General features: G+C 36.3%; 1 protein-coding gene across 1 annotated transcript; it reads right to left on the reverse strand.

The window, feature by feature from the left end:
* Positions 1-4,530: 4,530 nt before the first annotated feature.
* On the reverse strand, positions 4,531-109,608 carry EXPH5 (exophilin 5). Its single transcript, XM_051986939.1, has 6 exons — positions 109,354-109,608; positions 51,252-51,406; positions 49,209-49,368; positions 26,558-26,606; positions 17,210-17,342; positions 4,531-13,631 (listed from the first exon to the last, which is right to left on the reverse strand). The coding sequence occupies exons 1-6, from the start codon at positions 109,470-109,472 to the stop codon at positions 7,981-7,983; spliced, it is 6,267 nt and encodes a 2,088-aa protein (XP_051842899.1). The 5' UTR covers positions 109,473-109,608; the 3' UTR covers positions 4,531-7,980.
* Between the last annotated feature and the right edge of the window lie 34,571 nt (positions 109,609-144,179).

Consider the following 144,179-nt stretch of genomic DNA (forward strand, 5'->3'; position numbering starts at 1 on the left):
GCAAGTTGCCTTATCAAAATGTCTGTTACTGCATTTTCCCCATTTGTTCTTGAGATAGCTGTCTGCAAACGTCCCACAAAGTCAGCAAAGGGTTCATTTGGCCCTTGTGTTATTTTTGTGAAGGCCTCACCCTTGTCATCTTTATTGTGGAGAGAAGCTCATGCTTTGATAGCATTAACAGCAATTTGCTCATATGCTGCTATAGAATAATTACTCTGTACTGCGACATCTGTTAGTAGGTCACACATGATTGCAGCATGAACTCCACTTTGACTATTTTGTTGGGCTTGTATCCTACAGAGCTCACTATATTCAGAAAGCCATAAGTGGTTTTGTCCAGGTTCTAGGCATATCCTTGCTATAGATTTCCAGTCATTAAGGGTCAAGATTTCAAAAGCCAAATTCTATAATAACATCTGATATAGCCCCATAAAGAGTGCAAGCCTTTTTCAGGTCTTTGCGGATTTCTATATCAAAAGGAGCGGATTTTCTACTTTCTTGACCTGAAGAATTAAACTTTTGAATTACGGGAAAAATGTGGTGTTGAAATTCTGATACATTTCTCCCTTCCTCTTTGGCCTTAATTAGTCCCTTTTGCAATCTAGTCATAGGCGTGGCTGGATGCCGGGGTGGGGGGGTGGGGGGAGGTGCTGGTGCTGTCACTGCCCCTTTCCCCTCCCCCCCTACTATCCCTCTTCCCTCCATCCTGGAGGGTGGAGTTGATGGAGGAGAGTCAATTATCTGCTCCTTAGGTGGGACTGAAGCTGCCTCAGATTCATCCCACCCTTGAGCCTCAGTTAAGTCTCCATGCCCTGTCAGGATATGGTCATTAATCTGTTCTTTGTCTTCCTCCTTTATCTCAGGCTTCCCCATTTGGCTATTCCTAGAGTTTTTTTCCTTTTCTTCTAGAACTTATACGGTATCTTAAGGCCAACTGTATTATATTGTATAAATAGAATGCCTCAATGGAAATTGAATGAGGACCATTTTCATTGTAATATGTGGAGAGCTGTTGCCCAATTAATGTCCAATTTTCTGGAGAGATTTGCTCTTCCTCTAAGAACCAAGGGGAGGTGCGTTTTAATGTACCCAGAAGTCTAGTTGTCTGTTACCAAATTATAAGTAGCCCTTGATCTTCTATCAGCTTAAGCAGGCTTTCTATAGCGCCACTCGTGGGTGGGGGTGGAGGGGTTGGCATGGGGGATGGAGACTCTTTAGCTAGCATCTGTCCCATTTCAGCCAAAAAAGGTTACTAGTTTGGTCTTTAAGAAAATAAGTTCCCTGTTTGTCTATTATACTCGCCTAAGTTGCTGGTCACTGAAGATTTCTTCAGTGAAAGTAGGGTCCTTGGTTCCCATGCTTGGGCGCCAAATGTGATGACTGCATATTTAAAATCAGCCAGAGTCAGGAATTCAGGTTAAGGGAAAAATCTTCAATCTTTATTCTCAGTACAGGTAAAGAAGGATTGCGATAGCAATATGGGCAGCTGCAATAGGAAGCCAGCTAGGAGAGGGGGATCAGAGGTGAAGGGCGGTTGCGATAGCAATGTGAGCAGCTGTGTCAAGACGCCAGCCAGCAGTCTCTCTTCCCACTCCCCTGCCTCCACCCACCAAAATCGTCATTTCCTATACAACACATCAGGACTTGCACAAAGAGTGGGCTGGGGCCATTCTTTCTCCAAGTATATATATTAATAGAGTATAGTCCAATTACTATTTAGCCTCATGTGTTTGGGACCTCAGTGCATCAACTCAAGCCTCAGCCCATTACAAGTGCTTACACTCATTAAAAAAATGCACTGGCAAAGAAGAAAGAATCCCACCATAGAAACATACTGAAAACAGGAAAGATTGGGTTTCATTTTCAGAGGACACTGGAGTAAAAAAAAAGAGTCTACTCCAAAGTATAATGTGAAATAGTTCTCTGTTCAGAAAGAATTTATAGAAGAACTCAAAAAAGAATTTTAAAAAGCAAATGAGAAACATTGAGGAAAAACTAAAAAAAAAAAAAAAAGATTAAAATCATCCAAGAAAAACAAAATTTTGAAAAAAAAAACTAACTAGAAAAGGAGGTACAGTCTCAAAAATGAAAATAACTTTTTGAGAATTAGAATTGGGCAAGCCAGTGAAGCTATGAGAGACCCCCCAAAAAAATTAGGTTATAAAGAATGAAAAAATAGAACAGAATGTGAAACATAAGAAAAATGACAGATTTGGAGAACAGATTAAGAGAAAATATAAGAATAATTGGATTGCCTGAAAGTTGTGACCAAAAAAAGGATCTTGACACAATAATGCAAGAAATAATCCAAAAAATTTGTCCTGGAATGATAGAATATGAGGGGAGAATAGAAACAGAAAATACCCACCAATCACCATCTCAAAGAAATTCTTTGTGGAAAACAAATAGGAACAATATTGTTAAATTTTGAAATTCCCAGATCAAAGAGAACATTTTGCAAGAAACCAGAAAAAAAACACACTGGAGCTACACTTAGAATTGTATAGGATTTAATAGCAGACACAATAAAAGACCGCAGATCCTGGAATCATATCTATTGACAATCAAAAAAACTAGGCCTGCAGCCAGAAATATCACATCTAGCAAAATTATCTATAATATTGAATGAGAAAAAATGAACATTCAACAAACTTGCAGGTTATCATCCAAACTCAAAATTAATAGAAAATTTAACTTATTAGAGCTAATATCAAAGATCATTTTCAAGGATCTCAATATGGATTGTTTGTTTTACATGGGAAATTTAGGTTTAAGATTGATAACAATACGACAGCTCAAAAAAAAGATTGGGGTAAAAATAATTTTGTGTTACAAATGAAGTGCAGAGGAAGAACAGACACAGAGGCATTAGAGAAGTTCTGAAAACCTACTCAAATCAGGAATGGGTTAAATTGCAACACTCTATATCAAATATATACTATGAAGGGTATAGAACCCTCCAAAATCTATAAAGAAATAAAAGGAAGAAATGGGTGAATGGGGAAGCAAAGAATGAGAAAAGAAGACAAAGAAGAGATCTGGGAAAGGAGAAGTTAAATAATAGCAAAGTTAGGAGCAGAATTAAACTAAGGGTCATCAAGGATAGGAAAGATATGTGGGTGTATGTAGGATGTGTATGTGTATGTATGTGCATATATATATATCTTTTCTTAACTGTAGCTTGCTTAGGGGTTATGAAAGGGGGAAAAAAGAATAAAATAAAGTGCACAGCAAAGAACTAAAGAACAATTTACAAGAAAGTAAAGAAAAAAATGGACATTCGTGAATATAATTTCTTCTACTAATTATACACTTTCTTGATCTGGTAATTTGTTATATATTTTGAATCCTCCCAGATATTCTGCTGGGCACTTGACAATGTTCTCTTTTGTTTTGTATTCCTTTTCTGTTTTCCTTTTTTTTCCCCTTACTGTTTTTTCCCCAAATAAAATGAATTAAAAATAAAAACAAAATAGAGAAAGATACTAAGTTGTTTGAGATAAAAATGTTTGTTGACTAAAGCCAAAGTATTCATCTTTTACTTTTCCCTAGAATTTTTGGCTGGATATGAATCCAGAAGTAGCTTTCACAGAAGTAGCTGAGTAATTCTTTTTGAATTAGAAATGGCAACTTCATAGGCATGCACATAAACTTTGTCTTGAATTACCATATTGGTTTCCAAAAAAAATTATTTGTAAGCACAATAAAGTTCTATCCTAACAGGGCCCTATATAGACTCTAGATAGTGTAGTGAGAGAATAAAACTTCAAAAAAAATTCTAATTCCAGAGGTAATTAATTTTATAGCAGAGTTGTCTAGGAACTGACTGATAGCAAAATTTAATTCCATATATTTTTATTCTCAAGAAACCAAAAGCCACATATTTCAAAAGCACTCCATGCAAGTGAAAAAACTTCATCTAAATGCCCCCTTATTTAAAAATAACTAGAAATATGATTCAACCTTTTTCTTCCCATCTCTTAATAATCTTTTCTGGTGTTTTCCTTCATTTTGCATGAATATCATCAAATGGATTAGTTCATTGTAGTAAATCAAATTTCAATAATCTCCACTTGTGATCATCTCCATTTTGCATAATTATAGATTGAGAGTCAGCCAATCCATTTGTTAAATGCTTATTATGTACTGTCATGGTCAGTATTAGAATTATATATGTTAATTTGGAAGACAAATGAAGCAAAGTACAATTTCACCACTTTTTTTCTTTATTTTAAGAGTTCTAGGATCCTTTGATTCTATATAATATTTATTAAGCACCTATTATGTGCCAGACAGTTTCAGGTGCTGGACTAGCTAACTTAAACTTGTCAAATTACTCACTGGGTTGAAATAAGCAGGTCATTCTTTTTGAAATTACCCATACTGTACCTCTTCTTATTTGAAAACTATAAGATATGTAGTTACTAGGAACATTTATTTGAATAATATTACCTATTTTGAGGTTTTTCTGAAGTTCATTCAAATTTTATTAATTCTGAATAGAAATAAAAGCCAAATGAAACACTCAAATCTTTTAGACCATTTATTTGAAAACAGGAATTTATTTAATATTACATTATTTTGGAGGGCATTGACATATTCAGGGAAAAGGTTTAGAGGCAATGGCATGTAAATGACCACTAGAAAAAGTTTCAGAAAAAGTGCATTAAGGCTTATTTGTTTCAGAAGTTATACAAGTCATTCTGAGATACCTCAGTGACTATGTAAATTTACAAAGCTGGAGAAAACAAAATATCTGTACAAACATGCATATATACAAACACACACACACACACACACACACACACACACACACACACATATATATATATGTACATGATATAGCTTAGGGCATAATTAGTGGAATAATGAATTCTCTAAGTGGTCTCACATATTCAAATTTACACTATTCAAAGTTAAAATTGTATAAAACATCGTAATTGCTTCCAGCCCAGTGAGAATTTTAATGTGAACACTTCAAGAGATTCATTATTTGCACTAATTGGGACCTGGCTATAGATTCAAATAAAATTATTATTCTGAAACAATAATGCTACTATTCTTAATAAGATTTCTTTGCCTTATCCTATGGTATGACCAAAAAAAAAAATTACTTCATTTGAGAATTTTACTTCTAAGTAGCTTTCTTCACCATTGTATAAGTTTGACTTCCTCCCACTACTAGCTTCAGTGCAGGTATGTGTTGAATTTCTACTGACTATTCTATTTGCTTGTCATATCAGACAATCTAATAGAATTATGGGTTTATTAACAACCAATAGCCTCATAATACTGAATGACCCATTTAAAGTAGTTTCTCTAAAATGTGATCAAATGAAGTCTGCATTAAATCAGCCACATGCTCTATGACTCATGACAAGAGTCCATTGTCCACATACATAAAATAATTGTTTTATAACTGTGCACATTAGTGTTCCCTTTTGATTGGTCCATCTGTACACAGGTATTATTTTGACATGGAATATTTCTTAGAAAACAAGTTTGGAATATAAAAAGGACTAATATATATTATATACACCAAAAAGGATCATAGTTTAAAAGAGCAGCAATTTGTATGTTAAAATACATATAAAATAACTATACTTCTTTAACGAAGTATTTTATATAAAATACAAAGAGAGAAGGAGAATAATACCTTCTATAAATCTGTTTTTATGACTTCTGAACCAGGTTTAACAGTAAGTAATAAAGTTGAAAACTATTATTACTGGCAAGATTTAGACCATAGATAGCCAATGCAAAGAATTCAGGCCCAAGAATAACTGTTAAACCCCAAATCTACTACTTTGGTTACACTCTAGACTTCAAAATCTTTAACTTCATTTCATGTGATGTGACAGAGATACAGCCTCATTTATAGTGATAGAATTTGTAAGGCAGAGAAGACTTGTTTTTCAACTTTAGAGTATTAGGCTTCTTTTGCATTTCAAAAAATCTATTCTTAATGATCTATATGGATTTGTAACAAGAAAATGAGCAGGAGTAGGGCAGACAAAGGACAACTGAAAAATATATGAATTTTAATAAATATATGTTTAGCTTTGTGTTACTAGAACACTTGAATTTAAATTAAGAACAGAATTTGTGGTAATTGCTCTATTTTATTACAGTTGAGACTCCTGGGAATATAATAGGCAAAACAGCCTGTACTGTACTTACAGGCAAGATGAAGATGAAGACATAACAATAATAATACACTTCCTTCTCATAATCATACATTCCTAGAATCTTTAAGTATTATACCAACAAGTATCATTAGCTGAAGATAAGAGAATAAAAAGACAAGAAAATATTTTCGGAGAAAAGAGAAATGGATAAAGAATATAAATTCATATCAGTCAGACTATAAAAGGAATTTAGAAACAGGGTGAAAAGATTTTCATATATGTTCCTATGAAATGGTTTCCTATTAAACAGGAACCAATACAACTTTGGATTAAGGAAGCAAGAGATAGACTTTCTTAGATAGCTCTATCAAGATATCTCAACCACAATATTTTTTACCTTGGCCATCCTTACCTTAGCATTGCCTTTCATAACTGTTTGAAGCTATCTGCTATCTATCCTACTCCAGTCTAAGCAAATAATTAGAAAGAAACCAAAGTGTCAGGATTTTGAAAGTCCTGGAGTAAAAGAATCTGATGGTTCAGCACCAGTTAGATGTATACAGAATTTTGAAAGTCCTGGAGTAAAAGAATCTGATGGTTCAGCACCAGTTAGATATATAGAGATGTAGGAATCTTGAAATTTTACTTAGGATGGGCAGCATTTTAAGAATGTAGCTAATTCTCTGTCTCAATACTTATGAACTGAAATTTGGCCCCTTGGAAGTTTTAACTTCACAAATACGGAAAGTTGGAAATAAATTTGGAAAATTTAAAAAAAGTTACCGAGGTTATAGCAAAGTTAAATCAGTTTTAGGATAGAAATACTTGCTTGCCATGGTGCTATAGTAATGGTGTTTTTCATAGACAAAGATGACGCAACTAATTCACTATCATACATCATATCTAGCTGGCCCACATCCTGGATCTGTTTAATTAACTCACCTGGTTCACTCAGTTAACTCACTCTTAGATGGCTTTTCATGATAATTGACATTTCTACAGTAACTTTAACATTTGAAAACCACTCCCCAGACATTATTTCATTTGAGTTTCACAACAGCTTTGGGAGGTGAGTACTACAAGTAATATTATCTTCATTTTACAGATGGGGAAGTTGAGACTCAGAGAGATTGACTAACTTGCCCATAGATATACACCTAGTTAGAATCAGGGACAGAACTTGAACATAGATCTGCATGGCTTCAAGTTGAGTACAGTACCTGATCTAGCATGCTGTACCTAAATTAATTTAGTTTCTTATATATAAGTCACCAGCTTTATCATCTCCTATTCTTCTAGCCTCCAACTCTATAATAACACATCAGGTTAATTTAAAAAAAAAGAATCTAGTCTTATATTTTCCCCCTCCCCAAAACATAAAAATAAAGTCCTCAAATGATGATGAAATACTCATCTTCTTTTATGAGGGAAATAATAACTTATCATTATCATAATTTCTATCATTTTAAATAATATTAAGAGAATAGAACATGAGTGTGCTAGATGATTAGTGATATTAATCTTTTGGGGAAGAAACTAGAAGCTGAATTGGAGATGAAAAGATAGAGAAGATGAAATAATCTAATGATGACAGTCAGGGAAGTGTGAAATCTCCTGAAGAAACATTTGTCTTATCTGTAAGCAGAAAAACCCCCAAAACAAGCCAAAGTTGTTTATTTGAATCCAGGTGTATTGGGAAAATGAGGAATTAGATTGTTTTGGAATAAGGACTTTTGTCTCTTAAGTTCTCATGGTCAAAATGCTATTTACAAAGACGCTTAACCTGAATTCCAGGGAATAATAATTGGCTATTAAAAAAAAAAAAAGTTTTTCTCTTTATTGAAAAGAGACCTTAGAGTTCTGATTCCTTGTCGGCTTCATCCAAGTAGTACTCGTCATCTGTAGTAGTATCAGTGTCAGATTCTGAATGCACCTCAAGTTCATCCTGATAGATGTTAAGCAGCCCCTTGGGAGACAAACTGTCTTTTGGTATTTTGCTGTCAGGAGAACTGGAGGTTAGTGACTCAGGTCTATTAGCAGGCTGACTTACATCATTTGTTAGGAAACCAGGATTCTTAAGGAAATTTGGCCTCCACAACCTCCCTTCTGTGAGTGATCTCTTTACATTTTCCAAAAAAGCCAGCTGCTGTTCCTTCCCAAAAATCCCATAGTCAATTGGTCTGGAGATGGAACTTGTAGACCTGGGACCAGGAGCTCTGGTCCTATCACTTCCCAGACCCCAGCTGTCATTTTCATCACAGCCAGAAAGCTCAGAAAAAGATCGGAACCGTCTTCCATACCCACTTTGGACTTCATTCCCAAGTTTATATCTGTCCTGAGCATTGTCAGAAAAAGTACGTGCAGAAAAATGGCGCTCACGGATTTTCTGAGGTTGACTTTTTTCTTGCTGATTACTAAGTACATTTATGTTTTTTAAACTCTTGGAACGATAGAGATTTGAGTCAGGCTCCCATTCTTGGTGTGAATTTTTTTTTCTCTGTGACAAAGAGCTAGGTGGCAGGATTCTTTCTTCAGAAATTTTGGTCTCAAATGGGAACCGAAGGCTCAGCCTTTTTAGATCATCAGAAAAATCTTCTCTCCCCATGTTGGAAAGCCTAGATTGGGCTATAGTTTCATATCCTGTCTCCAAAGTTTGAGGGCATTTGCCTTTTTCTGCTAGTATTTCATCTTCAGAGTTTGTGGTGCTCAGTGATGATTTGATTACATTCTCAACCTGGTTCTTACTTGGTTTGGAATTGTTGATCTTTGTTTTTTGCTCACTCTCATATGTGACAAGTTTCTGGGTGGAATCTAAATGAGACTGAGGAGGGGTCTCAGTCTTACTCACTTTAGCTGTTTGAAATGCAAAGTTATCAGTTTCTCTAGGGCCTAATTTCTTATATTCCTCTATGGATTCTGGGATCCTGAGGGTGGAGTCAGCTGACAGTGGAGACATTTCTGGTTTACTAATAGATAAATCACTGATATTAGAATTGACTTCCTCTTGTGGGAAAATAGTAGCAATGTGCCTTCTGGAGCTCATATCTTTTGTTGAAAACTTTCTACTGACTTTGGACAAAGCTGCCAATTTTTGTTTAACAGAAGTTCTATTTTTCCTTTTCTCTAAATTGATTTTTTCTTTGGTGCAACCCAAATCATTTTTAATTTCATTTGCTATCTTGGGAGGTGAATATTGATCACAGGCCAGCCCCTGCATTTTCTCTTTAGCCTTTGTGTTCTGGGCATCTCCTACTTTATCCAACATAATTAAATCCTTATCTGCAACACTTCCTTGAGATATTTCCTTTGGTTCCCTCAATGATCTTTCTAAGTCAGATTGACTCTTACAGTAAAACTCCTCAGGCTGAAGTTTGAGAGAGTTGGAAGGGAGGGATAAATCTTTGCTTTGCAAAGCAGAATATGTTTTTTCAATTATTTTCTGGTCATCTGTTTTAAGTTTCCCATTAGCAGCTTCTGGCTGTAATTCTCTCAGATCATCATAGAAGGATATAGCTGCAGGTAATGAATGTATTTTGTCATTAACTTCTTCACGAGGACAATTTCCACTTCCAATAGACATAATGTTTATGTGAAGCCCATGTTTCCCTAAGATTTCTCCTATGCAAGGTCTGTCACTAGCATCATCTTCCAAATGGCTATGGATGACAGGACTCTCTCTTTCATAAACTTTAATGGATTTTTCAGGATTTTCAAGTTTTCCTTCTTTAATGAGTTTATCACAAAGCATTGTTGGTGAGTCAGAGGTATGTCTGGTGTGCTTCTGCCATTTTTCTTGTTCCTTTTGATGGCTAGGAATGAAAGAAAAGGTATCCATACTTTTACTTTGTAAATCATCTGAGACTGTTTTAGCTGAATCATTCTTTGTAGTATTAAATTCTTCTTTACAAAGAGAAATACCTTCAACCAGTTGAGAAAACCTAAAGTCCATTCCCTGTAATGTCTCTGCTGAGGGCTTCTCTGCCTCAGTATATGGACTATGTGGTGACTGTAAAGCAGATGCTGTTTCAATGTCATATGAGAAGGAATGCTTTCTCCATTGAATGCTGCTAACAGATGCATGTGGAGATTTAGGTGTTCCTGGTAATGATTTTGAAGAAGAATTGACTTTCTTCTTTCCCGGAGAAATAGGCAATGTTGCATCCCCCACTGTAGTTGATTCTGGGGAGAAACATATACTTTGTGGGTCACTTTTAAGGAGATCACATAATTTTTTGTTGGATTTCCGTGGTAAAGTGTAATAGATTGAAACCACCTCAAGACATTTTACATTGTCTTCATCACCAGAAACAGTAACTGTGCTTGTTGTCTTATATTTATGTAGGTGTTTTCCACTTTCCTTTACTGACACATCTGTTGGAAAAGATGAATGTTTTTCATCAGGGAGGGAAAATGTATTTACAAAATTATCTGTCTGGGAAGAAGCTATTTTGCTCTGATTTTCAGAGTGGACTTGAAAACTTTCTGCGTGAGGATGATCTTTGGCTAGTTGTAAAGAACAATCTTTAATTGATGGGCTATTTTCCTGGGTGGTAGAGATCAGCTCCTCAGGCCTTGGTGTTAAAATAGAAGGCTCTGTCTCTAGGCCATATATATCTCTTCTATCTACTCTACCTGAGGAACATGTAATGAAGGGCCTGGACAGAGTCCTTTTGATTTCAAATGGAGGGGGTCCTTTCCTAATAGTAGTAGGTACATTTCTAATGTTTGTCATCATCTCTACAGGTGCGGGCCTTAAAGGGGAAGAGTCCAGAGAGCATTGCCTATCTGGTTCAGAAGAATTGGAATTGTTTTTATTTGAGAAACATTTCTCTAGTGAATCTTCCATGTTCTTTATTTGGAATGGAGGGGGTCCTTTCCTAAATGAGGTGGACATTATCTTCTTTTCTGACTTTATATTGTCATTTATTAGAAAACTGGTCAATTTTCTTGGGAAGGTACAATAAATGTCAACGGGCTCAAAAGACTGGGAATTGCTCTGATCAGGGACTATGTCACTACTGTCATTATTCTCTTGTCTCAAGAAACTTCCTGATTTGCTTAACTCCTCAATACATGATACCCGGCGCCTTATTTTCCCCTTTCCTCTCCCAAGACTGAAAGGATGGTCTGGATAGCATTTATCAGCATTCTTCACTTTATGATGATCAAGTCCTTGTATATCCTCAGTAGCCTGATTTTCTGAAGAGCTGAGTGATAATTGATTGTATTGATTCTTGTTACCAGAAGATTTATTTTTTTCACTTTCCCCTTGAGATGGATCTTTTCCCAGAAGACTCTTTTTTGAGAACATTTCCTCTTCTACTAATGTATTACATGTGGAATTTAATGAAGTAGCTGAGGGAGTTACTAAAGAAGCCAAGGAAGGGCTATTGGGAGAAAAAGATGATGGGGGACCTTGACCATCATCTGGTGATGATTCTAGGGAATGGTCTGATAGGACTTGATTTTCAGCAATCTTGATGCAGTTGACAGGAGGGACTGGAGCATTTTTCAATTTAATATCTTCAGAATCTAAAAGAAATGACTCTCTAGGATACTCTAGGGTTTGATCATTGGCAGTTCCCAGTTTCCACTCTTCCTTTTCTATGCCAGCATTGTTTATCCCAGGTTCTTGCTGACAACTTTGATTTTGTTTGGGAAAAGATAATGATGTTCTGTTTTCCTGAGAGAAAGGAAATGAAGTTCCCAAATCTGGTTTTCTTTCTGTGATAGAATCTTCTTCTTTTTTAAGTGCATTTGCTTTATCTCTGTTTGATATGTAAATTTTGGAAATATCCCTTTTGCCAAAGACTCCAGTTGACTTTTTTGAACCCCTAGAGACAGATGCATTAAAAACAAATTTATTGCTGGTAAAGGTGGCTGAATCCGTAGAAAGACACTGTCGATAATCAGGTGTAGTCTCAGTAATTATTGATTGAGAAATAACTGGCAACATTTTGTCTGCCTGGCCTGTCTCATGCACCTTGTTTACTTGCCTCACTTTTTCTGTCAAGTCTTTCTCAGGATTCAACTCAGGGATCCCAGTGTTTGCTTGGTTTCTGGCAACAGAGACAGAGTCACCATTGGTTTCAATAAGTTCTATTTGGCTTCTTAAAGGAAGAGAGGCAGATTCATCAGGAATAACCCCTTTGATGTCCCATAGTCTAGTGGCAGTATTCTGGATGTTAGAACTTTGAGGGATTTCTGTTTTCTGTAGAATTAAGGGTGGGGAAGTCTGGGCTGAGGATGACAAATTCTGAGTGGTTTTAGGTAAGTTAGGTTCTGAATCGGCATTTGCTTCCATTGGAGGCCACTTTGGTTGAGTTACTAGCATACCAGGTCTGACTTGACTCTGGGAGTAAATATCTGGGGCAACCCAGAATTTGTTTTCTGTTGTATCCATGGAGGATGTGTGCAAATGTTCATATCTTTTGTTAAAGACTGCTTGGTTACTATTATCTTGTGATAGGACTTTCATATCTTTTGAAACACATGTTTGCAAATTAAGCTCTCTGTGAATTGACTCTTCTTGATTTCTGAAGAAATTTGCTCTCCAAGATTGATATGGTACAGGAGTGTTATTATTATGGACAGCTGACCCCTCATTTACATCGGTCAAAATCATTTCAATGTCTCTGTCAGAAGATATGAATTCTTTGTTTCTCTGGTAAAAGTTGGACAAGAATGGAGACTCTTCTTTTTTGCTCTGAAAAGGACTTCCTCCAAATTTTTTTGGTCCTCTAGGACCAACGGTATTCCAGTAGTATAACCTTGAGAATTTGTTTTCATGTTGGTGGAGGGGCATATTTTCAGAATTCTCAAGTGACTCAGGACTGGCTGCTCTATCCCTGGGAGCACGTAGCCTAATGCTTTGGTATGAATTACTGGAACGATAAAATTCATATCGCCCACTGTCTTGAGGTCTTGTATCCTGATGGATGGGGTCAACTTCCATTGGGGACTGTGCCCTCGGAAACTCTTCCTGGTCCTGAATATCTCCAGGAGAATGTGGCCTGTTCCATACAATGGATGACAGAGGAGTTCTTCTTGGACTTTGCTGATGGCTCCTTGGTACAAAAACACTCTTTTTTTGAGCGTGGGATGGCAGATGTAGACTATTTGCTGTGAAATGTCCTAAAGTAGGAGAGACTGAGGGTCGTATTCTATCAGAACACAGAGATGAACTGCCAAAAGTCTTGTGCACATATTTCTCTTGTGAGACTGTGTGTTCTCTTGTACCATATATATCATAAATGGTTTTTGTTCTATAGGAGAAAGTTTTAAAACCTTCTCTAGGAGTTGATGGTCTTAGGATGTCATAGATGGATGAAGTTGAAGTTTCACCATAGTTATTCCTATGTCCCACCATGAGACTGCCATTTCTGCTCCCAGTGGTATAAAAAGGACGGATCTGTGCTCTGAGTCCACAGTGGATTGGTGTTCTTGTATTTGCTGAACTTAGGGCTTGTTCCTGAGCTAGTTTGTTGTCCAAGTCATCTAAAACTAAAAGGATAAAAGTAATTAAAACTTCCTTTTGTAAAGTGATTACATAATCTAATTTTAATTTCTATTTATACAAATACCTTTATTTATAGGCATTTATACAATGCCTTTTCCAACAAAGCATGCTCATTTAGGATTCAACCTGCAATGTATCATCTTAAATGTAATAATAATTGAATGAGTTACATTTCATTGTGTTTTCAAGGTATTTTGCTTTAAAAAAATATAATAACAGTAATAGAGTGATAGAGTATATATACATAAATACACACACACACACACACACACACACATATATATATATATATATAAAAAGAGATAGAGAGACAGAGAGAGATACACACCCACATGAACAGAGAGAGAGAGAAAGAGAGTAATAGAGTGATAGAGTACCTGAGTAGAATATATCAGAAGAATATCCATCTCCCCCCACTCCCCACCCCCATCAAAGATTCTGTAATAGTTTTAGTAAGTACTGAGAGTTGTGTTATTCAAAGGATGAAGTAGGCTGTAGGTCATGGTTTCTTAGTTTTCTAATTGAGCCTGAATTTTGTACATTACCTTTTATGTCATACCTTGGAAAAAGAGTCTCATTAGCCTGGCTCTGTTCTCTAACTGGATGACTTTAGTCAAAAAACTTTATCTTTTAGAATCTATTGTTCTATCCTGTTAGGCTCTTAAGAACTTGGTCCTGTCATCTGATAAATTGTCCATCCCTCCACACTTTATGTCAACTGTAAATATGATGAACTTGGCAACAGTGGGGAAGAGTTCTATGTATAGACTTAAGAGAAACTGGGTTCAAATCTGGTATTTGTCAGTTTACTATTTGTATAGTCTAGAACAAGTCTTTAACCTCTCTAAATTAAATTGTCATTTACTCCAAAAAAAAGGAATTAGGTTAGGTAACTTCAAAGGCTCCATAGTCTATAATCCCTTTGATCCTAATAAATAATCCTAATAAATCCTAATAAATAAATAAAATAATCCTAATAAGTCATCACTAAAAATGTATGACAGAATAAAATTGAGCCCTGACATGAGGCAATCCATTAGAGATTTCCTTCCAGACTGGTACATTGATTTATTCATGAAAATTCTTGGTTTAATCACTTGTAAATCCAAATAACAACTATCCTTCCATGTGATTCAAGTTTTTCTCTTTTCTATAGAATATCAAGAGAGGCTTGGTTAAATGCCTTGCTGAAATCAGGATAAAGCATTCCTCTGATCTAACAGTTAGGAACAAATACAGTTTGTTCTAATTTATAAATGGAAATTGCATCTGTAGTTGAGTTTGTGGAGAGATTACTGTCACTTTTAATGCATTAAGGAAAATCCTGATATGACTTGTCAGCAGTTCCCTGAACTTTGCCCTTGAGGCTGCTTGGAGTGCCTCAGCTGGCAGAAGGGAACAAGAAGAATCTTAGAAAAGGCAACTAAGAAGTCTTCAAGGGATCATCATTATCATCATCACCGTGGGTCAACATTTAAAAACCTCTTTAAGGTTCTCAAAGCACTTTTTTTTTTTTACATGTATCATATCATTTACCTTGAAATTACAGATCTATAAATGTAGAAATGTCATGTAATAAAATATGCTGTAAATAATTATTTCAAGTCACTGAAAACCAGTTTTAGGCTGACCTTCTGGATATAGGGAACTCCTTCCATTGACACAGATCTATAACTTGTAAGTCTTAGAAGTTTCCCTGAGTTACACTGAGAAGTCAAGGATCACACAGTTAGTTTGGATCAGAGATAAAACTTAAACCCACATCATCCTACCTGCAAGCTTGCTCTATATCTATTATCCCAGTGATGCTCCTCATCCAAGTCCATAAAATTGTTTTTCTTTATTAGTTAAATGGAATAAACAACACTAAAATATGCAGCAAAAGAAAAAAAAAACCCACTTGTGTGCTGGCAAGACACTGGCTATTAAAACTGGCAGCAGATTCCTTCTAGTACTTCAGACAGACAGTTCAGATGTTTCTCCATAGAATTCTAAATTCATAAAGATTTTTTACTCACGACTCTGTGTTTTCAAAATAGCCTGAAACAGCCGTCTTCCATTAATGAAGCTGGCCTTCCACAAGCAGGCCTGGTTCTCTGACTTCCTCTGGGTGAGTTTGATCTTGTTGGATTCTTGCTAGAGCTCCGCAGGTTTACTGTCAGACCTCTCTGAACTTTTTATGCTAGAGGCTTGAAATGACATCATGAACTGAAGTGATGTCACTCTCTTGATCTCAGGTCATTTCAGTTATTTCTTCAAGTTGAAGGTGAATGACTGTACAATTACTTTTCAAAGGACCCAATTGTTTGGAAACAAAAATGTTTTATATATAAAAGATAATGTTTTGTGGACTTATGGAACTAGTCTCAGAACTTTAAAGTTATACCGCTTAGAGGTTAATCATTTAATGATTATAAACAAATTATTTCTTCAAATGGTTACAGATAATAGTCTGGCAATAAAAATAAATTTAGAATGCTACTTGAATAGAGTTCTAGGATTGTAGATTTAGATCCAGAAAGGATTAAACATTAAACATTATTACTACCTCATATAATTTGAAAGGAATATTAGAGGATCTCATCTGGGAATATTGACTCAATAGTTATTACTCACAAGAAGCTTGTCATTTTGATGCTTTGCTTTTTGGGTTTTGATCACTGGCAGAATGAGCTCTCAAGGAATAAATTCCTTTTGCATTGAAGATCAATATCCTCTCTAAAATTTTTAGTTTTAGAATTGCCTAAAGCATTGAAAGGTTCTCAGGTAGGACTTGAGTCCAGAAAACCAGAGTTTTCTTACTTAGGTCAACTTTTCTATCATTGTGCCATACTGCTTCCCTACTCTCCTTTTTTTCATAAACCTGTGAACAAACATTTTAGGTAAAAAGCATCAGAACAACACACCAGAGACTTTTAGGACTGGAAAGGACCATAGGCTATTTCATTTAGTTCAATATTTTACAGGTCCCCATTTTGCAGGCGAGGAAACTGAGTCTGAGAGATGTTAAATGATTTGCCTAGGATCACAACAGGAGTGTGCTGAAAAATATGTAACAACTGAATCTCTAAGGGAAAAAAAACAAATTGAACAGATGACATGCTTTCAAGTTCAATTTACATTATTAATACCCTTTCCATCACTTTTTAAAACAATAAATTTAATCAATAAAACAAAAAAAATCAACTCCTGATTAGCATTTAATGACATAAGTAAATTAGTATTCGCCAATTTTGGAAGTATAAATGCTGTCAATGAAAACTGAACAATCGGTTGAAAGAGCCAATAGGAGCTGATACCAGCATATGGTAGCCACACATTTGGTAAGTGTCTGGTTGAGGACTTGAACTCAGGTCTTCCTAAATCTAACATTGTTTCATATAACCACCTACTGAAGGGTCAAACTAAAAGTCATAAATAGGTCCAAAACAGGGGTCTGCTGATTCCTAGTCCAGAGGATTTTCTATCATAATATATTTAGCTATTCACCATGCACAGTACCTTAGAATTTACTTTTTTTTTTTTTTTCCAGAAAGGTTTATGAAGCAGTTCACAAACTTACCATTAAAGAATTCATTCTCTAGCTGGGAAGCTTCCCATGGAGACAGACCACTTCCTTCCCTCATTCTTACAGGCTGTGAGGGAAACACTTTATTTGATGATTCACTGTTTAATGATGAATTGTATATTCCTGCCTGTGAATTTTAAAGTGAAAAGCAGAAATTGATTTTAGGTATTTTACAAACATATCATTCCATGACAAAGCCTACAGACTTAATTTCTATGTTAAATGTTTTCAACATAGAATATTCCCAAAAATATCATTTTGGGGAAATTTTGGAACATTCAAAAAATTAGCCTTCCATCTACAAAGTAATTTCCCTGATACATCTTCCCCATATACCATGTATGATGCTTTTTTTCTCTAAATTGCTAATGAGTCTCACTATATCACCATTTACTTTTTAGAATTCAATCATAATAAAAATACCATTATTCTTCATCAACAAATATAACAGCCTTAGTCTGGGTCCTTGGGCAGACCATTCAATTTCTAGGAATAAAATTTTTCTTACTCTAGGATTGAACATAATTTGATTCACTGAAAACAGATGCAAAAGTCAGCAAGCATTTATTAAGTACTCCTTACATACCCAGCACTGTGCTAAATGGAAGGGACACTAAGAAAGTAAAAAAAAAAAAAAAAAAAAAAAAGACTCTTGCCTTCAAGGAGCATAATAATAGGAGAGACAACATGCAAAAAGCTGCATACATACAAAATATTTATGTAATTGGGAGGTAATCTCAAAAGGAAACTAGATGTAGGAATTGGAATTGTGTTTGTTGACTCACTGGCTATAGCAGGCTTAACCCTTGTCCAAAAGTCCATTGATAATGACTCTCTTTATTGACAGAGATGAAGGCCCTGCCCAGTGTATGGGGTGGACAGAATTGGTGTTTAGGACTAGTCAAGATTTCTTTGAACATTGAATTTCCTTCCAGCTTTAAGACAGAAGATAGAAGAGGCCAGTCCTCCACTTCATTCAAATTTTAAGTTTGCCTTTGGTATTTATCTTCCAAGGACATGACAATAGACCTACAGGGCTATTAACACCCTATTACTAAGGAATATTTTAATATAAATAAAATCCCATTAGACTGTGAACTCCTAGAGAGTAAGGATTAAGTTGGAGCTTTTTTGTTTGTTTATTTGTTTTGCTTTTCTTTGTATTCCCATTGTTTAACACAATGGTACATAGAAGACATGTAGTAAAAGTCCTTATTAAATACCCAAAATTTTTTTAAAAACACGGTTTAGCCCTATTTAACTTAATTCATTAAGCATTAAAAGAAAGTGAAAACTTGAGTTGAAAGTTCAGCAACTCCTTTGGAAAAAATGCTGAAATTTTTGGTCTTGGTGTTGGCTTTATTTCATGTAGAATGATAGGAATAATATGCCATAACAAAGATCCAAAAAAGAGCCTACAAAGTGCTTTAATGTGTAAGTACTCAATTTATTGTAAATAACAAGAGAAAATACAAAGACAGCACTAGTTAAGAATATAATTTTGTTCATAAAATCTCAAGTTAGGAAAATAGTGAAAAATTATGAGCAGTGTCACCTCAAAAAATAGACAGCAGAGAGAAAAAAAGTTTAAAGAAAGGTTAGCAAGAGCAAAAACTAACCAGAGTCATCCTGAGAGCATTTAAGGATAAAACTCAAAAGAACAAAAAGATGAACAATTGAGAAGACCTACAAAGATTTTTATGACAAATTCTATTTACCATCAAGAATAATAGGAACCACTACATTTGAATTTTCACAGTACATTTCTGGATACACTTATTGAAAAGGAAGAAATGTCACTTAATAGAATAAAAACAGTAGAAACACTTGAATTGGGTGAAGTATACAGAAAGGAAATTTGTGTTGGTGATACATTGAAGAATTGATTACAATGTACATAAAACAGATGAAGATACCAAAATTCTGGGGAGAAATCTTGCATCTTATTAATACCAAAAAAGGGAACAGTAAGACCATTAACAACTATTGATTTATATGCCTACTTTCCCATCTATATGTAATTTTTATGGGAATAATCTGTACATACAATTGTCTGAATCCTTGATGAAGACATTAATAGGAAACATGAGTTATTTTCCACACCTTGGAAGAGAATTTTCAAAGCAATTTTTGTCCCAAATCAAAAGCTTTTTGTTTACATTTTCAGTCAATTGTATGATATGCTATCATATCATATCATTGACTGAAAAATGTAAACAAAGCTTTTGATTTGAAAATTCTCTTCCAAGGTGTCTTCCAAGCATCCATCAAAAATATGTCAAATTCTTTGAAAGATTTGACAATATTTGTTCAATAAATGCTCTGATCAATGTTATGAAACAAGGCATATATACTCTGATAAGATATTCACCACTGTTATGGGAAAAGATCCAAGAAAGATTTCAAGTTCAATAAGGAATCTTTAGATAATATTCTTCAAAATGATACTGTTTGCAGATGATATTATATGGGTTATATTAAGCCCTAGATACCTTTAAAGTCTCCTAGAGATTCAAAATCATTCAAAAGAGTTGATCTTTTGATCATCTACATCTATATCTACATAGGAAAAGTAGAGACCAGGGTCTTAATAAAGATGATGGGCATGTGAATAGAAAGGGATGACGCAAAACATTGTCAAGGCAGATTAATTTGATTGAGTAACTGATTGGATATCTAGTAGGGAAAGGGATATGGAAAAATAAAAGATGATGTGTAATGGAGGTAAATTAGAAGCATTCCCAATAATTCCCAGGGATGAAACAAGTTTGCCCACTGTCATCACTGTTCAATATTGTATTATAAATGTTGGCTTTAGCAATAAGGGAAGAAAAAAAAAAAGAAAAAGAAATTGAAGGAATAAGAGTAGGTAAGAAGGAAATAAAAATATCATTTTTTGCAGGTTATATGATGATATATATGGAGAATCAATTTTTTAAAAATTTTATTTAATAATAACTTTATATTGACAGAATCCATGCCAGGGTAATTTTTTTTACAACATTATCCCATGCACTCACTTCTGTTCCGATTTTTCCCCTCCCTCCCTTCACCCCCTCCCCTAGATGACAAGCAGTCCTATATATGTTAGATATGTTGCAGTATATCCTAGATACAATATATGTTTGCAGAACCGAACAGTTCTCTTGTTGCACAGGGAGAATTGGATTCAGAAGGTAAAAATAACCCGGGAAGAAAAACAAAAATGCAAATAGTTCACATTCATTTTCCAGTGTTCTTTCTTTGGGTGTAGCTGCTTCTGTCCATCATTTATCAATTGAAACTCAGTTAGGTCTCTTTGTCAAAGAAATCCACTTTCATCATAATACATCCTCATACAATATCGTTGTCGAAGTGTATAATGATCTCCTGGTTCTACTCATTTCACTTAGCATCAGTTCATATAAGTCTCATGGAGAATCAATTTTAAAAACTACTAGAAACAATTAACAACTTTGGCAAAGTTGCAGGATATAAAATAAAACCACACAAATTATTGGCATTTCTTTGTTACCAACCAAATTGATATTTCTTTATTGGTAATAGCAATAAGAGATAGAAAGAGAAATTTCATTTAAAATAACTGTAGGTAATATAGAATATTTGGGAGTTTACCCGATTTAGACAAAATGAAGTGATACTATAAGCAAATTAGGAGAACAAGGGACAGTCTATCTGTTAGGATTTGAGGAAAAAGAAGGAAGTTATGGTCAAAGAAGAAATAGAAAACATGAAATGCAAAGTGGATAATTTTGATTATATTAAATTAAAACGTTTTTGTACAAATAAAACCAATGCAACCAAGATTAGAAGGGAAGCAGAAAACTGGGGGGGGAAACTTTTACATTCATGGTTTGGGCCTTATTTCTAAAATATATAGAGAATTGACTCAAATTTATAAGAATACAAGTCATTTCCCAATTGATAAATGGTCAAAGGATATGAATAGACAATTTTCAGATGAAGAAATTAAAGCTATTTCTAGTCATATGAAAAAAATGCTCTAAATCACCATTGACTACAATTTTGTTCCTAGTCCACAAGCAACACCTGTGTCAGTAAAGGCTGCCCTGCAACTCCTTCAGATGTTATGATTCATAACTGTGGAAGCTCTAGGAGAATTGATCTGCCTCGTCACCTAGGCATGGTCCTTAACAGACTTAGTTCTTTTCAAGAAAGATGATTCAACATAATTCCAATAAAGTTGTGATAGAAAGATCCAGAGAGAGGACTATGGAGAGTGAATGTGGATCAAAGCATAATATTTTCACCTTTTTTTTTTTTTTTTTTTTTTTGCTGTTGTTTGTTTGGTTGTTTTTTTTTTTCTCATTTTTTCCCTTTTGGTCTGATTTTTCTTGTGCAGCATGGTAAATATGGGAATATAGTTAGAAGAATTGCACATGTTTAACTATAATATATTGGACTGCCTGTTGTTTAGGGGAGGGAGAGGTGAGGAGGAAGGGAGAAAACTTGGAAACACAGGTTTTGCAAAGGTGAATGTTGAAAATTAACTTTGCATGTTTTTTGAAAATAAAAAGCTATTATTCTTTTTAAAAAAAGAAAAGAAAAAAATGACAGATTTTGAGCTGGTAGTTACTAGAAGAATGAAAAAAACAGGCAAGTAGAGAGGAGGGACAAGGATGAGAAAGATAAATAATGATTAATTCACTTCGGGACATGTTGGTTTTTAATTCCTATTGTTGCATGTAGGTAAAGATGTCCAAGAGACTTTTAGAAATGCAGGACTAGAGGTCAGAGGAGAGCTCAGGTCTAAACATATATCATACATATGGAGGTGAAAGCCAAGGTAATGGATTAAATGAAGGAAGGACTGAATATAAAGAAAAGGGGAGTATGGACTGTCTTGGGAATATATCTTAAACTTTAAAGGACTTCAAAGTTTACTTTATACAAATCTCTCATTTGACAGAAAAGGAACCTGAGTCATAAAGACATTAAATGACTTAACCAGGGATATTCAGTAAGTGTCAGGACTAAAATTTGAAGTAGAAGGAATACCTCCAACAATATCCCTTCTCCCAGAAAGTCTCTTATCGGTTCTAAGATTTTATGATTCTATCAACCCAGACATGACTGGTCAAACATCTTACTATGAAGTAACCCTGGATTCTTTGAGAACTTCTTTGGCAGCTGCTGAATAGATATCAGAGTTCAAATTTACTGATAATATCTTGGCTTTAGGAAAAGCCAAGAAGTTAATTTTAGAAGAATTATTGTAGTTTCCCTCTATCTTCTCTATGGAAAAGTTCCATTTATTAAACTACCTTATGCGTCCTAAAAAATGGTATAAAATCATACTACTAGGGTGATGAACTCAGGCACCTTGTCTCAAAGCCTTGGAGTAGTTTTCAGCCAGTGATAGAGAGCAGTGTCTGGCAGGAGTTGTTTTTAGCACTTTAAAAACATGCTTTTTATACAGCATGCACTTAACAAAATAATTGTTGAATTGGAATGTTGGTCATCTTTCGGGTGTTTTCTCATGAAGACAGTGATTATAATAATCTGGTAGCATTTTCTTTTTTGGCCACATTTTATTTTGAATAGAAATTTTTTGGGAGACTTGAGATGTGAAATCATATGAAATCATAACTAGATAAAGAAAATCCCTTTACCAATGCAAATTGACACTTTCTCTATGACTAAAAGTCAGAAAGTTGCCTAGATTAGTATTGTCAAATTCAAATAGAAGTCCAAGTATCCCTGTGGTCCACATATTGATAATTTAAAAATATAATAATATCTGCTTTATGGTATTTTTTATTTATCTTATTCAACATTTCCTTATTACATTTAATCTGGTTCACGCTGCAGTTGGGAGTACTGGGGTGCAGCCCAGACTGTTTTAGACCTCTGGACTAGAGCATCCAAAACTGAAGTGACTTCAGGAGGAAAGGATCATACCAGGGTCACACAGTAAATACATGTCAATCATAGGACTTGGACCCAAATCTCCCTAGTTTTGAGTTTATTCTCCTCTTTTCCTCTGAAATGCTCCCCTCTTTCAGTTTCTTCAATTCTGGAGCCAAGATATAATCATTTGCCATTGTACTAAATCTATTGCCTGTGGACCCACTCAATCCATTTCACTTTCTGAACCCAAATTGACCACCACTCTTTGGCTATGACTTTCCTATGCTTGTTGTTTTCCTCTCTTAGAATATAAGCTCCTTGAGGATAGAGAATCTATTTGCTTTTGTATAAGAAATTCCCTACAATTTATCCCAGAGCTTATCACATAGTAAGCACTTAAATGATTTTCCAATCATTTTTCTTCTTCCTGCTAATGCTCTGATACATGTACATATGAAAAGACTTAAAGAAAAGCACCAATTGGAAGAGACACAAAAATAAGCCTGAATAATCTATTCCAAATATTCAGCTCCTAACTTACTTTATGGTTGACCAGACTGTTTATTATCACTTCCCCAGTATTTACATTTTCTCTTGCATTCTCCAAATACATTAGGCTTCTTTGGCCTAATCCTTGAATAGTAGTAGACCTAACTGAAGATAACCTTAAGCATTTTTCCGGAGAAGAAGAAAAGGAAATGAAAACTTCTGAGGAATTCATAAGATACCCAATCCATTTTCAGCTTAAGAACTATGGTTAAAGAGAGGTAGCACTTTTCCCCTAGACAGCCTTCCAGCAAAAGGGAGTGTCCATGAAGACAACAAGAAGATATAGATTACCATGGAGTTTCATTTGGTGGGACTAAAGGCCGTGTAGGGATAGATAAAGAGAAAGCAGACTGTTGAAGGACACTAGCCTAAAAGGAAGTAATATGGTTGTCTAAGATCTGATGAGAGAGGTCTCATTTCTTAATTTTTTTATTTCCCTTCATTTTCATTTCAGACTCCTGGGGGAAAAAAATCACCATCTTGACTTTCTTACCTTATATTCTCTTTCTAACCTCTTGCAATCTTATTTCTGACTTCATCCCTCAACTGAAATTGCTTCCCTAGGGTATCAGTTATCTATTCATTGACAAATTAGATGCCCTGTTGTCTGTCCTTATTGATCTCTCAATACTGAAAACTGACTATCGAATCTTCCCAAATATTCTTTCCTCTCTGTTTTCATGATACCCGACTCCCCTGATTCTTCTACTATTGGGTTCTTTCTTTATAGTTTTGTTTGCTGAAGAAATCCTTGTTTTATCTCCTATATGGGGGGGAGGGGAAGTGTACCTTAGAGCAATGTGTTCTAGGCCTTCTCACTAAGTTTTTTCTTGGTAATTTCACAAATTCCCATAATTCAGCTATCATTTCAATGCAGATGATTCCCAGTCCATTCATCCATCCATCTCTCTCTCTCTCTCTCTCTCTCTCTCTCTCTCTCTTTGTCTCTCTCTCTCTCTCTCTCTCTCTCTCTCTCTCTCTCTCTCTCTCTGTAATACCTTGTTTATCTCTTGAATTCTAGTGCTGTACCATTAACTGTCCTTTAATCTATAACTGAATGTCCAATAGGAAACTCTTAATTCAATATGTCTGAAACATAATTCAATATATTTATTCTCCAAATCCTTTCCTCTTCCTTCGATATTTCTGTAACTTCTCACCACTACCCTTCTAGTCACTCATGTTAGAAAACTTGGAGTCATCCTTGATTAATATCAACTGTAAAATGGGTATTAAAATAGCACTTACCTCATAGGATTCTTAGAATCAAAAGAGATAAAATTTGTAAAGCACCTAGCATAATGCCTGACACATATTAGGTGATTAATTAATGTATATTACTTCTCTTTCTCTTTGATTCTTTCCTCCCCATTACTCCTGTAATCAGTTGCCAAGTTTTGAAGATTTTACCTCCTTTCCACTTATACAACCACTACCCAAGTTATAAGCTTTCATTGTCTCCCTCTCACATTATTGACATAGTTTCCGAATTTGTCCCCCCCCAGCTTCTAGTTTTTCCCTTCTACACTCTTTCCTTAATACTTCTAAAATAATATTCTTAAAGGCCCAAACTATGTCACTCTTTTGCTCAAGATCATATGATTCCTTCTTACTGCTAGAATGATACATGAACTAGTCCTCTAGTTGGCTTTTAAAACCATTCACAGATTGGCTCCTCCCTACCTTTCCAGTTTTATTGCACATTACTCTCTTTTATGCACTATCTAATCCAGTCAAACTGGTCTATGTTGTTCCTAGAACCCCACATTCTTTTTTTTCCCATCTTTATGCTTTTGCATATACATTCTATACCCATCCCCAAACCCATAATGCACTCCTTTTTCACCTCTTATAGACTTCTCAGATTCCCCCAAAGGTCAATTAGAATACTTCATACAAGAAATCTATTCTGATTTCCTTCTCCTCAGCCCCAGTATATGACTAGTTGCTAGGGTCTTTCCTTAGAAATTACTATCTATATTTTATATTTAATTTTATTTGCATATGCCATTTTCCCACATTAGAATGTAAAGTGATTTAAGATATAGACTTTTTTTTTGTCTGCATTTGTATTTCTAGAGCATAGTAGAGTTTATGGCCTATAGCAGGCACTTAATAAATGTTTTTTGAATTCAATTCAATTGAGATCACAATATCACAAAGTAGTAAGAAGAGACAACATAATATAGTGAAAGAAACTTGAATTAGTGAGCAGCCGTAGCTTTGACTCTCCTATATACTATGTGACCTTTGGCTTTACTTCTTTGGGTGTGTTTGTTCAATTGTAAAATGAGAAAATGGGAGCTTGTTATTTTCTAATAGCTTTTCCTGTGCTATCTATGGATGAATCTATTTGAGTAGGAGCCCAACTCTTACACTAAGATGGGAAAAAACTTCTGTTTATCCTTACTAATAAAAATTACACTTATCTATGGCTTTGAATTTTAATAAAAATGATAATCAGGGAGACAGAGTATTCACATTGGAAATAATGGGATATATCTCTAAAAGCTGAAGATTTTTCTCCTTTCCCAGGAAGCCTTGTTGGGATGCCAGGAACCAAAAAATCTCAGCTCTTTTAGAGATCACCAGTAGTTTAAAAAAATTCCAGTGGCCACAGGTGATAACTAATATAAACATGTCAGTTTAATTGCTAAGGCTGAGCTTTCTCCCTTTTACACTCTATTAACTGTGCATTCATTATTATGGCTAAAAGAGAAACCTATTGCAGCAGGGACTCATTAGGAAGAACTGTGGTTGGTAGAGTAAATGTTTTTCAACTGAGCTGTGGGGAATCTTATTTGAATAAGTACTTGCCCAGGAATAACATCAATTCTGGATAGCATTACACCACAGCCCTGAAAATAACCTTTACTTTCTGGATTTAAGACAACTCAACATAAAAGCCAGCCAACAACTTACCTCTGGGGTTCCTTTCACAGCAACAGATGTTCTGGGGAAGCCATCATATCTGTGGAAAGAATTTGAAATTGTTTCTTTAAAGATGAATCTAGAGAGGAGGGCAGGTATTAAAAAGAAGGACCTCACAGATACCAAAATATTCATAGAAGCACTTTTTTGTAGTAGCAAAGAACTGGAAACAAATTAGATATCTATCAGCTAGAGAATAGTTAAATTGTGATATATGAATATAATTAAATGTCACAGAGCTATAAGAAATAAGGACTGAAGAACAGAGAGGCATGTAAAGACATATGAATTCATACAAAGTGAAAAAAGTAGATCCAGGAAAACATCATACAAAATGGCTATAACAATAGCTTATATGGGAAACTTGGAATTATTACATCACCATGCTAAGTACTAAGTATGTGTAAACTAGATAACCATTGTCTCATCAATCCCACTGAGTTAATACGTTTTGCTTCCAGTATACTTCTTTCAAGTATACTTCTCCAAAGTTCCACCCTCTACATCTTATCTAGTTTACATATACTTAGTACTTAGTATGGTAATGTAATAAATAGCAATAAATAATAAAGAACAATAAAAACTCCATCTCCCCCCCTCCAAAAAAAAGTGAATGCCTTAGAATTATAATGATTGAAGAGGAGATATAAGAATGCAGCTCCTTTGTTTCTTTAAAGAAATAAGGAACTTTGCTTATGATATTAGGTTTGATATGTTGCTTAATTTTGCTAAATTCTCTTTTTTCTCTCTTTAAAAAAATGTTTTTCTTTTTCTTCTGAGACTATTTCATCTAGGCCAGAAGGGGAGCAGACATTCAGAAGCCAGCCCCACTACTAATCACCATGGAATCTTTGAACTGTTCTGTTTCCAATTTGGGCTGGTTTGCTCTTTCTTAGGTAGCCAGGTGACTTCAAATTCCCAAGGACTCATCTTATTGGTACCTGACTTAGTACAGATACCTGATCAACTTTTGCTCTCCTGCAGCTCAGAAATCCTAGACTCAAACAATCCACTTACTTTAGCCTAACCAGCACCACCAAGCTCAGATTGTTTACTCTTTGTTATAAGCAAAGACTCTCTGAAAAAAGGGAAAGAAGAGGTTTATGTTGAGTAATGAAGGTAATGTAAAAAGAAAAGATAGCAATTAAAATTTAATTCAAAGTAAGATGAACCTAGGATTAACAAGAAGCAAAATAGCATTTCATTTGCCTCCATCAATAAATATTTTCCCGAAGTTGTATTCTAGAAAGATATTACATGACTTAGTACATAATAATATTAATAATATACTAATAATTAGCATTTATATAGCATCTATTATGTGCCAGGCACTATGCTAAGAATTTGTGGGCCTTAGTTAAATAATTTATGAATATTATCTCATTTGATCCTCACAGCAGTCTTGGGAGGTAGGTGTTTTATTATCTTTATCTACAGTTTAAAAAACTAGGATAAACAGGTTAAATGACTTACCCAGAGTCACACAACTAGTAAGCATCTTAAGTTGAGTTTGAAATCAGGTCTTCCTGAATTTAGGCCCACCATTCTATCCTCTGTGTCACCTAATGGCCTATTACATGCCTTTAAAAAAGGCCAAAAAACCCCAACTAAAACATTTTGGACAGTTTCCCCATATTTATTGAGAATGAATAAGATGGATGGGTTATCAAGTGTGTAGCAAAGAATAAATGCACAATAGAACAAATCAACAAGAAGAGTTACTATGGTGGAAATTAAGGGGAAATACTGTAGATGAAATTTACCTGTATTTTAGCAACACATTTGACAAAGTTTGTCATGATATTCTTTTGGACAAGATGGAGAGATGTGGTCTAGATGACTGCACAGTTTTGTCCTTTGGAGACCAAAGATAATATAGGAGGATTCAAAATTGCTCAAATGACTGATTTCAAAGACTAGATATTAAAAGTATAATTCCAGCTGGAAAGGAAATCTCCAGTTGAGTGTCTCAGGGATCTGTGCTTAGGATTGTACTGTGTAATGTACTCATCAATGACTTGAAGAAAGGCCCAGATGGTATGCTTGCTTATTAGATTTTTAGAGAATGAAAAGCTGGAAAGGGCAGCTAATATTACTGAAAGGTTTCAAAAAGATCCAAATCTAACAAGAAATTTAATAAGGATAAATGTAAAATTCTATACTTGAGTTAGTCAAGTATAATATGGTTAGTATTTTGAAAAAGATCTTAGGGTGTTAGCAGGTGGCAAACTTAATAAGAATCAAGAGTGGGGCTGTTTTGTTTTGAACCAGACTGATTTCATTGGTATGGGGAATTTCTGACAAGGAAACCTGTCTACCAAGGCAAATTGGTACCTGCTCTGCCACTTGTAGTCTTAGACATTGCTTGGGGCACCGAGAGGTTATGTGAAATGTCCAATGAGGATATGAGACAGCCCGGCTTAGTGGGAGGAATGATTGACTTGGTATCAGGAAGATATAATTTAAAGCTCAGTCTTAGATACTTAGCAGTGGTTCTCAAACTTTTGTTTTCAGTATCTTTATTCTATTAAAAATTATTGAGGATCTCTCCAAAGTGTTTTTGTTTATCTGGATTATATTTATAGACATTTACCATGTTGGAAATAAAAACTATTTTTGAATTTGTAGACCCTCTAAAAGGGTTTCACAGATCCCCAGGATTCTCTAGACCATACTTTGAGAACCACTGCTTAAAAGCTTTGTGATCCTAAGCAAATCACTTAACCTCTCTGGGTCTCAGTTTGTTCATATATAAAAATGTGGGGATTGAGTAGTTGACCTTCAAGGTCATCTCTTTTACCTCTAAGTCTATAATGGTGATTGTCTTCTAGTAATGTATGGATTCCATAAGGAAGAGTGATTAGACTTTTTTTGGTGATCAAGAAGACAAAATGAGGAGCAATGAGGGAAAGTTACAAAGAAGCAAATTGAAATTTGATATAATTTCTTAGAAATTAGAGCTATTCAAAGGTGGCCTGGGCTTCCTTGAAAAGTAGAGGGTTCCCCATTTACAAGAATGTGGTTCTAGATTTTCTTTCTTCTTCACAACATTTTGTTTGAAACATTTTATCTGCAGTTCCCTATCCCAAGAAATATTATTTTAGAAAGATGAGATGGTAAAGTTGAAAGAAGATAAGGAAGGAAATGACACCTTGTTAAAAGCTACCGGAAATAGTTAAGTGATACTAATATTAAACATATATGCCAACAGCTATGTCATCCCCAGTGGAAATCTTAGAGCAAAAAAAGATTTGTTAGAATGTAAGTAAGCTTGTGAATAGGAATTTTTCATTCTTCGTATTTTATCTCCAGCACTTACCATGGTATCTGAATAGATACTTAATAAGTCCTTATTGATTGATTGATTGATAATCATTTGTAAAGAATGTACAGAGAGATTTTTTTTTTCAGGTTTGGAGTTGCATTAGATGGGCCTGGTGGACCCTTCCAATTCCTGGATTTTGAATGACAAGTGTCAGAACCCAGCATATGTTTTTCTATTGGTATATGTATTTTTACACAGAAGGATGGATTATCTACCGTCTTTTTTTTTTTTTTTTTTTTTTTCCAAAAGAGATGAGACAGGAGTATATTTTACAATTAGGAATAAGATTTTTTTGAAATAAATTCTTTTGTGAAATCCCTCAGGATAATATATTTTTTACAAAAATAACATATTTATTCCCCACTACAATCTTCTCATGTAGCCTGGAAATGACTTGGAAACCTGCCAGATACCAACCTTGTGGCTATCAAATGCAGATAGTTTATTTTTATATAGTGTATGTCATCTACCCAATTAGCTTGTAAGTTCCTTGAGGTTAAGGAATGTCTTTTGCTTCTTTTTGTATTCCTGGCACTTAGCACAATGTTTAGCACATAGTAGGACCATAAGAAATGATTGCTCATTGATTGATGTGAAGTCCAGTTTAGCTATTCTTGAAGAGGCCCATTACTAGTAGGCAACAATCAAAGATAAATATTTTCAATCACAGATATTCAGTATTTCTGCTAAGGCACAGAAGAATTTCAGTCTGGCTCTTTGAAGAGAATACTCCAGAATGATGAGATCACAAATCTTTGGGTTATTGAAGATAAAATATAATTTATGTTTATTATGAAAACTTTCTTCGTGAAGGCTCATGATGTTTTATTTACTCAGCTTTGAAAATTGAGAAATTTTGAAAATGCAAACTGGTGCTAAATCTAATGCAATTTGAGAGTTTGTGGGTCTTAATTACTCAGCACTCTCTACAGAACTCTAATACATGTATAGTAAAGGAAATAGGAAACAAACTAATTAAATCAGGATGCTAAAACAGAATTCAGTCATAAGATAATAGATGTAGAACTGAGAAAGACTTTAGAGATCACACATAGTCCAGCTCTCTCCTTTCTTATAGATGAGGAAACTGAGGCACAGAAAAGTTCAATAGCTTGCTCAAATCTCAGCTCTCTTTCTGCTATAGATTGCTACCTCCTGATGTTACTTGAATTCACATCACCAGCTACTTAGCAGTTTTAGTTACACCAATTATGAACATTGACTGTGAATCTATATACATCATGACCTTAAGTTTTTCCATTTAAAACGCCTGTTATTTCTTACATAACAGGATTAGAGTAGTCACTGTTAAACTTGTTTTTATAGAGTTCAAATTCAAAAGCATCAGTAGAATGAATATTGTGGTTTCTACCATTACTCTCTTTGAAATTCTAATGATGTTGTTAACTATATCTAGAACTTCTATACTGCCTTTATGGTCATTAATTTACTACTCATTCAACAGTTATAAGACCTTGAGTCATAATACCTGAGTCCAGTCTCTGTTCACTGTGCCACCTAGCTGATCCAAACATTTATTAAGCAAGTGCTAAAGATAGGAATAAGAAAAAAAGAAAAGCTATTCCTGTCCTCAAGGAGTTTACAGTCTAATGGAGGAATATATTATGTGAATGGAAACAGAATGAGGAAAATATACTGGGCAATGGTAGAAGGGATTATTTTAAGTTAGGGACTAAAATGGCAGAAAAACAAAAGGGAGGCAAAAAAATTGTAGGGACTACTAAGAGAAAATGAAAACAGAAAGTAATTCTTTAAATACTTTAGCCCAAAGCTTCTTAAATTGTGTGGGCTACAATTCTGTAACTGAGTGTGGGGTCATGAAAAGATTTATCAGTAAATGTTTGATTTGCATATTTATTTATGCAATATTTGCATATTGTATATTCCTATAAATCTGGGATCACAAGTGAAAAAAGTTTAAGAAACCCTCCTTTAGTTTACTCTTTGTTCAGGAGCCTTTTTTTACCATCTGGATCCATCAGTATTTAAGGATGCAAAATTAGAGAAGGGACGACATCAACAGACAGATCCAGAGACTCTGATGAAATTCTGGGTTGTTCTAGGCAATGTAAGCTGCTTCTTCATATTAGTCCAGGGCTTGACTAGAATGAGGATGCTCCAAGGGAACAGTTACAGGAAAGCCTTCATAAACCTTTTGCTTGGACACAGGTGGACATGACCTTATCTTGAAGCATCAAAGTTCAGTTACCACAGTGCTTGGATATAACACAAACCTATAGTAAAGGTGCTGTGATAAGATATGATGTTATTGCAATCCATTTATGTGATTTGGATAAAAGGTGGAAGAGAATACTGGGAACAAGCCTCAGGGAATTGTAACAAAGGGACACATGAAGAGTATTTCAGAATGTCCCAAAATGTGGATGGTGAGAGAAATGATTATTTTTCTCTTCTATTAACAAATTGAGAAACAAATCTTTGTAGATTAGTCAAGCCAGTTTCTGAAGGCCATGCTGATAGATGAGATTGCCCAAATCTCAAGGTCCATGCTTTGTGGTCTTGGGTGAGAGACCCTACCCAACTAGAAGATCTTACAAGGAGAATCTAGTCTAGACAAAAATATTGCCCTTAGAAAATAATATCCCAAGGGCAGCTAGACGATGCAGTGATTAGAGAACCGGCCCTGAAGGCTTTTTTTCAGCCCTGAAGTCAAGAAGACCTGACCTCAGACACTTAATAATGCCTAGCTATGTGACTCTGGGCAAGTCACTTAACTCCAAATGTCTCAGCAAAAAAAAATAATAATAATATCCTGTTCTTGAGACCTTCCATTAGAATTTAGGGTGAGCCAGCTTACGAAGGGGAAAGTCAGCCATAGTAGTCTGGGTAGACTTGGATTTTTTGTGTGTGTGTGTTCAGATTTCTAAATGCAGCTGAGTCTCAAAATTGAGTCATGTTCTCAGCAGGAGGAACTGAAGACTGACCACCTCCTCATTGATTGTTAACCAATTAGATCTGATTACCAATCTCAACCTTGCTCAAAGGCTTTCTGAGCATTCACTGTTTGTTCTCCAGGGGCAGGTTGGGTCTATGAGCCAAAGCTAGGACTATCCTTGTGTTAAATATTTGCTAGCTATAATTAATAAATTGATGTTAATCACTGAGAAATTATATCTTTTAGACTTTTCATTTGTCACAAGGGAATTAAAGATGGAAACAACTGGAATAAAAATGAGCCTTCCCTCTGAGGAGGTTGAGACAATTTCCTTCAGCTTTGCCATGATGAATGGAAGAAAAAAGCTATCTAATAATTTTTTCTCTGAGAACATTCAAATTACTCTGCTGCCTTGAAAGTGACCAGTGAAAAGGCAATTTCTAACATATAAATGCTGAATCAGAAGATCTCATCCTTATTGTGTATCCTTTATTCTATTGTCCTACCAGTGATCATGCCTTCCATATTCCAATCCTAGTTCACTTCCACCATTTGTCCCCATTCAGTCCTACTCAATGAGTAATTTTACTCAATGGTTCTGCAAGAAATCCTGAAACCATGCTTATTGCATTTACTACACATTTCTATTACTTAATTGCAAATGGACCCTCACAGAAAGAAGACAATCCTTCTAATGCTCCCTAATATATTTTCCGTGATGGCCAAGCAGAGAAATAGTTCCAAAACTTCTTTTTCCTCTTCCAGACTGCCATAACACAGGATATCCTACTCCCCTCCAAGCTGAGGACCTCTCCCTTATATTTCATTAAAAAAAAAAACTAAGGTCACTCACTGAAAGCTTCTTTTCTCTCCTTCTCCTTTCTAACATCCCTCTGACATCAACCCTTCCCTCTCCCCCATATATACTATATCCTCACTGTATCTTCCTTTACTCCAGTTTCTGATGAAGAGGTGACCATTTCCATGCTATGGAAAACTCCTCCATCATATATCTATACCATGTATCTTTGGGCCTTTCCCCTCTTATCTTCTTCAGTAGACTGCTCTCATTCTTATTATTCCTTTTCTCTAGTAATTAATCTTTCCTTATCTACCAGTTTCTTCCTTGTAACAATGATCTACCCTCTGTGCTTCTCATTTTCTCCTAATTGCTCTGAAATCTGGCTTGGTACAGAATAACCCAACTAAAATTGTTTATAGATTTGCCAACAATTTCATAATTACCAGGTCTCATGATATCTTCTTAATCTTTATCCTTCTTGACCTTTCTGCAACATTTGATTCTACTGATCACCTTCTCTTTCTGGATACTTTCTTTTTGGTTTTTCTACCATCAAAATGCACCCTTTCAGTCTCTTTTGCTGTATCTTCATGTCATGTTCAATAATTATTAGTTCACCAAGACTCTTTCTGTGTTCCCTTTTGTTTTCTCTCTAAATTATCTCACTTGGTGACATCACCATCTCCCATTAGTTCAAATATTACTTCCACATAAATGATTCTCAAATCTTTACATATAATCTTAGTTTTTATCCTCAGCTCCATCACTAATTGCCTTTTGCACCTCACAAATTGGATATTACATAAACATCTCAAATTCAATGAGTCTAAAGCATAGCTTAATATCTTCCCTTTCAACCCTTCCCCTCTTCCAAACTACTCTCTCATTGTTGATGTACAACCATCGTTCTGTTCTCTCAGGTTCATAGCTTTAACCATATTTTCAACTCCTCACTCTTTCACCGCACATATCCAATCATTGGCTAACTGTTGTCATTTCTCTCTCTGACATCAAACCCTCTCACTTCTCTTGGGCTATTTATTGCAACAGCCTCCTAATTGTTCATGCTGTCTCAAGTTTTTCCCTAAACTAATTTATCCTCCACATAGCTGCCAAAGCAGTTTCTGTAAAGGGCACACATAACCAGGTCACCACCTTGCCCAACATATACTCAGATAATTCCAGAGGCTTTCTATTACTTTCAGGATAAACTATAAATTAACTCCTCTCTGTAGAAATAAAGCTATTTATGATATGGCTCCTTCCTACATTTTCAGTCTTACATGTTACTCCTTTTTTTTTCCCCCTGAGATTCATCTTAAGCTCTCACTTCTGCAGGAAATCTTTTCCAGTCCCTCCATTGTTAGGGGCCTCCTTTATGTAGTTACCCTCTATCTACTCTTTAGAATTTTTAAATATACCTACTTATTCATATTTCTAAACTTGCACTTTAAGGTGCAATTTTAGTTAAATTTTATTTAATTTTTAATTAATTTAATTATTAATTAAGTTTTAATAAAAATTGTTTTTTCTTAATATTTGCTTGCTTGATTGATTATATTGTAGGCAAGTGTGATACTATGATAATGATAATAACAATAATTGGCATACATATAACACTTTAAGGTTTGCAAAATGCTTTACAAATATTTCATTTCATTTTCACATCCCTGGGAGACAGGTGCTATTATTAAAACCATTTTACAGAATGAATGAGTAGAAGTAGACACGGGAAAAGTGATTTGCTCAAGGTCACAAAGTTATTTATGAGGCTGGAATTGAACTCAGGTTTTCCTGACTCTAAGTCTATCATGTGGATCCTTTTTTCACCAAGCATTCCAAGTACTTCTTGGTACAAACTTGATCACCCCATTTATTAAAGGATTTCCCACCACCCTACCATAAGTACTGCTCACATTATAAACCTTTAGAAATCAAAACTCATTCATCAAATTACTCCTTTCCTCTTAACCCTGTCTATCCCTAAAGCTGTTGAAGCTATAACAACTGTTCTTTAGTCTTAGATACGGTTATTCCTAAACCTGAGCCCATTGATACTTATTTCCATTATGAGAGCATCACTCTTCACAGAAATAATAGAAAACATTTGAAAAATAAGGTTAATAAAGTAATTCCCCTACAAGAAATCAGTGAGAGAGGTCATGCAAGTACAATTATCCCATTTCATATATGATGAAACTAAGCTTCTAGGAGATGAATATCGTTAGTAAGAATCTGAACTAGAATTCAAATCTAGGCAAGTGTGTGCTGGAGCCCTTTTGGGGCTAGAAACAATTGTTAAATATTCTTCGTGAGCATTTACACCTTGGAAATTAGTACATGCTACAAATCAGGGCTTGGTTTATTATTTTGTTGTCTATACTTAAAAAAAAAAGTGATGAGGAAAATGATAGTGCTGCAGATTAAACTTAAAACTTTGTTCTGCTTTTTGGGAAAGCTACTTGTTAAAACCAGCACCCTGCTAAACCTCTGTGTCCTGGTTTCAAGTCCTACATCTCTCCACTGTACCACGCTACTTCTCTTGATATTATTTGGTCCCTCTTTCCCGCTATAATTCAATGAGTGGGCCAGTATACTTCAGATATACCACTATACTCGGTACAGCAATGGTGTAAATTTTATTTCTGAGCACTGTTGCTCAGACTGTCTGCAGCCCTCGTGGGCAGTACACAATACCATCTAGCGTCTGTTTTAACTTGAACATGGGCTTCCACACTTGGAGAGAATGAGTAGAAGCAGCGGTAACAGTTGAGGAGGTTATGTGAAGAGAGCTCTATCCCCTTTCAAAGTTAAACTTAAAAAACAAACAAACAAACATCACCAAGCATAACAAACTGCTGTAGTATTTTTGTGCTCCAGGGACCCGCATTTGAGTTTTGACTACATAGATCTCCTTTGATTTACCTACTTTCCAGTTTTACTTAATTATCAGTCAATCATTTACTTACTTGGACTTTAGCTCTAACTGCCTTCAGGTCTCCTTGCTGCCTCATTGCTTCATTCTGATACAAGGGTGTCCCCTTGCCTCAGGCTCTTTCAGGCAGTTTTGATTGACCTGTTGCCATCCCCTTCACTACAAAAAGAACCGGCTCCTGCCCTTCCCCGTATAACAAGACTTCCTCACCCAAAGTACCACACCCCCGGAGTATTAGATGCCCCATGCACAGCCCTCACCCCACCCTTTGCTCTATTCCTGAACTGGGTCAGGCTAGGAGGGACTGTACATGTGAAGGGTTATACCAGCACAGCCTTCCCGAGACTACCATGAATTATAAGACTTATTCAGACCCCCAGATCTGGGACCTCAACACCTCTTTCTCTCTACCCTAACCCTCCCAAAACACGCATCGCACTATAGTGTTCATGTCTAAGTCTCCATTTTCTAGGGACACTTTTATTTTTTATTAGAATCAAAGAGGACCTTCTAGTGGCTCATTGAAACCAGCCCTCAGCAAGATTTCAACTACTACCTACTTCTCTTCCTGGACTTCTCAGGAGAGAGAATTGTAACTATGTGCCAGATAGAGTGCATGGTGGAGTAGATAAAGAGCTGACTCTAACCCATGTCATCCTGGATAAATCACCTATTCTCATATGGTCTCAAGCAGTTCTATAATAATAATAATTGTAAGTTGTAGAACAGATGCCACTTTCCACAGGCTCACGTTCTTTAACTAATGAATTCAAAGTTACAATGCCTCAGCCCTTAATAATAATTATCATCTATAACCTGTCGATTCTTCATCTATTAGACCAGTGGTACAAACTCAAATAGAAACAGGAGCCACTAAATAACAAATAAGCATCCCTGAGGGCTGTATATTGATTTAGAAAATCATATATCAATATTGTATATGTTTTGTTGTGGGTTTATGTGTTATGTTAAAAATTTCACAATTACCTTTTAATTTGATTTAGGCTGGATCTGGGAGTGCTGTGGGCTGCATCTTTGGCCATGTATTTGATACCTTTGAACTAGATTAACTCTGGGGGAGATCAGGATATGCTGTGATTTATACTAAGTTGGCCCTATAAGGAGTATACAACTTGGTTCACATATGGAAGAAGGATGAATTGAAGGACATATTATAAACCTGATATAGTCACTGTGAATGATGTTATCTGGACCTTCTAATGTCCTCAGTATCACACCGCAGTCATTTTTGAGTAGTACATCTACTTTGTTCATCTAAATGACACTTTTATAAAGAATTTTTTGACCAGACTTATGATTTCACAGTTATGCAAATCTCTCAGCAAATAAATTCCTGTTTCCAAATCAGATCTGCACTTGCCCTGTGACTTATACTCTTAGAGAGGTATCTATCTCAGAAGTGCCAGGTACACAGTTGGCAGGCTTTATATTCTGTGAGCTATATGTCATAATGAAGTGGGAGGGAACTGTTTCCTTTACTAAAGTTGTGTTCCCTTTAAGAAACTGTATTTCCTTTTGATCTGTGATCCTTTTCAGAGTCTCAGCCCCTCCTGGGGAATGCATCTTCTCCCAGATAAGTTATCTTTTTGGGTGGCCAGAGCCTTTGATTCAATTAGAAATCCTGGTCAAAAAGCACCCTTTTGAAGTGTTGTTAATTCCAATAGGAGATCCGGGCTGATAACTGATAAGAATCTAAGCCTGGGAACCTCAGCTCCAGAAGCCCTGACCTGGTCTGATCAGCTCGGGCTGTCCCAGCCCCCACCAAGATACCCAATATAATAGCTTCCCTCAACTAAGGTCTTTGCAGATAGCCCTAGGTAGCTTGCTCAGCTGCCATGACCATTCTGTCCACCAAGAAAGTATTCTCAGTGCCAAAACTCCATTTCCTTAATAGAACTCTGCCACTATAGAAGTCAGTCCCTTAGCAAACTGATTTCTATCCAACAATAAATTTTCATTTTGCAACTAACAACTTAGGGCCACAAGATTAAGAAAAGCAGTGACCTTGACAACATCCTTCCCTAGTCACAAGTCAGAAGGTAGAGGACCCTGATACTCAGTGACCAAGAGATCTCAAAAACTTTACTCAACTAGACAGTCCTAAAATTTAATCAACAAGCATGTGGCAGGCTTATATCAGACCTTGGGGATGCAAAGCCAAAAGTTCCCGCTCTTAAGTACCTTATACTCTAACTGGGAAAAACTATATGGACATAGTAAGGGGAACAATTTTGTAGAGAAGGCATTAGGAGCTGAGAGCATCAGGAAAGGCTTCATGGAGGAGAAAGCATCTAAGCTGACTGAGCCTTGAAGAGGCAGAGACAGAAGAGTGTAGTCTCATAGTGAGGAATAGCCAAAGCAGGGGAATGAAAGGGGAATGTAATGCCCTACGTGAGGAACGAGAGAAAAAAAGCCAGTTTGGTTGGACCAAAGTGTGTGTGAAAAACTATAAGAAATGTGTAATTTGGCTGGAAATGTAAAATGGTAAAGCACAAGGGCTTTAAATGTCAAACAGAGGAATTTTTATTCGATCCCTGGCATATAGGAAGCCCCTGAAGTTTACTGGTTGACATGGCCAGATGTACACTTTAGAAACATGACTTAGAAAATTGTGGAAAGGATGGATTGGAGCAAGGACTTGAGGCAGGAAAGCTGATTAGGAGGCCATTTCAATACTTCAGATGAGAATTAAGAGGGCTTAATCTTGGTAAGTGGCTGGCTATGTGAGGAGAAAGAGAGAGATGGATCAAAATGCTACAATTATAGAAACAGAGATATGGCAATGGATTACATATGTGAAGTGGGTGAGAAGAGACACTGAGGTTACCTATCTGGGTGACAAGAAGGATGATAGTACATTTACCAGTGTTGAGGAAATTTGTAGGAGGAGTGAGTTTTAAGAAGGAAAAATAACTTCCATTTTGGACATGCTAAGTTTGAGAACTGTACATAAAGTTATACATATAAATTTGATTGTGAGGAGCCTTGAATGATGAAGTCATACACTCTTTTGCCCCTAAAAGATTCATGGAGGCAATGTGGTACAAAAGGAAAAGCACTGAATATGGAGCCAGAGGATTCAAATCTCAGCTTTGCAGCTGACTACCTATATGACCTTGGAAAAATGATTTTATCTGCTTGGGTCTCAGTTTCCTTATTTGTAAAATGAGGATGTCAGACTCAATGACTTTTAAGATCCCTCTTACCTCTAAATCGGAGATCCAATGACTTGAGTCCCTCTTGGGATAAAATAAGTTTTAGGCTAATAGTCCTTCATAGGATTGTCTATAAGCGACCCAGCACTAAGACACCATTTGCACAGACCATGAAAACCTAAAGCAATTCTATACAGCCCACCACTCAATCAGTACAATATATATTGGTCATTCTTCTTTTCTTTCATTAAGAGTGCATACATTCCTAGGCCATAGAACTAATAATCTTATACTAAAGGGACATAATTAAGTGAACAGTCTGGGGAAGGCAGTTCTTTTATTCAATCTTTCTCAACATATTCTTGCCCCATAGAAAGCACTAACTATATCTTAGAAATGTTACTGTGACTTGATATCAACTGGACTTTGTTACTCTCATTCACAGGAGTAATTGTACCCAGACTTTAAAAGTTAATTCCATTATTAGTCTCTCTGAATTGGCAAAGAACTCTGAGGTTAGCAGGTCCAATTCTTACCAAGAGCACAGTTCCTTTCTATAACAATCCCAATAAAGTTCAACCAACAACTTCTTGAATTTCTTAAGTGAGAGGGAACTTATTACTTCACGAGGCAGACTATTCCATTTTTGGACAGCTCTAATTGTTAGGAGCATTATTATTATATGGAGACATCTGCCTCCTTGTCAAGGCAACTTACCCAGGCCATACTGGGAACTAACTCCCACAGCCAACATTTCAAACATCATCCAGAAATATACCATCGGAGCAAGTGGCTTATTTCACTAAGCCTTGATATTGTTTGCAGCTTCTATCACTTTCCAGATCTCTGACATCTCAGTTTTGGATGTGGCTTTTGTTTTCCTGCTTGTATATTATATATTATACTATTATTCTCTCTGAATTGTGACTTTCTGCATGCATTGGGCCTCCTAGTATGGATGAGAGAGCTCTTCAATCATTAAAAATCTTAAACTTACTTTGGTCAACTTCTGAGTCAATTAGCAAACCTAAGACAACCTAACTAGCTGTTACCACTGCAGGAAGGCATCCTGAATAGTACCCTACAAAGCTACCCCTCCTCACTTGCTATCAGCTCAGTCCCTGTAAAAAAAAGATGAGAACTATACATGAAAAACTCCAGAACAAAGCACTGCTCTTGTGATAAGTGCCATGAGAAGAGTTCAAGAAAGCAGTCTAAAATTTCAGAGGGAGAGACCATTTCTAGCTCAGGCTATGAAGGAATACTTCATGAAGTAGGTAACTGAGCAGAGCTAGGAAGAATGGATAGCATTTTGAGGTTCAGAGATTGGAGTGGAGGAGTTTTCCAGATAGAAAGGAAGGAAACAAATATTTGTTAAATTCCTACTATGTGCTCAGCACTGTGCTAAGCACTTTATGAATATTATCTCATGTGATCTTCAAAATAACTCTTAGCAGTAGGTACAGTTATTAATTCCATTTTTTACAGTGGAAGAGTGTTGGAATACACAGGAGAGCTCCTGACACAGGAGCCACCTGACAGTGGCTGCTGGAGATCCAACCCAGAATGGATCTTCTCTTATGAGAGGATGATACAAGGAGACCGAGAGGCCGTTGTGTTGTCTGACCTCTTTCCTCTACTGTCCAACTTATCTCATTCCGAATCTGAAACACCTGTGTCAATAAAGGCTGCCCTGCACCTCCTTCAGACGCTTCCACAGCTGTGGAGGCTCCCGGAGAATTGACCTGTCCCTTAACAGAAGAGCCTGAGACAAACAAATTAAGTAACTTGTCCAGTATCATAAAGCCAGGAAATGTCTAAGGCCTACTGATCTATCTGTCTATTGCACTACCCAGCCTCCTCTAAGTGGATATTAGAGCAAAGTTAAGAGAAACAGGGAAGAATGAAATCCCTCCAGTGAATGACAATGAATCCACTTTGGTTAAGAGAGAATCAGGAGCTAGGGATAAAAGGCAGAGAATTGATGTGTGGTGGAGGAAGGAAGAGTGCTCTAGAAATGACAGGCTTAGCTTAGAGCAGTGTTTCCCTAAGTGTGGTACACGTACCCCAAGGGGTACAGGAAGAGCTTGATGGGGGTACCTGTTGCACTGGATTTGGTGGGGATATGCACAGCACTGTGCTTAGCTGTGCCTAATTCTACGTTCTCATAAGTTAAGTCAAGACAATCTTGTGAAGCATGAGATGATCCGGTATGACATAGTGTGAATATACCGCACTTGGTTACAGAGACAACTTACTATGTTAATAGTTAGTGGCTTCTCCAGAAGCCTGTGTATTTTTAGCTTTTGTGCGATTTTTCTTATAGGAAAGGTTTGTTATATGCCTTAGTAAGTCCTATTGATTTTGATTATTTTTTATATAGAAGAATGAAATTGTTTGTGCTGAGATAACAGATTGTCATAATTTGGTTCCCTGGTTGTTAATTTTAATTTGAGATGCGGCTCCCCATCCAATAGTCAGTTCCTTTTTTCGACTTAATGTCTACAAATGTTGAAAAAGCAACTTCGCATAAATATGAAGTTGGAAAAGGCAAGATGTATTTCAGAACTTTTTCTGTTACAACAGGATACACATGTTGCATTTGTAACCAAAATGATGTTAAAGTATATTCCTTATGTTTATTTTTCAAGAATCCATCTGAAGCCAATTCCAACAATTGCTTTTCTTCCTCATGCGACAAACCTTCTGGCATGGATTTATATTTTATTATGAATAATTTTATTTTTCATTTATTATTATTTTGTGTATGTACCAAAAAAATATTTTGATTGTTATTAAAATACATCCTTTTTTTGATGAGGGGTACTCAGCATTATGAAAATTATAGAAGGGGTACACATATGTCAAAAGTTTGAGAAACACTGGCTTAGAGAGTAGTAGGAAAAATTGTGTTTGACTAGCTACACCAGGGAACCTTTATATTATGAATGAATGAATGAAAAAGAATTTATTAAGCATTAATATAAGCCAGGCACTGTACTAAGTGCTGTGACACCCTATAATGACAACTCCTCTTTATATGGTGATTTGAAGTTTACTTTCCTCCTAGTGATTCACTAGTTAATCAACAAGCATTTATTATTTACTACATGCCGTGCACTGTGCTAAGATACAAAGAAAACAAGGAATTTATTCTAATGGAGGAAATAGCATGCCAAAAAACGAGACATTGCCAAATATACAATGTAAATGGAAGAAAATATCACAGAGAAGGTACTTTGTATATTGGTGGGGAGTTGGGGTGAGAGTTGGGAGACTAGGAAAGATCTGCAGAAAGTAGAATTTAAGCTAAGTTTTTAATGAAGCCTTGGAAGCTAGGAGGCAGAGGACGTTTTAAGTGTGAGGAATAGCCAGTAAAAACTATGGAGAATCATGTGTGAGGAGCAGCAAGCCAGGAGAGCGGGATCACAGATCAGGGTGGGCAGAAAAATAATCAGACTAGAAAGGTGAGAAGTATCCAGATCATTAAGTACCAAACAGAGAGTTTCATATTTCATCCTAGAGGAAGTAGGGAACCATTAGAGTTTATATGGGGGTGGGAAGGAGTGACGTGGATGTGCTGCAGCACTTAGGAAGGATGTAGTAATAACTCTGAGGCTACTTGGCTTTGGGAGTGATAGAGATAGAAATGACATATTTCTTCCCTTTGGCTATCCTGCCTCAGTTTACTCTATATGACCAGGATGCTAAGGCCACAAATATTGCTGGTTGTCAGATAACAGCCTGTTGGTCAGTGATAACAGCATTTCTGAAATTAATGAGCAACAATAATGAGGTGCTTAAAGTTAATGCAAGTGCAGAACAAAATTGGGGGTCCACCATTTAACTTAGTGATGTTTCAAGCCTAAAAACACATCTCCCGAAGGTTCTTGAGTCCTGCCCCTTCCCAGGCCCCCAGCTATGCACAGAGAACTATGGGTACAGTACCTGCTGACAACACTGTCAGACCTGATGTTAAGGTAAATCCCTTTGGCAGCCTAGGAGAGGATGGTTTGGAAAGGGGAGGGAGGGAGTTCAGTTATAAGGCAATCACAATAGCTAAGACTGAGATGATGGGGGCCTATACCAGCTGAGCTGATATAGTGGATAGAAGGGACCTTATATGGGAGATGTTATGAAGGTGAAAAAGACAAGATTTGACGACAGATTGGGCATGTGGGGTGAGTGAGAGAATGGAATATTTAGATTTGGGAATTGCCTGTGTAGATTTGGTCATTGAACTTCGAGAGCTGATAAGCTCACCAATCAAGAAATTATAGAGGGGAAAGAGCATAGAGCCCACAAGAGAGCCCACCATTAGTGGGTTACCTCGATGAAGATCCTGCAAAGGAGGCTGAGCAGCAGTCAGTGAGGAGAAGAGTCAGAAGAAAGTCAGGATCAAGGCGATGTTGGAAAAAGGTTTTGTCAAGAAGAGTCATTTCAATGTGAGATGGGGGTGAAAGTGTTGGAGCATAGTAGGGGACAGATACTGGGGGAAGATAGCTGAGTGATATGAGGAGAAAAAGATGAAGGAGTTTTTGCTAAATGGCTTCATTTTTTTTTCCAGTTAAATAGTAGGTGAGGTCTTCACCTGAGGGAGTAGGATGAAAAAACATAATGAGGGGTAGGGATTGAGGAAGGATGAAAAGGTTTTACTTAACCTTTGTTGTGAGAGAATCAATTAGAGAGGTTCGATACTATTTAGCATTTATTTGGAAATAAGTAGGGAAAATATTATTATCTTCAGTTTATGTTTGGAAAAAAAAACCTGAGAATAGGAGAACTTAAGTGACTTGCTCATATAATTACTATCATAGCATAGATCTAAGTTCAAATATCTTTACTCCAGATCCAGTACTTTCACTATGTCATGTTCCTTCCTTCCAAAACTACTGCCATGTCTCATATTATTTATGAGGGGATGTTAGACTTGGGACAAAGAGCAACTCCAAGGAAAAATGCTACCTATTGATAGACTTCTTTCTAAGTGTGCCAGATTCTTTTTAATGCTTATATAAGAACTTCTAATATGTTGCAAGGAGAGAAGTCAGGACACCCCTAGAGAATCAAAAAGATTTCAGGAGGATCTTTTCTCTTCCCAGATTAAGATTGAAGGTATGAATAGTTTCTAGCCTTTCCCCTTTTTAGTTCCTTTTTAAAAATTTTAATAATAATAATCTTTAAGTAAGGCTTTCTAAAAAGCTTAACTTTATTTCAACTATATTCTAAGAAGAGTAGCATAAAAAAGCCTAAGAAAGTCACATATAGCCCTTTTTGAACTTCAGTCTCCTGAATAAGATTAAGTTCAAAGTGTAAAGCACTTTTCAAACCTTAAAACAAAATCATGATCATTATCATCATTATCAACAACAGCAAACAGAGGAAGGCAGCACAGTGCAATAAATCCAGCATACAGATCTTTGATTCAAATCTGTCCTCAGTATTTCACTATGTTTATGACTCAACATAAGTCCCTTATCAAGAATTTGATGTGATAGAAACAGCTCCAGATTTAGAGTAAGAGGCCGTGGGTACAAATCCCAACTCTGCCACTTATGCTGAGTACAAGTTGGGCAAAGTCCCTTCTCTTTGAGCTTAAAATTTCTTCATCTATAAAATGAGAATCAGGTTAAATGGCTTCTGAAATTTCTTCCAGGTTTAAGTCTAAGATTTTGCAATCCCTGGGCCTTGGCTTTCTCAGCTGGAAGATGAAAGGGTTGGACTATATAACCTCTGATTTTCCTTCCCATTCTAAACCAACAATCCTATTAAAACAACTTTTGTATAGGCTGCACTAAATTCAATATACATCTAATTTACCTGGGCTAAGAAAACGGTGAAAGCAAGCTAAGTGAAATGTAAACAATGTATTTTCTTTTCTGTAGAATCAAGAACTAATATTTGGGTATCGTTTAATGGATTAAGTGAAGGATTAAAAATAAAGATGAAATAATTTTGGGAGGAGCTTGTGAAACAAAAAAAAGGAACTTGGACCTTTTTGCAAACAAACATATTCCCTAACCACCCTCAATGTTGGCTTACAAATATTGGGATATCAAAACCATAGATAATATGCTGGAGATGACTTCTGTAGCTCTGGAAAAGTGATTTGAAGAGCTCATGGATGTAATGAGTCAACAGTCTCTGAAAAGGCGATACTTTTAGTCAACTCCCTGAGTTAACAAACAGATGAAGGACAGAAGGAAAAGACATTTTTTGGCTAATTTAGTTCAGGATGGGAATGGTTTCTTTGATTTGGGATAATTTATATATTTTTTCTAGCAAGGTAATTTTACAATAAGGCTTCTTCCATATTTTGTTCCTTTATTTCTCAGAATCTGGCACGTAATAATGTAGCATATTTTCTTCCACTTCAGCAAGTATAAACCTGACTGCTCCCTTGTTCAGGGTGACTGTTTTCCTGAGTGCTTTGTCAGTTCTTCCTAATGTGCTGGGAGGCAGGGAAGACCTCCTCTACTGGATTTTACAGTTGTAGTTTGAGATTAATGATCAGAATGACTAATAAAAAGCAGGTTTAGTTCAAGTTTTGAGTGACCCATAGAGCCAGTGATGCACAGTTCATATTATCCAATGTGGTATAAAAGAACTGGAAAGAGGGAATACTTTCAGATTCATATTCATTTAAGCCGCATTCATATATTTTTAAAATATAAAATGAGTATGTGGGACTGGTCATGGATTGTTCATCTGTATCTTAGCACATGAGTTGGTTTGTTTGTCTGGTTTTTTTGCTGAGACAATTGGGGTTAAGTGACTTGCCCAGGGTCACAAAGCTAGGAAGTATTACTTGTCTGAGGCCAGATTTGAACTCAGGTCCTCCTGACTTCAGGGCTGGTGCTCTACTCATTGCGTGACCTAGCTGCTCCAGCACGTGAGTTTTAAGGGACTGGAAGCATGGCTTCCTTAAGTATGAGTCCAGGACATTATTAAAATCAACAGATATTTATTAATGATGAGTCAATTCAACAAATATTCATCAAGCACCTACCATGTATAAACTACTGAGCTAAAAGCTAGATCAAATAAACACTCATATTTAGCTTTTGAAAATGAAATGCATTTAAAACAAGACAATTTTTAAAAATTATCAAAATTTAAAGTTAAACATATATTGAATTGCTTGCCATGGCAGGGCATGGGGGGTGGGGGTGAGGGTGGAGGGAAGAGGAGAAAATCTGAAACACAAAGCTATGCAAGGGTCAATGTTGTCAAATTATCCATGCATATGTTTTGAAAATAAAAAGCTTTACAAAAAATAAATAAAAATAAAAAAATTAAAGTTAAAAATACACATACTTAAATGACTCCATTTGACAGGTTTTTTTCTAGCTAACAATGTTTTTTCTTTTTAATGCATGCATAATTAGCAACACCTTGAAATCATGGATCTAGTTGAAAAATGTATGCTATTTTTATTGAATAAGATTATATAGAGCTAAATGTCTATGCAGCTTTTATGAAAGATAGCTGCCAGACTAGAAAGTTGAAAGTCTTTTGTATGCCTCATCCATAGCACATGAATTGCAAATGATAAAGAGATAATCAAAGAGACTTTTAAAGTTTTCGGGTTCACATTTTCTAAAACAACCTAAAAACATTTGTAGAGATCAATGTGATAAGCTACAGGTTTCCCTCAAACTTCACCTCAGCTTTCCTTAACTTGAACTATCTTATTTTTAATAACAGTAACTAATGAAAATCAGATAAAATCCAGCCACGTGCAAAAAGTCTAACCTGTATCACATATAAAAACATTCTTGTTCTCTCTAAAACGAACATTTCTTTCAAGCTCTTCTGATCCAGTCTAAAAGTGCCTAAACATGAGAATAATTATAAATCCTTCCAAAATTTTGGTTAGCAAAAAAAAAAAAAAAAAAAAATCACTCTTACCTACCAAAAATGATTCCAGCATAGGTGATCAATCAGTTGTCTTGGTAAGAATATCCCAAAACAAAACACCCTGGGATATTCTTACCTCCTTGTTTACCTCCCAAATCAGAAAAAAAAAAAAATCTGAGAACAAAACAGCTCTGATGTGGCAGCTGGGAGCTGCAAGATTTCCAGCCACGGAAGAGGGACTAACTTGAGGAAAGAAAAGGTTTTGCCAGCAGTGCCTGTGAGCCTCATTACCTGACTTTGGCAATGGCTGTCTGTGCCTGTCTCCCTAGGCAGCTAGAACTCCTCCAGCACCTTTACTGATTGCAGGCAGACTTGCTCCTAATGGTTTGTCTTCATACGGAACTAAATCACAAGCCAAGCCAACACCTTAAAAGGGTGGGAAGCTTTTTTTTTTTTTTTTAAACCAGGAAGAGACGTGGCTAAAATATTTAGCAGTCAGCTCAATTGAAAGTAACCATAGACTTGTTTCTTGTTTAAAAAAAAAAAAACCAAAAAATCCCAGAAAAAAAATTGACAGCACAGTGAATTCAGACAAACAGACTTAGTTAGAATTGTCAAAGAACAAGCCCTGCTGCTCCTAACACTGGCTCCCCATCCTCCCAACCTTTGAACTTTGTTCTAGGGAACTTTAGGATGGGGCTTCTCTCTATTGCTACACAAACTTGGCAATCATCCAGCAACCCTAGAAGGGGCTAGCAAGGTTGAATCCCATGACTGAGCCAAGCAAAAGATTTTCCTTGGCTTAGTCTGTGGGATTCAAAGTCACTCCCCAAAGTCCATCTGAAGTTTCTTATTTACTTCCATTCAATCTTTCAAGGACTTCACCTCTTTCACCCCCAGGTACTTCCTCATTCCATACTAAAAATACCAAGTACCTCTGTATTGCTAGGGAACTAACTGAATTCTGTGAAGTGGGAAGAAACTATATAATACCTTCCAGACAGTTAGTTCTTGATTTCCCAAATACATCATGGTCCCAAGAGCTAGTCCCAAAGCAACAAAGTGAGAACTTCATTTCAGAGATTTCTGCTTCATTGAACCTCATTTAAGCTATAGAACCAGGTCCTATAGGACCAAATACAGGTATGGACCATAATACATCTTCTACTGTCTCCTAATGCATCTTCTCTTCTTGTCTCTTCTTAGATTCCCTAGCTTCCTATAATCATTCAATCAATAAGTCACTTTAAAAAATGAATGGCTTTTACAGGGCTCGACAAATCAAGTACCATTTTTGGTGCTTTTTCTAATACCTCAATATTAATTCTTTCTTCTCTTCAAATTATCATGAAATTATTTCTCTTCATACATTGTATTCACCCTTGTCCCCCCATAAAATGAAAGCTTCTTAAGAGCAGGGAATATTTAATTTTTGTTGTTGTTTGTGAATCCTCATTGCCTAGCACAATACATTACTTGTAGTAGGGCTCAATAAATTTTTGTTGAATTGTAGTATTACTGACCCTCAATCTTATTATAGCTAATAAAGTGAATAAAAAACACAGTACCTGCTTCTTAGATAGTATTCTGGCTAATGGAATATATATTTGATCTGTGGTTACCTTACCCTTGTTGTGGTGATGGTTGAGGCTCGATAATTTCCTTTTCTGATTTTCCAAAGGAGAATAGTGAAGCTAGAGATGACCGGAAGCCCAGGCGGCGAGTAGATGAGGGATTATTTCGATTTGGAAGATTTGGAGATCTTGACATGGGTAAATGCATAGAGTCTAGAAGCAAAGATCAACAACATTATGATCACATGCCTCAAAATTCTATGAATTTCACTCTGTTTTATAACAGGCAAAAGTCATTTCCCATACTGTCTACCTGTGTGTACAACAAAAAAGGCAGGTAGAGAGTGGAACCCATTTATTTTTCATTTGGCTACTTCACTATTTGTCTTTAGAAAATTTTATTTTAATGGTTCAGTAGGATAGCAATGGGTATTATGTAAAATGTACTTCTTACTTCTTACTTCTCAATTCTTAAGTGTAGTTCTGATCTCATCACTCTTAACTCTCAGATTGGTCCATTTTCCCATATTCTTCTTTGTTAAACTCATTTCTGCATTTGACATTTTCTTCTTAGATATTCTCACTTCTCTGGATTTTCACACTTACTGTCTCCAGAATCTCCTTCCATTGTCTAAATAGCTCAAGTCTTCTAACTATGGGTGTACCCCCTAGGCTCCATCTTGAGCCCTAGCCTCCACCTTCTTATTTAATCTGTTTTGGTGATCTCATCAATTCTTATAGAGGCAGCTAAGTAGTGAAGTGAATGGAGTGTTGGGATGAAGACCAAAAGACCTGAGTTTAAATCCTACTTTAAATATTTTATGACCCTGGGCACATTTAAACTCTCTTTGCCTCAATTCATTAAGTGTGCAATGGGGATAATAACAGCACCTACTGCTTAGAGTTGTTTTGAAGATTAAATGCAATAGGATGTTTTTTTTTTAATTCTTTTGAATTTTTAACATTTTATTTTCCCCAATTACATGTAAAAATTATTTTTACCTTTTTTTCTTTCTTTTCTTTTTTTTTTTTTTTTTAAACGATTTTGATCTTCAAATTCTCTCTCACTTGCTTCCTTCTCCACTCACTGGGAAGGATAAAGGTTATACATATGCAATCACATGAACCATATGAAACAGTATTTCTAAAGCACTTAGCATAGTATCTTAGTACATAGTAAGTGCTTAATAGATGCTTCCTTCCTTCCTTCATGGGTTTAATGATCATTTTCATACAAATGACTCTTAGATCCATACTCTCTTCCCTGAACTTCAGCCAGGTGTCCCCAACTACCTACTGGATGTTAAAAACTACATATTCTATTAAAATCTCTCAGTGTGTCCAAAACAGAACTAAGTGACATCTATGAAACAGGTTAATATGTGGAAATAGTTATGTGAAACTATTTTAGAAAAAGATCATTATTATATAGGTTTTATCTTAAAAACAAAGCTTTATACTGCATTTATCCATATGACATTGCAAATATTGAAAAAATGAAGAATAATTTTTATATTATGAATGTCAAATTATTCCTAAGAAGTTAATATCAATAATTCACTGGAATTTATATTGGATTCCAATCAAAAGTGCAAAGTCACTGAAGTACTAAGGAATTGGTGGTGAACTAAATTCTGAAGGTGATAGACTCCCATGATATTCTTACTAATAGGCATGTCATAGTAGATAGAGACCCAGTTTGTAGTTAGGATGATCTAGGTTCAAATCCTATCTATTACATATGTTAACTATATGATGACAAATTGCTTAACCACTCTGAGGATCACTTTTATTTATAAAATGAGAGAAACAAACTATCTAGTTTCTAAGTTCCCTTCCAATTCTAGATCTATGATCCTATTATGATCCTAGTTGCTCATCTATCGATGGAGGGAATTCCCATACTGGTAAAGAGAGTTTCCACTTTGGGAATTCCCTGTAACCAATGAAATCTCAGGTCTGAACCACCTTCCCCAGATTCCTTTTCCCTCTTTCCAATAAAAACAAAAACTAACTCAATCCCCTCCTCTTGTCCACCCTCCACACAATACACACAGAGCTATGAAATGAGATAACATATATATACATTGGCTCACCATTTTTCGTCTTCCTTAGTCTGTATGTGAGTGGTTGTTTTAACATCTGGTTGATATCGGTGTCATTGCGAAACTTTTTTCTCTGGATTTCTTCAAACCATTCACCAGTCACCCCTTGGAGCCATCTAATATCTCTCTTTGTCTTCTGGAGTTTGCTGAAATGAAATAGAAGTGTGCATGTATTTGTTTAAGCAGTTTACATACAGCCTGGTATCATCTGCCTTTGGAAAGTTATGCTCTGTGCAAAAAGTACATGCCTCTGTGCTGAGGGTAAAGTTTATCAAATATATCCATGATGTCATATTGTCTGTTACAACATCAGCCCCATACAGATTATACTGTTTACCATTCATTGTGCATTGATTTCTAGTGTTTCAGCTATTATCCTAATACATATAACTAAGAGCTGTTGGTTTCAACAGTCAAAATGAATATCAAGAAAATTAGGACAAACTTGATTGAGCAATGGGCTAACACCTGACCTAGTAGTGACATTAAAGGGCAAACTCCCAGAAACTGAAAAATTCTAGTTTGAACTTGTCCCAGAGAAAGTAAATATAATGGTAGCCATGAAAAGAGGAGAGGTTATGCAAATATTTAGGGTGAGCTTTATGTCCACGTGAAGTTAAGATTTAAACTAGAATGGACCTTGCACATGATCCAGTCCCAAATTAATCCCCTTACAGATGAAGGAACTGAAGTCATAAGAGGTTAAGTGATTTACCCAAAGTAACACATTATTATTATTTCTATTATTGTTTTTGTTCAGTCATTTTCAGCTGTTTCTGACTCTTTATGACCCCATTTGGGATTTTCTTGAATGATTAGTCATTTCCTTCTCTGGCTCATTTTACAGATGAGGAAACTGAGGTAAACAGGGTTAAGTGACTTGCCCAGGGTCACTCAGCTAGTAATATTTGAGGTCAAATTTGAACTCAGGAAGATGAGTCTTCTTGACTCCAGGCTTGGCACGCTGACTATTATTATTAGCATAACCAGAATTCGAGCCAAAGCACATACACCATTGTGCTCACCACCTTCCTGCAAACTCTAATGAACCAGCCCAGGATCTAAACACCAAAATCTTGAAAATCACCAATCTTCCAGCCTAGGGCCCTCAACTGTCATCCTGGGAAATCCACAGCCTGGCAACAGCTCCAGCATGTGTTATAAGCCATATCTACTAAAGACCCAGAAAAGAAAGTTATTGCCATGAAAGCCTTTGCTCCTGCCAAATGGTTCAAAATAAGAAAAGTATATGATTAGATCAGCAGAAATGACATTAACAAAGAGGAATTCCCATCTGCTCTGCCTCTGCAAAACTAAGGACCATGGGACCTTTCCATAGTTTGGACCTGCATTCACATCTTAGGCTTAAATATTGTTTTTTTCCAATGACCAGGTCCTCTGAAAATAACATATGGTCTGACATTGAGGAGACTCAAACATTTAGTTAAGTATTAGTTAAATACTTAACTTATTATGACATATGTAGTTTAATCCAGTCCTTCCTGACAAGAGCAATCTGCGGTAGCCTGAGTATGTAACATGGAGGATAGGTCCTTGAATGATCACAGGGCAAGGGGGCACAAAAGAGTATAGGGGGAACATGAAAAACCAATTGCATCTACTGTGAATCTAGTGCTACAAGGGCTCATTATAAAACAAACACGCTGGATTGGTGTCATGTGGTTGTTTGGGGGAAGCCTGTCTGATGATTCAGCAGTCACTTAGCCTTATTTTTAATTGTCTTATGTTCTCACAAAGAGGGGTGGGGATGGGAATGATATATCAGAGATGAGTGGCACGGGCTGACAGTGGGTATGTAAGATTTCCGCTTCTACCCATGATATTGAACCAATCAAGTCACAACATAAAGTCATTGGGCAAAGAACCGGAGTTCATCCAGTCTAGACTTGCCAATCCTGTATGGCAGTTAAAAAAAAATTAGGTTGCAAATAGTCTATTTTGCCTATGAAACATGCTTGTCCCTGCCCATATTTACCAGGGCTTCTATGCAGCTGACACCTTTCTTATTCCTCAAGTATTTTTCATAATAATCAATCACAAGCATTTATTAAATGCTTACTATACCAAGAAATGCCATAAGCAACTAAAGTACAAAGAAAAAACAAAATTGTCCTATCCTCAAATTTTCATTCTAATGAAAAGATAAAATGTGTGTATTTATGTACATCTTCATGTATGCATATGTATATACATTTGCATCTACATCTATATTTTATACTAGATGTACACTCATGTACACACATGTATGTGTGTAAATATGTATGTGTTCACATATTTCTGCATGTTGAGAGAGAAACAAAAACAGAGAGAATATATCCAAGGTAATTTTAGAGAAAGATCTCAGACAGAAGTACAAGAGGTGGAGAGGAAGTTATGGGCTTCTAAGAAATAGCTGAGGAAGTAGAGCATTTCAAACATGGAAGATAGCCAGTGAAAAGAATGGAGCTAGTAGAAGATGAATGAAGTGTTTTTTCGTGATGAATAGCTAGTAGACTAGTATGTCTGGACTATAGCATGTATAGAGGGGAGAATAGTTAATAAGTAATGCATAATAGGAAGGGGTCAGCCTGTAAATGCCAGAGTTTTAAACATCAAACTGAGGAATGTATATTTGATACTAGAGACAATAATAGATCTTAAACTAAAAGATTAGAAGCATCAGCCTTTAACCAAAAGAGGTGATTCCCAAGTTACCAATGTAACAATATTCAACTAATAATAGATGAAATTTTCATGACACTTTAAAATATTTAAAATATTTTACATATTTTGTTTCTCTTCAGTCTTACAACAATCCTGTAAATCCTGTAAAAATATGTGTTATCCCTATTTTACAGATAAGAAATAATTTCAGAAGGGTTAAGAGATTTGCCCAAGATCACACAGTGTCAAGTAGGATTCAAGTTTTCACACTGCCTCAACACATGGGAGAGTTACACCGTCCCCTCTGTCCTCTCCCATTGCTCTCTTGCTGCTCTGTCCTTGCTTATTCTGAAGGACAGTAACATTGGTAACTGTCTCACACAAGGTCTCTTCCCTATCATCTTTCTTCTTGTCTCTGCTTCCAGGGGATTTGGGGATAAAACATCATGGAAGCTTCTTTTCTCTTTAAAAACAAAATAAGACATTATCTTTCTTTCACTCCCAGATACATCTCATTTAACCCTTTCTTTATTTCTTCTAACTCTTGTTCATCTCTCTCTCTCTCTCTCTCTCTCTTTCTCTCTCTCTCTCTCTCTCTCTGTCTCTCTCTCTCTCTCTCTCTCTCTCTCTCTTTTAATAGCTTTTGATTTACAGATTATATGCATAGGCAATTTTACAGCATTGACAATTGCCAAACCTTTTGTTCCAAATTTTCCCCTCCTTCCCCCTACCCCCTCCCTAGATGGCAGAATGACTAGTAGATGTTAAATATATTAAAGTATAAATTAGATACACAATATGTTTATTGTGTATCTAATTTATACTTTAATATATTTAACATCTACTAGTGACCAAACCATTATTTTGCTGTACAAAAAGAATTGGACTCTGAAATATTGTACAATTAGCCTGTGAAGGAAATCCAAAATGCAGGCAGGCAAAAATATAGGGATTGGGAATTCAATGTAATGGTTCTTAGTCATCTCCCAGAGTTCTTTCGATGGGCATAGCAGGTTAGTTCATTACTGCTCCATTGGAACTGATTTGATTCATCTCATTGCTGAAGATGGCCAGGTCCATCAGAATTAATCATCATATAGTATTGTTGTTGAAGTATATAATGATCTCCTGGCTCTTCTCATTTCACTCAGCATCAGTTTGTGTAAGTCTCTCCAGGCCTTTCTGAAATCATCCTGTTGGTCATTTCTTACTGAACAATAATATTCCATAGTATTCATATACCACAATTTATTAAGCCATTCTCCAATTGATGGGCATCTACTCAATTTCCAGTTTCTGGCCACTACAAAGAGGGCTGTCACAAACATTCGTGCACATACAGGTCACTTTCCCTTCTTTATGGTCTCTTTAGGATATAAGCCCAGTAGTAACACTGCTGGATCAAAGGGTTGTTCATCTCTTTTTAAGAAAAATCTTTCTTTCCCTTTTCATCTCTCTCTCTCATGTGTACTTATTCTGTCTGTGTCTCCAGAAAAATAACCTGGTTAAGTAAAAGAATGAATTTATTTCTTAAAGTAATAAAACACTTGTTAGAGAGATACAATTTTCAGAAACAGGAGAATTCTCAAATAAAATTAGATAGTAATCAGCTTCTAAAGCCCTTGAACTTCCTTTTAAATATGCACAAAAGCCTTCTCTTTCCATCCTCATTCTCCTCTTTCTAAATTTGCTTTTCTTCGTGAATAGGTACTTTACAATTTTTTATGTAAAAATTCTTATTCCATTATATTATTTTAATGTTTTGCTTAATTTCTTGCATGACATTAGTATTGTTTTCTAATATTTTTCATTACATACATTCAGTATTTCTTTCACATTGTAGGTTAAATGAATGAATGCAAAAACACTATGCATGATGCAAAAGCCAAAGCCAAAAAAATGGCATCTGTCAACAATGAGATGATGTATGCCAGTTCTAATGATCTTGTGATGAAGAGAGCCATCTACACCCAGAGAGAGGACTGTGGGAACTGAATGTGGATCACAACATAACATTCTCACTCTTTTAGTTGTTGTTCTCTTGCATTTTGGTTTTTTACTCATTTTCTTTCTTTTTTGATCTGATTTTTCTTGTACAGCAAGAAATTATATAAATATGTTTACATGTATTGGATTTAACATATATTTTAACATGTTCAACATATATTGGGTTGCTTGCTATCTAGGGGAGGGATGGGGGGAAGGAGGGGAAAAATGTGAAACACAAGGCTATGCAAGGGTCAGTGTTGAAAAGTTATCCCAGCATATGTTTTGAAAATAAAAAGATTTTTAAAATTTTTTTTAAGACTGGCACCTGTGCTCCCAATAGAGGGAGGCAATACCTACTGGGTTCATAAGAGAATTTCCACTTATAGCTGTAGAAATGTATTTAAAATTTAAACACCCAACTTATACATCAACATTTGGAACACAGCCTCTTTATGAATTGGGCTATTTAATAAATTATTTATTTATTTTATTTAATTATTTGATAAATATTTATATGATGACAGTTGTAGAATACCATTTTATGCCATGCTTTAGCATCAGTACTGGGTAAAGAAATCATTTACAACTTCTCTTACTGAAATTAACTTACAGCACACTTCTATCATCATAAAGAATGATCATAAAGGATGATAAAAGAGAGTTTTAAGTTAACATTTCAAAAAAGTCCTCCATATTCATAAAAAAAAAACTACTAATAATAATGTGTGTATGTATGAGAAGAGGTGGTATTCCAAGCTTGTGATTACACTGATGTAGTAAATTCCAGTGTGGAAACCTCTACCATCTATGCAGAACAGCAACTCTTTGCCTGAGGCAATGACAAATTGATTTGTGCATTGTAACAGTTAGTGCATTGTAACATAAAAAGTATCAGAAGTAAAATTTAAATCCAATTCTTTCTGATGCCACATTAGGCTCTAGCTATTATATCACAATGTTGCTTTTGCTTCAAGACAGTTTTTAGATCAAGTGATTACGTCTGTTGTCTCCCTGGCATTTTTAGAAAGTTACTGTTTAACTTTGAGATAGGACTATCAAGAGAATTCCCAGGAATGGGATATAATAAGGAAAGAGGATAGATAGCTCAAGAGAAACAAATTCAAATTAATTCACCCATTCGATTTAATTTCAGACTTGGACACACTTAAAGCAAAACAAAGCAAAAACTACAAACTCATTGTTGAAAGGAATTCTTAGTGTTGAAATTTCCATTATCAATGAAAATTAGCCCTCGATCTATAACTTACAGCAGTGGTTCTCAAATTTTTGTTTTCAGTATCTTTATTCTATTAAAAATTATTGAGGATCTCTCCAAAGCATTTTTTGTTTATCTGGGTTATTATTTTGACATTTATCATATTGGAAATAAAACTATTTTTGAATTTGTAGACCTTTTAAAAGTGTTTCAGAAATCCCCAGGATTCTTTAGATCATACTTTGAGAACCACTGACTTACAGTCTTTAAAAGTTGTGTGGAGACATTGAAATGTTAAGTCCTCTAGACATGTCAAATTCAACACAGCCAAAGTAGCACTTATCTTTCTTCAAAAACAGCCTTCTTTCAGATTTTTCTTTTCTTATCTCTCACTATCCTTCCAAGCACTGGATCATCCTCTGTACTATTCTTGATTCCTCACTCTTAATCACTCTACCCATACAATTAGTTGCCAACTCTATTTCTGCAACATATCTCATATATACATGTCCGTGTGTGTATATGTGTAAGTATAGGTCAAGTATATATATATGTTCCTTCCTCTCTACTCGTGTATCTCTGTGTATACCTACATATGGATATTATCTTTGTTGTTAGAATGTAAATTATTTGAGTGTTGGTATGTCTAACTTTTTATTCCCAGCACTTGGCATAATACATATCACCAAGGTCGAGGAAATAGAACTGAAGTTTGATCAATATAGAGTAGGACTTCTTAAACTCGAGACCTCTTTTCACCCAAGAAGTTTTTACTAGACCCTGCCCCAAATCTGAGTTGAGCTGTTTCTGGCAATGTTTGTGCATGCTCAGTACAAAGTGTACACGTTGTGTGGTCAGAACCAAGGCTGCAATGAAATCTTGTGATGCAACACAGGCAAGTGCTGCTAGAAACACCCCTGATCTATTACTCATTGATTTTGAATTAATTTTTGGTTATTGCACTCAGAAAGCTTTTATTGTTGCCAAATTTTTCACTCCCACCCACCCCCACATTCAGTTATATGACTCTGCAATTTAAGAAACTTTTGTAGAGAACTCCCTGGAGAAGACACTCCCTTTGGTAAAGCAGTCTTGACCTTCTTAAAAACGTCTAGCTTTAGTCAGTTTAGACAGTAATTCTAGTTACCTTAAAGTTCAATGATTATCATTTCTCATTGCAATAATAGCCTCCCACACAAGCCACATATACCAGTGGTGATATTTGAAGCCAGAACCTCCTACCCTCCAGGACAGCTGTTTATTATGCCATGCTACCTTATAAATGCAAATAGATTGATTGATTAAAGTGATTTGTCCAGGACTACATGACCTATATGTGTTAGAAGTGAGATGTAAAACTAAATCCCATTCTCTCTGACCTGGCACATAGTAATTTCTTAATATAAATGTTGATTCAGTGAGCATTTATTACATACTTACTCTAAGCTAGGCAAGATTACATAGTAGATAGAGAACTATACTGGGATAGACTGCATCTTTCATGCAAAAGAAATTTAATTCAGGAGATTCTGTGAACAGGATACAGTGAAGGCAAGTTAGTTTTGAAGAGATGAGTTTCTCTCTGAAAATGAGGGATATATAATTGTAGCCCAAAAATGATTTTGCTTTCTCTAATGAATATGGTAGCAAAAGGAAATAGTTTTAGCCATTAATTAAGGTAGAAAATAGTTCATACTCCAAAATTCCCTTGGACTTAAAAAAATACATAGTTTGTATACTTTAAACAGTTGACTGGGCTTGTTGGCTTAAAAGAATGCATTTAAAAGAAGGCATTTAAAAAAATCAGTCATTTCCCCCCCCCCAATCTAAAACTACCTTAAAACATCATAGTAGCTAAATCATTTACTCCAGGTAGAATGAGAACCATGAATATAAAATAGAAGTGCAGTGATGTATGCTATGTCTCAATTCGGGTGTAAAATGTGGTTAATGTTGACTTAGCTCACACAATAAGATAAGAGCTAGGTGGCACAGTGGGATAGAGTGCTAGACCTAGAATTAGGAATTCTCATCTTCCTGAGTTAAAATCTGGCTTCAGAAATTACTAGCTGTGTGACCTGGGTGAATCACTTAATGTGTTTGACTCAGTTTCCTCATCTGTAAAATGGGCTGGAGAAGAAAATGGCAAATCATTCCATTATCTTTGCCAAGAAAACTCCAAAAACAGTTATGAAGAGTTGGATACAACTAAAAATGATTGACCCACAACAGGTAAAGTAGATAGAAATTAACCAAAACCCATAATAAGGTCATGCTACCTTATCTAACAGAATTTTACTGACTGAGGTATAGATTATACAAAAGTCTAAGCTAGCACTTGAGACCCAGCAGTCTAAGGACGAGCCTGTTTACCATTGCTGTATTGCCTATTGCATGTGCAAAAATGTTCTTATAGAGCCAATTGCATTGTTGGAATGCTGTTTCACTTCATGCCTTTTTTTTTTTTTCTGGAACCAGTTAACAATGTTAGGCAAAAAAGCCTGAACTGAATTTCACTCTGATACTGCTTTGGGTCAGGAAACTTTTCATTTAAGTATGCTGGATAGTCACATTCAGCCAAGGTCATTTATAATAATAATAAAAAAAAACCCTCAACTACGTTTGTTCTGTACTTTTTACTCAACTGCTATTTAATACAAATAATATGAAACCATTTACATCATCTTTGGGAGACTTTGCAATCTGTTATAATAATGACTCACATTTATATCATATTACTCTCTGGATTGCCTTTGGAACATTACATGGTCTTTTTAATGATTTCAATTTTCTTCTGCCTGAAACAAAGGCATTAATTTAAATACCAAAGTTCTTCTTGTGATCTCATATGGCTACATTCCACAAAATAAAGTTGGGCCTAATCTAAAGGGCAACAGAGAAGAGTAAAGGGGGGGCAAAGACTAGATGGGTATAATTACAAATGAGTAATTGTGTATTAGGAATAGTCAAAGAATATTATCAGAAAAAATATAATCAGAAAAAAAAGATGGGTTGATACATAGCAAGAACCCTGCACATTCTGAGAGACCCTATAAGCTACATTAGTTGGGCCAGAGGCTACCAGGAAGTGTCCTTAAGGGAAGTGTATTCTGAGTTCTAGCACCACCCCTAGCAAAGACAATCAAAGTCCTAGAGACAACATTCTCATCTTTCAAGGAAAAACTAGTCTAACCCATGTGGTGGAATCCTCGTAGATAGTGCACCTGTCATAAGTTGCCATATATATAGCATTTAAGGTTTCCAAAGTTGATCCTCACAACAAGCTTGTGATATAGTCAATATAAGTATTATTATTCTGTTTCACTGATAGGTATACTGAAATTGTGTCTTATCCCTGGTTTTACAGTTAATAAATATTGGAGCAAATTGAGGATATTTGGCTCCAAGTTCTCTCCATTAGACCACATTGACTCTGTTCATGATTACTTTCATCTGCTGTGTCAAGGTGACATACATTTTTAATTCCTAAAGGTATTTCTATTTTAATTATGCAAAAGGAATAGTAAAATTAGTTCTTAGGTTCATTTAAAATTTCATTGTTTTGTTTTGTTTTTACATTACATATTTTCTTAATATATCTCTACTTCATTCCCTTCTAAGAAAGAATAAAGAAGGGAAAATATAGTTAAGCAAAACTAACCAGCATATCCCAGATGATCCCAAAGATGGTGAGCTGTTCATGCAATCAGCATCCTGGCCTAACTCTATCAAGAGTTATGGACATTTTTGTACACTGAGTCCTTTCCTTTTTTTTAAGATCTTTTTGGGATACAGGTCAAAATTGGAAATTGAGGGGATGCTCATTTGTTAGAATCCTTACAAAGTGTTAACTCACTGGAATTGATAGAAACAATGCTTAAATTTACACCTTTGAGAGTTCACATATTAGAGTTCACAAGTCCAGGAAATTTCTGAGTTGCACCTCCCACAATCCCACTCTTGGAGGAGGAGTCAACTTTTGGATTCATATTTTTAAGAGATCATATATAAGAAACTCTTAGAACCTCAGTCAGGAGTCAGTCAGTGGAGGAGTCAGTTGAGGAGATTGAGAATCAAGAGACTGCAGTAGAGGAGAACGAAGGATTCAGAAGAGGAGAGGCTGAAACTGGCAGAGGCAAAAGACTAACAACAAGAGTTCTTGGAACCAAGCTTTCTAAGAAAGCTAACTGGGCTATTTTGGAAGAGACAATAAAGGATTTGAACTTTTAACACCTGGCTGCGTTTGAGGTGATTATTACTTTGAACTGAAACTAAGGCTGCCTCCAGAAGCTCCCCAAGAAACCTACTCCATAGAGAACCATCATATTTTAGAAAAGAAGAGAACACCACACTCATTAATTGGGGAATGACTGAACAAATTATTGTAAAATACAAATATTATAAGTGTATTTTAGAAAAACCTGGAAAGACTTTTACATGAACTGATGTTGAGTAAAGTGAGCAGAGGAAAGAAAACATTGTACACATTAATACTAAAATTGTACCATGATCAACTTTGATAGACATTGTTCTTCTGAACATTATAATAATCTAAGACAATTCCAAAAGACTCATGATGGAAAACACTAGTGACATTCAGAGAAAGAACTATAAAGTCTGAATGCAGATTGAATGATACTATTTTCACTTTTCTTTTGTTCTTTCTTGTAGTTTTTCCTTTTTGTTCTGATTCTTCTTTTACAACACGATTAATATGGAAATATATTTAATTTGATTATATATGTGTAATCTAAAAAAAAAAAACAACCAATATATCAAAAAAAAGAAACAAAACGCTCAGATATTATATGTAGTGTTCTACACTTATTATTCCCTCCCCCAGACACATACCTTTACACACACACAAAAAAAAGGAAGGAGTTCCCTTTTCATAACTCTTCTTTTTAGTTCAAGTTTGGTCATATAATTTTATGATATTAAAACTGGATTGTTTTGCTGCTATTCTTTCCACTTACATTGCTGAAGTCCTTGAGCATATCATTTTCCTAGTTCTACTTATTTTACTTAGAATCAGTTCATCTAACTCTGTTCATGCTTCTCTGTATTTATTGTTTCTTAGAGCATAGTTATATACCATTATGTTCAAGTATGATCATTTGCTTAGCCATTTCTATCCCATGGACATCTACTTTGTTTCCAATTCTTTTATTTTACAAAAAAGTTCAGGTGCATTTTTTAGCATAATTATTAGCGCAATAAAGTCCATCTTTGCATCAAAGGAGCGAAAGAAGTCAACCAAAATTGACATCAGATTTTACTTGTCAGGCTAAACAAGCTATCTTAAATATTTGTCCCTCCCACTCTCCCCAGAAGATTTGATTAAATATAACTACTGCTATCCATAGAGGAAAGAAAATGCTGATACTAATCAAGCTAATAAATCCTTAGTTGTTTTTTGATAAATTGCTGCTGTGACAACAGCTATGTCTAGCTAGGTGGCAGTCATCTGACCTAATCTGCATTATCATTTTGTAAAGCTTTGGCTAAATTTAGAGCATAAACAGTAACAACCCTTTGTAGTCAGTACTAATTATTTTTCAAAAGTTACTCAAAACAATTTTTTTTAATGTTTTGGTCATAATTGAATATCATAAAACTTAATTTCTCTTGGATCAGAAATGATTTCTGTCTACTCTGAACTAAGCTACTCAATTCTCTTACTGCACTTGCATGTTCTATCTTGAATATGATAATGTTATGAGCTGAAAGCAATCTTAGAAATCATATTCTATTTTTCTAATTTTACAGTTGAGAGGAAAGTGTCTTACTCAAGATTTTAATAATGACTTACATTGGAAAAATAATCTCAAATTCTAGACATCCAGTTTAGTGCTCTTTCTTCTACACCATGTTCTTCCTATCATCCTGTTGCCTATTGGTCAACTTTGGCTGACTATAGAAATGATATCCCCAAACTTCAATTTCCACCAACATTCTTGGAAATGTCTTTGCTTGTGGCATTAAAAGCATACCACTGAAGTGTAATTATGATGGAGGAAAGTATTTTTTTTCTCATTAGGCATTTGTAAAAATTCTCATTTCAAGCAACCATAAATTTAGAATTACAGCTACTATTCTCAGTGCTTAATGAAGAAATGCTAAATATTTTCTCTCACTAGTCTCCATTTTACTAGTTATTTGTATCCAGTGCCACAATTATTCTTACTGCCATTTTGTTTTTGCTTTTTAATCTTTCCCTTGAGATCCTTCCAATTTTCTCTTTAATCTGCTGCTACCTAGATGATCTTTTTTCCCTCTTTCATTAACTTCCTATTAGTTCTTGATCTTATCTCCCTGGGCTCTTTCATGATCTTAAAACCAATGCTTTATTTCTCCATTCAAATGTCACAGTTTCTATTATTCCTATCCCTACACTTAACACCAAGCTTTACTTCTTGCCCATTCTATTCCCTTCTAGTTGTGTAGGTTCAGTTTTCACTGCCTATGCAAATAAATTATTCAGTAATGTTGAACCTTTTAAAATGGACCCGTAATTTAAATTATATAATAGTAAAGCAACATTAAAGTCTCCTTACTCACTTTTCCCCTCCCCTTCCACATTAAGCACCTATTTTCTTTCTCTTGTCCACAACCAGTATATATAGCAAATTACAAATGGCATGCATTGAGTGGGAATTTTTTCCTGATCTGTGATTTCATTACTGTAAAACACTTCTACTGAAGAACCTTTTCTCAGCAACCTAAAGAATATGTGAATTGTCTGAGGGCACCCAGAAATTAGTTAAGTGACTTGTCCAGGTTCAAAAAACTAATATGTGTGAAAACCCAATATTTCTATTTCCAATGCCAGTGCTATCCACTATCTATTCCATGCTTCTTCTGGAGGGAATTAAATTACTGAAATACAACATGTAATGTCATGAGGAAGACTGAATTCATAAGTTAAATCAAGGACTTCTCATATGCAGAAAATGACACCTAAAAACTAAATGGATGGCCCTCCTTAATTTTCCTGTTTCAGAGATGCCACTTCTAATCACTAATCTTGTATTCACTCTCATTCACTAGGGAAAAGAGATTCTCTAGTTAGGAATGCCCCTCCCTAGGATGGAGTATAAATGGAGAAGAATGATTCTTTTCCTTCGTCGACTTCTGCAATTGAGAACTCAATATCTCACTGTGCCAAGTGACTCTGAAAAGATTGTTACTAAAGAAGAGCCACTACTGACGTCATCAGAAGTCTCTTTTCTGAATTAGACCATATTCAAAACATTTGCTGTGGCAGGGATTAATGGAAATTGGCAGCACATTGAAAATGTGTCCTTAAAACAAATAATGAAAACTATACCACAAAGTGGGGCAAAAAGGTAGTTGGCTTCAGAGAAATGTTTGTAGGAGGCTGTGGAGTATCCTGAAAAAATTAAAAGGAAAAAAAATCAATTCAAATGAATTGAGATAATGTGTTCATTTAAATTGCTTGGGATCTTGAGACCTGGATCTCCTAGAGTAAGGTTTAAAATGTGCGACTTTAAAAATCTGCTCCCACTCAGTGTTTTACAATAAGAAAAAAGGTTTTCTCCTAAAGGGAATAAAGTTGAGGGGATTCTTGTTCTGGGTGGGTTCTACAAGATAATTCCTTCCAACTCTGAAATTCTGAAATTTATCATTCTTTAATAAGGATCATGAGATTTTAAGATCATGTCATCCTCTAAGGTTCAGTTGAAGGCAAAAGGATGTTCAACTAGAGAAAGAGAGGACTTAGTGATACTTGTCTACAGCTGAAGGGAATTAGACTTGTTTTGCCTGGCTTCAGAGAGGAGGAACTAGAAGAGGCACTTTTAGGCTCATCCTGAGGAACACTTTCTGACGATAAAGTCCATCCCAAAGTGACAGAGCTCTCTTCAAAGGAAGGAAGGTCTTCCTTGTTAGATCTTTAAGTAAAAGTTGGATGTTGGGGCAGCTAGATGGTGCAGTGGATAGAGCACCAGCCCTGACATCAGGGGGACTTGAGTTCAAATCAGGTCTCATATACTTAATACTTCCTAGTTGTGTGACCCTGGACTAGTCACTTAACCCCAGTTGCCTCAGCAAAAAGAAAACAAAACAAAACAACAACAAAAAAACTGGATCTCCAAGCAACATATCACTTACCATAATTTATAGCTAAATACGGAATAGTCCTATAGATTATTTTTGTCCAACTTCCCATTTTAAAGTTGAAATCCTAGTAAGTAAAATAAATTGTCCAAGATCACACTGGTAATAAATGTCAGATATATTAGAAGTTTACATAAGCTTAAGATTGTTTTCTATTTTATTTCCAACTCTTCAATTCATGACGCCCAATGGCCTTTGGAGCCACAATAACACACTGGGCTGACATCTTGAGTGAACAATTGTGTTTTGGGACACACACAGTAACCTTTTCTGTTGTAACAATTAGCTTGAAGCAATATAGAAATAAGGCATTTTTGTTCACTCATTCAACAAATATTTATTAAGTGCTTATTAATTGGGAAGGGCAATACTAGGTGTTGGGGACAAAAGGAGAAAGAAAAACATTCATTGTTTCCAAGGAGCTAGTATTTTACTGGTGGGTGAATGGGATAATTAAATATTATGTAAATTAAGGAGAGGGAAAAATATTGACAACTATCCAGATCAGAAAATGCTTTTTATTGCAAATTTATGGGCTCTAGGAAAAGTCTGCAAATCATCTGTCCTTCCCTGACAGAAGGCTGTGAATCTTCACTATAGCAAATGCAACTTAATTAATCACAAAATCAATACCTATAGATCTGAGAGAATAGAATTTTCTGGCATTAGAAATAAGGGCATTTTAATTTGGAAAAGTAACATTTAAAAGTGTTCTTCACTGTGCAAAATTTAGTAGCTGTGTACTTCCTCCTTGCCCCAGGCAGCATTAGCTATTCTAGTTACTCTGTCAATTCTGCCACCCCATTTGTGGTTCTATTCAGAAACCTTTTTTCTTAAACCTGCAATATGAATTGTTTCTGCCCAATGCATTATTTAGCATTTTTTCTCTGTTTCTTGCTTGAGACCTAGAGCTTGCAGCCTATTTTTTTTTTTTCCTCTCTTTGAGTTCACATATACTTCTTTCACTGACAATTATAAACCACAGTGGAGCCCAGAAGTGCTGGAGAATGTATTGCCCACTCTGATCCATTCTAATGCCAGTATTTAGTGACTTCAGATAGGAAATGAGATCCAGATGTCTCAACATGAATTTCACTTCATCTTCAGCAAACATTTCAGAATCAATCACATTCTCATCACTAGAGATAATAAGTAGTCTCCGAATCTCAAACTTGCTTATGATCCTATATGGCTTCTTTTCAAAGACAATCTCTCTCCTGAGACCTAAGCAAATTCCCCTTTCAACAAGTTATATGAAACTGGGCAACAGGCCAATAAAGCAAACAAATCTATTTTATGCATCACTTGCTTTTATTAAGACAAATGCTTAGCATATTTTTCATCTTTAAGGTGCTGATTAATACTCCTCATAATAGATCTTGCAAGGAAAGTCTGTGTTCTTTCTTTTATTTTTCACAAGTTAGTAGACCAAATTAAAAAGCCAAAGTATGGTCAGTAATTTGAAAAAAACTACTCTTTTGAGAATGACTTCAAAGATGAGATCCAAAAAGCTCAGGTACAATAGGTTGCCTCTGCTTTAAGAACTTCCTACCCCCTTATCCAGGTTGGAAGCTTCTGGGATGTTGTTCTCAGTTTGACCTTGCCAGCATCCCCTGGTTAGGACATCAACAGTGGGAAAGCAATGAGCTAGACTAGAGTAAGACACCTGAACCCGCCTAGATAACTCCTGGCCTTTAGGACAGAGTTGCTGCATTGCTTTATGTAAGACAAAACCCAACATCAGTCCATATGTCAAATAAAGAATAAATACAATAACAACAGCATGGCATATCCTGAGTTTTCCACAGGCAAGGGTTACCTAAATCATTGATTCTCTTATGCTCCTTCCTATGGTCTCATCAAAGCCCAGGCTCTTCCTTTAATAATTATACCCCTCATATGCATTTTTGCATTGAACCTCCTTTCCCTTGCTCCTCCCCACAAACATCAGAGGTAAGTTTTAAGTTTTCCTTTGCATGAATTATATTACACTCATAATAAAAGATTCTAGCTTTTAGCATCCACTCCACCCCCCAAAGTCTATCTCTTTAGTGAAAAGCTGCTAAGTTCCAAAACAACTACAACCACCTGAGACACAAAGTCAATCGGAACAGATTTCATATTTTGTTTACAATCCTATGACTGGAATACCAAGTTTTTTCTGGTCTTCCTTCTCATTCCCTAATGATAATTCACATTTATCTTTTTCTTGATACAGTAGAAAAAAAATACTAATTGTATTTATCTATTCCTTTAAAATTTGTTTTTAAAATTTTTTCAATAGTGTTTTATTTTTCAAAACATGTAAAAATAATTTTAAACATTCATTTTTGTAAGATTTTGTGTTCCAAATTTTTCTTCCTCCCTCCCTTATCTCCCCCTCCCCCAAGATAGCAAACAATCTGATTTAGGTGGAAATATGTGCAATTCTTTTGAACATATTTGGCATGTTATACAAGAAGAATCAGATTAAAAGGGGAAAAAACATGAGAAAGAAAAAAAAAACAAATAAACAACAAGAACAACAAAATACTATATTGTGATCCACATTTAGTTCCCATGGCCTCTTTCTAGACATCAATGGCTCTCTCTATCCCAAGTCTATTGGAATAGACCTGAATCATCTAATTATTGAAAAGAGCCAAGTCCATTACAGTTGATCATCAAATATTCTTGTTGCTGTGTACAATGTTCTCATGGTTCTGCTCACTCTCCTTTTGCTTTATAATTTGTAAGGCATTTTACATGGGTTATATCATTTGAACCTCACAATAGCTCTGTGAGGCAGATCTATTATTAAATACATTTTACAGAAGAGAAAATGGAATCATGGCAGGTAAGGTGACTTGCCCAGGTTATGCAACCAGAAGTGTCTGAGGCTGAATTTGAAATCAAGTCTTCCTGATTCTTGATATAAACTTATTACCTACATGATTTTGAGCAAGTCATCACTTAATCTGGCTGGGTCATATTTTCTTCATATGTAAATTGAAGGGGCTGGACTTGATAGCATCTAAGATCCCTTCTAGCTCTAGACTTCTGGTCTTATGATAATATATTACATGCAAACTATATAATCAACTGTTCCCCTATCTTCCACCCTTAAGCATTAGCACAAGTCTTCCTCCATGCTCAGAATTCATTAGATGCATATCTTGCTATCTTTTGTCTTGCAGGGCTCAATTCATGGAATACTCCCTCGATTGAGCATTCTCTAATTCTTCAAGCTAAAAGCATCTCAACCTCCTTCAACTTTCTTAAAGCATTTTCTCTGCATTTCTCCTTTCCCCTTAAGTATGCTCAACTATGTATCATACTTAGGTGTCTACTTGTAAATTGTAAATTCCTTGAGGACAGGAACTATGCCATTTTTTCAATCTTTGAAGTCCCCTGTATTTGCATGTAATAAGCTCTTTTTCATTTTCACTTATTTATTTAATAAAATAGACTCAAAAATACTGGATTTGGGTTGAATTGAAAGTCTTTGGATCATTGAAAAGAAAGTTTTTCAATGATTCCTTGAATATGTTCTCCCCAATCATGTTGAGGTCCACATGCAATGCTACAGAGTCCAACATATGTTGCTCTATGCCCCTTGCCTCAATCTTTAAGGAAGCTGATGGTGCAATTTAAGCCACAAGAAAAATCCCTAGATTCTATAGTATTTCTGCTGAAATAGCTAAGCCAGAAAGACAGGTATTGATACATGAAAAGTGTTGAAAAAATCCCTGATGATTTCACTGGTTGCATCATCAGGAAAATTCCTCCCTGGGGGCTGGTCAGGACTGGAATGGGTTTAAGAAATTAGTAGTCATTTAGTGCAGAGCACTCTGTGGGGCAAACCAATGAGGCCAACAGAGTAAGTTGGATCTGTTTTGAGACACTCTGGAAATTTCCAAGGATTTTACTTGATTAAACTTTATTTAAATTCTTGAAATGTGCTAAGTACTGATAATAAGCTAAAGACTTCATCTCAACATTCTGGTAACTTCTAATTTTAATAAAAAGATGCAAATATCTTAAAATCTCTTTCTCATATTCTTCTTAACTCACATGTACATGCATGAATTTAGTTATAAAATCAATTTTCACTTATCCATATGTATATCATCCACTCAGTGGATTATCTGTGGCACATTTGAAATTCCTACTGGATGTTTCTCAGTCATGTACAATATTTCAAGATTGTCTTCTCTTGATGTAACTTGACATATATAAAGAGAATGCACACTAACAATATATGAATAACATTCAAAAAAAGTAATGTAAATTCTAATAATTGGAATGTAATAGAATATTTATGGCTTTGGATTATAAATAGCACAAATCAATCAATCCATGATTTAAGCCCCATACAACTTCACTATGATTCATCTTTATAGACTAATCACACATTACTCCCACTCTTAAACTTTATATTCAGCCAAACTACCCTCCTGACCTTTCCCTATGTGTGCTATATTCTAGGTCCTTCCCCTAGGCATAGCACAGTCAGAATAGAATGCTCTCCCTAGCTTTACTTCTACCTTTTGGAGCTTTTCATCACTTTCAAGGATCATCTGAGGTACCATCTACTACAAGATGCTTCTCTTAGTTCCCTTAGTTGTTATCCTTCATCTCATCCCTCTGAAACTAGTTGTTTTGTGTTTACTTCTCTGTGTTATTCTTGGTTGTTCAAGATAGATTATAACCTCTTTGAAGGGAGGAATTATTTCAATTTCATTTCTGTCTTTGTATTCCTAGCACCTGATGCAGTGCTTATTATATAGATGTTATTTGTTCAGTAAGTTGAATGAATACTACATGTTCAAAACTGTGGTAGTTGCTATGAGAATAGAGAAATGGCTAAGACATGTACCCTGCCTTCAAAGAGCTTTTGGTGACATGAGATGAGCATCGTAAGTATTAACAAGACCTAATTTATGCTGGGCTGAGTCTACATTTCTAGAAAGCAGGAAGTTAGTGAGGGTAGGAAGAAAGCAGAATAAGTTTCAGCCTACGTTTGATTTGGGCATGTTGAATTTGAGGTGATGGCAGAATATCATGGGCATTTCATAGCTGATGTGAGTCTTGATTAATGAGGCAGGTTCCCATACATCTCAGAATTAGTGCTACTTGCTCAGTAAGCAAAGAGAGGAGGATTTGCTATAATTCCTTTGTTCAGTGAACAAATAGAAAATTTTGACTTTGGAAAGGCCCCCTAGAGCCATTGTATCCAGGAGTCAGAGTGAACCAGTGACATATTATTTCTGGGAAAAGGGGATTAAGAGACATTTTCATTGACTGAACTAAGGTGGAGTTAGTACTGTTAGTGAAAGCTCATTGTTTTCCATTGGGCTCTGCCCTTATTCATTGCTTTCCTCCTTCCAAATCCAGCTTCAAAGGAAGAGGCCTGGCTTTACAATTATAAACTTGTTTATCACATATTAACCTTCTGTCTAAACCTGTTTTGCTCCATCTGTTGGCCTCTTGTCAATGCAATACCACCCACCTTATTCCAACATATTTTAGTATTTCATTCCTCTGTTTTGCTTTGGATATTCCTTTGTAATGTGTATAACTGAGTAAAATGTATTTCATAAAAGTGAGTTACAACTCAGTGGGTCCCTTATTCCAGTAGCAGCATCTTGCATTCATATAGTCTCACTCAGGAAGTCTTAATAGATTACAGTATGTGGTTTTTTTTTGTGTGTGTGTGTGTGGTTGCTATATCTTGAGTCAATATACACTTCCAAAGAATCACATCTCTCGTTCTGTTAATAAAAATCTGTGCCTGGAATGAAATGAAGTAAATATGTCCCCTGGGATACACCTGATATCTTTTTTTTAAAAATCAATTTTAGCATTTATAGAAGTTTTAAAAATGATTTCATTTCTTTCCTGCCTCGTTCTTTTTTTTTTTTCTTCCCCTTTTCAGCATTTTCTTCATTTTAACTCTTATCTTTGGACATTTATGCTTTTCTATCTTTACCTCAATGGTAATAATAGCTGACATTTATAAGTGTATTTGAATTTGCTAAGAACTTTACACATATTTAAGGTTCATTTAACATGAAAGGTTCATTTGAACTTTAAAACAACCTCATTTCCCTGCTCAGAGGGTTGAATTATTAGCCCACGTTTACACAGTAAGATTGGTGCACAGGTCTCATTGACTATTCACTACACCACGCTGTCAAATTAAGATTCCTCATCATAAGGAATCCTGGGCAAATTCAGTAGAGCTCTAGGGGTAGGTAGAAGGTGGAGTGAATTGTAGATAAGTCTGTTTAGGTCAGGGCTGTCACACTGGAAGAAGAGCCAACCCATTCCCATGAGAGATTAGCTATAGCAGCTATAGGTTGGTTAACTTAGCTTTGTGAGGGGAGGGGAGGCAGCAAGCAGGGTAATGGCATGGGAGATGGAAGACTCTGAGAGAGGAACAGAACCATTGGGGGTGGGGTGCCATGAAGTACAGAGTAGATAGAGTGGAAGATCCTCTCAAGAAAGAAGCATGACCCTCAAAAATAAGCATGCTGAAACAGAGCCCTGATCATCCTCCCCTAGTTAAGATTCTGCTTCTCAATAACAAACCAATGTCAAAAGATTATTTCCCATAATGCATTAAATCACAAAGTATTACAAAATAATTGCTTAAGATTATTAGAGAAAAGAAATAAATTATAATATAGTATGTAATGTATACATTATAATGTAATCTTGAAATCATTATGTATCCAAAGGGAGTAATTCATTCATTTGCAATTACGTGAATTTTTGCTATCTAGAGAAGAGGAGAGGGGAAGGAAAGGGAAAAAAATTGGTTTTGCAAGGGTGAATGTTGAAAATTATCTATGCATATGTTTTAAAAATAAAAAGTTTAATAATAATAAAAAAGAAATTACATGATTTTTTAAAAAATCCCAGTGCCCTGAGTATATATTTAGAATTATTATAGGCAATCTGTAGGAAGTGAATCTTTCTCTCTAAAATGAAAAGCAAAGCTCCTTTAAACATGAGAAATCTTTCATAAAATAAAATTGGAAATTTCTGCTTATGGAGCACATCCGCATGTGAACAGTGTTTTGGGAGAATAGGGACTTTCAGATGAAAGCCTCTCATCCATTCATTTATGTTTTCTTAAAAACTTTTATTTTGTATTTTTTAAATTCACAGGCATATATTTTCTTTCTTTCCAGCCTCCTTCCCAAAAAAGAAAAAAAAAAAAGAAAAAGAAAACCCATGTAATGAATACATAGTGAAACAAAACTCATCTATTCCTTAATTAATTATTTTTCTTCCCTTTTGAAAATTATTCTACCTTCTCCTGCCCATCTCCACTCCTACTTCATTTCCTCCTGTACAAGTATTGGATTTCCTTCACACAGGGCAGATTGAAAAAAATGTTGAATTCCTTTCCTTTAACTTGTCATTCTGATTCCTCCATTCTCTCTGCCAGCCCTTAAAGGGGCCTTACATTAAGCCAGAAGAGGGTATGAATTCATTTAATCATTGGCTGTAAATGTAGCAATAGCTTTTGTTTCTAAGTGCTCTCCAGTCACAAGTATGGTCTAATTTGGAGCCATTTGGAGATGTCTCAGCTGTCTAATGGCTAATGGTCTAGTCTGGCTATAATAACCTTGACTTTATGTTACCTTTTCAACCTTATTACATGTTACTCCCCTTCATGCTTACTTTATTTAGTCCATCCAAATTGGATTTCTTCCCGAATCTCATATTTGGTATTTCATTTTTCATCTTTGACTGTCTCTTCTACCTGGAATATATTCATTTCCTTTTCACCTCTTCAAGGTAGAATCCTTTACCTCCTACATCTCAAGTACCATTTTTTAAGTGAAGCTCTCCTTAACTCTTTTATATCCCCTCTCTCCTCCTTCACCCCTCCCCTGCACTAATTCTTCCCCCTAAATTTGTCTGGTTTATAAAATAATGTTGATAACTAGCATTTCTATAATGCTTCCTATGTGTCAAATACTGTGCTAAGTACTTTATAAATATTTTTCCATTTGATCCTCACAACAATCCTATGAGGTAAACATTATCTCCATTTTACAATTGAGGAAATGAGAGAGAGAGAGAGAGAGAGAGAGAGAGAGAGAGAGAGAGAGAGAGAGAGAGAGAGAAAAGAGAGAGAGAGATAAAGAGAGAGAGAGCGCTATCAAGGAGATAATGCCATGTCATGCAAATGAATTGGATTTAAGTGATGGAGAGCTTTGCAAGGTCACCAATATCATTTTCTCCTCTGAAACAATCTGGGTGCACAGATCAGGATGACTGGAAATGGTTCTGGATATAATGGGAGACCTTGATCTTTTAAAGCTAAGGTCTTTCCCAGGTCTCAATTTGATTAAAGCAATGCCAATCAGTGATCAAGGCTAAGTTAAAAAAAAGTGAGGCATAGAATGGCTTCTTTTGCCAAAGTAAAAAAAAAAAAAAAAATCAATCTGGGAGGAGAAGACTCTTGAGTTTCCGGCCCAAAGAGAAACAATTGGTATTTACATTCACTCTGAGCCAATCAGGGCTCAAACACTGATCAAGTGGGGCTTGACCTGGAACCTATTATTGGCCAATTAAATCAATGAGAACCAGAGCGATTTTAGTTTAAGCCATGGCTCTAGTCAGTAAATCCCAAGACACCTTGTGAGGTTTCATCCATCAAAATGTTGACTAAAAAGGAATGTAATCAGAATTTTACTAAAAGCAATGACTATACATAAAAAATCACATTCTTTTTGTTCTTTGACTGTCCACAGATAACCTTTTTACTTTTTAATATATCATTTTGTAAACTTAATTGTTGCAAAAAATGTTCTACATTCTTTACCAATAGGTGAGGACAAACCCAGTTGGCATTTTTTTTTTTTGTTTATATATTTGTATGTTTGTTTTTTTATAACATATTTATTTATGTTTCTTCTCCTCTTCCTCTCTCTCCAATATACTGTAAACTCTGTGAGGACAGAGAACATGTTTTCTATATACTGTTTTTTCCCTTATAGCATACAATTGTTTTATACATAAAAGATACTAAAAAATGTTCTGAATTTTTTTAAATGGATGAGTGAATGGCAAAATGGATTGTGTTCTCACTCCCCTGCATCACAACCACTTATTGCACCTGCAAAGTAACCTATACTATTGTAGGGGGAGAAGTAACTGTTTATTGTCTCCTGGAAACTCTAAAGCCCCAGCACTGTGGGAATTTATCCAGATGGCTTTTTGAAGGTCAAACTCTGTCTGTTAATGTTTATACTTAAACATCCTATTTCTTTAGGCTGGAAAAAGGCTCCTAGATTCCTCATAAGTAGAAAGCCTGAGATTCACTCATAAATGGCTGAAGGAGGACTAGGGAAAAGAAAAAGAGTGGAGTGAAAGAAGAGGACAGGCAGCAACTACATGACAAGATGTTACATCCAAGGAACTGCTCTTATACCAAAAAAATTCAAAAAGAAACAAAACTTCTGTTGTGGCTTTGACAGGGTATGAAACTATGTTCCCTTTAATCTGTAAAATTAACACTCTAAAATTGTGTACCCTTTGATCTATAAAGAAGGGAAATTCAGTCTCAGCCCCTCCCGGGAAGCATATCTCCTCACACTCCAGAGAGTGTATGAGAGAGAGCATATCCTCCTGGTTGGCCTTTTCTAAGGCAAATCACCCCATTTATATCCTTTTCAGGAAATTCCAAATTCCAGAAGCCTTAAAAAGTGATTTCTCATTCAATTGGAGATCTAGGCTTGGGGACTTTGGCTCTCTTTTCAAATGGGAGCCTCAAGATTCCTTATTAAAGCGCAATTTTAAACTCACTTCTTTGCAGAATGTCCAAAGCAGGACTTTCTGCAAAGGGTCCCTTGGTATAGCTGCCTATCAGGACCGTGCTGGCTGAGAAGACATTCTCTTCTCAATACCAGCCTCCATTTCCCTAATAGGACTTTGCCACTATGAAGTCAGTCTCTTAGCAAAGCTGACTTCTCATTCAACAGTAAACTTCTATTTTTGCCACCTAAAACTCTTTGGGTTCGTGAATTCTTTCACAAAGAACCTGCGCCTCTGATCAAAAGGGGATTTCCACAACTCTCATACTGCCACTAGAACCCTATCAGCTTTACAAGGTCTTCTCATGAATAACATCACAATTTTGAATGGTTTGTCATGAAAACAATAATGCAGGTTTTGAAAGCTGGAGGCATGGCACCCAAAGCTCTACTGACGTACAGAACCACAAAATGTTCAAGCAAGAAGGACCCTTAGGAATCATCCAGTTCAACTTCCTCATTTAATTGGTGAGAAGTGAAATAACCTGGGCAAAGATCCCACAGCTAGTTCTCAGCAAAGCCAGGCTGGACACCTAGCTTTCTGACCCCAATTGACACTTCTTTCCACTACTTCATGAGATTTCTCTGTCTCAAAGAGAAGTCACAATTGCCAAAGGCACTTTAACTGTCAGATAAGGAAGTATTTCTCTTCCATTTACTTAGAGAACAAATAAACTGGAGATAATGCCTTGAGAATCATTAATTTTATGCACCCGGTTAGTTAGTTTGGTAAAGGTTTTTGGTCTCAAATAGGTTTCTGAAATGAGAAGGAAAGGAAGGGAGCCAAAAATGACTTAATGCTTTGAGTCACGCCAGAAGTTGCCAGCAATGCACAAACTCCATCCAGGTGAAGACTTTTTTTTTCAATGTTAGTTCCTCATACTAAAATGAAGAGTTCTGGAACACTGAAGTAAAATCCAGTACTAATTAAGATCCAATAAGTGTTGCCTCATTAAGATCTAATGAGTTACCCCATCAAAGGCCTTTGTGGATGTCTCATCACAGTATGTAGGTTTTACAGAATTATAGAATTTCAGAGCTGGAAGGGATTTTAGTTATAGGCTAATAAGTACAATTATGGACCTGAACAAGAATCCCTGCTGTTAACATACCCAACAAGTGGTCATTCAATCTTTGCTTGAAGATTTCTAATAACATCTCTTCCTTGTTACCTTCTACTTCCCAGGCTGTGGTAACCTTATCTTTCCTAGAACTTCCACTTCCACTTCCACTTCCCAGCCCAGTTTCTCAGGCTATTGCTTTGCCACTGCACATAGACTCCTTAACCTTACCACCTGACTGCAGGTAAACCTCCGTGTGTGTGTGTGTGTGTGTGTGTGTGTGTGTGTGTGTTATCATTTTCCTTTTAGCTTATAAGATCATTTAGAACAGGAGCTGCCTCGATTTTTATTGGTATCCTCAAGTGCATGGTACTTAGTAAGCATTTAATAAATACTATGATACAGTACATAATATATCACTCTGGAATTACAAAGTGGGTAGCCCACAGACAACCCAGCACATAAAGCCCTGGGTGCCCCACTTCCAGGCCTTCCAGAAGTGGGAGTGAGTCAGTCTGGCACAATGACTAGTGTTGGACTTGGTTCCAGCAAGACGCCTATTTGAGTTCTATCTCTGATATTAATGAATGTAACTATGGGGTCATCCCAAGAATCAAAAGGGAAAATAGATATAAAGCATTTTGCAAACTCTCTAGGACTATGTCTACATCAGGTTTCATTAGGACTACCCAGAAATGAAGCCTGCTGTTCTTTGATGGGTCCACACAATGCTACAAGGTCCATTCTGAGGGCAACAGCAGCAGATTCTGGTTTTAGAACTCTGGTCTCCTAAGCTTCTGCAACCCATGCCTCAAACTGATGAGCTGCAGGAAGAGTCATATGGGAACTCATCAGGGCCTGAAGGTAAGACTGTTCATGGATTTTGTAGCTTCAAACATAAGATCACTGTAACTGACCATAGGGCATCATTTGGACATTTGTTGTCATTTAAAATTTTGGTTCATTAATTTGTATGAGGACACACAGATATTTTATCTTAATGTAAAGGGAATTATATTTACATTCTTTTGTTCCCTTGTAAAGGTTTTTAGTGTCTAAGGAACAAATCATGGCAAGTTCACACATGGAAGAAGGGGAAAGAGCTCTGAGAAAGAATTGGTTTGTCCTTTGCTTGACAGAATGGAGAGAGCAAACACACAGGAGAGGGAGGAGCTGAAGGTGGCTTTGAAGGTAGCTGAACAGCTACCCTGGGGGGGTGGTATCTTACTCATAAACTTTTTACAAGGTTCTGCTTAGATGGCAATGGTAAAGTAATTAAACATCTGTGGACAGACATGACCTAATTTATTAGACTAACAATTCCCTTCTGTCAGACCTGTTCTATTCAAAATAGGAGTTATAGTTAAGCTTCCTTCCAATAGCCAAGGAAGGGCTATGTGATGGGTCCTTGGAACAAGGGAATGACCAAGGAAGCATTTTAAAGCACCTACTATGTGCCAATAAGTATTGTGCTAAATGTTTTACAAATATTATCACATTTTAATCCTTACCACAGCCCTGGGAGATAGGTGCTATTATTAGCTCTATTTTACAGTTAAAGAAACCAAGGCAGACAGAGGGTAAGTGGTTTGCCCAGAGTTACAGAGTTAGAAGTGTCTGAGGCTGGTTTTGAACTCAGGTGTTCTTGACTCCAGCTTCAATGACTAGTGTAGTTGAAGCAGATTTGAGTGGTGTAGAGGAATAGCTACCTCAAATTCCAATTCAGAGAAAGGAGAAAGAGAGTTTGGAGAACAGTGAAGGCATTTAGAATTCTACCACATTGTATTATTTACAAGTGAAAGAAGAAAGAAGGGCTTTCAATCCTCCATCCTCCTCCATATCCTGCTCCTTTATTGCCCCAGGAGCACAAAGTATTCAATATATACTATATGAGTGACATCCATTTATCATTAAGTAAAATTCTGTCCTAGTCCTTCCTGGACATGAGGGAAATCAGTGAGATCCTGGCTTTTATGCAAATACAGAAATTCAATATATCATGCTCCTAAATATGAGCCAGATTCTTAGAGAAAAAGAGATGAGAGTCATACATAAAACTAAATGGTCAAAGAGAGATTCAATCAAAACACTAAATGATCAAAAAGAGAATAATACTGGCAAAGTGTAAAAAGTCTGAGCACTCAACAGCCTGCAAAGAAAAAAGAAAAAAAAAAAACAAAAAACTTGTGTTAACATCTGATCCTATCTACCATCCAAATTAAAGCACCATCCTTTCAGGCACTTTAATGAGGACAAATAAGACATTACTGCCTCTTCTTCTAGGTTCTCATGGTAGCCTCTGAAAACTTGAATTTCTGTTTCTATTTTCCTGGTTTCCTTACTCAAATCATTTTTCTCAATTTTTTCCTGTTATATCTGTCAGTTACTATTGTTTAGTCATGTTTATCTCTTCATGATCATGTGGATTGTACTGTCCACAGGGGTTTCTTGGCAAAGATACTGGAATGGTTTGCCATTTCCTCAGAGGTTAAAGACTTGTCCAGTATTGTAATGTTCAAGCCAGCTTTGGGAGGTGCTCGGGATCAGCCTTAGTCCTTGGTCTTAGTGGAGAAGTGATGAAGGCAGGAGAGTTGCCACCAGGTTGGTCAAAGATGGAATGTCTCATTTCCAGTCCTTCTCAGCCTTTAAATACTTTAGTGTGATTACATCATTACAATATACTATGTATGTGTGAACTAGGAAACCATTACATCACATGTAAAGTACCAAGTATATGTATATTAAAGAACCATCATCTCATCAATCATCCTAAGTTAACACCTTGTTGTAAGGTTCCTTGTTTCAAGTATACTTTTCCAGAGTTCTGGCCCTCTATACTGTATCACACACCTAGTAGAGGCCAGATTTGAACTCATCTTCCTTATTCCAGACTCAGCACTCTATCCACTGAGTCCCTTAGATACCCAAATCAATACCCTACCATTTATCTGCCATTTTCCCGTACCATACATTCTGCATTTCTATCTGTTCTCTCTAACTTTCCATATCTAGTTCCCACTCCCTCCTTTCAGGATCAGGTCCTTTTATCTCTTTATCTCTTCTTTACTGGCTGATTCTTACCTAAATCACATTCAGGTTTCCCATCTTAAAATCATACTATCTCATTTCTTTCCTCTTTTTTTTTTTTTACTGTATGTTTGGGATTAAATTTTCTATGTTGACCTTTGCTATTAAATCTCTCTTGGACACAAAACATCAAGGGGATATGCTAGTGATGAATCTGTGTCAAAAAGTTGGTTACACTACATTGAATTCCCAATCCCTCTATTTTTGTCCGCCTGCATTTTTGATTTCCTTCACAGGCTAATTGTACACTATTTCAAAGTCCGATTTTTTTTATTCAGCCAAATAACTGTTTGGACATGTATACATATATTGTATTTAACCTTAACATATTTAACATAACCTTAACATATTTAACCTTATTAACATAAGGTATTGTATACCTTAACATATTTAACATGTATTGGTCAACCTGCCATCTGAGGGAAGGGGTGGGGGGGAGGGAAAAAGTTGAAACAAAAGGATTTGTAACTGTCAATGCTGAAAAATTACCTATGCATATATCTTGAAAATAAAAATCTATAATAAAAAAAAATTGGGTACAGTGGCTAGGTGATGCAGTAGGTAGACTAGGCCTGGAATCAGAACGACCTGAGTTCAAAAGTGATCTCAGATATTTACTAGCTGTGTGACCCTGAGCAAGTCACTTAACCCCAACTGCCTCAGTTTCCTCATCCGTAAAATTAGGCTAATAATAGTTCACCACAACTATTGGTGAGGATCAAAGGAGATAATAATTATAAAACTTTTGGCACAATGCCTGGCCCATTGTATTATATAAATGCTAGCCATTATATAGCTAGTTATAGCTATTTGTATGCATATTTTACTTCTTCAAGTGGACTGTAAATTTTTAAAAGAAATATGTCACGTCATATTTATTTTTGTATCTCTCTCAGAGTCTTACACAGTGCTTTGTAGTACAGTTTGGTGGGGAAAAGGAATGGGACTGATGAGTCAGTGTTCATATTTTACCTCTTACTAGCTATTTGGCATTTGGGAAAATTACTTTACTTTTGAGAATCTCAGTTTTTTCATCTGTACAATGGGGCTATTTTCTAAGATATTATATTGTAGATGAGTGGCCAATTTGCCTTAGTAGATGGAGGTTCCATAACAGAAAGTCACCATATTAATGAAATCACAGGTCCAAACTCTCCCCCTCCCCCCAATCTTTGTCCTCTCTTTTTTACAAATTTTTGTGAGAAAAGCATTTTGTAAACCTGAAAGTGTGTATTTTTAATAGTCACTATTCCCTGAACTCTCTTTCCTCTTTCTCTAGATTGGAACCTCAGGTTCTATCCCACTCAAATCTCCTTCACCTAGGCTAGAGCATTGAACCTGGAGTTAAGAACACGAGTTCAAATCCAGCCTCAGACACTTCCTAACTGTAATTCTGGCCAAGCCACTTAATCTTTGTCTTGATTTCTTCAAGTGTAAAATAGGGCTAATAATAAAAATACTCATTTAATGAATTGTTGAATGATACAACTGTTGGATCTCAACAATCTCAGTTTTGCCCTGCTCCTGTATTTTTGCCAGGGTCACATAATCCAGCCTAGACAGATTAAGTTTCCCTTCTTCTTCCTTTTAGGGCAGCTCGTGGCACAGTGGGTAGAGCGGATAGAAATCTGCCTTCTGACACTTAGCAGCTGTGTGACCTTGGGCTATTTGACATAACTCTATTGGTCTTAATTTCTCATCTGTAAAGTGAGCTGGAGAAGGAAACGGCAAATCCTTCCGGTATCTCTGCCAAGAAAACCTCAAATGGGATCGTGAAGAATCGGAAATGACTGAACAACGAAACTATTCCCCTTTGACACCAGGATATCATCAGGCTCAGGAGAGTTAAGATATGTAAAGTGATTTGCAAACTTTGCAAATGAAATTCATGAAGTACCAACTTTGCAGACTTGAAAGTGCTTTATAAATGCTGGCTATTAATTATTATTGTTTCTCCAAAAATCTTTCTAGGTTTCTCTATTGCTTAATCTAAGCCACTCGCTGCCTTCTCACAATTAGCCCAGACCTTTAAGATCCAGACTTCCTGGCTCTCCAGAGCAAATAGACCCTTCCCTGACCAATAACTAGTTTTTGCTGAGAGCCTTCTGGGAGAATGTAATCAAAAGTCTTTCGGGCTAGACACTCTCCAAGCTTTCTTCTCCAACACTGCCTCCTAGAGCTCATGAGAAGCACCGCTACTGTTCTCAAGTTAGATCTTGCCTTCTCTGGTTTTAACCCTGATCTTAGAAAACAGTCTAAAAAACAGGCACCTCGGTGATGGATTTAAAAGGTACTTGGGAAGTTCTCTTCCAGATACTTTCCTCATTTGCTGGCTGTTGATTAAAATTCCACATAGATCTCATTCCCTTGGCTTAAAGCTTTGAGACCAAATTAAATTTAATACTACGGGAAAGGGCAACACCTTCAGTGCCAGCCATCACTAACACTTAAATGTGGATGGGTTTATCACATTTTAACTTGGGAGAGATTTGATAAAGGGTGAGAAGATGTTCAGAAGCATCTGGTTACCTAAACTAACGTCAGGTCGGGGTGCAATTAATGATCCAGAAAGAGCATAAAAAAGGGAAAGTGGGAACTCAGGCAATATTTACTTCAAAATTTGGGTTAAGACTGGAGGAAAAACGCAAAGGTAATTCTGCCTGTCTTGTTATCAGCTGAAACTTAGGTTCAAAGTCCTTTTCTAACACTTACTGTTAGAAGAGAATTTCTGTAAGTTCTGTAAGAGAAGCCAGTTCAAGCTAACAATTCATTTTACAGATGGGGAAACTGAGGCTCAGGAAGAGAACCGTTCAAGGTCGCATAAGTACTTCGGAATTGACCAAAAGTCCTTTGACTTCAAACACAGGTCCTCTTTCCACTGCAACACACAAATAAGTCCTTGGATCTCTGAACCTCAGTCTCTTTATCTTTAAATACATATAGTACTTATCTCACAGAACTGTAGGGATGATTAAATAAGATAATGTATATAAAGTATTTTGTGACCTTTCAAGCAATATCTAAATGTTAGCTCTTATCTCTTCCTTCTTATCCCTCAATTATACTTCCTGTTCTATGGGGGCCGCATTCTAGCAACATAAATAGTTAAAAGAAAAAGTCCTGATTTGAAATAATGGGAAAAGGATTCAAGTTAAGGCTCAGCTGCGCATTACCTGTGTGACCTTGGTCAACTAATTAAACTTCTCTAGATTTTAGTTTTCTCATTTGTTAAAAGAGGAATTGAACCAAATGACCTCTAAAATCAATGAATAATTATCTCTTAAAATCCCTACTGTGTGCCTGGACTTACTATGTTAGGTTCTAAGACATTTCTAGCTCCAACCTGTGATCTCATGTATATGAAGTTTTCACATACAGTAGCATTCAATAAGTGTTTATCAAAATGAAAAGAGTCAAAATATGATTTTTGTCAGATAGTGAAAAAAACCTAGCAAAAGATGGATTTGTCCCTATAAGTCAGTCCCATGATTTCCTCTTGAATCTTTAAAAAGGTGGAAAATGGGAAAGGTGCCTCCTATCACATGTTTGGGAAGCAAATTTTGTAATATTCATTTCAATAAACATTTGTTAAGTATCCCCTGAGGGCAGCGTATTGCATTAGCTTCAAATTTTTAAAGAGTTGTTCTCTATGGCACTAAAACAACATTCCTGAGAGCTGAGGTACTCTAACCTTATGCTGTTTAAGTACTATGCCAGAGTTACTATGGGAGAAAGGGCCACTCTATTTGGAATCAGAGAATCCCAACTTTTACTCACATTGCTGATATAATTTAGAATAAATAATTATCATTTTCCAGGCCTCTATTTTTTCATCTACAAAATGGAGTCAGGAGAACAGACTTCTTCAAGGTTCCTTCCTATTTTAGAACTATAAAATAGAGGTATGGGTGAGACAGAGTCAGCTGGAGAACAAATGTGACCTATAATCACCTTTAGGATGGCGTCTGACAGACTCAAGGAAGTAGTACAGCAAATTAATTTCTGGAAACCTGATGCATATATTTCTAAGATTCTATCCTCTTATTGTTACTCAGTCATTTTCACTCATGTTCTATTCTTTATAAACCAATTTGTGGGTTTTTTTTTTTTTTTTTTTTTTTTTTTGGCAAAGGTATAGGAGTGGTTTGCCATGTTCTTCTCTAGCTCATTTTATAGATTAGGAAATGAAAGCAAATAGAGTTATGTGTTTTGCCCAGGACCACATAGTTAGTAAGGGTCTGAGACCACATTTAAACTGAGGAAGAGGATCTTTCCTGATTATTGGCCCAGCATTCCATCCACTGTACCACCTGTCCCCTCATTCCTTCCCTACTGCTAGAAGAATGATAGGTGTCCCAATAGAAGGATAAGGTATTCTTTAGGTGCCATGGGGAGGAAGGAAGAGAATAAAGAATAAAGAAGCCACTATTCCTTTTCTTTCCCCAGTTCTGCTTTGATACCTTTGAGATTTTAAAGAATTTCTGCAGATATTTTCTGATTGTAGCATCACAGAATTATAAAACTTAAGGTAGAAAGGGTCCAGCTCTCTCATTTTACAGAAGAGGAAACTGAAATCTAAAGTGATTTGGTGGGATCTGAACTCATTGCTCTCTAATTTCGGAGCCATTGCTTTTTCTACCATATCAATAATAATAATAATAATAATTTGTCTTGGTTTAGAACTTTAGAAACTTCCCTCATTTATGCAAAAGAGTAATGAGTATATTACTTAGGATCTTTCTGGGTTGCATGGAGGTACTGAGGGGTTAAATGACTTGTCAATCAATGAATCAACCAATATCCATTAAGCACCTAGTATTTTTTAAAGGACTTGAACCCAAATCTTCCTCATTATACAAGGCTGCTTCCCACAAAAATTAATCCTCATAACAATCCCTTATGTTTGTATAGAATTTCACAATGTACAAAACATTTTCACCTTATCTCAGGATCAAACCATCTCAGAGTGGTAAGAGCTACCCTCATTCAACCCAGGCCAAGAAAAGTATCTTTTCTGCCTTCTCCCCGGTGCAAAGTCTTTCAGATTTCTCTTGAAGACTTCCAATGATGAACAGACTGCTTCCTCCCAAGGTGACTCATTTTACTCTTGGACAGCTCCAACAGATTATAAGGTTTTCCTTGAATCTAGACAAAATTTCACAGTTCCTATAACTGCCCTCTGGGCACAAGTGGAAGAAATCTAACTTTTCTTCAAAGCCTTTCAAATACTTGAAGATACTCTGAATACTTCAAACTTTGAATACTTCAAATACTTGAAGCTATTTACCTCTTGTCACTCACATGGTAACCTACCCAGTAAGCAATACCTGGGTTGTCACCCTTAGTTTATACATAAGGAAACTGAGGCTTAAAAAAGGTAGGGACTATCCCAAGGTCACAGAGCTAGTAAACAGCAGAGAAAGGACCCAAACTCAGATCTTTGGACCTCAAATCTAGTGTTCTGTCCTTTATGTTTCCTTATATTGATCAATAGGCCAGCACTGTCGTCTGTGGCAAATATATGCATACATATATATATTTTTTGATTCACGAAACTTTTACAAAGAAAAGATCTTTATTCTTAAAGTTTACTAATTTCAACAGGAGAGAAGGAAAGAAACAAAACGAAAGGGAGAGAGATACACAGAGAGATAGAGACACATACAAACGCACACACACACACACACACACACGGGGTGGTAGAGGGAAGGAGGAAGGGAAAGAGAGACAGAAGCACAGAGACACAGAGACAAAAGAGAGATAGAGACAGAGAGACAAACATTAATAGAGGGACAGAGAGACAGTGACAGAGAGAGAGATAAACAGAGACAGAGGCAGATACACAGAGACAAAGAAAGAGACAAAAAAAGAGAGAGACAGAGAGACAGAGAAAGACAGACATTCAGACAGAAGGACAGAGAGAGACAGAGACACAGAGAGAGAAATAGAGACAGAGATAGTGGCAAAGACAGACAAGACAGACAGAGACACAGAGAGAGGGACAGAAAGAGAGAAAGAGACAGAGACACACAGAGAGAGACAGCAACAGAGAGAAGACTGGTGCCATTTTCTTGCATTTTTCTCTTTTCATTTGCAGTCCTCACATACTCCTCAGTTCTGGCCCCTGCTCCCTGAGCCTTGAAAAACAGATGTTACTGAGACTGCAGGATACAGTCCAAGTCCAATTCAGATATTTTGCATGTCCAGTGTATAGTTTGGGTTGGGAAATGCTGCATAAAATTCCTTTTCAGCAAGAGATGGTAATATAATGTATCTATGGTCATGCTTTGGTTAATTCTATGTGTGTTCATTCCATTTCTTCTCTTCCCCCCCCCCCCAAAAAAAAAAAAAAAAAAAAAAGAACTTCTGAAGAGTAAGGACCTTGTCAATGACCCTTTTTAAAACTCCCCACAGCCCCAAGGATAGCACTCAGAATACAGATGGTGAAACATAGTAATGGGGAAGAACTCTATGAGCCCCAAGGCTATCCAAATGCATTGAACAAAGAGAGAGCTTCCCCGGCCAGAATGAAGGATACAGAAGAAAGTGTCATTTGTCCTTACAAACAAATAGATATGGATTTTTTTGCTGTTCCTTCCCCTGTTGAGACTTTAAAGTTTTTGCTGCCAACGTGATCTAGTCCTGAACTCAAAAATCTGATTGTGATCTGAACTTTTAATTTATTTGGCCACTAAAATATCAAAAGCCTGCTGGGAGTAGGGGTGGGGGTGGGGAGGAAAGGACCTGAAAAACCTCACCTAACAACCCAAGGTATGAGGTTAGGCGGGTGGGGGTGTGATTCTGCCTGATCAAGTGGAAAGGAATTGCAGGGACTGAGAGGATGGGCAGACTGCCCAAGGACTTTCAGATCATTGACGTTTTTTCCCTTCAGCAATAGCAGCTGCTGCTTCAGCAGACCTGTCATCTTCTGTTCAGATTGACAAAAGTGATTTTATTCATTTTGGCCTTGAAACTAGCTTTAGTAGCTTTTTATTCAGCTAGAGTAGGAGAGAAGTAATTTCTATAAGCTCAGTGCCAGAATATGAATTAGAGAGAAGAAATGTCTGCTATCTGGTAAATTGCAAGGAGATTTGTGGTAGCAGCTTGGGGGAGATTCCAGATGATAGGGTTTGGGTGAATTGGGATTAACAGAGACCTTCCGGTCAACATCAGGCTGTGCTTAAAACTTCCATTTGCCCCATGGTGACTTTTTGTGTGCACAATTTGAAGGTTCACTCTTTATGCCATTGGGGTCACTGAGTTGATCAATCTATTTATTTCAGCCCACTTAAAGTGAGATGGTATCCTGTGATACCTTTATCAGGTGCAAACACCTCCACTGAGCCAATCAATTAGAGATACTAACCAAGTTAACAAGGCTTAGACTGAATCACTCAACATTTTCTTTTTCTTTTTTTTTTTTTTGCTGAGATACAAAAAATCCTTGACTAATTTAGAGTCCTACAATGCTATTGGAAGAAGTGGAGCATTGTTACATAGGAAATATATTCAGTTTGGCTGAGCCCTATGGATTTTGTATAAATTAGTCAATTTGGAACCTAGAGATTTGATAGCCTGGTACCACTAAGAACAAAACACAAATACTTTATAGTCAGTAGCATCGCCAGAAGTTTGATTTTTCCCTTCTTGTCCCGGTAGAAAAAAAAAGATTTTAGAAAAGATCCTTGCGCCTCCTTTGTTAGATGTTCAAAGTAAATTTAGAACACATAAAAGATATTTGACAACTGTTCACTATACAAATTATTTGGATGGCATTTATCCCTATGAAAAGACAAAGTAGAGGCAGCTAGAGAGACATTTCTCCCTTGCACTCAAAATCTCCTTCTCAGTGAAATCTTCTTTCATCCTTCCTGATCAGTAATGACTTTCCCTTCTGATGTCACATAATCCTTAGTTTCATACCTATCTTCTGAGAGGCAAAGGGTGTAAGAATATTAGTACCAGAGAGCATGGTCTCAAATTTTAAATGTAATTTACAATTTTTATGACGCTCTTTGAGTCTTAGTCCTCTGATATTTAAAATGACAGAGTTAAACTAGTAAATGTGCAAATATGGTGACAATGATATGTATCAAAATTATCTGCCTTTGCAGGTTTTAAATTTCTTGAGAGCAGAGGCTAAATTGTAGCTAAAGTTCTTTTTCTTTTTTTTTTTTCCAAATTTGCTCTATACACATCAATCCTCAGTCAGTTAAGTAACCAATCTCTAATTTTCCTTTGCAGTTTTCCTCTTATGAAATGAAAAGATTTTTTAGAATTCCTCTATAAAATAAGGGTTTTAGAAGGGAAAGGGACCTGTATGTGCCAAAATGTTTGTAGCAGCCCTATTTGTAGTGGCTAGAAACTGGAAAATGAATGGATGCCCAGCAATTGGAGAATGGCTGGGTAAATTGTGGTATATGAATGTTATGGAATATTATTGTTCTGTAAGAAATGACCAGCAGGATGAATACAGAGAGGACTGGCGAGACTTACATGAACTGATGCTAAGTGAAATGAGCAGAACCAGGAGATCATTATACACTTCAACAACGATATTGTATGAGGACATATTTTGATGGAAGTGGATTTCTTTGACAAAGAGACCTAACTGAGTTTCAATTGATAAATGACGGACAAAAGCAGCTACACCCAAAGAAAGAACACTGGGAAACAAATGTGAACTATCTGCATTTTTGTTTTTCTTCCCGGGTTATTTTTACCTTCGGAATCCAATCCTCCCTATGCAACAAGAGAACTGTTCGGTTCTGCAAACATATATTGTATCTAGGATATACTGCAACATATCCAACATATAAAGGACTGCTTGCCATCTAGGGGAGGGGGTGGAGGGAGGGAGGGGAAAAAAAATCGGAACAGAAACGAGTGCAAGGGATAATGTTGTAAAAAAAAAAATTATCCTGGCATGGATTCTGTCAATATAAAGTAATTATTAAATAAAAATTTAAAAAAAAATAAGGGTTTTAGACTAAATAATCTCAAAGATCACTTTCACTTCTGATACTCATTCTATGATTCCATGATTCTCTGATAACATTCTGTCTATATCTGTTAAATTATCTGAATAGTGTCAAGTCAATAGATATTTATTAAAAGCCTTCTATGTTTCACTGCACTAAGTGCTGGAGATGCAAATAATAATGATAATAAATAATTTAATAATAATAACTAATACTTATATAATATTTACCATGTGCCAGGAACTATGATAAGTACCTTATAATTATTATCTCATTTGATTTTCACAATGACCCTGCAAGGTAGGTAGTATTATTATTCCCATTTTATGGATAAAGAAACTGAGGCAAATGATAGTTGTCCAGGATCACACCGCTAGTATGTTTTAAAGCTTTATTTGACTTGGTCTCCTGAGTAGAATAGAGCCTGGTGCTCTATCCAGAAAGATAGTTCCTATTCTCAAAGAACTCAGACACAAGTGGAAGAGGCAATATTTCAAATAATATATACAAATAACATATCTACAGGATAAATTGGATATAATCTCAGAAATAAGTCATTAGTATTAAGAAGGATGAGAAATTAATGAAGAGGCATGAGAAATCTGGCACAACACTTCCTAGCTGTGTGACCCTAGGCAAGTCACTCAATCCCAATTGCCTCTGCAAAAAACAAAACAAAAAAGCAAATAATAAATTCTAGTCTATTCCTCTTAGCTAGGTCTAAGGTACAACAGGCAAAGGGATTTCACTCAACAAGCATTTATTAAACTTTTACTCTTACAGGCTGAGCTTGTAAAAACAAAGCAGTCCATACTTTAAGGAGTTTGCATTCTATTGGGAGAAACAACATGTTTATAGCTGAGTATGTATAAATAGATGTAAAGTAAACACAAGGTAATTTGGCCAAGGAATCAGGAAAGATCTCATAGAAGAGGGATTGGGATGAGCTGTGAAGGAGGCTTGGGATACTAAGAGGCAAAGGTCAGTCAGAATTTCAACAAGGGACACTTTTATCTTACTTTTATAAAGGCACATTTTTAATGCAAGAAAATTCTATTCCCTACGACTCAGAGTATTTACTTCATGATAAATCAGACCCCAGGTATTAAAAAAGTAAACATGCAGCTTTGGGGGAAGAGTGACATATAGGGGCCCAATTTTCAAAACTTGCCAAAGGAATACAAATGCCTGGTCATCACAGCAGGTCTGAGAGTTTTGGAAGAGGAACAAAGAGAATGAAGCTGACTCCTAGTCATATACCTCACAGTATATAATAACCACCACCCAATAGCTATTGGGCTTTTTATAGATGATTTCAACAACTTCCACTGGAATTTGGCAACTAGAACACTAGTTTAGCCTAAATTTAGATGTATTATTTCTAAATTTAGAAATTGTTACTATTCATCTTGATTATATTTCTAGCTTCAACCTCAAGTATTTTATGAGCATTCTGTGATCAAAGGAATGAAGGTTAGCCTGATTCATGGGTCACTCTGACAACATGATAAGCTCTTTCTGGTCCTCTTTAGTTCATTTTTAAAAAAGAATAAATTATATGGTCAAAGGATACAAACAATTTTCAGATGAAGAAATTAAAACCATTTCTAGTCATATGAAAAGATGCTCTAAATCACTATTGATCAGAGAAATGCAAATTAAGACAAATCTGACACTACACACATCAGATTGGCTAAGATAATAGGAAAAGATAATGATGAATGTTGGAGGGGATGTGGGAAAACTGGGACACTGATACATTGTTGATGGAGTTGTGAATGGATCCAAACATTCTGGAGAACAATTTGGAACTATGAAGTTATCAAATTGTACACACCCTTTGATCCAGCAGTGCTACTACTGGGCTTATATCCCAAAGAGATATTAAAGAAGGGAAAGGGACCCAGGTGTTCAAAAATGTTTGTGGCAGCCCTCTTTGTAGTGGCCAGAAACTGGAAAGTGAGTGGATACTCATCAATTGGAGAATGGCTGAATAAATTGTGGTATATGAATATTATGGAATATTATTGCTCTGTAACAAATGACCAACAGGATGATTTTAGAAAGGCTTGGAGAGACTCATATGAACTGACGCGGAGTGAAATGAACAGAACCAGGAGATCATTATACACTTCAACAACAATACTATATGAGGATCAGTTCTGATGGACGTGGCCATCTTCAACAATGAAATGATTCAGACCAGTTCTCATGCTCTTGTGATGAAGAAAGTCATCTACACCCAGAGAGAGGACTGTGGGAACTGAGTGTGGATCATAACATAGCATGTTGACTCTTTTTTGTTGTTGTTTTCTTACTAACTTACTTTTCTTTTGGATCTGATCTTTCTTGTTCAGCAAGATAATTGTACAAATATATTTATATATATTGGATTTAACATCTATTTTTATATATATATATATATATATATATATATATATATATATATATAACATATTAGATTACTTGCCATCTAGGGGAGAGGGTATGGAGAAGGGGAAAATTTGGAACACAAGGTTTTGCAAGGGTCAGTGTTGAAAAATTATCTGTACATATGTTTTGAAAATAAAAAGCTTTAACAAAAAGGAATAAAATTGTATTAAATATAACAGAAGACCTATAGCTGAACTTTACATATACTCATAAAAAATTGGACTCTATTCCTCTTAGATGGGCAATAGCTGTCCAATTGCTCCAGAGTTGGGACAAAAAATCTTTCTCAGAAAACAAGCCCAAGTTCTGACATTTTGTTTGCTAGAAGCTATGAAAATAGAGAATGTATTAGTTGTGAAAAATTTCCGAATCTCCAAATGGCATTTACTATTCTGGTGTCATCTTCTCACTCTCCAAATTGACTGCCATGATGGTGATTTTTGGAAAGAAGTTCAGAGACTATCTAATCCAAACCCAAACTGGGCAATAATCCTTTCTATGAAAACCTAGCCTTTGCTTTGCTTTGAAGACTGATATGAGAGGAGACTCTATTCTTTTTGGAACAGCTTTTAAAAAATTTTTTTTCCTGATGTCAAAATCAATTTTTTCACTTTCCTTACTTTGTTTCTGGTTTTACTCACTAGGGAGTTGATTAATTAATCAGAAAGTATTTATTAAGCACTTATGTGCCAGGCTCTGTGGAAATTCAAAGAAAGACCAAACTAGTTCCTCCCCTCAAGGAGGTCACATTCTAAATACAGGAGACAATTTGTAAATAAATGTGAGCATATAAAGTACATGGAAAGAAGACAGAAAGTAATCGTTAGAGCACAAGACTCCAGTAGCTGGGATGAGATGGATGAGGAGATTGGGAAAGATAGAAGATGGTATTTGATCTGATTCTTGAAGGAAGCTAGGGATTCTAAGAGGTAGAGATGAGGAAGAAGAACCTTTTAGGGGAGAAGATCATTGCAGATATGGGAATTAGCAAAGGCCCAGATAGAAGAAATGCAATGTTGATTTTAAAAAGTATTGTTTTAGAATACTTTGGAAGCTGTTATTAATGATATCAAGTGACAATGAGTCAAACCTTTCATGGGCAGGAATAGTTTAAAGACTGATATACGAATTCTTTTTTTTTTAATAGCTTTTTATTTATAAGATATATTCATGGGTAATTTTTCAGCATTGATCCTTGCAAAACCTTCTGTTCCAACTTTTTCTCTTCTTCCCCCCACCCCTTCCCCTAGATGGCAGGTAGACCAATACATGTTAAATATGTTTAATGATATACGAATTCTTAACAGAGACTCACTGGTGTCTCCAAGGAGACTGTGCCGTGTAGTATTAGAGTGTTAGATTTGGAGTCAGAAGTCCTGCGTTTGGATACTTGTTTTGTCATTTACTATCTTTGTGATGTTGGTCAAGTCACTTAACCACCCTGGGCCTCAGTCTCCCCAGCAGAAAAACAAGGGCATTTGACTAGATAACATTTAAGGTTTCCATGGGGAAAAGTAGAAGAAGAAACATTTTTTTCTTTGTAATTATATTGCAAACATAGGGAAGAAAGTATTAAAGTTTTGAAATATAAAGCATCATTAGGACCATTTCTTCTGAAAAATACTTGTTATCATTTTTAGAATGATAATTAGTATAGTGGATGGAGTCCTGTACCTGTAGTCAGGATGATATAAGTTCAAATCTAGACTCAGATATTTACTGGGCAAGTCTCTGCCTCAATTCTCTTATCTATACAAAAACAACGTGCCAGAATTGTTGTAAGGACCAAAGGAGGTACCATATATAAAGCACTTTGCAAATGTTAAAATGCTATTCAAATGCTAGCTATTATTATTGTTGTTATTGATAGGGGTGAACCCTGAAACTGTCCTTCTTGACTTTTGGGGTGAGCCCTGAAACTCCTTGACTTTTGGGGTGAACCCTGAAACTGTCCTTCACTTTTGGGGTGAGCCCTGAAACTCTCCTGACAGGAGCCCACCCTTCAGGGCAGTTAAATTCATTAAGATTGGCCCAGGACCACTCCCTACTTAGCGCAAACTTAAGGGGTCTCATTTAGCTGGAGATCTGATATTTCTATTGAGTAGCTGCACCCTCTGTTGAGCTGAAAATTAGTCCAGAGCACTCCTACTTAGCTGGAACTTAAGTGATCTTATTGAACTGGGAATCTAGGCCTGGAGGCAGTGACAACATTGAAGGAATTTCATTCAATTGAAACTTCAGTCTCAGATTTCCTATTAAAGGGCAATTTGGGGCTCATTTCTTTGCAGGGGCCCAAAGCAGGACCTGCCTTGTCAAGGAGCTTCTCTTTCTCCTTGGCATAGCTGTCTGCCAGGACCCTGCCCACTGTGAAGACATTCTCTTCTCTGTGTTATCTATCTGCCAGGATTTCTCTGCTAGCACCTTTATCTCTCTGCCAGAACCTTGTCACTCAGAAGTCAGTCTTCCTAGCAAAAGCTGACTTCTCCGTGCCAATAATAAACTTCATTTTGCCAGTCTAATATTTCAGGTTTGTGAATTCTTTCACATTGGACCTGCGCTGACCAAAGGGGTTTCCATTACTCTCTGCAGGGCACTGACCGCATCATTTGGTTCCTTAACCACATCATTATTATTAACACTTCTGCCTTCACACATATTTTCCAGAGCAATCTTAAGGATAATAACAACAATAATAGTTTACATTTATTTAATACTTTTGGACGTTATCACCTTTGATCTCACAATCACCCTGTGACTATGCTATAATTATGCAGTTTTACTGGTGAGGAAACTGAGACTTAGAAAAATTCAATGACTTGTCCAGGATCACACAGCTAATACACGGTTTGAGGTGAGCCCTAAACTGACTTTGCCACAGGCAATCTAGGAGACCCCATGGGTCCTTCAAATTTCAGGGGGGTAAAGTGCATTTTAACACAGAACAATGGTCTTAATGACCCTAGGAGAATAGCATTCTTCCTTCCCTGTGTTCCTGCTGGTATTTGACCTTATGTTAGTCTAAAAGGCTCTGCAATTTTTCTCACATGTGAGAGAAGTATAAAAATACTTTGATACTTCAAGGATTTTATCCAGGGGTCCTCAAACTTTTTAAAAAGGGGGCCAAAACTTCATAACCCTGGTGAGGGGGATAAACACCCTCAGCTGCCGAATCTGGCCTGCGGCGGTAGTTTGAGGACCCCTGATTTTATCAGTATAGACTTTCTTTTTATTATTGCAAGTGAGAGACCCACTAAAGCTTATTTACATGGTTCTCCGTGAGATTTTGGAACAGAAAAATAAATGTAACATCTATCCTCCCAGTGGTGAGTTTCCACTGTTAATTAGGTACGTTTTAAATAAATAGACATGTGAACCATTTCTCCCCAAGCCTTTCCAGTCTTATAGGACTTTTTAGAGATTGTGTTCCTTTGGCTCACTCAGCTTTCAAGAACCTAGGCTCACCAATTTGGAACTATGCTCCACGGGTTATAAAACTTTGCATATTCTTTGATCCAGCAGTGATCCAGACCACTAATAGGTCTATATCCCAAAGAGATCATAAATGAGAGAAAAGGACCCATGTGTCTAAAAATGCTTGCAGTAGCCATTTTTATAGTGACAAGGGACTGAAAACTGAGTGGATGCCCATCAGTTGGGGAAGAGCTGAATAAATTATGGTAGGTGAATGTAATGGAATATTATTATCACTCTATGAGAAATGATGAGCAGACTAATTTCAAAAAATCCTAGAAAGATTTACATGAACTGATACTAAATGAAGTGAGCAGAAGAATGAGAACATTGTACACATTAACAAGAAAATTTTATGATTAACTGTAATGAACTTGGCTCTTTTCAACAATGAAGTGATTCAAGGCAATTCCAATAGACTTGGGATGCAAAGTCTCATTCATATCCAGAGAGAGAACTGTGGAGATTGAATGTGAATCATTCTTTTGTTGTTGCTGCTGTTTGTTTACTTGATTTTTTTCTTTCTCATATTTTTTCCTTTTTGGTCTGATTTTTCTTATGCAACATGATGAATATAGAAATATGTTTAGTATTGCTGGCTTTCTTGGGGAGGGGAAGGAGAGAGAAGAGGGAGAAAAATTTGAACACATGGTTTTTCAAAGGTGAATATTGAAAATTATTTTTGCATGTATTTGGAAATAGAAAATACTATTAAAATAAAAAAAAACAACAACTAAGAATCTAGGCTCATCTTCCTATTACTATAAGGCATTAAAGTAAGACTAGTGGAATAATAACAATTTATAGCATGCCTTACTATTTAAAAAGCACATTCACAATATAGTGTCTCATTTCACCCTCATGAGAACTCTGGGAAGTAAGAAAAGTGAGACATTATTATTATTCCCATTTTATAAATTCCCATTTTAAAATATATTGTTTAAAATATATAATTTTTTTCTCCTTCTTTTCTTTTCTTATCTGTTCCTTCCCCAGGCATAGCTTCTATGTCCTTGTTTTCTCTGAAGAACCAATAGTAGGGTCTGTAAAGTCTGGTATACATTTAGTTGGCTACAGGATACAGGTTTTTGTATGTAAGTTTGCATCTCAAATTTAGGAGTGGAATAAGTTCCACTTACTGCGAGTTCATCCACTTATGAGATACATGGATATTTCAAGCCCTGTCTGATTTCTTCTCTTGTCTGTCTATTGGCTCCTCCCTTCTCTCTTGCCTACAAATATGAACATTTCCCTCATTCTTTAAAAAATGATCCTACTTTCTTAATCAACTATAGTCCTCTATCTCTCTCCTCTTTTATGGCTAACCTCCTTGAGAAAACCTGTGGCAACTGCTTCTTTTCAGTCACTCTCTGCTAAACTTTCTGTAATTTAGCTTATCTCAAAAGACCAAAGGTCAAAAAAATAGATCTACTACTCTTAGAGAGGTATAATGGAGCAGATTGGGAGCAAGGGGAAAGGGAGCAAGTTTAATAGGAAGAAAGTGTGATAAGATGTAGTGGAAAGGGCATTCATGGTACCTAGAACCCCACCACAATGCCATGGCCACAAAAGGAATTTGATAAAATATATTTTGCATAGGATCAAAACACTTTTAAAAATCCATTAAATTAAACAAACTAAAACCCTGATTTCAACTTGCTTCACCACCTCCCATCTGTCCTTCATCAATTTTTACCTAAACCATCATAATGGTTTCCCAGTTGGATTTGGTTCAAGATCTCTGACCAATCCATCCTCCAGATGCAGCTGCCAAGGTAATCCACATTTAACTGTATCATTCTATGGCTCAAGAAGGTCCAGTGGCTTCCTTACTGATAAACACAACCTGTTCCATCTGGCAGAGTTCCTCATAATCTGGTTCTGGCTAACCGTTCCAGCCTTACCTGCACATTATTCACATTCATGTGCTAAGTCGTCCAGCCTAATTGACTTGCTATTCACTGTACATCCTATCCCATTTTCATTCAGACTGCCTTTGCCTAAACTGTGTCCTACACCTGAAAAAGAGTGCTCCACCTCCACCTCCACTTCATAGACTCCCTAGCTTTCTCCAAGGCTCACACAGGAGCAATCCTGATTCTCCTACAAAAAATCAATCTTTCTACAATCTCTATTTATTTATCTGTGTGCATGTTCCCTCTCCTATATAGAATGTTAAGCTCTTTGAGGGTTTGTACTGTTTCATTTTTGCCCTTGTATCTCCAGTGACTAGCGCACAGAATCATGGCTCCCAGGAGACATTTATTAAAATGTTTGTTGAATAATTACAAGATTGAATCCTGCCATTTATTAGCTGTATTAAGCAAGTCGTTTAACCTTGTGCCGCTCAGTCTGTACAAGTGGAATTGTTATTGTTGTTGATTAACCTTCATTCTTGTAGAGGAACAGACATCGTGTTTATGGGCTAGATTTCAAGAATTGTCTTAAAAACTGTGGTAATAATACCTAAAAGGGATATTGTAAAGATTGAATGAGATAATTTGGGGAAAGTACTTTATAAAACTAGAGTGCTTAAATGAAAACTTTCTTTGTTGTCATTATACAGTAGATTGAGCATAACTGGACAAGCAGATGTTTTAAATCTAATCTGCCAGTCTAATCCAATCCAATTAGCATTCCTTAAGTATCTACTCTATATAAAGGATTGTATTCCTTCTCTTTAACAGTTCTATGCCGGTCTCCAGAAACCAGAATATAGAAGTCCACTAACAGGAATGGAGTGAAAGGAATAACCTTGTCTAGGTGGTAGAAACAGCCCCAAAACAGGGAACACAAAAGCTGGTTTCAGGAGATCTGGTCAATTTTACTGCCATATCATCACATATCCCTTTTTCTCCTGCACAGTCCTTTTAGCATAGGTCTCATCACTTCATACCTAGATTGTTAGAATACCTACTGATTGGTCTTCCTTAATTCTCTCTTCCTGTCCATCTTCTACTCAATTTATTAAAGGATATTCCTAAAGCTCAACACTGACCATGTTACCTTCACTATTGAATAAACCCTAGTTATCTGTTACCTTCAGGAGCAAATATACAATCTTCTATTTGAGTTTTAAGGCTTTTAATAATCTAGCTTTTTCCTAACTTTCCACTCTTTTTATATTTAATTTCCCTCTGTAATCCAGTGTTTCTGTGCTGTTCTTTTTAGGAGATATTCCATCTTCAGGCTGAGTATTTTCACCTGCTGTTCTCCTTCCCTGAAATACCCTTTCTCCATCTTTCTTTCCCTCTTTCTTCTTTTTTTTTCCTCCTCTCTCCTTTTCTTTCTCCCTCTCTCATTTTTTCTCTCTCTCCCCCTATTCTCTTTTCATCCCCTCTCTCTCTCTCTTCCCTTTGATAGATATTTGCTAGCTATAAAATTATGAAATAGCTATTTCAGCCCTCTAAACCTGTTTCATCATTTGCACAACATGGATAATAATACATGCAATAGCTATCTCAATATGATAGGAGATAGATTTAAGGGGGTATTAGAGGGCAGGTGGTCCAACTCCTTCACTTTCCAGAGAAAACTAACTATACAGGTAGTAAGGGATAGAACTGAGATTGGAACCCAGGTTCTCAAATGTCAAATCCTAAGCTCTTTCTTCTTACAGGGCTTTTATGAGAAAAATGCTGTGAACCTTGCAGTGCTATATAAATATGACTTATTTATAATTTCTGCCAGAAGTCTCTAAAGTTGGTTACTCTTCACTGAGCACTTGGATGAAGGCACAGGCATATTTTTCAAATATTTGGGTCACATGAATTTGGGAGAGATGAAAAAATGCTGTTAAGATTCAAAAGGAATGGAACCTGGTCACTAATCCAGGCCAATACAATGGGACAGACCTAGAAGATGAAATTCAATACAGAAAAATATAAAGTCTTGCAAGGTTAAAAAAATAAATTGCATAAGAATAAGACAAGGTAAGATATATTTAAAAAGTAGCTCATGTCAAAAGTATTTAAGAATTTTAGTTGATTGTAAACTTGAGTAAACTAATAAATATTATTATTTAGTTGCTCAAAAAAAAAAAAGAAAGAAAGAAAAGAAAAGGAAAGAAAAGAAAAAAACAAAACAAGCACCAAACTAATGGCAACTACTGGCTACATTGGTAGCACAATATCCAGAACAAGGGAAGTGATCATACTCTATACTCCTCAGATCATATCAGAGATATTATGTATGGTCAAGGCTGAGCTCAAGATGCTAGGAAGGTGATTGAAGGAGGGTCTCTATCATGGTAAACTCAGAATCATGTCACCAAAGGAATAGCTGAAAAAACTGACCATATTTAATCTAGAAAAGACAAGATTTAAGAAGAACATGATTTTTTAAAAGAAACAAGATGTGTACATATTGCTCTAATGTGTACATATTGCTCTAATTGTTGTTTTAAAACCCCAAATCCTCTGGCATATAAAAGAGGAATAAAGTAATCACTGGCGCTCCAGAGGGCAAAATCAGGAACCAGGGAGTTATAGGGACACGAATTTTATTAAAATAGTTCTAAAACAGAATGAACTAACTCAGGGAGAAAGGTGATTGTTCCTTAACATAGCAGAGTTCAAGCAGAGACTAGATTAAGTACCATTGGCGATATCAATAAGCATTCAATCAATCAGTACACATTTATTAATACCTACTGTGTGCTGGGTATTACGCTAAGCCTTGGCTATAGAGAGGATTGCAGCATGGGGTAGGAGACTGGACAAGGTAATCTCTTAAATCTGACATTATGTGATTCTAAAGCTATAATACCTCCCCTGCCAATCTCACAGAGTTTTTGTAAGATGAAATGAGAAAATAAGTGTGAAAGCACTTTAAAAAGCACAAATAAAAAGTATTAAATTCTACAGAACACATAGCACAAAAATACCAAGTAATAATAGGGCTGAGAACAAACTAGCACAGTCCTTACACTGACCCTTTTAAGTTTGAGAGGCAATAGAAGATAGGTAGCTAAGATTCTGTCAAAATTAGCTCCAATTTATTTAGTTCACCTTTTCTTCTCCTTCCTGTGAGGGAAAATGTTCAGCAAAGAATTAAGAATCTGAAGGCCTGCGTTCTAGTCCCTGTCTACCACTAAGTATGTGTTTGTTCAGCCATTTTTTGGTCCTGTCTGACTCTTCAGGACCCCATTTTGGGATTGTCTTGGGAAAGATATTGAAGTGATTTGCCATTTTTTTCTCTAACTCATTTTACAGAATTGGGGCAAACAGAGTTAAATACTTATCCAGCTAGTAAGTAACTGAGGCCAGATTTGAACTCGGGAAGAATCTCTCTGATTCCAGGGCTGACACTCTATCCAATGAACTATTCCAGTTCATTGGTACCAGGTACCATATCTGTAGCAGGTAGGTGATTGTCATATAATTTATTTGAGACTCAGTTTCCTTATCTTGCAAAGACAGCTAGGTTAACCCACATTCAAGTTTAATCTCATATGATAGCTATGATATATATGTGTGTGTGTGTATATCTCTATATAATATACTATAAGATAAGTTATAAGAAAGTCACTTAACCTTCTTAGCTTCAGTTTTCTCCTCAGTAAAAATGGGAAAAATAAGAGCTCCTACCTTCTCCAGTTGTTGTGAGGATAAAATGAGATATTTGTTCAGCACTTTGCAAACCTTAAAGTGCTCTGTAAATACTAGCAATTATTATTTATAAAATGATGGGTTTGAACAGGATGATCTCTAGGTTTCTACTGGTTCTAAGATCCTAATTGCTTTCATTACTGCGCTCACCTTAGCTTAGAGACATTTTCCATCCCCTTCATTTAACAAAGTACCCTGAGGCACTGTCGGCAGTTTCCCGGAGAGATTTCGCATTCAAATGAAACTTCAAAGATTAAGTCAGAGCACAAGAAGCACTTGCCAAATAAGTTTGTTCTAGCTTTTCATCCTCTTAAAGTCTCTGATTCTAGCTATTTTTTTCCATCTTGAAATACATCTCTTTTAGTTGAAATTTCAGTAGGGCGAATCCCACCCTTATATTCTCTTTCTTATTCACTGCTTCACCACAATATTCCTTAATGCTTGTAATGTGGATGAAATTAGATTACAGTAAATATCATGGGTAGCCCTGAAGGAGTAAAAAAGGTTAAAAATATTACAACAGGGGATGGAGTCCAATGCTTCCTTTCTCCTTGGGGAACCATAATTATGAGTTGATTGTAGCTCAACTCCCAGAGAAGCTTTTGGGCTCACCACCCTGGTGACTTTTATTAAGATGGTGACTTTTGGGGTTCAAAGGAAGATCAAAACAAAGCTAGATGGTGAGGGCCCAGAAGATGAGCCTGAAGGAGCCCAGATAAAGAGTTTTATCTTTAAATATCAATGCATATGCATGATTACATGCATATGAAGTTCAGATTTTTTTTCAAAATATTAGTTACTTTTTTTTTTTTTTTTTTTACTTCTTTTGACTCTCTTTACCGTATTTACTACCTGAGCTTTAGTAGAATGGTCCCAAGAATAGCACCAAGAACAGAACTAATATTACTGGCTTTAGAACTGGAATAGTTCTTAGAAAGGATACAGTCCAATTCTCTCATTTTACAAGTGGAGGCATTAAGCCCCTGAGAGAGGAAGTGTTCACACATGTGTCAGGGATAAGGTCTAGTCTGCCCCCACCTCCATTCAGCTGACAAAGCACAGGGCTGACTGACTAATTTCCCATCACCTCTGAGATCAAATGTAAAAGCCTCTATTTGGCCTTCAAGGTCTTTTAGAATTGAGCTCCTTTTATCTTTCCAGTCTTCTTATATTTTACTTCCCTTCATGATCCAGAGATTCAGCCTCTTACCTATTCCTTGAACAAGACACTCCTGACCATTTTTACTGGATCTCTCCCATTCCTGGAATTTTCTCCCTCCTCACATGGCCTCTGGAGCTCCTTCAAGTCCTAAAATCCCACCTTCTTTGAGAAGCCTTTCTTCATATCTCCCACCTTAATTGTAGTGCTTTGTCCATGTTGATTAACTTCAATTGATTCTCTATATAACTTATTTGTAAATAGTTGTCTTTCCATTTGACTTTAAACTCCTTGAGAATAGGAATTGTTTTTTTATCTTTCTTTTTACCTTTTTACCTTCCTAATTTCAGGGATTAGTCCAGAGCCTGTGACTAGTAGGTACTTAAATAAGTGCTAAATTTTCATTAAGTATGTAAAATGAATCTGTTATTTGCCTAACACAGTTAGGTTCTACGAGGGGAGGGGGGGGGAGTAGAGTATTAGCAATAATATTTATAATTTGTATTAATTCAATTAGTCAGCTAATAAGCATTAATCAAATACCTCCTGTATGCCAGATGCTAAAAACAAACTATAAAATATATTTATTTTTTAAATTAACAAAATGAATATTCTCTCCCTCCCACCTCCAACCTGGTTTAAAAATGAAACTGGTTTAAAAAATGAAAAACAAGTCTTTGTAACAAATATGCATAATCAAGCAAAATCTATGTCCATTATTTCTTAATGCCGAGGTTAAACAGCTAACATCACAAGTAGGATTTGAACTTAGGGCCTTTGACTACAGAGTTAATGCCTCTTTTTTTCTGTCCTGTACTGCCCCTTAACAAGATAATGTCAAAACTGGGGTATAAAATCATGCCTTGGGGAGACCATCACCTTAACACAGTTTCAACTCCCCTTTATAATACAAGCCAGCTGAGAAACAGAATGGAACAAAGCAAAAATAGGGTCAAGTGTCCTTTGTATGAAAAGGAAAGTAATTTTTATGGCTTTCTTATAAAGCTACAGAGCTGAAAATCCATAGTACTCTCTCACTTGGAGTAGATAAATCATGGCTCAGTAGTCTGTCACCTGTCAGGGAGTGCATGGAAGAAATTCCTGCCTTTGGTGTGATTCTTGGGCTATATGACAAAACATTATAACCTATGAAGAGTTTGGTAGAAGGAAGGAGGGTCTTGAATAGTCTAACCACCTGCCACAGCCAATAGATCTCTCTCCAAGCACTGATAGTCTGCCTAGATTGATTCCTCAGTAGTTATCAAACTTCCCAAGCCAAAGCTTCTGAAACCCCAGCTATCATTGTGCAAACCTCCTCCCCCAGGTCCCACTTGCCTGCTCCTTCATTCTCATCCTCATCAACCTAACCTCCCTCCAACATCATTCCACTCAAGATTGACCATCTTCTTTCACTGTGTACTCTGGAATGTTGGGTCCATAGTGAACAAACTTGCTTTCACATCTTAAACCCTTTCTTAGCCCAATCCCTCTATTTTATGACTCTTGTTGAGACCTAACTTTTTTCTGATAGTATTGAACCCTTGGCCATGTGTACCAGTGATATGTTACATTTTCATTCACAGCTCAGTTCACTGTTGGTGGGGAATCCAAAGATTCCTTGCTCCTCATTTCTAGTTCTAGAGTTTCTCTCACCAGCACTCAGAAACCACTTCTAGGCAGCAAATTTGTGGTCCCAGTCAACATTCTGGAAATTGTCATTTACTGACCCCTAGTACATACTTCTTCCTTCTTTGACGAGTTCAGTGATTAATTCCCAAATTTTCTATCCAATCTTACTCCTCACACAATATAGGAATTCAACATACACATTAATATTTCAATACACATGTTAATACTTTTCAAACTCTAGGACTATGTTCTTCATTTCATCCAAGGTACATACTTCCATGTAAATGAACTCTAAAATTCCTTTAGCTGATCATAGTCTTTCATCATTCTATCTTTACCTTGGTTTTATAATCGCTTCTTCATCTTCAATGTGACTTCAGATCCCTCCACCTCTCAATTCTTTTCCAGTCATCATCCCTACTCTGGCTATTTTCTCTCTTCCCTATCTTGAGTCTTATAAAGACTATCCTATACATTCAAGTCCCTTACCCTCTTATTCTGTCGTTGATTATGCCTTATGGAATTTATGGATTACATTTACCTTTGCTATCATTCATATGCTAATGAATAGAATTGGAGAAAAATCAAGAAACTAGTCTGACTTGGTCCACAACCAATCTATGGTACCTAGTTTCCTCTAGGCCCTTAAGACAATCCTTTTATACTTCTGTGGGGAATAGATAAGGTGAAGAACTTACAGGAATGTATGAATTCTTTTTCTGTATTTTATTATTTCTGTGTCTCCCCTATGACCTGTATAATATGTGCAGGCTCATATCTACTTGAGCCTTGGCCAGCTAGAAACATATTTACTTAACCTGAGCTGATGACATTTATTGGTATTTGACATTTATCGATATTTAGTCTATTAGCTGGACCACTGTCTGCTTGATTAAGCCTGAAGGCCTGACTTTCTGTTTCCTAGAAATCAGGAGGTTTCAAGGAAACAGAAACCTTCCATTCCAATCTCCCCAAATAGCAACAACCAATTAGATGCTTCCCCCTCCCTTCTCAATGCTCTCTTACTTGTGATGTCATTTTTTGTATAAAAGCTATGTATCTTTACTACTTCTTTAGCCCTCCTACCCCAAGCTTTCTCTGTCTTATCTTGCGATGGGACCGCTCATCCTCCGGAGGTTTTCAATAAACAACTTTTCTGCCTTCTACTGAGGGATCTCTGAGTAGTCATTTGGGTAAGGGTCTTCTACATCCCTCACACTTCCCTAATCTATGTACTATCCCTCTCAACTTAGTGGCTATTCCAAGCTTTTTTATTCCTCATCAAGCTTTTTGTGGAAGCCCTCTCCAATCTTCTAAGATAAAGACTTTGCCTCTTCAGTGAAAAAATTGAGTCTTTCATATTCTCATCTTTTATCACTCATATTTCTTCCCTCATTATTTCCTCCTTTACCTGCCTCACATAAGGAAGTAGTCCTTCTTTCCAAGATAAATTCATGTATCCTTCATTCCATTTTTCTCCAGCAGTTTGTCCTAAAAATTCCCACTCTCATTAGTCTTCAGTTTCTCTTTATCTACTAGCTGCTTCCCTGCTGCCTAAAAATATATCCATCTCTGCTAGCTATCATTGTATATTTCTCTTCCATTTCATGGCTAAATTCCTTGAGAAAACTGTCCACACTTAGTGTCTCTACTTTTTTTTTTCTCGAATTCTTTTCTAAACCCTCTGCAATCTCTCTTCTGACCTCAAATTGAAACTGCCCTTCAGTCTTATATCACCAATTGCCTCTTGAATAATCTTATGTTGGATGTCCTGAAAAAATATCAAAAATATTAATATTATATTAAATATTAAACTCACCATATCCAAAATTGAATTCATAATGGTTTCTCCAAAATCTTTCCCTATTCCCAATTTTGTGTTTACTGATAAGGGTACCAAATACTTCTGTCACCTAATCTTGAAACCTTGATATCAACGCCGAATTTTTACCTGTGTTCAGTTTACATACATTATTTGTTGACAAGTCTTGCTATTTTTATTTTTACAACATCTCTTGATTACTTCCTCTTCTCTCTACTCAAATTGGTACTACTCTACTGCAGACTCTTCCATAGTTCTTTTGCCTCAAATCTCTCCCCATTCCAATCCGTATCCTGTTAGGCTATCAAAGTGATTTTTAAAAAGTGTGATTCTGGTCCCATTACTCCCTTGTACAACAAAAACTATGAATCTCTATTATCTCCAGAATCACGAATATACTCCTCTGACATTTAAAACCTTTAGTAACCTGAATTTCTTCATGTTTAATCGAGCTTTATAATTCCTTACCCCTCTATGAGGTAGAATTCAGTGATCCTAGTCTTCTTTTTTGCCCCATATTTAAGATTTCATCTTCAGACAATAAGTTTTTGTGGATGTCTCCTATGCCTATAATACCCCTCCTTCCTCATATTCATTTTCTGATTTTCCTGGTTTCTTCCCTTACTCAGCTCAAATCCCATATTCCATAGGAAGTTTTTTTTTGTGGTTCATCACCTTCCCCATTTTTCCTCCTCTATCTCTCTCTGTGTCTGTCTGTCTTTCTCTTTTCTCTCTTTCTCTTTCTTTTTGTCTTTTCTTTTCTTTGTCTGTGTGTGTGTATATACATGTACATATGAATCTCTCTCTATATACATATATATGCCTTCTTTCAGATATTTCTTTCATTTACACTATATATATTTTAAATAAACAATTGTTTTTGCTTTATAGTTTCCCTCAATAGAATATGAGTTCCTTGAAAGAAGGGACTAAGTTTTTACCTTTTTCTATTCTCAGGACTTACCACAGTGCAGAGCACATAATAAATGCTCAATAAATTCTTGATGATTGGCCAACTGATCCCATTCCTTTCATGTTATTTGTGATTTCATTTCTAGTCCCTCTTTGCCAAATCCACCCAAAGGCCTTAGAATCCTAGACTGGTAGAACTGGAAGGGACCTTAAAGATCATTTAATTCAATCCTCTCATTTTAGAAATAAAGAAATTGGGGCTCATAGAAGTCAAGCAATTTAATCAGAGATAACTAGTTAATGGCAGAGTAAGAAGCAAAAACCAAGTGTCCTGAATCCCATTTCAGTGAAGCAACTATGATATAAGAAAGAGAGAAGAAAGAGAGACAGAAAAACAAAACAGACATAGAGAGGCAGAAAGACAGAGTATGAGAGAGAGAGAGAGAGAGAGAGAGAGAGAGAGAGAGAGAGAGAGAGAGAGAGAGAGAGAGAGAAATTGTACTTAAATTGAAAGAATTGGATTTGGATCCCAATTCTGATAGCTATGAATTACCTTTCTAATCTTGAGCAATTTATTTCACCCTTCTGAGTTTAGTTTCCTTGCTATCAAATGAAGAGGATTAGATAATCTGGAAGATCCTTTTCAGCTCTAATGATACAAAGTTCTGGGGTTCTTTTTATAATGTAATATCCTGACCTGAGAGCCAAATTCCCTGCGTTACGTTTTTGAGGAATTAAAGGTATTTTTGAAGAGTTCATCAATAATGGAGGCAGAGTATGGTGCTACACAATCTATTTCCCCAGGTAATTCAACCTAATTCTAGCAAAAAATTGAAATTGGGACTCAGTGGATTCTCTGCTTCTCTACCATCAAAATTACTAAATATTTTTAATATTTTAAATAAGTTATTTGGTGCCAGAACAGTCTGAAGACCTAAAGCATAAAGATCATTTCATCAAATGGATATTAAATTATAGTACATTTTAGGGTGGTCTAGGGCCAAGAGGGAGGCTCCACAGACCTGAGTTCAAATTCTGTTTCTGCCACTTGCTACTAATATGACTGAAAGCAAGTCATTTAACTTCCAGAGGCCTCAGGTTCTCATTAGTAAAGTAAACCGACCTCTGAGATCCTTTCCAGTTCTGAATCTATGATCCTACGATCAATTCTAACAAATTCTACATTTCAAGCAGGGCACTGAGTGTAACAAGTTTAATTTCCTTCTTTTGCCAACAAGAGAAGCTTTTGCTTAGGTCAAAGTCATGCTGAGGCTTACCCAAGACTTCCCCAGCAGAAAAACTGGTTAGTTCAGTATTACTGGCCAAGGCGAAATTCTCATTCTGACCTTCATTGACTAGAAACTAATCATTTAGGCACCTTGCTTTGTGCAGAATTGTCAAAAGTGAAATTCTATAGGAACTGCAACAGAAAAGATTAGCAAGGATTTAGTGAAGTCTAGCCAAGCATCTATCCATCCACTCCTAGGATGTCAAGAATAACTGCTCGATTTGTCATGGAGATTTCTTGAGGTTCTGTCTTTGAGATGGAGGAAGGATTTCATTCATTGCCAGGTGCAGTGTGTGTGTGTGTGTGTGTGTGTGTGTGAGAGAGAGAGAGAGAGAGAGAGAGACAGAGAGAGACAGAGAGACACACACAGAGAGACAGTCAGAGATAGAGAGAGAGAAGGAGAGAGAGAGTGTTTTTAGAGAGATAAGGGGAAATATGACAGAGGAAAAGGAATTAATTTCTTAGTAGCTCTGAAGCAATCTTTTTGAAATCATGTGTATGATTTGAGGAATGTTAAAAGACCTAATGAAAAGCTACTTCTCCTGTGCTCATATGTGACCCTGATATAGTGAGAAGCTAAACCTTCAAAATCTGTTATTACCCACAGATGATCCCTCCAGGCCAATGATATCTTAAGATGAATAGAATAAACGAGGAGAGACATCCCCAGCTATTTTAAAGAAAATTTCAGGATAAAGAGATCTGGCTGGAAAGAAAAAAACCCAAAATATTAGTAAAAAGGGATATTAGACATTATTTTCATCAATCATTTACACAGGGGAGACTGAGGTCCAGAGAAGAAGGGATATAATTTATCCATGATCACATGATTAGTTAGTGGCAAAGTTTAATACTAAAAATTTTTCTTCCAAAGGTTTCTTTGATTCATAGCCTAGTGCTCTTTACACTGAATTAGGTCAGTCTTGACCTTGGCACTAAATTAGTAGTGGCACTGGTAAGAGCAAACAAAAAGAATTGTATCAAGCATGCTGATAAAAATCTGATTTCCAAGATATATAGGTCATTGACACACATTTAAGACTGACTCATTAGACAAATGGGCAAAGGATATGAGCAATTTTCAAAAGACATGCAGAGGGGCAGCTAGTTGGTATAGTGGATAGAGCCCCAGCCCTGAAGTCAGGAGGACTTGAGTTCAAATGTGACATCAGACACTTAACACTTCCTAGTTGTGTGACCCTGGGCAAGTCACTTAACCACAATTGCCTCAGAAAAAAAAGAAGATATATAGAATGACAATAACCATGTTTTTAAAGCAGTAAATCACTAATAAGAGAAATGCAAGTTACAATTCTTAGAGTTCCTCTCATGCTTATTGTTGGCAAAATAATAAAATATAAAAGATTAAAATAGTCATTGTTGGAGGAGCTGAGGAAAGAAAGGCACACTAACATACTGTTTGTAAAATTGGAAGTTGGTACAATCATTCAGGAAAAAAGATTCAAAATTACACAAGAAAAGCCACTAAATCAATTGTATTTTTTGAACCAGTGATTCTTCTGTTGGACATAAATCTCATGGTCAAACTTACAAAAAATGACCCCACAAACAGTTTTTTCTAGAAACAAAATTGAAGGATGGTTAAAAATAATTGTGGTATATAAATCAATGGAACATAATTGCACTGTAAGGGATACTGAATATGAAGAATTAAGGAAAATGGGAAGATCTGAATGAACTGAGGCAGAACAAAGAAAGCAGAGGCAGGAGAACAATGCATATAGCTACAATAGCAATAAGTAAATATAAAAATAAAAGTTAATTGAACTCAAATTAAATACACTGATCAATATTGATCCCAGAGGGCAGACAAAAAGTTTGGTTCTTTCGTCTTAACAAGGAGGCTGGAGACTACCAGGACAGGATTTTGTAGATGCTGTATTGATTAGTTTTGCTGCACTGTTTTTCTTTATTATAAAGAGATGGAGGAAGGGAAGTATTATCTAACAGGCAAGAGTAATGTAAAAGTGAAAGACATCAATATAACATTTTTGTTAAGCATTGTTGTTAAAAATTATGAGTTTGATCCTATTTATGTTTATTACTAGTTGTGTGATTATAAACAGTTCAGTTTCTGTGAGCCTCTGTTTCCTCATCTATAAAATAGAAATAATAAAACTTGTATCTCCTTATAAGGTTGTTGGGAGGATCAAATAAGTAATGTTGGTGAAAAACTTTCAAAACTTTACAGGGTATATAAGTAGTAGCTGTTATACCACAAGGATTTGGAGAAAAACAAGAGGGAAAAGAGGAAATATGAAGAGCAGCCATTAAATTGGTTGTATGGGAAGACTGTGAAACTCCCGGTTTCTCACTTTTAAAACGAGAGGGTTGGAGGAGATGATCCCTCGGGTGCCCTCCAGGGCTGCAATACCAAGATTCTGCCCAGAGTTTTAAAATTACCCAACCCCACCAGATCCTCCCCACTTGTCTTCCCAAGGAGCCTGTCATTTGTTCAGACTTGCTCACCAGTTTTCCATCCCCACCCTCCTTCAGCCCCCAGAGGCTAAGTTCTGATGGCCGGGGCTCACAGCATCCCCACTGGGCAGAGGCAGCTATGGCTGCTGGGAAGTGCCCATAATGGTAAAGCCTGTCAGCTCGGCTGGGCAGCCTGATCCCAGGACAGATCGGCCGGCTTCCTTCGCCCTCGAACACATGCCCAAGCCCAGCTCTTCCAGATTTCACAGAGGGGAGCCCCAAACGCGGATGCGTCTGTACATTGGAAACCTGTGGGAGCTTTTTGCTCCTGCCCTACTGCATCTAAGCACAGAGGAAGGGAAAACCATTCTCCTTGTACCTGATTCTGTCCTTCTCGGCCCTCTGGAGCTCCTCGTTTCTCTCCAGGACCTGAAGGATCTGCCTGGCTTCTTCATCATTTAAGAAACTGAAATCAAACCCCTCAGGAACTTGGGTCATTTTCTTCGGTGTGTAGGATTGACATTTAAAGTCCTTTGGCGCCTCCAGCTAAGTTGACATTGTCCGAGGCATTAAAAATACCTTCATGAGCCTGGTTCCATAGCCAATGGTAAGCCTTCTTCCTCTGAGAGTCTGAAACCACACTAGTATGGCACTACCCACACCTACAGGGCTCATTTTGACAACACCTTAATGACACAATTCTCTGTGCCTGACCAACCAAGACTCACCAGGGAGGCTCCAGGGGTGGAGAGGGAGCCAATCTCTTTGCAAAGGGGCGGGTTCCTACCTGACTTTTTCCTTCCACCCCCTTAATTAGGATTGTTAAACAAACATTCTGTACCTGGGTTCTGCCTATAAGGAAGGCTAAGACTTTAAATATTTGCTTTAAATACCGGACATGGAAATGTTTGCATTGGCTCTGCTCGATGGTAGCAGAACCTAAGCATGGCTATTAAAGGAATTTAAAAAGGGAATTGAGGTCATGTCAGATCTGTAATTAAAGTGTTCCCTTTCGACAGATGCCTACAAGTCTCCAGGATAAAGGCAGTACAGCAAAAGGGAAATATTTGAAATTAAAGGAATAATTCCTCATTTTAAAAACTAGAGACAGAGACAGGAGGAAAGAGAGAGACAGAGAGAAAACAGAGACAGAGAGAGAGATACACACAGAGACAGAGACAGACAGAGACAGAGAGACAGAGACAGAGAGAGAGAGGGAAAGAGAAAAGACAGGATACAGAGACAGAGAGACACAGAATAAGAGAGAGGGTGAGAAAGACAGACAGAGACAGACAGAGAAAGCGAGTTAAAGAGAGAGAGAGAAAAACATACAGAAAAAGAGACAGACAGAAAGATAGAGCCAGAGAGAGATGTAATGTAGTCTTATAGGTTCAAGGGAGCAGAAGTGTGTTGTCTTTATTAGGAATAAATTCTTTGTCATTCCTCCAGGCCTGTTCCAAACAGATCCTTCTACCTGGCTGTCTCACAAGTCAGTTTCAGACTTCCTGAGTTTGGTGACTAATATGAAAAATCTCCTTGATAAAAGTAAGAAAGAGACCTATATGGTAGATGCCAGGCAAATGATACTATTAACCTTCAAGGTTATGGAAACCTTAGTAATTAATATTCATTAGATGACAAGGGAGATGACATCCCTTTACCACATTCCCACTGGATGGAGCTGGAGGGAATATTCTGGGCCATTCTTGACCTTTCTCTTTTCCCTTTTCCTCCTGTTGCTGAGTCTCACGGGAAAACCTGCCTGGTTGGGAAAGGTGGGAATCTGAGAAGCATCGTGCTATGGTGGAAAGAATTCTGAACTTGGAGTTCCAGGACCTGAGTTCTATTATCTGTCACTTAGTACCAGAATGATCTTGTACAATTCACTCTTTTGACTTTAAGAGTACTTATTAACAAAATGAGAGGGTTTGGATTAAATGATTTATAAAGTCCTTTACAATTGTGTGTGTGTGTGTGTGTAAGAGGGAGAGAAAAAGAGACAGAGATAGGAGCTATCTCTCTAGATACTTTATTCAAAATATTTTGTGCCTTTTCTCTCCCCAGGGGTTTTTTAATTTTTTCTTTTACAGCTCCCCCTTATTAAAATTAATAAAATTGTCCAAAACAAAAAAGGAACACTTTGTGCTTGTTTTTTCTCTTTTAATCTAAACTCCTTATCCAAAGCCCAACTCATTTTAACTAGTTATTTTTTTCTAAGTGCTAATTTTAAACTAATTTTAACAACTGATTTTAAACCCAAGTCAGTCCCTCTGCAAGTCTGAAGCATGACCACTTGTTGGGTATATTGTAGGAGGGAATCCCTGTCCATATCTGGGATGGACTAGATAACTTCTGAGATCCCTTCCATATCTGAGATTCTATGATTCTATGAATTCAAAGAAGTCACGTAAGATGAATTCTACAGTAGGGTAAACCCAACTCTCTTGAAATAGAAGCATTTCTGATTTCTCTAGACTTTGTATTCAAAGGTTGATTTTATAGGTTCATTCAAAAGCTATGAGGGTCCATTTTGAGAACTAGTTTCTGGTGACATCTCCCTGTTCTGCCTCTAGGAAATGGAGATATTCATCAGTTTGGCTTTTAATTGTAACAGCTATGGAACTGTAGTAATCTCTAGGAATCTTTTCCCACACTCTTCCAACTCCAACAGTAGTTTGATTCTACACCAGGACTTTTATTATTCCTTTCCTTATCAGCTCACCTAACCCCGAGTCAGGATCTCACCACTCACCTGCTTGTTTGAAGACCATAATATAGATGTTATGGTTCGAGACCCCATGTGGGGTCTTGTAATTGAATGTGGGGATTGCAAAATTATAATTTATTAATAGTAACAGTAAATGTTTGATTTGCATACTTATTCTATATATATATATATATATATATTAGAGTCAAGTAAAAATTTCTTAGTCAAAAAGGGGTTGTGAGTTTTTTTGGAAAAAGTTCAAGAAGCCCTGACCAATCCTCTCATTTTGGAGATGAGATAGCTGAACTTAAAAGAGAATGAGAGATTCTGTTGAGTTCACATAAGTGGTTAGTGCTAGTGAAGGAGTATAGCTTCTAGGGGAAACAACAGTAAGGAGGTCCCCCTCCCACACACACACACAACTTAGAGTGCTTCTGTTCTAACAGTCTGTCAATGATTCTAAAGTCTTCTGGCTTTGGAATCTGTGATCCTGAGGTCCTCCTGAGCCCAGAGTGCTATTGTTCTCACAATCTGTCCATCAATGATTGTTAAGTCTTCTTGATGAGGTGCAAATGATGAAGTTGGTGGTAGCTGTGATGAGGTGAGAGAATTGGGTTGGGAAATCCCCTCAGGTGGGAGCTGCAGGTCCAATGTGAAAAGAATTGGCAAACCCGAAGTCTGTGTGGCAAAAAGGGATTTATTGGCACTGAGAAGCCAGCTTGCTAGGAAGATGGTCATCTTTAGTGGGCAAAAGCAAAGGTTAACACTGAGAAGAGAATATCTTCACCAGTGGGCATGGTCTGGGTGGGGGTACTCCTGAGAAACTGATTTTCAATTCAATTTAAAATTGAATGAGATTACTTAACTGGCAGTTTGAGCCACTGAGAGTAATTTGTGGCAATTCAATGGAGGGTGATTGACCAAGATCTCCAATTAATGAAACCACTTAACTGGGAGTTTGCAGGCTTTTCCCAGGGTCTGGGAGTCCCCTGAAGGGGACACTTTAAGGGGGGGCCCCCAAAGGTCTTAGTTTATGTCATTCTGGTCTAGGAATATAATAATAATTCTTCCCTTAGACTTTAGGAAAGATATATTAGTGATCCTGAGACTCTCTAACTTAGAGTGCTACTGTTTTGACAATCTGTCTGTCAATGATTCTGGAAAGATTCTGGCCTTAGGATAGTCCTGGATCTGCTGGTCAGTGATAACCAAATTCCTGAGACTACTCCTCAGTTCTACCTCCAGGACATAAAATTAGTATATCAGTGACATGAAGAACTGGATAAAGCTGTCTCCTTGTTTCTGGTTCTTTACTAAATTCTTTTGGAACTTAGCCTGCTTCAATTGGCATTACAATTACAATAAATTTTGCCCCTTGACTTGGATATGGGTTCAAGCCTGTATATTCTTTTGAGATATCTCAGAACATTGGTCTGCAACCCCCAATCTTTTGGGGTCCCTTCTAAACCTCAATATAGAGAGAATCTGGCCTCCCCTGGCTTGATTCCCTCCTTGTCAAGGTAAGCCCCCCATTTTTTCTCCCTCAAACCTATAGCTGGGACACCCCAAACAACTGGGAAAAGGCTTGTTTGGGTCATCATGAACTCCATTCTCAGCAAGTTTTTCTTGGCTGAGGATGCCTAGACTTAGAAATTCTTGCACTTTTTGGCAAAGTTCCTAGGGAACCTTTGCCACCTTTTCACCTTCTCTGGGATGCCAGAGATGAAATGTTATAGGATGACTTTTGGCAAAGAAATTTTATGGCTTTTGGCAAAGATGGGACAGTCCTCTTTTATGTCATTTTTGTCTGTGTCTGCATCTCTGGGAAGAATGTCTGTTTCATGTTTGTTCTGTGAGCTAGATTTTATTACCTGGAAAGATTTAAAACAAAATCAGAAAGAAAAAAAAAAACCTTCTATGCTATAGTTAGAATGCTGGGAAGATTTCTTAACATCCTTGACTTTCCCCTTACAAAAGAAAAAGCCTAACTTTTTTTCTTTGGACCTCAGCTCTGGCCAAGCTGGGGACTACAAAAATAAAGTTAGCTAATTAAAATTAAAATAGCATTTTAGCAGATTCTCAAAGTTTTGAGAGCAATGATTAAGAAGTTCGACAATTAGTCATTTTAAGATTGCAAGAAAAATTCCTGAAACATTGGAGATAATTCCAGGAATTTATCCCATTCTGAAGGAAAAAAAAAAAAAAAACTAGGTAAATAGCAACTTTTTGCAAACCCTCCTTTGACTCCTATCTTATCCAGAATTTTCTTCTGCTCTTTTGGGAAAGCACCCAAGAAGAAATTAAAGGACCCTTTCCACTTCACTTCCAAGATGTGTCTCAATGTGCGGATTGCTAACAAGATCAATATAGCCCACATCCCTCTGTTTGCTAATTTCTTTCCTCTCAGATCAGATTAAGAAAAGAGAATGCTAAAGCACTGTAGGGAAACTCAAAATCTGCCCCACTTATAGAAATAGGGGAAGCACCAACAGCCATGAGGACCCCACACAACCTTGCCCAAACATCTCTCTAACCCAGTTTGGGGAAATGGAAATGGAGTGAGGGGTCAGGCTCCATGATCAACATTCTGTGAGCCCTGGCACCTGAAACTACCATCAAAGGGAAAACTTGGCACCAGTCATCCCAGAACAGCAGGTTCTGTTCAAGCAACTACTTGGGAAAGATCTGGGTAACTCCTGGCAGCATTCAGCATAGCAATGTGAGGTGAAAAAGCTTGTCAGTCCTTGCATTTGGTAAGCCCACCACTCTCTGTTTCAGTTGTGGATATGTATTTATTAGCTATGTAATTTATGGCAAATTATTTTATCTCTGCCCAGTATTCTGATTTGTAAAGAGTAATAATAATTGTTGTTGTGACTTTATGGATTTTTAGATGTGACCAACATACAATGTCAGTGTTGAGATAAATGATTTCTATGTGTGTATATTGTAATTTGGAAATTTATTATTTAAGATATAATAAGAAAAGTAATTTTAAAGAAGCTCTAATTAAAGTCCACTAAAGGAATATGTAAATTGTAATCTATTTGTATTGATAGGGCTAACAGAAGATTGAAGAGTTTGGGAACTTTAGGAAAACAGAAAAGCAGGTTACTACTACTTTAAAGACCCTGGCAACAAACATCTTGCTTTTGAGTCATCTAGAATCAGGCTTCCGAGGATATTATCAGTAAAAACTGGCACCATAACCCTTTTCCTGGCTCACAAAAGAGAAATGGTTTGTGTGAATTGGAAAATAACCAAATGGCAATTCAGTTTGTCTGGAACATTTAATTAGAATTTAGGGAATCTCATTAACTAAAGGTATCAGTTTTAAAATCGGTTCTATCTCAATTTTAAGAATTGTCTTGTTTTCTCCCTAAAACAAAATGGAAACCTATTTGGGTATTAGGAAAAATTAAAAATGTTAACTAAGTTATTTGAAGTTATTGTCATCATGTTAAACCTAAAATTAGTAATTACTGTGTGTGGAACAAAAGGGATGAGGTGAAAGTCTTATCAGTTCACCTCCAAATATGAGGTGTGCAACAAATACCTTTTCAGACCCCTTCACAAGTGGTGAGAGGTATCAAACAGCACAGCCCATGAAAACATTAAGAATATTTGGGGTGGGACAAAGCAAGCTCAGCCCCTTCATTGGGGTCTATCAAATGCCTCCCCCCCCTTAATTTGTAAGCTTGCCAGTTTTCTTGAAATCATCAAAGTAAGCAAGGTCATCAGCCCTGAGAACTGAGCCTGTTTAGGATGTGTAGTTTCTAAAAAAGGAATGTGTTTACTAAGAATCTACAAGCTTGTTTAATGATTGATACTTTGTACCAGGATAAGCCTAAACATATAAAACATGTTAAACAAAAATCTCATGTGTATAAGTCCTGGTAAACTTTTAAAAATAAGGTATCTAGCCCTAAGTGACAATTAGTAATATTTGCCTTTAGAGATAAGATATTTTGGGACTGCAACTGGTATTCTTTTGAGTTTGAATTTGATTGCCTGATCATTCAGTCAGTAACCCACCATTCCAAAGCAATGCCATAAATTACTCAGAGGAATGCTTTCTTGAACTGTCACAGGTGAATGTCTTCTCTGGGCAAGAGCTAGGAGGACACCTTAGCCTTTGCTCAAGGTGGGAACTTCTGACTCAGTTTCTGAGTTCTGTTTCTTTGTTTCCCACCTGATTATTCCTGAGTCTGGCTATGAAGTGGAATTGTTACTGCATGATTGGTTGTTAAACAGAATTAAGGATGTTTTATCCTGCATTGTATGTGCTCCCAGTCTGAAGACATAAGTCCAGTACAAGTATCCCAGGGGACACAATGGTTTTCTACCTTAGATCTTAAAGATTCTTTCTTCTGCATACCATGGTATAAAGATTCACAATTTCCTTTGGCTTGAAGGGGCAAATCCAGGGATACAGAACCCCTACCAATTAACATGGGCAGTCATGTCCATAACATGGAGGTAACAGGGCTTCTGTGACAGCCCCCACATATTTCTCCATCCCTTTGTCCCAAATGAATTTGGGGTTCAAATTGAGATGAGAAAAATGAAGTTTAACTTCTAGGGGAAATAGCAGTAAGGAGGAACCCCCAACCTCAAAGGTTTTCTATTCTAACAATCTGTCATTGATAAAATCTTCTGGCTTTAGAATCAGTGATCCCAAGATCCCCAAATCTTATCAAGTGCTTTTATTCTAACAATCTGTTTGTCAATGATTGTAAAAGTCTTCTGGCCTAGGAATATAATAATAATTCTTCCCTTAGACTTTAGGGAAGATATATTAGTGATCCTGAGAGACTCTAACCTTAGAGTGCTATTGTTTTGACAATCTTTCTGTCAATAATTCTATAGTCTTCTGGCCTTAGTCTAGTCCTGGATGGGCTGGTCAGTGATAACCAAATTCTGAGACCACTCTTCAGTTCTACCTCCAGGCCACAAAATTAGCATATCAGTGAAGTGAAGAACTGGATAAATGTGTCTCCTTGCTTCTGGTTCTTTTCCAAATTCTTTTGGAATTTAGCCTGCTTTGATTGGAGTTACAATAAATTTCGCCCTTTCACTTGGATATGGGTTCAAGCCTACAAATTCTTTTGAGACACTCAAGACACTGGTCTGTGATCCCAGGTATTCCCTTCTGAACCTCAACACTAGGACTAGTATTTAAACTTGGGCCCACTGAATCAAAAGTTCTTTCCACTGCACCATGCTATCATCTTTAACTCAACCTAAAATCCCAATTGACTATTGCAAAGTTCTTAGACCATTGTAAAGTTCTTAGACCACTGTGTTTACTTTTTCAGCTCATGAAATATGATGGAATTTGGGTAGGGAGTTTAGATTAAAAGAGAAAAAACAAGCATCAAGTGTTGCACCTTTCTTATTTAAATAATTTTATTAATTTTAATAAAGGGGCAGAGACGGACAGTTGTGAAAGAAATAGAAAGCACCTGGTAGAGAAAAGACAAAGTATTCTGTTTCCTAGTTATAAAGTCCTGCATGGAGTGTTGGTCAGAGAGAAATGAAAGAATTGCTGAGGCAGCTGGATGAAGGCATTGATAAAGATCAGGTTAGCTCCATGGTCCCACCTTCTGTAGAGGTTTTGAACAGTCTGACTTTGCCATGCCCTATCAGAAATCCCAGTCATGTCCCTAAAGTTAACTTTTTCCTATAAAACCCATGGCTGCTGCCTTTTTTTGGGTCAGTCCACCATAGCACTCTGCCTTTTAATGTCTCCCCTTCCCCTTCCTCCATGCCATGTAGTATCTCCTCTAACCCGACTATGCTTCCAAACCCCACTTCTCCTCCTTCCAGCTAACTAATTCTTTTAGGTGCTAAATCCCTTTCAGGATTTAAGCTGCTAGTTAAGAGCTTGCCCCAACCTCCTGGGGTGCTTCCTTTTTATTGGGTAATTATGAGTTCCACTGAGAAACTTGTCTTTCATATGCTCTTCCAACTCTATTTCATACTTAACCATTCCTAGTGTCTATTGTATTCCTTCAGTTTGTCAGTCACCTATTTCTATTTCTATTTTTATTTAAATAAATCTACCTTTTGTTAAAAAGGTGAGTTCTTCACATGACCAAATCTATAATTCCACAACATTTTGGGGCCGAAACCCTTATCATTTTGGTGCTGAATCCTACATCACTAGTGTCTAATTTACATATGAAAGGGATGATGCTTTATAGTTATTATTAGGAAACTTTAAAACCTAGATAATGGGAAAATTCTTATGTCACCTGGTTGTGGTTTGACTGACAGTAATGTGGATTTTATTTTCTTACCATAAAATCGAATTGAGTAATTTCACACAAGGAATCCTATTTTAAAGCAGTAGAATGGGTCAAGACCAGAACTCCAAGTGAGTCCAAGAAGAGTTCAGAGATGAATCTAAGAAACAGCCTCAAAGCTGGGTCCCCCCAAGACCTGTGAATCTGCACTGCCTTCTGCCTTCAAAAAGCTTTGAAGAGTCAAGTCCCGGATGTTGTCTCTGAGGTAGAACTTTCTCATACCCCAGAAGGGAACTGATCTAGTAAAACTGGAGGCTGATGGTTCTGTTTTACAGAAAGAGCTTAATAGCGTTCAGAAGCTGGAAGACATGTAGCAAGTAGCAGCCAGCTGAGAAGTCATTCCTCCTAGCAGAAAGCCAGACAAACCCAGAAGATCAGCCCTGCCCATCAGTGAGTTGTTATGCAGACTACTCTTGAAGGAGACAATGGACATAAAAGCCCATGGTCAAGACCTGTGAATTGTCTGAAGTACCACCTCACACCTATCAGATTGACTAATATGATAGGAAAGGAAAATGACAAATGTTGGAGGGGATGTGGGAAAATCAAAATACTAATGAGCTGCTGGGGAAGTTGTAAGCTGATCCAACCATTCTGGAGAGCAATTTAGAATTATGCCAAAGGGCAACAAATTGTACATCCTCTGATTCAGCAAGTAACACTCTACTGGGTCTGTATCTCAAAGAGATTAAGAAAAAAGGAGAAGCGCACACTTGCACAAAAATATTTATAGCAGCAGCCCTTTTTGTGATGACTGGAACTGGAAATTGAAGGATGCCTATAATTTGGAGAATGATTGAACAATTTAGAGTACATGAATGTAATGAATTACTACTGTGCTATAAGGACTGAGAAGCAGACAATTTTCAAAAATAGGTGAAAAGACTTTTGTGACTGATGCAAAGTGAATTGAGCAGAACTAGGTGAACATTGCACAGTAACAGCTATACTGTATGATGATCAAACATGAATGGCTTAGCTATTGAAAGCAACACAGTGAATCACAACAAAATCCAAAGGCGTTATGAGGAAAAATGCTATTGATATCTAGGGGAAGAACTGATGGAATCTGAATGCAGTTTGAAGCATATTTATTTTAACTTTCTTTTTCCATTTTTTTTCCTTTTGGTCTCTTTCCTCTTTTATAACATGAATAATATGGAAATATGTTTTATATGATTACACATAGTAACCTGTATCAAATTGCTTACCATCTTAGGGAAAGGCAAAGGGAGATGAGGGAAAAAATTAGGAACTCAACATTTTAAAATGAATGTTAAAATTTTTCTTTACATGTAACTAGGAAAAATTAAATGCTATTTTTAAAAGTTGTGATTTGTTGTGGACATGTGTTTTCTCCTTATATATCTATATGCTATGATTTTATAAGTTTGTGCCCATTCTCCACCGTGAATTCTGTATATGTCAGCAGGAAAGTATATCACAAGTATATGGAATATTTATGATTTAATTATATTTGCTTTGCCTACTATTTAGTAAATGTTTCTGATTAGGAGTTAATGGAGTCATTTTGTACAATTTGTTAAATGGAAAACAGTAATTCAGTGTCAGAAACTACAGTTAGAAAGATTAAAATTATATTTTACCTTTTAGGACTCTGAGATCAGGTAGTAACTACATGACTATTGCTTCAAAGAACCCCAACTTGCTGGTGGGAGTGCAAGTAAGTGAGCGAGTCAGCTCATAAAGAGAATAAGAGGAGCAGGTATGATAATCTATGCCCAAGCATGACACAAAATAAGTAAAACATTTCAATTTTGGTACATGCTAAGAGGGAGTTTCTGGCAATTGACTTTGAGAGGGGAATTATCAGAGCTACTTGTATTATTACCTTTTCTCTACTATGCTCTATATAGTTCAATGAATAGAGCACCATGCCTCACATGAAAAAGACCTGAGTTCAGTCACTGAGTTCAGACATTTACTAGCTGGACACTTTACTTACTCCTGTTTATCTCAGTTTCTTCAACTGTAAAAATGAGATGCAGAAGGAAATGGCAAAACACTGTAGTACCTTTGCCAAGAAAACTCAAATGGGATCAAGAAGGGTCAGACACAACTAAATGACAAAATTCTGATGGCACTTTTTGAGATTCAAAGAGAAAATCCCCCCCATATAGCTTCATTTCTTAATTTATGTTAAAGTTCTATGATTTCTTTTTTTAATGCAATTCTTTTTTTTTTTTTAATGAAAAACATTTATTTTCAAAACATATGCATGGATAAATTTCAACATTCACTCTTGCAAAACCTTGTGTTCCAAATTTTTTCCCTCTCTTCTCCCCACTCCCCTAGATGGTAATCCAATATATGTTAAACATGTGCAATTATTCTATACATTATTTCCACAAATATCATGCTGCACAAGAAAAATCAGATCAAAAAGGAAAAAATGAGAAAGAAAACAAAATGCAAGCAAACAACAACAAAAAGAGTGAAAATGCTATGTTGCGATCCACATTCAGTTCCTATTGTCCTCTCTATGGGTGCAGATGGCTCTCTTCATCACAAGCCCATTGGAACTGGCCTGAATCATCTCCCTGTTGAAAAGAGTCACGTTCATCAGAATTGATCATTGTATAATCTTACTATTACCAGATAAAATGATTTCCTGGTTCTGCTCACTTCACTTAGCATCGATTCATGTAAGTCTCTTCAGGCTTCTCTGAAATCATGCTACTGAAGATAAGTGATTTCAGTGCAGATTAAAATCTGAAACTTAATAACTGTGTTTTAGGGAGTCACAGGAAGCTTAGATAGAAATAATGAGCATGATCACAACATTAATAATAGTCAGGATTTGAAGCCAGGACTTTCTGATTTTAAGTCTAGGGAGTAGAGTTATCCATTATCCAATGCTTACCTCAAATGATATACTGTGTGAAAAAAAGGATATACCCTGTGGAAAAAATATGATGAACATAAAAATAACTACTTACAGTGCATCCTCACTGATCCTGTTCTGCCCAGTTATATTCCCTGAAGGAACGTGGCTAAATGAATAGAACTTTGAACCTGGAGTCAGAAAGACCAGAAATTTGAACACTGCCTCAAACACTGTATAATTTTGGGCAAATCAACTTTCCTCAGTCTCTGTTTCCTCATCTTCAAACTGGACTTGATAGTTGCATCTATTTCACAGAGTTGTAATGAGGGGAAAAAATGAAATATCTGTGAAGAGCTTTGTTACCCTTAAAGTGCTACGTAAATGCTAGCTATTACCGTTAGCTGTCAGGTCAGGAAAGACATATTTTGCATTGTGTGATCTTATTTACTCTTGGTCCTGCAGGCTCCACCAATTTATCTAGCATGATGTAATTTATAAAAAAGCAGACATACAGTCAGGAAAAACTTGGATTAAGTCCCGCCTCAAACACTTACTAGCTATATAACCAAACTCATCTGAAAATGGGGATAAGGGTCATTATATGGAACAAGTGAGATATTATGTGTAAAACAGTTTTGCAAATTTTAAAATGCTACATAAATGTCAGCAACTCCTGTAGAGAAGGAGCCAGCCATCATTATCATCTGCCTATCAACTGCCACCTACAGGGCAGATAAACCAGCATGGTTGAGAGAGGAAGATGCCCTGAGGGAAAGACATAAGACAGCTTGTTCCAGGTGAGCTAAAACACCACCACCAAATCCCAGATAGATAAATACAAGGCAGGATACTGAGCTCCCCTTGCCCCATAATCTCCATTTCCACCTTCATCTTCAAAGCCATCATCCCAGGTCAAATGTGAGACTCCACTGTCCCCAACCTTCCCATGTGCAGCTTAAACATTAATAATGTTTAATTAGGAAATATTTAATAAGATAAAAATACAATGCAATTTAGATAAATAACATTTTAAAACTAAGTCAATGTGCTGCCTGCATGGATCCTTATTATGGTTTAGTGTCCTATTTTTATTTGAGTTTGACACCATTGATTTAGAATAGAAACCTTTATGGAGAAAGGACCAGCCAAATCCACTGAATGCTGACCTGTCTCCCATACTGAATGTTTATCAGGACAGATAAACTAACTCTGCTGAAGTAGCAAGCAAAACCACTACCATCACTTCTACTACATGCTCTCATACTCCGAGCCCAAGAGCCCCAGGAATAGCTGGGCACTCCATTGGCTCTGGTTCATCCAACCCCTGGAATTATCGTCCATGGAAATGACCCTTGTACTGATGTAACCTGGCAACATTCTTTGCAGGTGTTGCTGCCTCTTCAGCAGTGACTGAGGCTCTGGAAAAGACAGTTCTTTCCCCATAGTTCTTGGTATGGTTAAATAGTTCAATATCCAAAATGCATAGGATTTTATTAATAGCTATGACACTGAAAAATAAATATTTCATCATCTATCTGCCCCTAGGATCTAAGAACATGGGGCTTTTGCAATTGAAACCTCCTTTTTGGACGGTAGGTGATGCAATAGGTAGAATGCTGGGTCTAGAGTTGGGACAATCTGAATTAAAATCCAGAATTGGGCACTTACTATTTGGGTGGCCCTGGACAAGTCACTTAGCCCTGATTGCCTCATCAAAAAAAAAAAAAGATGAAGCATGATAGATTTAAGGCTGGAATAGATTTAGATTATTTAGTCCAACCCTCCCTTTAGACAGAAGAGAAAATTAAAATTTAGGAAGATTGTGACCCTTCACATAATTACATATATTTTATTAGCATGAAGTGTGGAAAAATGCACTTGTCTACCAAGAATATGGGTGTTTCCTTGTGTACTTGTCTTGTGAAGGCTCTGATTGTACTATACCAAGCATATTTACCTATTGACAGGAGGATAGCGAAGAAGGCTAAGCTACAGAGATATTACTGGCAGGATGAGTAATGGAAACATTTTGCAAGGTATGCAGAGAGAATGATAGAGAGACTGACACATACACATAGGAAGACAGATGGAAAATTAAGCAAAGAGGCAACCCTCCATAGAATTGTGACAAATTTTGCAGAGGTATGGTTTTGAAAAACAGAGGATCTTAGGAGGAAAAAAAAAGGTCCACATCTGAGTGAAAAACAAGGGAAGCTTCTGCTTTAATTCCATAAACTATACACCTTACTACATAGATATCTGTTTCTCCAACAGTATATAGGGAACTCTGCCTTCAGCCCCATTGTCCAAGCATGAAGATTTCTACACTTCAGAATCCCATTCCTTTTAAATGATGAGGGAAGCATCAGATGCTGGGATTAGTGCAAATACTCCAGGACTGACTTGACCTGAGAGGCAAGAATTTATATGTTAATTAAGCCATTAAAAATAGATGTTTAGGCTATTCCTAAAACTTTATTAACACACATTGTAATGTAACAAAAATCCTAATATTTGTGCTTTTTTCACCTCAAATAAATGCCAAACAATATCCATCAAATAGGTGTTTGTTAAGAACCTAATATATGCAAGATATTGTAACACATGTTGTTGATACAAAGACAAATATGAATCAGTCCCTACCTTCAAGGAACTTACATTCTAGCCAAATAGTTCACAACTTTACTGTGTATCCTGACCAGGAGAGGGACCCAATTTGTTCACATAGATTCACTTCATTTTAACATTAGGTAAAAGTCCATTCTATCTGGGATCTGGACTTCCTAAATAATTCGCCACTTTCCCTTTGCAGCTCTTCTTGGTTTTGGACTCCTTGGAACATGATGTTCTACTTTGGATTAGTGAATCACCTGAAATCTTGCCATCATGCTGTTTAACTCAGCTTTGGATACCAGCATTTTCTCACCTTTCTCCATTTCTTCTCTCTTCTAGTTGGAATGCTGGAGGATGGAGTACTAAAGTCTTCCAGAGATTTCCTTTATAAAAGAGGGTAGGATCTGGACTTTTCAGGTATCTATTTTCCATCTTTGAGTCCACTGTTCCTTTCTCCACTGTTACACCTCAGTATCTGGTTTATAATAGGGGCTTAATGTTTATTAAATTGAATTGATTCTATGCCAAGCCCTGAATTTCACAATTCATATTTACTTATGCTTTTTATTTTTTCAAAGTAAGGAGAATCCTAAGATAGGGGAATGGGGGATTTCTGGTGGATCACCCCATGGGACCCCCTTTTCCCCATTTTATTTAAAGTCTTGCTTCCAGGCAGAACTATCCTGAATCATTGTTTTTAGTTTTATTCTTAATTATCTCTGGGAAATCTAACAAAGTTACCATTCCTAAGAAAATAAAAACCTTTAGTGGCAGGAAATTTCCTCATATGGTAAAACAGTCTAAATTCTGAAAATTTTAGAATTAAAAAAAATCACAGAATCATTCCAGGTCATCTAATATAAATCCTTCATTTTCAAATTGTGGAAATTAAGTGAACTAGCCCAAGATTACAATACTACTGGTAGAACCAGAATTTGAACCCAAGACTTACGAATGATATCAACCTTCCTAATAATTATAGTTTAACATTTGTCACAAACTATTTTGTAGTACTGAATAAAGCAACGGGTTGCATTGGAGAGACAAAGTTGTTTTTATAGACCTTTTGGTCTACTAGGAGCAAGTTCTAACATACAATTGATTATGGTACAAAATTAAAGACCTTAGAGCTAGAAAGAAGCCTAGGGATCTTCTAGTCCAACCTCCTCATTTTTCAGATGAGGAAACTGAGGTTCAGGGAGGTTAAATCATTTACCCAACACAACAAACACATTGCAAAGTAAAAACTCAATCCAGACCCCAAGACAACACTATTAATTATGTTATGTTGCTTCAACATGTTAATGTATCCAAGACTGCTTTATTCTGCCTCTTCAGTATCTCTCTGACTACTGTTTCCCACTCTCCTTTGATGAATAGTTATCTATTCATTTTCAGTTCTTTAACCATGAGTGGTCCTTAAGGTTCTGATCTAGGTTCTATTTTCTTCTGTCTTTAAACCCTTTAGATAATTTCACCATCTCTCATATGATCAAATATTAACTCTACAAGGATGACATCTATATTGAGAAATCTAGCCATAATCTTCTTCACACAATCCAATTTCACATTACTAACTGATGTCTAATGGATGTCATATGTGTATCTCAAGTTCTGTATGTCCTGAATGAAATTCAGTCTCTTCTCTTCTCTTCTCTCCAAACATTCCTGTTTCTATTGATATGATATCATCCTTTCATTCACCAAGATGCATAAGGGTAATTCTTGGGTGCTCTTTTTCCCTCAATTCCCTAGCCAATCCATTGGCAAGTTTTGTTGTTTCTGCTTCCACATCTCATCTCTCCACTCACACAATTATTGTCCTAATTCGCATTTTACCTGGATTATTACAATAGCCTCCTAATTTGTTTCTTGCCTTCTAATATCTCTCTTCAATGCATCTCTCACATGATGATAAATTAACATACCTAAAACACGTCTCACCATGTTAGTCCCCAGATCAAAAAGTTTCTGTGGTTCCCTCTGATCTGCTACAAAATTATACATTTCTCTCTCTCTCTGGCATGACTTTATCCCACCTATCTTTCCATATTTATTTCATATATTCCCTCTTCCAGCCAAACTGACTTCCTAGCAGTTTCTAACATTCCATATTCCAGATTATATAGACTGTCCCTTATGGTCTGGAATTTTTTCTTCCTATTTTTGCTTCTTAGAATTCCTAAATTCCTTCCTTCAATGTTCAGTTCAATTTTTCCTTAGCAAACCTTTCTTCATTCCTTCCAATATTAGGATATTACTCTCCCTCAAAATATCTTCTGTTTGCTTTTTGACAAATATATATTATATGTTATGGGAATATATATTATATATATTGCACATTATTTGCACTTCTTTCAATGCTTCATATATGGTAGTAACTTAATAAGTGTCTGTTAAAATGGTTCAATACAAGGAGATACTATCTAGGTAGTTAAGGGATGTGAAAGGAAAGATCAAGAGAAAAAGCTGAGCTGAAGAGGGATATTTGGAAAATATTATATATTATATTATATATATGATGAAGAAGAATGTTCATTATAAAGTATCTTAATCCTTCTGACATAGAGCCTTAAGTAATACCTCGAAGGATAGATCAGCCTGTCTTTTACATTTAGGAGTATTTTAATCATCTAAAAAAGTCATATCAAATACTTCTTGCTCCTCCAAATTATAGGATAATAGGATTTAGAACCTGAAAAGATCTTAGATGATCTCACCTCTAGTTCCAGCTAATTTCTATCTATATAATTCTGCGCAATTCACTTACCTCTCTCATCTCCAGGTCTTCATCTACAAAAGCAGGGCATTGGACTAAATAAATAACTTTTAGGTCCTTTCCATTTCTCAATCTATGATACTTTAATCTTCATTTTTCTGAAGAGGAAACTGAGATCATGGAAAGTGAGGTGCCTTGCCCAAAATTGCATAAGTAGCAAAGCCAGGAACCCCTCAAATTTTTTAGAATGTTATTATCTATATCAATCAATGAACAAACATTTATTATCCACCTACTATGTGCTAGGCAATGTGTTATGTACTGGGAACAACAAAACAAAACAAAAAAAGCAAAAGAAAACAGCTTCTTCTCTGAAGGAATTTTTATCATATTTTTTCCATTGGGAAGATAGATATTGCAAAAATGCTTAGGATGGTTTGTGGGCATTACATTTTCCATAAGAGTGTAGTGTCTACATGTCAATGGTTTCTATGGTAGAGTTTTTTTTAATTTTCAAATTTACTAAGTCAGATAATGAAGCTCTTTGTCAGATGAGAGCAAGACCAAGTACATTGTTGTTAAATACTTTAAATGAGGAAATTGGCACCAAACTTTCAAGTATTGTGCTGGTTTGGGGACTCTCAAGGGCTGGATTGTTTGAGTAATGCTGCCGAGTGCCAAGAAACTTTGCTACACTCTCTTATAACACTGGAATAAAGTAAGATGGCAGGTAAGCAGAGGAACTGCCATTAGGTGCAGGAATATTCCTACAGCAAGTAAAGAAATATAATCTAGGTCCTTGTGGCCTGGAATTAGAAATGTTCAGGACTTACATAGTCTTGCCCAATGTATAAAATTAATGGCTGTGTAAACAATACTGGGACTGGATTTTAATTAACTCTTTGTCAAGTTATATTTAGCAATTGTCATATGATGGTATGTACCATATTAGAAATGCTGGTCAAGGGATTTAGTGAATACATGACTATTTTAATTGATAGTGTACTTAGACCAATGACCATAAGGAGGGGAAAAAAAGCATTTGTCACTTTAAAAAATACCAGCCATGTTTAGGAATCCAAAGGTCTGACTAAGAAATGGTCATTTAATCCTGTAAATACCGCATGCCCAATTCCAAGCTTATAAACAGTTTGCATAATAATGAGACACACCTGTTACTCCAGGAGCACTAGTCAAGCTTTCAGTCCAGATGCTTTTTTTTTTTTTTTTTTTGGCTAAGTCCTTTAGCTGTCATGCCATTAAGAGTGGTAAAGTGTAAATATTGGCTAAGTGTAAATATTCAAAAGAAAAATTTTAGAATTCTTATCTGTTTTTTGAAGGTAGTTCCAAATGATGTGACTGCCTGCTCTAAGTACACATTTTCCCCCAGGCCTGTCAAATTATTGTTTATATAATATACTTAATCCTCTTCCTGCATTGTTCCAATTTCCCATATTCAGAGTACCTTAGAGTTGGAAGGGACTCAAGGCCGCCTCTTTGAACTTGTACAATCCCTAACACAATCCCTTACACAATCCCTAACAAGTGGTTATCTAGCTTTGATCTGATGCCCCAAATGGGGAAAAACCTACAGCTTCCCAAGGCAACCATTTCATTTTTGTATAATTATAATAAGTTTAGACATTGCTTTTTTCCTTTTTCTTTTGGATTTCAAACCTAAATTTGCCTTTTAGTCACTTTCACCTGCTGTTCCTAGTTCTTTCTTCTGGGAACAAGTAAAATTAATGTTTCTATATGACAACCTTTAAAATACTTAACAATAGCGATCATGTCCCCCCTGATCTTTTTCTTCTCCAGGTTAAATAGTCCCAGTTTCTTCACTGAATTCTTATTATGGATTTATTTGCTCTCTTAAGAATACTCTATTTTCTTTTAAACCATTTTTTTTCACAATTTTAATCTCTTTCTGCCAGATAGATTCCATTTCTTTCTTCTTCATTCTTCTTCATTCTTCTTCATTCTTCTTCTTCTTCATTCTTCTTCTTCATTCTTCTTCTTCTTCTTCTTCTTCTTCTTCTTCTTCTTCTTCTTCTTCTTCTTCTTCTTCTTCTTCTTCTTCTTCTTCTTCTTCTTCTTCTTCATTCTTCTTCCCTGGATTTGTCCTATTCCCAGAGATGTTGCCCTGGAACTATAATGGGACATGTACTTGCCTAAGGGCTGAGCAAACTACCCAGAGATCCTTAGATTCCAGAAGTTTTGTTCATGACTATGAATTGACTTTCGACAAGAAACCAAGAGGGTAACTAAAAAAGGAAAGTCTGCCATACTGGAGAAATTTGAGGTTTGGACTGCATTCTGGATTGCCTGAACCAAAGGTTGAGCAAGGCCGTGACTCAGCCTCTGAGTGGAAATCATGTAATCCAAAGAGTAGAAGTACACAGAATGGGAAAAGGTAAAGATCAGACAAAATTGTAAGCCAGGTGTGTAAGGTGGTGACCAAGTACATATCAGGAAGATGAACATCCATTTCTTTAACCACACTGAAAATATCATACCATAAAGACCAAATTTTTCAGGATAAAGGAAAAAAGTCTTTCCATCAAGTTTTCTGCCTGGTCTCCTGCCTTGGAAGAAGGAGAGTAGCACAAGTTCTTTAGGTGCCAGCACTTGTCTCATTACTTGAACTGCCTAATAGCCAAAGAGGACTTCATCCTGAGAATAAACCTCTATGGATTATGAAAACCTACCAGAACTCATCTCTTAGTAATTTATATACTGCGTCCTGGTGATACTTCCTCCAATGATTCTGAATTCTCGGATGTCACCCTTCACATTTATTCTCAGTCCTTCACTGCTGTATTCTTTGGAATGCCTGCTCCAGAAGCAATAAACTTGTTTTCATTTTAAATCTTTTCCTTTCTCACTCTGTATGTCTCTGGCTCTCCCTGAGACCTGACTTCCCCATTACTACTTCCAGGTTCTCCTTCTACCATCATCATTCAGTTCCTTGAATATAATCCTTGAAATAAAGTCCATGAAATAAAAAATTTACTATTCACTAAAAATTCTGATAACTGTTGTCAGTAGTTCTATAGAATACTCCTTCTTTCCAGAGTGAGTTTAGTGATTGAGTTACTGCCTTACTGCCAGCTTCTGCCCTCAAGCAGGGGACCTCAAACACCATCACTCCTGCATTGACTTCACTCCCCTGTCTTCCCCATGTTGATCCCTTGGCAGACCAGTTCAATTTTATAGTGTCCTCTTAGATTGAATTACTTGTTCCCTTATTCTATCACCAGTCTTGCTTTGCCAAGCCTCAGCCTTAGATCATTACCATCATCTGCTGTTTTTGTTTCTACTCATGTGTGCTGAACAAAGCTGGAGATAATAATCAAATCATGTTGACTAGCTCCTCTACAAATTTATGCTAATTTCAATTGGGCCATCGCTGCTACAAGATAATCATTTTATACTTCCCCTGTTGACTCCACTTACCGAACCAATTTTTCCAAATATTTTCATTCCTTTTCAAATTTCCCATAGCTTCCACTCCCAAGTCTCTTAACTCTGAGCTGAGAACCTAGTCAATAGTTCATTGAAAAAAGTAAGAATCCATTCTAAGAGAGCTACCTCTCTTTCCTCATCTTATCACTCAGATGCATTGTACTATTTACTCCTCCATTCCTGTCTCAATTGGAGAGGGCTCTTCTTCTCCCATGACTAACTTATCTACATGACATTCAAGAATTGACTTCAGACAGGAAGCCAAAAGGGAAACTAAAGAAGGAAAGTCTGCCATACTGGACAGATTTGAGGTTTGGACTTCATTCTGGACATATTGTCCCCTTTGTCATCCCTACTATCTCATCATCTATCACTCCTTTCTATCTTACTGTCTACACACATATGCACATCTCCCCATCCTCAAAAAAAAATCCTCCTGTGATCCCTCCACCCCCACTAGCTATCCATCTCTCCTTCCTGTGGTAGCCAAACTCCTTGAAAAGGCTACCTAAGAGAGACACCTCCGATTTCTCTACTCTTACTGTTTATCTTAACTCTACAGTCTGGCCTCTGACCTTGCTCAAATGAAACAGCTTTGTCCACAGTTACTGTGAACTTCTCAATTGCCAAATCGACTGATATTTTTCTGCCAACTTTTTGGTAACCTTTGACAAAGATGATTACTCTCTTTTCTTTGATGTTCTTTTCTCTCTAGATTTTTGTCATAATTTTTTTTCCTTCTGGTTCTCTTCCTACCTACCTGATTGCTCCTTCTCAATGTCCTATGTTAAATTTTTATCCAGATCATGCCATCCCTATGGGGATATTCTATAGGATTTTATCCAGAATGCTCTCCTCTTCTTTTTTCCATGTTATCTCATTTGATGATCTCATCAGCTTCCATGGATTTAATTACCTTCTCTATGCTGATGATTCTAATATCTACTTATCCAACTCTAACCCTTCTTGCCAATCTTTAATCTCAGAACTCCAACTACCTATTAGTCATTTCAAGTTGGATATCCCATAAATGTCTTTAACTCCATGTGTCTAAAAATTATGTTTTTCCTTAAACTCTTTGCTCTTCCTAATGTCCCTGTTATTATTAGGGATAACACCATCCTTCTATTCATCAAGGCTCATAGTTCATGTCATCCTTCATCCTCCCTCTCACTTCCCCTATGCAGTATGTTGCCAAGGTGAGTCAATTTTACCTTTTCTAGCATCTTTTCCATGTGCTCTTTTCTCTTCTTTAACACTGTGACTATGATAGTAAAGACTCATTGCTTCATACCTACAGTATTGCAATAGCCTGTTGGTTGATCTTCCTTTGTCATGTCTCATCTTTCTAATCCATTTTCCTCCCCATTGTCAAAATGATCTCCCAAAAGCTTAGATCTGACCATGTTGTCCCTTAACTTGAAAAATTACAGGAGATGCCTTATCACTACAGGGTCAAATATAAATTCCTCTGGCATCCAAAATCCTTCATAGCCTGGTGCTCCCACCTTCCAATATTCTTATCCCTCACACATGTACACTGCAATCCAGCGACAATGGTCTCCTTGCTATTCTTTGACACATTCCATCTCCCAACTCTAACTGGAATACTCACCCCCCTTACCTTAGCCTTCTAATTTTTGTTATCCTTCAAGTCCTAACTAAAATTGCATTCTCTATAAGATCCTCCTTAATTCTAGTGCCTTCCCTCTGTTGAATATCTCCAATTTATCCAATATATAGCTTATTTGTACATAACTAATTATATGTTGTGCCCCTATTAGATTGTGAGCTCTTTAAAAGTAGGGACTGGTTTTTCAGTTGGCTGATTTTGAGCGTTTTTTTTTTTTTTTAGTTTGTTTGTTTGTTTTTTGGCCTTTCTTTGTATCCCTAGTGTTTAATACTTTGCCTATTTAGCATTACTAGCTTGCCAAAATTGCTCACTATATTTCTGTTTTTCCTTTTTTGCATCTAAGGAAATAAAGTAGAGGGGAGGAAAAGCCAACCTTGTCTCTTGGGTGTGAATGTCATTCTGATTATTTACTTTCACTTGTTACATTAGCTAAATTATCATTATAAAAATTTGATGGCCACTAACCTTAGGTGTTTGCTTGTTGAATGTGTAACAGCAAAGAGATGGGGTGGGGAGTAGGGAAAAGGGAAGGTGAAGCCAAATCTTTAAAAGGAGAAGAAAACAATTTTCTCTTGACACGAGCTGGGGTTCATAGGTTCGTAAATTCTGTGTTCATTGGTTCTAAATCTATGATTTAGATTTAGAGCTTGAAAAGACCTTAGAGGCCATCATTTATATAAACAAAGAAACTGAGTCATAGAGAAATGTAGTAACTTGCCCCATATCACATAGCCAATTAATTTTGTGGCAGCATATGAATCTAGGTCTTCCTGTCTGTTTAATCCAATTGATTGAATGCTACTTGCTGGGGATGGGGGTCAGAAACAATCAGAGAATTTATGCAATTTATCATCAATGTATTAAAGATTATTTGAACCTAGACTTTTTTCCTTCATGAGCTCAGGGTATGGAAGAAAAGGGATGAATTAAGAAAATCATGTACTGTGGGGAAAACACACATTTTATTTGAGGACATTGGAACCTTGTTGCTTGTGTGGGCTAGAGAGGTCTCCACTTGTACTCAGCATGAGATTTATTTAGTAAGGTTGCAGCTAGCTAATGGTCATTGCTTGAAAGTAGAGCTCTCCTGGCCTCGCTCTACTCCTTTAGTCTTTTTCTTTTAAAAATCTTATTTTTATTTATCTAGTTTGTGTTTGCAATCACTGCTTCCAAATGTATATATCATCCTTAACCAGTGGTGGTAAATGTTTCAAAATTTCTGGTTTTCAAAAAAAAATTACAATAAAACGCTTTTAGGTTTAATCTGCATTATTAACATTTTTTTATCACTTTCTTAAGACTAGACAATCAACAAAACAGTAAATCAATTTCTGATTAGTAATATTTGCTTGTCTCTGAGATACAAATGCTTACACCGAAAATATAGCAATTAGCTCTTGGGAGCTGGTATAAGTTGGCTTCAGCACACTATTAACCTTACCTAATCATTCCTGGTAGCAAGGATTTTTTAAAAAGGGAAAAAAACTAAACTGCTTCAGCAAAACCAAGTAATATATCAACTGTGTCAAATACTACATGCCATGAAAAGAAGGTTCCAATAATTCATTAATTCTGCTAAAAATCAATGCCAGAAATGTTATCCTTCTATTCATATAGAACTTTCTTTCATAACTAAAACCTAGCATTTTTTAGGAAACTTTTTTGAATTTCATATCACTATAGAATGATGTTTCAGTTTTTCTATTCCAGAGGTTTTTAGCCTTGTGTCATAGATCCCTGTGAATGAATGAATGAAACTCATGGGCTCCTCAGAATAATGCTTTTAAATACAAAGAATAAATATATATAGAATCATAAAGCAAACTAAGAACACAATTGTATTGGAATAGTTATAAATTTGTTTTTAAGACAAGTTTATAGTCCTCAGATTATGAACTTCTTCTCTGGCCATATATTCACATATGGATCATTGAACAAGGATCCCACATTCAAAATATCAAAAGCTAAACCAATGTTTATGGACAGTGAAAACTATATAATTCTTGATATCCTCTGTTGAATTTCCTTGTAATCTACCACAGTCATTGCAGAAGCAAAGTAGACACAGAATCAGGGGCAATTTATATTTTTTGTTTCATGGCTAAAGAATTTTTCTCCAAGTAGGCAGACTTGGTAATGAAACTTTTTGCACTCAGCAAGGCTGGATCTCAGAAAGGAAAGGCAGGATGTTGCAGGGACTATATATAAGTCCAGCATGCTGCAGAGCTGTGATTTGCTGGCATGGTCTTTGAGAATCCAAGGTCACCTCTACACTACAATGAAATATAGGAGTAATACTTCACAGACTCAATGGATATTAAATTGATTTTACAATAATAGAAATTGAGGCTGGATCTGTTTCATTGACATATGGAATTCTATGATAGAGAAACTCTTTCATACAGGTGAGTGCTTTCTGTGCCATTTATGAGCTTTGTCCAATCCTTCTCTGGAGCACTTAGAGATTATATAGTTTGCCTAGAGTTACTCACTCAGCATATATTATAGTTGGGTCTATCTACTAGGCAAACTGCTTCTCCTATTAATATGATATTTCCAAATTTTGAAGGATAAGTTTAGCTCTGCAGAGCTGCACTGGGCAAAGGTAGTGTAGACACATGCATTTTGCCATTTTGTAGTTTTGCTTTTATGGCATCTTTATTCCACATAATGCTGAGATAGTTTATGTAAAGCAATTTATAAACCTTAGGATCATAGAAACCTTAGAGATTATAGGTTTATAGATTTAGAATTAGAAAGACTTTAAAGACCTTTGAGTCCAATCCCCTTAATTAAAAATGAAAGCGCTGAAGACCAAAGGAATTAAATGACTTTCCTAATGTCATGCAACTAGTATTGGAAATGGGATTCTAACTCAGGTCTTCCTGATTCTAGCTCAAGTGCTCTCTCTCCCTTATATCACACTGCCTCTCATAAAGTTATTGTTATAGCTTTATAACAGAGACATGAACTAACGTCCTCCATCTATGACCATAGAGTAATTCATGATAAATAATTTCATAGAAAGCAGTACTTTTATAGATTAGTCTGATACAAAGAGAGAGTTTATCTTCCCTTGGAAAATGTGTAAGTTACCCTATAGAAAATGAGATAAAAGAACAATTTCTCTCTAAGGGCCTTTGATTCTGTTGGATAGACATCAGACACACAACTGTAACTAGGTGATTTTGTGCTTAGGGCATGAATATACATCCTTATACTATGCTAGTAGTTATATTGCATATTTTATGTATTCTTTACCCCTTAATTTTGCATACTGGAGGCAAGTGACTCACTTGCCTCATTCTTGTTATAGATCTCATTAATATTATATGTACTTACTTTAAAAGAGTTGGGATTTCATCTATCAGAGTACTTCATCCACCGACACAGACCATGTCTCCTCCATATTTAATTGTCAGGTATTCATCAGGTATTGTGGTTAAGAATGTTTCATCCCTTAATGTCCAGTCTGCTAATCGTAAGCCACTCCAAGCTTAGGCTGATTTTCAGAGAGCAAGCATAAAGTCTCTTATCAAGTTTATACTTGAAACTTTTTCAATTTGATAGGACCTGATAGAACTTGTGCTCTGCTGGCACTTTCTGTAGGAACCCAAGATTAACTCCATGCAATGATGAGTGGTACTCTCTCTCCTAGTGCTTAGCACAATGACTTACAATAAGAGGTGATTATACATGTTTTTTCAATCAAGGTGATATAAGAAAAATCCCACTGGAGCCAGATAAAATTGCTGGAGCTTTGATAAAATGAAGGTAAGCATAATAGGTCTTTGAAGAGGGCTAGTAAACTCAATTACTCTTTTGATATAGTACAGTAGGCTAAGATGGATGAAAAAATATGTTATGATAGTATGTTTTTTTTTTTTTAGGGTTAGGCATTTTTTGCAATTTTTTGTGGGAACACTAATTTTAGAGATCACCTTGAATTTTGTTCTAATTGAATTATGATGCCCTGTTACTCGAAAAGTTCCTTGTTTTCTTTTAATTTTTTAAAGTCACAGTATTTGTCTTTTTCACATTGAATGTCATTTTTATTTATTATGACACTAATATTCAGGGCTGAATCCATTCTAAGTATGGCATCCATTTTTACTGGGGTATTTATATAGCTGCAAGATTTAGGATTCACAAGTCCCTGAGCAATTGATGATGCCCATCAGCCAAAGGACTCCATAGACTGAAAATAGGCTATATTATATGACAAAGGAGGGATTTTGAAGAAGACCATGAATAAAAGCTGTCTTCAGGGTAATAAATGACAGAAAAAGAAGCTCTTTAGTCACTAGAGCATTATGAAGAATGACAAATGGCCAGCCAAGCACTCCATTGGAATCTTCATAATGTCAGAAGAAATCATGCTTTAAGCATATTAAATCCCCTGTTAAAAGATCATAGGAAATTATGGATAAAAAATTGCACAGGAGGGTCAGGAATGGATAGCTTTTAATCTTCAATACTGGAAAGAACAAGCAAATCAATGAGATCATTTGAGTATTCCAGTGGCACTTGGTTCCCAGGGAGAAAATAAAGGTCTCTTTCCTGAGAATTCTCTTATGTTAGGCACCTTTCTCCAAATAAGGTAAGACCATTAACAAGCTCTCCTGCCAAAGACAAAGGACACTATTATTGTTATTGACATTGTGACTATCATTATTTTTAAAAAAAACCCATAAAACTTTTAAAACAATCTCACTGCAGAGCCCATTGGCACATCTCACAAGCCAGTGCTTTTAATTATGCTGGAATCCCAAAGCTATTATCTTATATCTATATCTATCCTGATATTCTCTTGTTAATCAATATGCAATTTATTAGGTACTTAGTATATACCAGGCACTGTGCTAAGCAGCAGGGAGGAGCAAAGAAAGGCAAAAATTAAAGAATGATACCTTCATTCAAGGCAAACCTTCTTAAGATGAATGTGAGCATTGTGAAAAGTTTAGTAACAATAAAAACGATCAAATTTTCCACCAGCATTTAATTCTTTATGTAAAAATAAATAAGCACATCTATCTCATTATTATGCAAATTTATTTTCATTTTAACAAATGATCAAGTTATATGTATACCAAAGAATTGTTTTTAAAATAAATTCTTTTATTATTTGTTATTAGTAAATATTTGCTTTGTATACTTATATACCTATATTTCTTTTTTTTTAATTTTTATTTAATAATTACTTTATATTGACACTCGTTTCTGTTCCAATTTCTTTTTTCCCTCCCTCCCTCCACCCCCTCCCCTAGATGGCAAGCAGTCCTTTATATGTTGGATATGTTGCAGTATATCCTAGATACAATATATGTTTGCAGAACCGAACAGTTCTCTTGTTGCATAGGGAGAATTGGATTCAGAAGGATATACCTATATTTCTAAAGTTAGGTAAATATTTCTTGGTTGAGAAAGGGTGGCAAGTGGAAAAAAATTAAGAAGTCCTGCTTTAAGAAGCTTACAAACTAGTGGGAAGTTTGCCTTCTATCTATCAGGCTAGAATAAATCAAAGAAACTTTCAGTTCTAGAAAATTTTCAACCATTGGTCCATAGAAACAAAAGGGAGCACAGTCTTCTGGGTGGTTCTGATTCATGGCTATGTATTGTACCCTTTGTAAGCTAATGTGTAAATGTGGGTCTCAAAGGGAAAATGGTGAGTTTTATATAGATCAGCACAAATCTATCCTTGCTGACAGAAAAATGACTCAAAGGGCTATCTTACTGATGATGATTCATTAGCATAATTTTTCCATATGAAAGATAAACCTATCATCATCAACTCTACTTTTCTTCTCTTACCTCCTCCCTTTATAAGCTCATCCTGTCAGGATGTCACTTGACACCTCTACACATGCTATTTCCTGGCCTCCATCTCCAACCTTGAATCCATCTCCAACTACCTATAGGATATCTCCAAATGGATGTCCTCCCATCACATAAGACTTAATATGTCCCAATCTAAACTCATTCACTACCCCTTAAAGGCATCTATGTGAGTATCATGATGGGCAGAGTGCAGCATTGGAGTCATGAAAACATGGGTTTGAATCCCATTTTAGACACTTACTAGCATTATGATCCTGAGAAAATTATTTGTCCTCTCTAAGAACTGGTTGTTTCATCTATAAAATGGGGATAGCAATGATGAAAACACTTACCTCACAAAGCTGGTGTAAGGATCAAATCAAACAATGTCTATAAAACATCTGACAAACCTAAAGGTGCTTTATAAATGTCAGTTACTATTAGTATTATTATAACTATCCCATTTTATCCTAAATTTCTTGCAGTGTTCCAGGTTAAAAACTAATGAGCTGAGATAGCCAAACTTTCAGAGGTAATAATGAACAAGGGGAAAAACCCCACTTGCTTATTCTTATAGAACCTGTCACCAGCTGATTGATGGTCAACTTTTCCTCTATACTGTGTCCTGCTTTTATAACACAGCTCCAGGGGTTTGCTGAAGCTAGCGTATACCCATGAGAAAGAATTGATTATTAATTTTCATTGTGAGCATTTATACCTCAGAAATTAGTAAACGCTACCTACAGATCTGAGCTTTATTTATTGGTTTTTTTTGATCAGCTTAAGAAAATGTTGGAGAAAATATTAATAACTCAGATTAAACTTGAGTATTTTCAGAGCCATCTACCAACACATCCCTGAGTAGCATTGACAGCTGTGAGAGCATCAGGAACCCAAAAATAGAAAACTTTTATTAGCTTTCCACTGCCCAAAAGAAGAAAATAAATTTCTAAGTGTGTCATTGGAGATTTTCCTAAATTTGGCTTCCGTATTTCATTTCCTACTCTTATTTTATGCTCCAGCCAAACTGGACCATTTCTTATCTTGTTTTGCCTTCTCCTATTTGCATAATTGTCTACCATGCCTAATAATTATTGCCCTCATATCTATTCCTGTGGAAACTTTCTTTTAGATAGATGACACTCCCTAGATGAAGCTTTCCCTGATCTTCCCTAGAAATCCACCTAGAAGTGACCTCCCCTCACAATCCTAGATTTTCTCTCCTGCAGCTTTGGTGAGCTATCACATACACTTTAAATATGAATGAAAAGATGGATGGATAAGCCAATTAAAAAGCACTTATTATGTGTCAGGAACTGTGCTAAGAACTGGGTAAATATAAATATAAAGGAAGCATATATTCTAATAGGGGGATAACATATTAGGAAGCAGTGACCAAGAAAGGATGTTTTGGTCTGGCAAGTCACAGGGATGGTGAGTAAATGAACCCATAGGGAAGTTGATTGTCATACTCTTCCAGAAGCTAATATAACACTGATTGGATGACTGTTTTCAGAGAAAGAGATTGTGTATGTGTATGTGGTGTGTGTGTGTGTGTGTGTGTGTGTGTGTGTGTGTGTGTGTGTGTGTATAGGGAAAGAAAACATTCTAACTTGCACCATAGTTAATTGTACACATATCTTGTCTCCTTTAGATTGTAGAGTCCTCCTCTCTGGATCAATTGCTCCATATTTTCCCATTTATCCACACTTTTAAGGTGGGGCACCTCCAGGGACATCTATCTCAGGTTCAAAATACTCTGGTGGGCCTGCACTCTGAAAACTATATAGCTCAAAAGATCCCTTTGGTGTGTTTAATAGTCATCCAGTTGCCACAACTAGCTCATAGCAAAGGTGTTTACTGAAATAATTTGGTATGTACAGTAGTAATAAGGCGTTACCCACATAAAACTGAGTAACACTCTCAAAAATATGCAAAGAGTCAGTGAGAAGAGCTGGAACACACATAAAATAATCTAGGGGAAAGATAAATATTTAAGAAGCACATGCAGCCAAGACAACTCACATCCCAATGCTAGAGAGCCTCAAAGACTTTGCTTGTGGTGTTCTCATGTAGCCCCCAGGTGTAGTTTCTCTGCTGATCAGAAGATTTACCTGGGCTTCCTGGACCTGCTCCTTTTCATAGCTTACCTACCAAATGCCAGCACTAACTCCCTCATGACTCTGCAAGTTGACTCTCTGAGCCTGTTGACTTCTTAAAGAACTGTCTGCACAAAAAGATATCCTTACCAATGAGAGGTAAAAAGGAGTAAAAAATTCCCTCTTCTACTTTACTTCACTATTACAACTCATATACATCCAGCTGTCTACTGTCTCAAAAGACTGAGCTTTTTCACTCCCTAAGGAATTTGTTTTATTTTTTTTTAAGACTAGTAGAGCATTAGTGCTCATTCAGTCAGCCACAGTCTTGTAACACTATAATTCCATCTAATTTGATTGAAAAACTCTTTATACCTGATAAAAGTCAGTCAGTCAGAAAGCATTAAATGGCTATTATGTGCCAAGAATTGTAGTAAGCATTGGAAATATAAACACAAATAATCAGTTTCTCCCCCTAAGTAGTAGTCTATATTCATGTGGAAGAGGAAACAATTACAGATATAAATTATTCTAAATAAAATAAGTACAAATTAAGTAAAAGGTAGTTGGAGTAACGACACTAGAATTTGGAGAAAGGGGATAAAAAAAGGCTTAATATAAAAAGTGGCACTTTATCTGTACTTTGAAGGATTAGATGAATTCTATAAGACGGAGGTGAGGAGAGAATGCATTCTAAGTATGAGAAATAGCTATAGAGATAAGAAAAGAAATCCTAGGGCAAAACCTTGGTGAATACTCATTGTTAAAGGGTATGCTATAGTTCATGGTTCAATAAAAGAGCTAGATAAAAAGTGATCATATAGGTGAGAATAATGTCATGAAAATCTTTTCAGGAGAAAAGATCCAGCAGAAGAGAGTGGTCAGCAGTGCCAAATGCAGTAGATAGATAAGTTGGATAAGGACTGAGAAAGATTCATCAGATTGGGTAAATGATAGAGAATTGGTCAGTTTGGAGAGAACAATTTCCATGGAGAATCAAAAGTCATGTTTCAAAGGGCTGAAAAGTGGATGAGGAGAGAAAGGAGAGGCAACAAATACAAATTTTTTTCTAGGAGTTTGATAAAATGAGAAGGAATATGAGATGGTATTTTGAAGGGATCAAAGAAAACTTTTTTAAAGGATGGGGAGATTTGGACAACTTAGATATATTTGAAGGCAACAAAGAAGAACTCACATGGCGGAGTTTGAAAGATTGTGTTTGTATGTGAGGAGGATAGAGGAAGAGGAGGATAAAAAGGAGAAGTAGCAGAAGAAGAAGAAAAAGAAGAGAAGGATGAAAATAAGGAGGAGGAGGAGAAGAAGAAGAGCAGGAAGAAAAGGAGAAGGAGAATCAGAAACAGAGAGAAAGATATCCAGAGATAATATAATTAAGGTTGAGGTTGCAATCTTCCAGAAAAGGTGAGAAGGAATAGAATCATATGGTAAGAAGGACCATCATATTTTCATAGATTGGAGGAGAGGAGGAGAGAGTGGGGATTGGTTTCAAGTGATCTCAATAAAGTAAGGAGTAAGACTCATAGCTGAAAGAAAGTGGTAGAGGGGAAACACAGGATACTTGAGAAGGGAGAAAAGAGTTTGAAATAGTTACAATGATGATTGTGATAGAGAATTAGGGAGAAATAAGAGATGCCTTGCCATAGTGAGGGACCAATGCAAACTGTATAACATGAATTCATAATATACCCAGTAAAGAGTTATATTAATTTCTCAAGCTCCATTTAACAGTCTGTAAAGAGAAGAGGCAGATGGAGGGGTAATTCAGGGTAAGAGTTGGCAAAAGATGTGTGGCAACAGAATAAGGAGACAAAGAATTTGAGAATAGAGAACAATGCAGAGTTGAAATGGCTAAATATAGGTTATGTTGGAAGGGGAGGAAAATGAAATCAGGATAAAGCTAATGATCTGAAAAAAGGGTCATGAGTAAAAACATTTCTTTACACCACATGTAAGATTGCTGATTCTGAAAATCAATTGATAGGGTCCTTGTCAAACTTCTCACCCAATCATATAAATAATTACTATTTTTTCTCACCTTTATATCCTTTATAGCACCTCATATAGTGCTTTCTTACAATAGGTGATTAACAAATGAACCATCTTGCTCATCTGTTAAATATCTATATAGTGTTTAGAGTCATGAACTCAGAGAGTAATAGTTTTGGGTTCAAGTCTTGCTTCCAACATTGTATGGCCCAAGACAATCTCTCCAATTCTGATTTTCCTCATTTAGAAGATAGTGATGATAATAATATCCACAATACCTCCCTTCTTAGAGTTATAAAAAGATGCAAACATTGCAAACTTTAGAGTGTTATATAAATGTAAATTTATAATTATATATTATAAACTTAAGACTTCACCACTCTGATCAATCTATGGGTTTTAACTATAGACCTCAACTATAGACCACCAACAAATGATCATCATTGATAGCTAAAGGGACACATTTTTACAGGAGTTCCAAGACTTATGGAGGATATAGATCTTCTTCTAATATCGAATTACATATCAGAATTATAGGCTTAAGGAGAAGGCATGTAAACCAAAAAACAACATATATGTCCTAGTGTTGGTGAAAGGCTTCTACCAATGGTATCCCATCAATAGATAGCTTTATATTTGAGGAATGTGTTCTAGAGAAAGAAAGTAATGTCTACCATGGATGCCAACACGGAGGAATGGGGAGGAAGAAGGTCTAACAATTTTTTACCATAAAGGAATGCTCTCTCTGCCAGAGAAGAAACATGACACAAACCATTTTGCTAATTCCTACTGCTTCCTTTCTTAATGAGTTCCTTTTGTGCCTGATTCCCTGATTATCTCACATATTCTGTTTGGTCCCATTAAGGCATCCTGCTTACTTTTCCAGATCTTGATTTGGACTATTCTTTATTTCCCTGGATAATTTTCTATCAGTCCTCATTAATTATCCCTAATTACTGAAGTCTGTTCCTTCCCTATAATGGGAAATATCTATAGCCTAGGAGAGATATTAGGAGATATAATTTAGAAATCTATAAAATGGGAGTTAATAGTTGAAGAAGCTGAAGTGTATAAGACTGCCAAGGAAGAGATGTGGATTTTAAAAAATGAGATAATCAAGGACAGAGCCTTGGGGGGAAGTCAATGTTTACGGGGCAGGAAGAAGACAAATAGATTGTGAGAGAGAGCAATGAGTGGCCAAAGAGGGAAGAAAGATATTATAATGGGGTCATGTTTGACTCTTTCTTGTTTTTCATCTGGTATCCAACCTATCAAGTGCTATCATCACTATGTATCATTGTATATCTTCATTGAAATTCCATTCCGTGCCAAACCATAAGGGCGAGGCACTCATATGTGTGTCAGGATTCAAGAAAGGTTTAAAGATAAATAGTATTCAGGATGAGACTGACAGTCACTATACAACTGAACAATAATCACTGGAGTGCCCACAGGTGTGAAAGTCAAAGCAAATCGTAGATCTGAATAGGGAAAACATATATATATAATAGACAAGGATACTAAAAGATCAGATAGGCAGTTAGGAAATAAAACAGAAAATCAGGAACCAAGAAAGCAGCAAACACAGAAAAGTCAGAAGCCGCATTTTCTCCATTACATAGTTTTTTAATGAACAAGGGACATCATGAGACTAAGAAACTAGAACTAGCATGTCCAGACCTAGCACCAATTTCTGAAAAGCTAGACAAGTTACTTCATTTAGTTTAGTGTTTTTATTTTCTACTTAGACAATGAGAAAAAATGGAATTTTTCTAACTTTTAAAAATATTCTTAGGTTTGAAAAGATAAGAGTTCTAAGATTGTTAAAAAATACTTATTTCTTCTATTTCATTGACCATATAAAACTGTACCAAGGTCTCATAAACATTAACATATTTGTGGATTTCAATATTTTAAAATTTTCAGGAAATCACCAACTTTTACCAATATAGAGACTTAAAACAAGACACTTTCTTCAAGTCATCATATTGAAGGTCAACTGGGCCAAGATAAACATGGAATTCTGAGTATATGGGTTTTTGTGGATTTTTTTTTTTACAATAAGCATCTGATTTTCAGAGTTGAAATTTGAATTTGGGAACTACTAAAAGATACACAACAGGCAGGTTTTTTTAAGTTGTCAATCAAGTACCACAAATGCAATTTGTCGCTAGCAAAAATGTCCATATCCATAGTTAGATGTCAGAAGAAAGGATATCCATTAACTTTTCCCTTTTATACTTATTTGTTCAGTCTTTTTTTATTAGAGCTTTTTATTTTCAAAACATATGCACAGATAACTTTCCAACATTCATCCTTGCAAAACCTTGTGTTTCCAATTTTTCCCTCCCTTTCTCCACCTCCTCCCCTAGATAGCAAGTAATCCAATATATTTTAAACATGTGCAGTTTTACTCTATACATATTTCTGCAAAGTTCTACAACAATCTTATCACAATTATCACAATAATCATCAAAATATCATCACAAGAAAAGTAAAATCAAAAAAGGAAAAAATGAGAAAGGAAACAAAATGCAAGCAAACAGTCTGTTCAGTCTTAAAAGCAAAAAGAACTGAGTAGTGGAAGAAAACATTTGATAATCACTACGTCAAGGACTAATACTTAAAAATAAACTTATTTCTATTGACTCATTTAGGAAGAAAAATATTGAAAAGAACTTTATTCCAATCTATGACAGACAAAAAGACTTCCAATAATGATTTTTTGATAAATCCTATGAATTCATCGGTACAAAGATTGACTTGGTTAGGAAGAAAAATATTGAAAAAAAAACTTTATTTCAATCTATGACAGACAAAAAGACTTCCAATAATGATTTTTTGATAAATCCTATGAATTCATCTGTACAAAGATTTCCTAGTTTGGAAATTCCTTCACCAGTGCAGAAAATCAATTTTTAAATTGAGTTTATTTTTTATTATTATTATAATATATCATTATATATATAATATAATATTATATTATGAGAGA

This window comes from Antechinus flavipes, chromosome 3 (assembly GCF_016432865.1).
Source record: "Antechinus flavipes isolate AdamAnt ecotype Samford, QLD, Australia chromosome 3, AdamAnt_v2, whole genome shotgun sequence".
NCBI classification, from domain to species: Eukaryota; Metazoa; Chordata; class Mammalia; order Dasyuromorphia; family Dasyuridae; genus Antechinus; species Antechinus flavipes.

What these genes read in the sequence shown, in the direction of transcription:
- EXPH5 (XM_051986939.1), bottom strand. Translation starts at nt 109,472, where the DNA reads ATGACCCAAGTTCCTGAGGGGTTTGATTTCAGTTTCTTAAATGATGAA. An exon ending in ACTAAGGAAGACGAAAAATG is followed by an intron (nt 49,369 to 51,251) that starts GTGAGCCAATGT and finishes CTTTGCTTCTAG; the next exon opens with ACTCTATGCATTTACCCATG. An exon ending in CTGTGAAAGGAACCCCAGAG is followed by an intron (nt 17,343 to 26,557) that starts GTAAGTTGTTGG and finishes TAAAATTCACAG; the next exon opens with GCAGGAATATACAATTCATC.